General features: G+C 36.4%; 3 protein-coding genes across 14 annotated transcripts; 2 read left to right on the forward strand and 1 right to left on the reverse strand.

The window, feature by feature from the left end:
* Positions 1-1,851: 1,851 nt before the first annotated feature.
* Positions 1,852-97,554, forward strand: LOC306850389 (SAM and SH3 domain-containing protein 1-like). 9 transcript variants are annotated; one of them, XM_079385999.1, is made up of 21 exons: positions 1,852-2,211; positions 2,307-2,919; positions 78,416-78,544; positions 78,894-78,941; positions 79,081-79,133; positions 80,746-80,783; positions 81,357-81,443; positions 81,535-81,647; positions 82,672-82,773; positions 85,136-85,268; positions 85,427-85,821; positions 85,941-86,015; positions 86,151-86,294; positions 86,672-86,804; positions 88,362-88,531; positions 88,613-88,822; positions 89,496-89,646; positions 90,817-90,948; positions 94,896-95,650; positions 96,571-96,702; positions 96,783-97,554. In XM_079385999.1, the coding sequence occupies exons 2-21, from the start codon at positions 2,428-2,430 to the stop codon at positions 96,822-96,824; spliced, it is 3,534 nt and encodes a 1,177-aa protein (XP_079242125.1). In that variant the 5' UTR covers positions 1,852-2,211; positions 2,307-2,427; the 3' UTR covers positions 96,825-97,554. The 9 variants fall into 9 exon arrangements, with proteins under 9 accessions (XP_079242125.1, XP_079242124.1, XP_079242123.1 ...); XM_079385998.1 differs by having other exon boundaries at positions 1,852-2,919; XM_079386004.1 differs by lacking the exons at positions 1,852-2,211; positions 2,307-2,919 and adding an exon at positions 70,355-70,539.
* Positions 97,555-98,936: 1,382 nt separating this feature from the next.
* LOC306850391 (D-aspartate oxidase-like) lies at positions 98,937-103,778 on the reverse strand. Of its 2 annotated transcripts, none has more exons than XM_079386007.1 (5): positions 103,582-103,778; positions 102,116-102,299; positions 101,892-102,000; positions 101,630-101,806; positions 98,937-100,949 (listed from the first exon to the last, which is right to left on the reverse strand). In XM_079386007.1, the coding sequence occupies exons 2-5, from the start codon at positions 102,285-102,287 to the stop codon at positions 100,391-100,393; spliced, it is 1,017 nt and encodes a 338-aa protein (XP_079242133.1). In that variant the 5' UTR covers positions 102,288-102,299; positions 103,582-103,778; the 3' UTR covers positions 98,937-100,390. The 2 variants fall into 2 exon arrangements, with proteins under 2 accessions (XP_079242133.1, XP_079242134.1); XM_079386008.1 differs by having other exon boundaries at positions 102,116-102,302; positions 103,582-103,739.
* Positions 103,779-104,330: 552 nt separating this feature from the next.
* Positions 104,331-114,041, forward strand: zbtb24 (zinc finger and BTB domain containing 24). 3 transcript variants are annotated; one of them, XM_079385554.1, is made up of 6 exons: positions 104,331-104,393; positions 107,228-108,096; positions 108,895-109,062; positions 109,302-109,469; positions 109,550-109,631; positions 111,533-114,041. In XM_079385554.1, the coding sequence occupies exons 2-6, from the start codon at positions 107,277-107,279 to the stop codon at positions 112,350-112,352; spliced, it is 2,058 nt and encodes a 685-aa protein (XP_079241680.1). In that variant the 5' UTR covers positions 104,331-104,393; positions 107,228-107,276; the 3' UTR covers positions 112,353-114,041. The 3 variants fall into 3 exon arrangements, with proteins under 3 accessions (XP_079241680.1, XP_079241679.1, XP_079241681.1); XM_079385553.1 differs by having other exon boundaries at positions 104,332-104,371; positions 107,253-108,096; XM_079385555.1 differs by lacking the exon at positions 104,331-104,393 and having other exon boundaries at positions 107,173-108,096.
* Positions 114,042-136,313: the final 22,272 nt, after the last annotated feature.

Here is a 136,313-nt window from a genome sequence, read left to right on the forward strand (position 1 = left end):
AGAGAGGAGAGGATGTTCCTTGTGTCATGGCATCTCTACATGTATGCATAAATCGACAGATAGCAAACTACTCCTTCTGCTGCCATGGTGTTTGTGTAAATATCTACCAAAACTGCAATTTTTCCAGCTTCTCTGCTTCATATGTTTTTCTTTTCTATGAGCAGTTGTGTGGTTTTGCACTATATGTTTTATATTGTAATGACATCAAAGTCATTTTATTATTAATATTTTTGTAGTTGGTATTGGTCTTTATTTTGGACATTTTGTTTCTTTAAGAAGGACCAAAATTAGACATGCTATGTGTAAATGTGGCTCACACTCTCAGATTTGTCCTCATTGCCAGTTTAATGATATTCTAATATATTTATACATTTGAAATATATATATAGAAATATATGATTTACTTTTAATTTACAAATGAATACTTAAAACGAAAGGGTGCATTTTAAGATGAACTGGTCGTGTATATATTCTCGCTGAATCAAACATGAAATCTGTTCTGGTGAGCCATCTGCTTGGTTGTCTGTGGAAGAGGGAAAGACCACCTGAAGAATCTCTGAAATCACTGTCCGTCCTCTGATTTCTCTTGCACAAAAGGCAGCATGATATCGTGTTTACAAACTTGAAACATCCATCTACATTATATTTTGTCTATTTTTCTTTAGTCCTGCTAGTGAGATGTTTGTAAAGCAACAAATCACAAGTATTTACTGTCTATTATTGATTATGAAGGTGGTATTGTTTTTTCTCTTTCTGATAGTATACTCACAGCATTGTTATTTGAGTTTCCCTGAACATCATCGCTGTACTCCAGAAAGAGAAAGAAAAATACTCTCCTGAAAAGGGTCGGTTTTGGGGAAGATTCTCCGTGGGGTTGCAGGTTTTCTCATCATAGCCGACTTATTGTACAGTTTTATTATTCAGACTTTCACATGAATGTTTGTCTTAATCTGCTGCCACCCAACAGTTTAGGAAACATGTTTATAGACATAACTGCAATGGAAAATAAATGTAACAGAAAGACTTCTTTACAGCCGTTTTGATTCCACACCTCATTTTGCATACTTTGGCCACTAGATGCCACAGTTTTACAACTTGAACCCTCAATTTTGAAGAAATAAATAAATAAATGTAATATAGAAAATGAGTGTATAATCTGAATAGACGCCAGAAGCATATGAATATATATTTCAGATGCCTAATCAAAATGAACAGGTGTTTTGTATACGTTTTTGTAGTGATAAATCACTGATTAAACAATTAGGTTATAATTTCAGTAATCATTATATAATATGCAGTGATTCTAGTTCTTATTTTACCTTTTGAAATAAATACAAATGAAATAAAATGTAGGCTATAATCTAAATAGAAACCAGAAATTGTGTGTGTGTGTGTGAGAGATAATAATAATTATTGTTATATATTTTATAGATGCCAAATTAAAACAAACAGGTGTCAGAATGTAATAAAAGCTAATATTAAATATCGATAAATCATTGATTTAACAATTTACGTACTTCCAATTATATTAATTCTCTACACAAAATTATTACCATAACACTTAGTTGGTTTTTTTTCTAAGTAAAAATGTAATGTTTTTTGTTTCTGCTTGCTATAGTAAAATCTGTGTATAAATTGTAGCTGAAACTGACAAATTCTGCCTGCGTGTTCTTTAATATTAAATTATCTGGACGACTGATAATGCCTTACAAATGGAAAAAGCTTCATAAAAAATAAATAATTATATATGGTCAGCCATTTAAAAAAAAATAATTGACCTCTGGGATTGACTGCAGTTGCATTGGCCTGCAGGGGGCGCTACAGTCAAACAGCAGCTACGGAACGCGCATCAGAATGAAGGGGAGGGAAACTTCAATTTGGCGTCTGGTTCTTCGTTGAATTACTTACTAGACGCGCTCAGTCCGTCTGGTCCGCAGCATCTTCTTTGTTTTCCTTTCCCGTGTTTGTTTAAGTTTTGGATCAATGGAAAATAAACCGACACGCGGAAGAAAGCGACTCACTGACACTGGATACAAACGGCGTTTGAGAATCTGATGCTGAGAGGAATAAAGTGCATCTGAGAGGAAACCAGCGTCGGCTGTGAGACTGGATATATGACAAAACATACACTTTTACGAAGAGATTTTCATATGCTAAAGCTTGTGTTAATTTCATATTTCATATGACACGGCAGGTTATCAAGCTACTGAGGTAAATACGATGCACTTTAAACTTTGTTTACATGGATTCTTTGCACCGAAACCAAATTTTATTTGAGATTTACTATTTTTTTCTCATATGTTTAGGTCTTTTTATTAGTGAATACAGCTGTGGAAAGTCTTGTTTACTATTGATGGACTGCTAGTGTTGATATAGCTCTGAAGATGGGAAGAATGTATTATGTGCTCTTAGGAATGGACTTTGGGAATGTCCTCTGATTTGGGAATGATGAGCAACGGACCCACTATCGTCTACGAGTGGCTAAAAACCCTCCAGCTGTGTCAGTATGTGGAGGCATTTGTTGACAATGGTTATGATGACCTGGAGGTGTGCAAACAGATAGGAGACCCTGACCTAGATGCCATCGGTGTCTTCACTCCATATCACCGGGAAAAGGTTCTCCGGGCCGTGGAGAGACTCCGAGATGAAGACAGGAAGGTGGCACCAGGACTGTATTTCACCCTTGAACCGCTTCCACATGGCACATGCCCTCAAATTAGTGACTGCAAACAGAAATGCACCAAGTCTTGGGTCAATTCTACTTGGGACAGGCCCAGGATCGGACTTTCCAATGGCATTAATGCACTAGAGAACCACAAGGAGCCGGTGGTGTATCCTAAACTCAAGCTGAAGATAATGATAAGGGATAAGCTGGTGAAGGATGGAATTGACCTGAGCAAAATGCCCTACTCGTATAAAGTGAGTACTAACCTTTACGTCATTATAGCTCCTGTCACATCACCAGAAAATGTTTGCACCGGCTCTTTGTTTTGCTGCAGAGATATTGACATTTTCTTCCTGCTTTCAAAGGTTACCCGTTGGCTTGAAATTTTCTCACCTGGTTTGATAATACCATCATATAATAAACATCCAAGTAAGGTTGTGCCTGCAAAATGTGCCTTATAAATGTCATGCATTATTATATTTACTTGTGCAGTGGTGGTCGACCAAGTGCATTACCTTCATAACGTTCAAGATGTAGTTTGTTTCTTCATGGGAACAGATTTGGAGAAATGTAGCATTACATCATTTGCTCTCCAATGGATGCTCTGCAGTGAATGGGTGCCGTCAGAACGAGAGTCCAAACAGCTGATAAAAACATCACGATAATAATCCACACCTCTCCAGTCCTTCAATTAATATAAGTGAAAATGTTTGTAAGAAATAAATCCATCCTTAAGTTGTTTTTAACTTCTAACCATTGCTTCTGGCTAAAATACACTTCCTTTATTCATAGTATTGCTTTCTCCAGTAAAAATGCCATCTCATCTGAATTAGGAGAGAAATATGCACGGCATTGTTTACAAGCAAAAACTGTCATTTAAAGTTCATTAAATGTCTTGATGGATTTATTACAAACAAAATAGAATGAAGTGGTGTGGACCCATTCTGACGGCACCCATTCACTGCAGAGGATTAGATAGTGAGCAAGCGATGTAATGCTAAATTTCCCCAAATCTGTTCTGATGAAGAAACAAACTCATCTACGTCTTGGATGGTCTGAAAGTTAGTAATTTTTTTTTTTTTTTTTTTTAATTAACTCTTCCTTTCAATGGCCAGTGCTTATAATCTTAAAAAGTCTGAATATTGCCTGAATAATTGCTCTGGCTGATATATTGGTCCATTGCTATTGCAAGCAAGTATCCAAGCAAGCAGTTGCATTGAGTGGCAGCACATTAAATATTGTGGTTATCATATTGTCTTCTTATCATAAACTTGAACTTATTTCTGAGGTCTTGTTGGTCTAGTACAGTATGTTGTGGCATGCTTGATGCTTTCCAAGTCAGATGATTTTATCCAGCCGGAGACGTTGAAGTATTAGACAACCTTAATTGAAGTCGTTATTCATTAGTGCACTCTGGGGCTTTGAGAGCAGGCGAGTCTTGGCTCTAATCGATAACCCGGAGAACAAGAACTGTAATCCATTAACTACACTGAATGCTATTAATAGAGTGATTTACTGCACAGTTATCTCCGCTGAGCATCATTCAAAGCTCAAGAGCTTTTAAATAATAGGCAGGCTAATGCAATGCACGTTTAATGTTTGTTTTTGTCTTTTTCCGCATGATCAGATTCAGTTTTGTTATTATGAAAGTGATGTTTTGGACCTTGAGAAGCGATTAGGTCCGCACAACTCTTTATATTTAGCTTAGTTTCAATGCTTCATTGAAATGATTTTATTGTGCAATGACTAATTAAACAATATGAAGCACAAACTAATGCTTTTATAACAGTGCATATAATGTTGGAGCTTTTCAAACATTCACAATATTGTCTTGTTTTCTAATAAAAATATATATCTGAATACCATTAAAACAATATATTCATTTGAAAAGCAAAATGACACATCAAAATATCTTCAATTATTATTTTTACCCTATTCCTTTTTTTAAAGATAATTATACCACAATTATAGTGATGTTTATGCTTAAAACAATAAAAATCTAAAGGATGAGAAAATTAAACGTGTATGTATAATGTTTGATCATTTAAGACATTCATATTTGTGTCTTCTTTTCCAGTAAAAATATCTGAATATCATTAAAACATGTTCATTTGAAAAGTAAGTGCATATTAAGATGCATCTTAATTTTTTTTTACCCTATTAGCAAATAGTTTTTTTTTTTTTAAGATAATGCTAACACAATTCATTGATGTTTATGCTTACAAAAAAAAAAAATTGTACACAACTGTGATGTTTTTACAGAAAAAATAAATATAGAAATACTGTTTTAAGTTTTTTTTTCCCCCACATTATAAATATAGTTAAATATAAAGGTAACTGATTTTTTTAATATATGAATGGATTCCCTCGCCATCTTTTATTGTAATGCATAATTTTTCCTCTTTATATTAGTATATATAATAAAAATACTAATTAAGTTTTTTGCAGTATTTCTGCTATAGAGTTCCACCTTTTCCACCTTCAATATAAATATTGCACATTTTTTTAATAAATTGCGTCCCTCTGTTTTTTTATTGCAATGCATATTTTTTTTCTTCCTAAAATCAGTGCGTGTATATACACTCACCTAAAGGATTATTAGGAACACCTGTTCAATTTCTCATTAATGCAATTATCTAATCAACCAATCACATGGCAGTTGCTTCAATGCATTTAGGGGTGTGGTCCTGGTCAAGACAATCTCCTGTGGCCGAAAATGCCTTGTTGATGCTAGAGGTGAATGGGCCGACTGATTCAAGCTGATAGAAGAGCAACTTTGACTGAAATAACCACTCGTTACAACCGAGGTATGCAGCAAAGCATTTGTGAAGCCACAACACGCACAACCTTGAGGCGGATGGGCTACACCAGCAGAAGACCCCACCGGGTACCACTCATCTCCACTACAAATAGGAAAAAGAGGCTACAATTTGCACGAGCTCACCAAAATTGGACGGTTGAAGACTGGAAAAATGTTGCCTGGTCTGATGAGTCTCGATTTCTGTTGAGACATTCAGATGGTAGAGTCAGAATTTGGCGTAAACAGAATGAGAACATGGATCCATCATGCCTTGTTACCACTGTGCAGGCTGGTGGTGGTGGTGTAATGGTGTGGGGGATGTTTTCTTGGCACACTTTAGGCCCCTTAGTGCCAATTGGGCATCGTTTAAATGCCACGGCCTACCTGAGCATTGTTTCTGACCATGTCCATCCCTTTATGACCACCATGTACCCATCCTCTGATGGCTACTTTCTGCAGGATAATGCACCTTGTCACAAAGCTCGAATCATTTCAAATTGGTTTCTTGAACATGACAATGAGTTCACTGTACTAAAATGGCCTCCACAGTCACCAGATCTCAACCCAATAGAGCATCTTTGGGATGTGGTGGAACGGGAGCTTCGTGCCCTGGATGTGCATCCCACAAATCTCCATCAACTGCAAGATGCTATCCTATCAATATGGGCCAACATTTCTAAAGAATGCCTTCAGCACCTTGTTGAATCAATGCCACGTAGAATTAAGGCAGTTCTGAAGGCGAAAGGGGGTCAAACACAGTATTAGCATGGTGTTCCTAATAATCCTTTAGGTGAGTGTGTGTATATATATATATATATATATATAATATAATATAATATAATATAAATAATAAAAAATACAGAGTAATAATTTTGTTGCAGTATTTCTGCCAATGAGTACTGGATTTCAAATATAAATGACAATTATAGATTAATATAAAGGTTACACATTTTTAAATAAATTGAGTCCCTCTCCGTCTTTTATTGTTATGCATATTTTTTCCTCGTCATGTCTGCATACATAATAAACAGTCTTCATTAGCAGACAGGGACTCATTAAATGCTGCACCGTTCAGCAGCGTATCCACCTGTGGCCGAGCGCTTGTCATGCCTCTGCGGTGAGCTGTCACTGGACTCCACCGCCGCTTTTGTTCTTGTCCGAGTCGTGTTTCCATTATGCCGTCTTATCAGCGCATTTATCAGTGACTGGTCTCTGGTGACAGATGGCTTCATTGCGCTTTGAGCTTAGAGAGCCATTTAATGTCTCATGCCATGCCAAAGTCCTCATTATCATTACTGTCATTTGCATTTGTAAAGAGTGGCCCACTTTTAAAATGTTTTCACTTGCTTCCTTGGTTTCACGGTATGCGAATCGCTGCTTCCCAAATTGTCTTGCAAATTGAGATTGCAACTAACAACGTAGTGCGCTTGAGCGAACTTGATTTAAACATGTATTTGTGGTTTTCATATCCGTGGACTGAGAGGAATCTGAACTGAAGAACTGCATTTAACACCAAATTTAGGGTTTAAAGGAATAGTTCACCCAAAACTATTTACTTACCCTAGTTGTGCATACTGTATGCTGTTAGACTTCCTACAAAATAGGATTTTTTGTTCTTGCAGAGAATTTGAGTTCATATTGACTGTCATGTCTTTGTCAGATTTACATACTGGCTAAATCCTTCAGCCCTGGTTTTATGTTTGAATTCTGCGTACAGTTTTTGTTATGTGTTAAATTAGATTATATCAAATTCACCAAAAATCACATATCAAAATTATTTTGAATGTTGTAAATAGTATTGTAAATGTTTTTGTAAATTCTCTTTTTAATTTATGATAACAACGTTCATGGGTTTAATTACCAGATAATTACCACGATTGAACTGATAAAAATGTATTCCTTCAACACAGTGTATATTTCTTTGGATAAATGTCTTCAGTCTGACAAGTGGTGCATTAATGTAAATACCAGAAAACGTCAAATATTCACCTTTGTCAGGGTAGTGCCATTTTACATTTTTGACAGGAATGAAAACGGTGTGTTCAATAGATTGTACTGTTGTTCAACAACATACGATTGTTTAGCTGATGGAACAAAAACTACAAGGTAAGTTGTGAAAATTGTTATTTAAATATTTTAAAGTCTGTCTTAGCATGTACTCCCTGGACCTCTTTCTTCTCGTAAATACTATCATTTTGCATGTTATTTTTTGACAGACATCAATGTTGTGAGATTCAAATGATATGGATTTGAAAACAGGTGGACTGTAAGGTTATAATTCTTTCTTTCTTTCTTAATGATTGTTTATGATTGATGCCCATGAGCGTGTTATGTCAACGTTTTCAGTTCTAATATTCCAACTGAGAGACAGCTTATATTTTTGTCGGACATGATAATGTGTGTAAGGGGAGAACTATGTTTGAATTTTGGGTACTTCTAAAACGCTTTTCACATATTCGATATATACTTATCATAAGCTATACTTATCACTATACTTTTATGGTTTAAATAAATGACATGTTACTCAGAAATAGACTTGTTTGGCTTGTCAAAAATATTACATTCAGCAGTCGCAAATTTGTTGACTTTTGAAAATCAGGTCTATTTTTTTATACCAGGAATAGAGTGCATTTGAGGTTGTTTTTATTGTTTCTTATAACAAAAATCTTTTATGTGAACCCATGAAAATGCAAATCCTATTAGTGAAAAATTACTTGTTCTATTATAACCCATTTGCAGTTTTTGACTCAGTTTAGTAGATCATCTCCTCCAGTCAAAGTCTACTGATTTCTCCAGTTGGTTTTGTATCAGCACAGAACATGAGACACCCAGCCTCCGTTTAGTGTGTTTGGATAACTTTTGGCAGTGGGAGGTTGATAGTAAGCGCAGCTCGTATTCTGTCTGACCTGCATTATGAATGGATGAGGGTTCCTGTGCTGGCTTGGATGAAGTGATCATTCCCAAACCGGTGTCTTTCCAAAAAAGCTTGTGTAAGTGAAGCGTGTGTCACCACAGATGAGTCGTGTCTGGTCAGGGTGAGCAGGTCCTTGTGGCATGTGGCAAGAGAGATCAAGGCATCAATGGAGTATTCTTTCTGGCTTCATTAGTGAGTCAGAAGGAGCCTGTCTCTTTACATTAGGAGGCAGCGTCCTGCTTTTTATTCCACACGGCACTCTTTTAAAAAACTGAAGCGTTTCATACGTTATGCAACTGTGCTGTGCTCAGGTTGAACTAACCTTTAACCCTAAGTACTAAACTTCAATGCATAACCTTTTGGATATAAATGTTTCTCCGAATCGTCTGGCTTGTTGGGATGAGCTGTTTTGCCTGATGGACTATTGTCAGAACTATATTTCCTTGACAAAGCCTCTAATCTGGTTAAGCTGTATTTTGGAGCTTTGTTGTTTTGGCTTTTCAGATCTTGTTTTTTTTTTATCCATGTGGCCCGTCAGCATGCTGGGCTTTTGCTAAATCACTTTTCTTCATCATATGTGAGTTGTGTTAGGAAATGCCTCACACTGGGGCTTAAAACCAGTGTAAGGCATCATTTTTCCTGCTGTAAAACATTTGGTGACACTTTTACATGTTTATTTATTTTTTTACTGCCAAACTAATTAGTTTAAGGTTAAAAACCGCATTCACAACTCTATGCCTGCAATGAGACTTTTTTTTTTTTTTTTCTCGAATCAAACAAAAAAATAGAGCTGGACTTTATTTTATCCAGTTCAGTTTTTGTTTTTAAAATGATGTCAGGATAGGTCACTGAAGGGGTTGTAAAACATTAAATGTTATTATTTATTTATTTATTTATTTATTTTCAGAACATTACACTGATACATTTTTTCCATTTAATATAGTTAAGCTATTAGTAATTAGGTAAATTAGTAAACAATTTTTTTTATATATATTTCAAGTTACTTTTTTACATTGAAACTATTTATTATAATTTTTTCTTATTTTTATTAATTTATCTGCCTTTATCTTTATTTATGTCTTATTTTTATTTGTTTATCTGAAATTCCTCATCAGTCATCATCTGCTCTTTATTTTTGTTGTCAGTTTTCATTGAGTTTTACATTTAATTCTTCATAGAAAGTGACATTTTGGAGCTTGACAGCCTCAGTTACTTTTATAGTATGAAAAAATGCATCTTGCTCGGCTTATTTTGTGTTCCACAAACATTTCCGAGGCTTTCAAACAACACAGGGTGAGTAAACCATGGCAGAACTTTCATTTTGGAGTGATCTTCTCACAGATAATGAAGAGCTTGACTTCCACAGATCGGTGTTTTCTGAGGACCGAGAGAACAGAAGTGCACCGATTCTCCACCGGATAATGTTCATAAAAGATTCAGGCACAAACTGTAAAGTGCAGCATTCTGGAAAGCATTTCATGAGTCACCGCTGACCTTTTATTAAATCAGGGTTTTTGTGATTTCGAACATTTCTCTCAGGTTTCTGTCTGGCAGCGGGCGCAGAGACATTTTAGAGGTTGAACGGCCCATCCTTTCAGGACAAACTACATCATGTTTTAGACTCGTACTTTGTGTTTGCTGTTTTTAAATCCGAGTGAATCTGTTCTCCTGTCAGTTTTAAACTGGAGCAGAGAGCAGGATGGCAGCGAAGAGGCCATCAGAGATGTGCTTTCTGAATGAGTCTGACAGAAACACTGTGGGGGGACTTCAGAGCTCTTTTGAGAGGATTTTGCATTTAAGTTTTTTTTTAACAAACCTTTACCCATAGTTACTTTACCCATAGTTGATCTCAGATAAATGTCTGGATGGAAGTGCGCTGTGATTTCTGTGTGACCTGAGGGTGAGGGGTGAACCAGCCTCACAGCTGCGACCCGAACGCTTTAAGATTAATGGATTTTGAAGGATTACCACCCAATATGAGCGTTATTTCACATGAACTTATGGCCTTATAACTGCAGTAGTGCTTAAAACCCACTTAGACGTCCGATTGGTCATTATAGTGCTGTTTTTCTTCACTCGTAAGTGTGAAGCAGAAGCTAGTCAACTTTTCTTGTATGGCAGTTAAACTCCGTCTCAATAGTGTTGTCAGTGTAAAGTAACATTTGGTTTGTGATGCATGTTCTTTCTGCACAAGACAATTTAATGTTATTTGCAAAGCAAATATTTTCAGATGCTAATGCACAACAGTGCACAAATGCAGCCATTGCTAGTTACTTGAATACAGTGTCTCTTAGGACCAAAGTCAAATGTCATAAAAACATCACGAATAATTTAATACCACAGCAACACCATATACCATAATATTGCTTTTTGCTGTAAAGTCAATGAAAATATTTTTAATATATTAAATAACTATGTGATTTAATTAATTACTTTATTAATTTGTTAAAAAAATAATGCTGTCATTGTGCACGCATCCTAATCATGTTTGCTGCCATATCAACTGCATATTTGCTGCAAATAAACCATTTTTGCAAAGGTCTGCTCTGGAAATGGCTCAGGTTACACCTGTAGCCAAGTACTAAAATGATACGCAAAAATAGAAACCACGTGTACAGTCTTCACAACATCACTGGAGTAGAGTAAACCCTATAGACTAGAATTGTAGGACATAGTCTGCATCAAATCGATGTTGATGGATTATCTTTGACAGATGTAACAGGTCCAATGGCATTCTGGGAAACAGGGATGTGCTTTATTATGGTGGCTGTCCTTTTCATTGTCTGCTCCACCACACAATCAATTTGTGTTGCCGTCGGCCTCTGTCTTTATGCATGGATGCTTTGAACAGGGACGCACAGCGTTGTGGCTTTACTGTGTTAGTGGAACAGTTAATATAATAAACGATGGCTATAAATGACCTAACAGCCTGGACAGGAGCGGGTGCGTTTGATCGAAATATGACAGTTCAGTGTGTTACAATAACAAGCCGGTTCATATGAATGCCCCTCAGGAACAAACTATTGTGTCACTGTATGAGTAATTTAGTATCACATCAACAATGTACAATAATATTGTTTGCTTGAAATTCAGTTGAAATATTTTTATTCTTTTTTGATTAAAATTAACTAATTATTTTATAAATAATTTGGTGTAAAGTTAACAGTATATAACTTTTTTTCTGGAAATTCACTTTAAATTCTACATGCATACCATGTAGAGATAATTCAATTAATTAAACTAAATAATAAATATATATATATAAATATATATATAAATATATATATATATATATATATTTTTTTTTTTTTAAACGAAATCATTTAGTATAAAGATAACGGTATATATCATAATGTAGTCTATGTATATATATGTATGTGTGTGTGTGTGTACTGTATATGTGTGTGTGTGTCAACTTTTTGTTGTATAAGCTTAAAACAAGTTGAGAACTCAAAAATCTGCTTAAGCTGGTTGCCTTAAATGTTTAAGTTCTCTCAACCTGTTTTTTTTTTTTACAACACTGTAAAAAAAAAAAAAAAGGGAAAAAAAAGTTGAGCCAACTTAAAAAGTTTGACAACCAGCTTCAGCAGATGTTTGAGTTTTCTCAACTTGTTTTAAGTTTTAACAAAAAGTTGAGAGAACTCAGAAATTTCCTAAAAAATAAGTTGAGAGAACTCAAAAATCTGCTGAAGCTGGTTGCCTGAAACTTTTAAGTTTGCTCAACTTTGTAAATGGTCATACTACCAGTCCTAATGTGTGTGAATTTTATTTGATCGTTTCCAAACACTGATGTTACTCTTATGTCATTTTGCGCAGAAAAGATTGAATCTTGCATCTGTTTCTTTGCTTTTTAAACCATTGTGGCATGTTTAGATTAAGTATGAATCACTCTTCAACATGTTCTACATGAGTTATAATGCATGGATGCTGTACACACCCTTTTGGTGGTTAATTGTTCATAGACAGGGGCGTTTTGCTCCATGTTCAGCATCTGTTTTAGGTTTCTGTGAGCAGACAGACAGAATGGAGATCCTCTTTAATGCACACTTTAGCCGAACAAACACAGCTGTGTGTTGTGATGTTACTGGCTGCTCAGAAGAGCTCTTCAACACAAGAGTCGCTGTTTAACAACCCTCAAACGTCCATAGAGTTGTTCTACACACAACACACATGCTTAAAGACAATGTGAAATCAAAACGAACCCTTTTTATATTGTTAAATTGTCCTTGCTCTTCCTGTTCACAATGTGCATTTGCTTTTGAAAAATGTTTGTTTTTAAAACATTTTTGTGTAAATTTCATAATTTATTTGCTTATAAAAAATAATAATAATCAAGATCGAATTGACATGTTTTGTTTTACACTTAAACTAAGCTGATTTTGACAGTTTGTCATTTGTAAGTCACATGGATCATTATAGCAGAGTGGAAGATCATAATAATATGTTGTTATTTTGAGGACTAACACATCCTTTCCGCTCGGGTGAAAGCTGCTAGTTATCTGCTGTCTGTAGTGACTGGCAGATGGCCATTATAGCCGGCGGTCGGACGCAGTGGATGTCCAGCACAGATCTGACTGTAAGAGTCAGGAGTTAATCTACTGACAAATCCATCCATTTACAGCTCTGAGGACTTCAGCGGCAGCAATGCCCTTAAAATCACACCAAAGCTGCTTTCTTTAGAGACTGAAGAGTTTGCATGATGCTTGTATAACCTGATTGAACTACTAAACAGATGCTGACCATTTAGTGCTTTTGGCTAGATTTGTTGTGATGACTATGGTGAACATTGTAGTGATTGTTTGTATCTGGGTCTTTCTAATTCATGGCCTCTTTGTTTATTGTTGTTTGCACATTAGTGCTTGATATATTTCATGTTTCAGAAAACATGAACTATATGAAGCTGAAACAGTAGAGTATTGCACTAGCAATGCAAAGGTCATGTGTTTGATTCTCAGGGAATGCATGTATCGATAAAATGTATAACCTGAACCAATGCAGTGTTAAGACTGTCAAGTGCATACATTTAAAGTAAACGGGTATTTAAATTTATGATTTTTTTCATTTTCCAATAATTTTATTTCCAAATTTAAAAAATGAAATGTTTATTTTTGTATTATTTTTGTTTTATTTTATTTTTTTATTAATTATATTGCATTATATTTATTTATTTGTATTTTATTTTTAATTTATTCATATTTACTTAAGGGATTTACATGTATGCCTTTGGTAGATGCTTTATATATATATTTTATAATTTTTGTTTTTTTTACTCTGATTTTGGGTGTACAGCTCACACCTGGTTGTGAGTTCAATAATCTATTTCTTTCTTAAAATAAGCTTTTTCACATGTTTGCTTAGTTTCATCTTTTTGTTGCTTTTTTGGATCTAGGAACCCGAAGCATTTAGCATCCAATCTCTTCCCACTTCTTTTGGGAGCTGCTACAGGTGCTAAATGAAATGTGCAATATTAGCCTTTTCTTCCACATCCGAGGCTCATTTTGTTCAGTGGGATATCAGTCAGTGTTCATTTTACACTCGATATTCCAAAGCAAAACGCACGTGTGATGGAGAAGACAACCATAATGTACTTTTCCGCTGAATTCACATGTAAATATTTTCCTTTGTCTCCAAGAGCCGGGGCCCCAGGGAAGTGTCCTGTCATATAAAACCCTCCGATTGGACAACTCCCACTGCCACTTCCAAAACAATAGAGCGCTCTGTCATCTTTACAGTACCGGCGTCTTTCAGAGAAAATGATTGGCCTGTAGTTTGTGGCTCCTCTGGAGAGCAGCGAGCGCTTTCAGACAGGAGGTGTCCAGCAGAAGCTAATCTGTGAATGGGGCCCGTGGCCCCTCGGTTCCTCACATCTGACAGCTGTGTGTGTCTTTTCAGATGGCTGTTTGAGAGATGTAAAGCTCACGCCGGGTCTGACCCCCATTCTTCATGGAATAATAATGTCTGCCTTGGTTTCAGAGCAACAGCTTGAGCTCTAGTATGTAAAGATTTACTCTGCGTAGTACTTAGAAAAGTGCTAGTTTCTGATCAAATATGCACCATGAGCCCAGTATTTCTGAAAGAGTAGGTTTTTTTGTCATACCTGTTTTTGAAGCCAGTAATGGACTGTATTGCTAAACCAGTTTTCATCATAAATCAGTTTTATTTTAGTGCCTTTTGAGATACTTTTATTATGTATTTTTAATTAATATTTTGAATTAGTTTTTATTTGTCTATTTTCATTTAAATTTGTCAATTCATTTTGTTGTCAGTTTTTGCCATGTTTATTAGTTTTAGCTTTTTTATGGTATGTTTTTTTATTTTATTTTTTTATTTTTTATTTTAGTATTTTTGGTTAAATAACAAACTAAATGAAAATGAAATTTAGCATTGGCAACAGGTTGAAAATATTTTTTTGTTTTCAGTAAACATTTCTTTAATTTCAACAACCCAAAAGTTTTTTTTTTATTTTTTTTTTATGGTTTTCATTTTTAAACTATAATAACCCTGTCTTATAAACTCAAAGATACACCTTATTTTGTCATATTATTTATATTATTTAAATTAGTTAGTGCATTGATTTGATTCCACAAAAACCGGTAGCTAGCATTTTTAATGGTCAAATTAAATGTTATTAATCAAAAAGCATGTCGAATTAATTAAAATCATGAAATTTATACAATTTAACATTAATTTATTAAAAGTGTAACAAAAATTAAGTATGAGGTTTTATTTTTTTTTCACCTTCTGTTTTATTGTTACCAAATTCTGTGTTTTAGCATGTCTAATTATTTGAATGCATATAAACAATTTTTATTTATTCTTACAGTAGCCTTATGAAATGTCCCCCCCCCCCCCTCAGAAATTCTGTGTGGTGTATTTAAATTTTACTGGTTATCAGATGAAGGCATTAAACATTGATTTAATTAATATTTTAAATAATGAAAATTAAACATTTACATTTTTGGCAAATAAAGGGGATTTACTATTAAAATTAAAATATTTTGTGATTATTTCTTTAAAAAAAAATTATTATTTTTTTAACGGTAGTAGTAGTATTACTTCCATTCTACTAAATAATAGTAATATAGCCTATTAGTGTCTTTAAGTTAAACCAAACTTTTATTTTGACGGGTTGCCATGAATACCTTTACAGTTCTGTGTGAGTATATGAGATGACGCTAGTTTTACTCAAATGAAATGGTAAAATGCTCATGAAGTGACTCTCAGAGCAGTTCTGGAGATGTTTTTCATGTATTGATGTCCTCAATAGACGGCAGACGCTGAAATCACCGCGAGCATCAGGCACGCTGTGTATATAGTAAACAAAGCCACGCGTCTGCTCCAGAGATGCGCAGAACATGCAGGATTCGTGTTTAAATCAACTTTTGCGGCTTAATATTTACAGATACTAGTCCATATCGAGATTTGATTTTAGTGTAATGACCTGCTTTTGATTAAACCATACAAATTCCGTGATATTCCGCGTTAAACTGTAAATTCCGATTTTGTAACCGGATTCCGTCCGCGTTTTCTGCATCAATTTTATTAATGTTTTAATGAAATTTTCTCTTGAAAGTTGTATATTTACTACAATTTTGCTTGTGTTCAGAGTGAAAAGTATGCAAAATTGTTTCGATTTCTAAACTTGACTCATATTGGTTATCGGCCCATGCATGTGAATAAATATTGGCTGTTGTAGGTTGAGAGTCAAAGATTTGTTTCTTGAATTTGATTAGTATGAAATTACACATGGATAACGAATATATATTGTCTGCAAACATACAGCACGACTAGCATAGTCCGATTCATGAACAAATGACTCCTGAGCAATTCTTTTTAATGAATCAATGGAAAAGACTCTCAAGTCACTGTTGGACTCATGAATTATCGATTTGAATCAGTCTAATGATTCACTAATTGAAAGATACAGATTTGGAGCAGAGTTTTGTTGTGATAAATAATACATGAGATGTTACCCATTGTTATGTTTAGTATATATTGAGCTATTAGAGATTCTTTAGTGCATTCATAAAATTGGAGCCAGAATTTGATGCAATTGCCATGAATATTATGCGAGTTGAAATTTCTCTATTAGCGCATCTCTAGCAGATACAAGCATGTAATTGGATACTCTGTGGTGGTTTTTGATCCGTTCGGAGGTTCTCTTTTATAAAGTGAGCATGCTTTTTAATGGATTAGCACTGTGTCTGCAGTGAACGTTTGCACTCTCGCACCTCCGCTTCGATTTACCACTGCGGCGGCTTGAAGGAGAGAAAGTAATCGGCTTTGTCCGACACTTCTCCCTCACACCTCTCGCTCTCTGAGGGAGAGGTGAGCTGAACCGGCCCTGCATCTGTGTGCTTTTGTTTCGGGGGGATGTGCGCTCGCACATTTTAGTCGGCTCATATGCTTTAATCCTGCTGGTTAGGCGACGTAGCCATGACAACTCGAATGCCTGGGGTCTCTGTATGATTTTGCTGGAAGGCAGGCAGAATGTGATGGTTTCTCTTGCTGGGACGGACAGAACATTCCCTTCGGATGTGGGATGGGCACATGGCACGACCGTCCCGTTGAGACCTGTTTCTTGGCACAAAGAAATTTTCCATAAGATGAGCTGCTCCTCTAAACCTGCTTAGTTATAATAGATGTGCTATCTAAATAAGGACATGCCTGAGACTATTGTTATTTTTAGTGAAGAACTGGTGTTACTGATCTAAATACTAGGCCGACTGATTGTTGATATAGTGCAATATACACAGAAATCAACTGCAAACGAAAAAACTCTTATTTTCCAATAGCAGTCCTCTGATTTAGTGGGTTGATCACCTAACCAAGCACATTATTGCCCGATTGCAGTTGATTAATCAACCCTGCACTGCAAAAAGGCATTTTTAACTTAGTATTTTTGTCTTGTTTTTCAATACTAGCATCTAAACACTTCTAAATTAAGATGCATTGAAATGCAAAGTGATATAAGGTAAAATTAAGAAAAAAATTAACTTTGGGAAAATAAACTTGAATTTAACTTTTTAGTATTTTTGTCTTATTTTCCCATACAAATATCGAAACATTTTTAAATCAAGAAACTTTTACTTGTGAGGCAAAATGAAATTTTTCATAAGAATTAAAGAAAAATAAATTAGTTTTCCTGTTGAATTAAGTTTATTTTTCTTATCCCATTGGCATGTATCCGTTCTTGTTTTAAGTAATTTTGATCTGTCTCAGAAAACAAAGAGAACATATCATTTTGATTCAGTAATATTTCTCGATTCAAAAAATGTTTAGATATTTTACTGCAAAACAAGACAAAAATATCAAGAAAGCTTTTATATCAAATATCTTTTTTTTTTTAAATTAAAATATAGAAGAAACTTTTTGCTGTGTGCTGATTGGTCGATCACCGATTGATTGTTTTTATATAAAACTAATTAAATTAGCCTAAATTCTAATTATTACAAGGTAACTCTGAAATACGTCAGAATAAAAAAAAAGAAAAAAGTAATACTTCCTTTATGAATCGGTTGCAGCTAGTCTTCTTTGAAAGATGGAACCTGATTCTCAGTCCCTGTAAACACAATCTTTGTGCAATCAAAAATGGGATCTCAAGATGGGAAAATTGAGCCGTCTGGCGGGCATACGGCCCGTCTCGCACCTCTACTCAACACACAGCACTCTTAGTCCACCACCTGTCCTCTGTTCACCTCCACACACCCACACACACACACACACACACACACACACACGCGCATGCATGCACACACTAAAGGAAACAAAAAGCTTGTTCTCGTGTCCAGATCTGTATTTCCTCTTCCTTTGTCCCCATTTTGTCACATTTCTTGACATGTACATTAAAATGTTGCTTGTAGAACATGGTCAGTGTGGAGCGAGAGGAAGCTGCAATGTGCTTTTCATGTACATTTTGTCTCTTGAGACTGCAAACCATACGAAGATATAGGTTAAAAGAAAAGTTGTGTATCTGTTGCCGTTCTCAAAGGATGAACTGTAGCAAAATGGAAGTTGTTTGATAAATTGTGCTTTATTGGATAAGCAGCATGAACGACAGGCTAATATATCTTCATGTATCATGTGGGAAGACGAGTTTTATAGAGCGCTGCAGTTAAGATCCAGAAGTTAAAATCCCATGCATTTTCTCCAGAGAGAAATTGATTTTTACGGCTAATGTATGACCCTTTCAGGGCAGATGTATTGTGAACATATGAAGGACTGTACCAACCTGAAATTTGCACCAATCACAGTCGGTCTACACCACTTATTGGTATTTATTTCAAAATTTCACAACGAACTAAATGGTGTTCTGTACTTCAACGTAAAATACCATATAGTCAATAGTTTTTATGGATTTTTAAAACTTTATAATTGGAGTTATATGTTTGTAGTCCATTTTAGACCTGGTGTGCTTGTTCTCTAACTATGGTCGCAAGTTTCACTGAACTCTGTTGGTAATGATGGAACTTGCAACCATAGTTGACTTTTGGAAACGCGCCCGATTGTTTAAAATTGACTAGAATGAAGAGTTCTTTAAGTTTTTGTTAATTTTTTTTGTTAACCATTCATTCATTCATTTATAGCTCTATTTGCAACATAACAGTACTTTTTTTAAAGCACGGAAAAGTGCTAAACTGTGTTAAAATAAAACTTAGTTTACTTTATTTTATTCTCAACTCCATTTTTTGTTTGTTTGCTTATGTAAACTGAAAAAGTGTAAAAGTAAAAATGATATGTGTATTCTATTTTGCCCCTTTTTTATTATTATTATTATTTTTAAGTAAGCTGCTGAAAAGTGCAAAACTGTGTTGCTTTCATAAACATTGCTTTGTTTTTTGTGCATTCTGACCAGACAACAACATTGCCTCATCTCATGGTGTTTGGGATGGGACTGTCTGTTTATGACTAGGAATACTATAGTGACATATTTGAGAAACTTCTCAACACCAGCACTGCTGAAGGCAGCTTCAGATGAAAAAGCATCACAATTCATGCTCAACTACCACTTCTCTCTTATAAAACTTATATCAGCTTCATTAAAATGCCTTATGAATATATAACAAGCTTTAATAAACAACGAGGCATGATTTCATAATGTAAGCATTATTCTAAAGCCTCTGTGTCTCTGACCTAAATCTCCAGCGGGGAAATGGGGTCTTGTAATGGGTTACCAGACGTGATAAAAGACCTAATGGTGAAGGATTAATCTTTATAAACAAAATGATGTCTCTGTGAGCAGAAGCACTCACTGAAGGTCACTTTCACAGCCTCTCTGGATGGATTATATCCCATAACCCATGAGGCTGCATCCGAACCCGTGCAGCATCCTCCTCTCCCCCTGTCTGGATGTTCAAAAATCAGGCTTTCTTCTGTGGCCATTCTGCTCTGAACAATGCTTAAGCTGGTCCCGGCGTCTAGACGCTGTGCGCTGCATTTCAATCAGGCCGAGAGAATAGCCGCGCTCGCCGCCAGCTCACAGACACATGCTAGTCACATGGCTCTTAATTAAAGCGCAAAGACTTGAAAGGGAAGGCGTTTCTCCTGCGCTGGCGAGAGCCTGTGAAAGCTGGAGATGGTGGTAATTTGTGGGTGCAAAGGAGGTAAAAGCTGAAGCGGAAATGTCATTAGAAAGGCACAAAAGAGAGGAAGCTGTGTTGTGTACCTGTTACGCTGGAGAACAGTGGTTTTGTGGGAACTGAGAAGCTCTCCGAAGCGACCCGCGCTTCCACTCAATTCACAGTTGAACGCTGATGTAACTGAAAAAATTCAGAATGAAAGAGGTGTTCTTTCAGTTAATGAGTGTGAATTTGAATTGATTTGGCCACAATACACAGGAAGTTCAATAAGAATTTGAATTGGAATGACATGAAGTGGAGTTTATTGAATGCTATCTATCTATCGATCTATCTATTGATTGTTCATTCGTTTGCTCGTTTGCTTGTTCTATCGTTCATTCACTCATTCTGTTTATCGTTCGTTCATTCACTTGTTCGTTCATTCTATCTATCTATTGTTCGTTTGCATGTTCTATGAAATGTTCCTTCGTTTCTTTGCTCATTCTATCTATCTATCGATCGTTCGATCAGTTGTTGGGTTGCTCATTTGCTTGTTCGCTCATTTTATCTATCTATTGTTTGTTCATTTTATTGTTTTTTTTTTAGTCTGCTGCTCTTTCTATCTATAATTTTCTTTTTCTTTCTTTCATTCCATCATTTTATGATTCTATTGTTTTTTTTCTGTCATTCTATTGTATTGTATACCTGTATTTCTATATTTGCCTTTTTATATCTTCTTTTAATACTATCAATCAAATCTTTAAGGCAACACTCAAACTTTACTTTTATGGGTAAAAATTATAGTAATGTAATTTTTTTTAAATTCCACTTCCTCACATGGAAATTGCTGTTCTACATTCTGTTCAATACCTCTATGCCAATTTATTTCAAATTCAGGAATTAAATGAACAATAAAAATTACCATCTAAATGTGCATTTCGTTGTTTAAAAGCCATCTAGTTTTGTTTTGAGTTTTAGTCTCTTCATTAGAAATGTGCAGAACGTCTCCAGATTACACTCCGCCACGTATCGATGGAAAAAGTGTATTTGATCCTCAAGAACATTCACAGCAGCTGTCACGTCTGGAGCAGCTCGACGTGGCCTGATCGCACCTCTCTCTCTCTTTGAGTCGTGACCTTGGTCACATTCTCAAACTGTGTTCTCAGCTCAAGCTATTTTTGTTTCCATGTTAAATAGGCTATATCAGCAGAATTAGTCCTCAGGCCAAACAAATCTTCCACTAGAGATGAAGGCAGTCACCGTACTAGTCGAGCGGCATCAGGCCAGTGCAGCACTATGTGAGCGCGGCTTGTGCATCATTTATGCATGCTTGAACACTGTTTAGTGGAAGCTTTTATGGAGTAACTGTTACTGGTCGCTGTGCAAATGCACCTGTGTAGCCCACAGACCTTCATGGTCGGAGAGCTGCTGACATGCTGACACGGTTCTTGGTTTCTTCTGTTAATCCTTCACAAACTTGGGTGCTTTATAAAATGTGTCTAAAATGAAATATTTTTTTTTACATTATAAGTTCATGGTAGGATTGTTTTTAATACTAACAGATGGCTCACCATCATGCATAATGCAAGAGATTTGAGGTTGCATTTTTAGAGTGTCATTTTTCAAAGAGACCCTTTGGAGTGGTCTAAGGCCTGTGTAGCTAAAAGATTCCATATTGATCATTTTTAGCCTTTTGACCATATTAAAGATTGATTTTCAAAAAAAAATTTTGATTAAAAGACAGTGTTTCCAAGTAGATTCAGAATGCTTCAGGTTCTGTCTAAGTGATTTGGGGCGAAATGTTGATTAACATATAAAATAATTTTCACCCACCCATTTAAAAAAAAAAAAAAAAAAAAACGCTTACATAAAGCCATTTAGAATTTAAGATTCAAAGATTTAAGTGTTGGAATTTAGATTGAACTGGCCACATTCCACAGGAAGTTGAATTGGAATATTAGGAAGTGGAATTTACTTAATTGCACAAAAAACACTTTTTAAATGCATAGCCACAAGACATGCATTAAGCATGATCTTAAAGTGATAAAACTAACCTTGGCTTTACGAAGTTATAACAGGCAAAGACATAACATTGGACACACTTTTACACAGACAAGCTTAGTAAGCAATTTTTGTCACTGAAATCATGTGAACATATAATAAAGTGTATGATGTTCACCTCTTGTGCAATACATTTGAAGCAGAGTGTAATTTTGCATTTTTTACTGGAAAAAACTGTTTCAATTAAGGGTCTGTTCTCACTTGTAGCTTAGTTCACTTAGTTCATTTGGACCAAAAAAGAAAATTATACATTTAGTCCTGGATTGCTTGGTGTCTTTCTTAACACCGTCCAAACCTAAAGATTTACAAAACTAAAGGCATAAAGACAGCCTCACAGTCTGATTGGACAGGTTTTATATGTTGCAAACATGGTTTCCAGCAATGCTTTAATGCAAGAAGGCAAGATGTAAAATTTATATACTGTGAAAAATTACAAAATATTCTCAACATGTTTTCCACTGACAGTTTTTGGTAAATATTGGATATTTATCTTCACATCCTCTATTTATATTTTCACATGTTCACTTCTTTGTCTGTTCAACAGGTCCCATAGCAATTTATCAACAATTGTTATTCGTTATTTCAAAAAATTACACACTCTCTGACAGAAATTCATGCTAAATTATGCACATTACATGTTTAAAGCCCAATTGGATGAGACGAGATACACCAGGTCAGCACATGTTTATCATTTTGCGACTGAAAACCAATTACTGTCCTGCTTCGAGCCAAGGAGAATCGATCAGCGCGTTTTAGCACCCAGTATTTATTAGAAACAGCTCCGCTCGGCTTCAGTCGGCTCCTGATGAACTTTATACCAGACGAGTTATAGATTCAAGATTGAGTAGCTCTGTCTAAACCTGAGCAGACGGTATAAATTTCTGTGTGTGCAGCTTTCGAAGTAGCCTGCGAATGTGTTTTCTGTTAGAAATGTGCCTTGCGTGAAAAAAATAAGACTCTTCTCTTGGGTGTATGAAATCACACATTACAAATGTTAGTGCACGAGTCTCTAGAAAAGATTCATTCACTAAAACAGCTAAGCTTTTCAGTTCATTTTACTACTATTTTATAAAAGGTGTCAGATGATTGTAATGATTTGATCTCAGAAACTATATAAATAGGATGCTAAGAGGTTGCCTGTGGTTGCTAGGGTGTTGCAATGCCGTTGCTAATGTGTTCTGAATGATTGCTAGCTGGTTGCTTGTTGCTCATCCATCTGTCCATCCGTCCTTTTTGATTTTGCTCTTTTTATCATCTTTTTATATTTGTTTGTTTTTGAGATTTTGTTTGAACTTTCTTTAAACTTTCTACCTTTTTTTTTTTTAACCCATTTTATTTTTTAGGGGTTTTTTTTAACCATCTTTTTTACGTTTGCTTTTTTTAGATTTCAATTTAACTTTTTATCTTTCTACCTTTTTTATTTATTTCAATAATTTTAAAACTTTTTTTTAATCTTTCTGGCTTTTTTTGGGGGGGGGGTGGGTTGTTTTTAACCTTCTTATCTTTCTACCTTTTTGATTAAAAAAAAAACATCTTTCTGCCTTTTTCAAAATAAAAAATAGAAATATTTTTTAATATTTTTTATTTTTGTTTTTTCAAATATTTCTACTTTTTATTCTAACGTTTGACCTTAAATTGTTTTTTAATCTTTCTACTTTTTTCCATCTTTTTACCTTTTTTATTCTTTCAGATTTCATCCATTTCATCTTTTCTCTCTTTCTGTTTTTTTTTTTGTTTGTTTGTTTTCTTCAGCTTTTCACCTTTTTGATTTTTAAAAATATTCCTACCTTATTTTTACCAAACTACCTTTTTTTTCTTTCCACTTTTTTTTATTTGAAAACCTCTTTGAGACTTATAGGCTGCAAAAACTTCTGAGCGATTAGCATTACCTCTGAAATGCATTTTGAAAATATTTTCAAAAAGACTTATATGTTAACTTTGAGTAATTATTTTTTTTTTTTTTTATTTTTTTTTTTTTTTTGGCCTGTCAGTAACACAGATAACACATGACAGTACGTATGTGTAGTTATGCTATCATCATTCACAGCCTTTTTTTTTTTTTTTTTATATAATTTTTTTTTTTATTAATTAATTAATTAAATTTTATATACCCTTTTATTTAACCATACTATGACCGACAAGACCAGGGGACAGAGAAAACAAGAGAGAGAAAAAAAATAAAAAAAATAATAATAATAATAATAATAATAATAATAAAAAAATAATAATTATAATTATAATGATAATAATAAAAATAATAATAATAATAAAAAAAAAAAAAAATGGTGGATAAAGTCAACAGAGAAGGGGGGGAGAGAGAGAGAGGAAAAAAAAAAAAAAAAAAGAGAATGGGGGATAGAGAGAGAGAGGAAAAAAACAAAACAAAAAAGAAAACAGACAATTTGCTTCGATACCTGCTGACAAAAAGAGAAAACAACAGAAGACACAACAGAAGACACAACATCAGAGAAACTGCAGCAACAACCAACATCTGTATGAATCACAATAAATTCTAAATGTTAAATGTTATTGAGCAACACGCATAACTAATATTACAAAATAAGTTTTGAAGCAACAGCAGATCAGAACAATGTGTGTCTGTGAGCACCCGTTCTTACACCAATGTGAATGCTTGAGTGTACACCTGTGTGTGTGAGCGCGCTTGTGTTCATAAGGTTCCTCCATGTAAATGTTTAATAGTGTGTGTGTGGGGAACAACAGCCCCATCCCGCAAGGCATGAAGCAGGCATGGAAGAGACCCAGGCCCCAAACATCCGGAGGCCCCCCAGGGCACGGGACCCCCAGGGGAACCACCGCAGGGACAACTGCGGCCCCCACCCAGAAAAGGGCAGAGGAGAGCCCGAAGGTGGGACATCCGACAGCCACAGTGTAGACACCCCAGGGTGCCGTGGCGGCAAGCCCGCAGGCTCCGCCGGCAGCCGACCACACCAGGGCAGACCGAGCCCTGGGCCCGGAGATCCAAGGGCCCCCCACCCCCCAACCGGGGCCCAGCAAGGCCAGTAGGGCCAGGCCCCGCCAAGCGACCGCCGAGAGTGGGCCAGCGCTCACCCGAGCATCCTGCCCCGGCGCGAGAAACCACCAATGCACCGGCGGCATCCTCCACCGGCAGGGCATGGTGGTGGGGTGGGGGTCGACTGAGATGATGAGTGAGGTGGAGTCTAAGGCCCGACCTGACACATAGACGTAGACGAACAAGCACACATATACACAAGCATACGTTCCCACCCTCATGCACGCAACGAATATTCTCACCCTCGCCCCACATGTAGACACACAAAAATGGACATGGTACCCACACTCACACTCCCTATATGCACTCTATACTCCTAGATCCAGGCACCACCACCCCCAGAGGGGTAATCAGCGCCCGATCCCGGAGCTGAACCCCCTTCGCTCTGGCGTGGGGACAGGAAGACCACCCCGGTCCCCGCAGCAGCAGAGAAGACCACCAGCCCAGACCCCGACCGGGCGGCCAGCTCATCCTCGCAGCCCCCGGCCCCGGACAGAGAACAGAGAACAGGGGTGTGAGATAAAAAAAAAAAAAAAAAAAAAAAAAAAAAAGAGACCCCATGCTTCACCTCACCCGCTCAAATGTAGTGTTGGTGTGTGTTGTTCTAAGGTGCTTTAAAACAGGGGTGCTTTAAAACAGGGGAGGGGCACCCTCCACAAGCTTGTGTCAGCTCGTCCCCTCCCTAGAGCCCTCAATGTCTATGTGCAACTTAAAATTGAGAAGTGGGCACTGGCACCAGAGGGAAGGCTGAATGAACAGACCGCCCTCCGGATGCCATTCAGTGTGCCCACCCCCAAGGCCCTATATGTATGTGTCATGTGACAGTAAGTAATGAGAATGTCTAAGCTGTAATGTGTGATTGAGATGCAGGTGGCCACGAGGAGACAGAGGAGTACCACCTCCCCCGCATCCCAGCGACACACCCGCACCTCAAAACCCTACCTATGTGTTGGTGTGATGGAGCGGGAGAAGTGAAGCCTTAGGGATGGGGAGGAAAGCATCAGAGGGGGCAAAATACCCCCCCCTTCGGAGCCAGCTCCCCCGCTGACCCCCATAGGCACCCCCGTTACCCCAAATCTGCCCAGGGCGGGGGGCCCAGGCCCATCCAGACCAGGGCCCATGGCAGCCCGGGGCGGCCCACCAGACCCCACAGCAGAGGAAAAACTACCCCACCCCATCACTCATTCAACTCCCAGACTACATAAGACAATAAGACACCCAGGTTAGGCCCGTTTTCCCTGCCTCTATTGGATCCCCCCCGCGGAGGCACCGATGCATCGAAGACCCCCACACCAGGGCCGGGCCCAAGCGCATGCACCAACCCATGCTCCCGGCGGCACACCAACCAGGACCCAAGCCCCCCAGGCCCAGCCGTAACCCCAACCGGGAGGCAGAGCGCCCCCAGAACCCCAAGCCCCCCCCGGACCAACCCTGGAATAGTGCAGCCGCCAGGCCGGCAACCTACGTCCGCCGGCACAGGCATCCCCAGTAGCGCCGCATGCAGCCGCCAGAAAAACAGCACCCAAGAGTCACCAATACCCCATCCAGACCAAGATCGCAGCCCCAGCGCCGAACCCCCCAAGAAACCCACCCCCAGGGAACTCCCAGATGCCCCAAGCCCATATGGCCACCCCAACAGCAAAAACCACAGCCGGACAGAATCAGGACCCCCACTCACACTAGGTGATGGAGCTGATCAAAGGAGTCCAGAGAGATTGATCTAATGTGGCAGCAGAAGCTGTGTCAAGACTAATATAATCCCACAAATAATTTCTATATTGGTTGATATTAAGATTATTTTTATTTTTCCAGTTCATGAGGACAGTCTTCTTAGCAATGCATAGGGCAGTGAAAGCCATGTGGATTGTGTTACCTTCTGTAGTGACACTTTGAGTAATTATTGATTAATGGTGATCGGAGTTAATATTCGGTTAACCACCATCGTCTCCGCGTCTGTAGCAAACACAGCCTTCAGTATTACAGCTCATAGTTGTTCGGGATTTTGGGGCTGTTGTGAATCTGCACAGTCTTTCTGGCAGTTATTGCACTCTCAAGTGCTCTTGTGCGGCTCGCTGGAGAGCTCTTCCAACAGCCAATCAGATGCTCTTGTTTACAGCCTCTTTCCTGCATGGCCTTTTCCTTCCATCAGGCCTTTAGAGCCTCACACACATGATGAGCGCAGCTGTTCTGTGAGGAGACGTTCACACCTCGTGAGGAGCTCTGATAATGCACAGACACTCTGATCGATACTGCAGCTCTGTAGGGTCTGTCAGCACTGACACTGCCTTTCACTCGCTGTGATTATCTGACCACCTTGAGGAATTTAATTGAAATTAATTGGAATTTCTAATTGGAGTTTACTGACTGATGGACAGCCATTGCTTGCAATATTTTTCCTTGTTTTCTATACATATAGAAAATGCATTTTATTCTTTCCACAATGCTGTTTCATGCATTCGGAGTTGTTTACACTGTTAAAGAGTTGGATTCTCATGCTAAGCATGGCCAAACAAAAAGCGGTTTGGAAGTATGACTGAGTATTTCTGTGCCAAAAATATTACTTCTGGGTTCATACAAGTTTCTGAGAGTTTTTTTCAATCATAGCTCTTGGTGACGTAAATGACGGTGGAACTCCTTATATGGGCATTTCTCCCGGAAGAACGCGCCTGTGCACGCATCGACCAGAGCGAGAGCCCGCCCATCAACGTGCTTCAGTCGGCTGCACGGGAAGAATGTCTCTAAAGAAGTGTGCTTTTGGTTGTAAGGGAAAGATAACCTTGTTCAGCTTCCCAAAAGAACTCAGCGTTACGTTAACAGTGGATACAGTTTGTTTTTCCGGGGCAGCAATGGAGTTTCGCAAGTGTGTTTGTTGACGAATGTTTTATAAACAAGGCCCAGTTCAACGCTGGATTTGCACATCGTTTAATACCGAAAGATGGAGCGGTCCCAGCTATAAAAGTTCCCGGTCATGATTCAGAACTGCAGATGGTAAGTGAAACTGCATCAAATTGTCTGTTTTGTTTTCAATCGGCGCTCAAGTGCTCGTCGCACTTTAGCTCCGCCCACGGCACGCCTCCAGGAGCTCGCCTTTTTTCGGAGAGAATCGTAAAGCTGTTTCTTTCATAAATATGATAAAACTAAAAACTTTTTTGAGAGATGAAGGCTGCAGTACTACTCTATAGGTACTCAAGATTAACGTGAGATTGGGTGAAACTGTGTGTTATGCCCCCTTTTAAAAGCAAAATGTTCAATTAATTGGTTTGTCATAAAGCGTTTGAAAGCAAATGCATTGTATTGAACACAAGCACAAATGACGGTGTAAACGTGTGTTTCAGCCCGTCTGTATGATCTCATGTGTTGAGGCTCTGTAGTTTTCATCAGATGCCACTTTTGAGTTGCATGTTCACTCATCAATGTCATGATTCATTGCAACATGCCTGATGTGCCCTTTGTGGGGGGTTTTCATTCTTCTAATCTGTCAGGGTTAGAAGAGATTCTGGAAACCAGTTCTGCTTGACATTTCTCATGATATTATACAAATTTCTGTCAGCTTAGTGCATGTGCACATTTAAATGCTTGTAATCCTGCTCATCTAAATGAATATGAAATATATGTGCATGAACTGCATATGCAATGCTGCAAGTTGGACAGAGTTCTGGCACCAGCTTTTCACACCCTTTTTCTTGACCCTCTTTATTGCTTCACACACAAGATATGCCAGGACGTGCCGAGAGTAATTGCACATTCACAAAGCAAGAGGTCATTTTAAACACGCGTGCATGAAATACGGCAGATCACATGACCCTCTTTCTTCCATCTTCAGGCACAGCAGAAAATAAAGGTCACACTCACGTTCATCTGTTATTCACTACACAGAGCGCATGAAACCATAGATCTCATGAAACGGTAATGAATTCAAGCAGTCGTTGCTTGACAGTTTGCAGAAGGGCTGCTCTTTGTCAGACGGTGGGTTAATTGGTCGGGCCTAAAGCTGCTTTCCATCAGTCTTGATTGTATTTGTATTGTGTTTGTTGCTTCAGTGAAGTCCGTCTCACTTCAGTCTCACTAAAATCACCTTTGTTTCTCTGTTCATGCCCCAAATTAGGCAAAGCTGAAATTAAATTTAATGTATGCAAATTGAAATAAAATCTTTGCGAAATGAAGCAGGATTTAGATCAGTATCATTGTCTTCCTCTGAATCTGTTCGCATACAGCCCTCGACATTAAAGATTGATCCAGCCTCTCTAAGTGACAGACCCTCAAGAGCTCTGCAGATTTTGCTACACATTATTTCGAGATGCTGTTTGTTGCTTATACATTGTACATTCAGATTTATAAACATCTCTAGAGGTTTTAGAAGGATAAAGACTTATTTTTCCCTAGACAATTTATTCTGCTTTTTTATATTCACTGAGAGGCTTTAAAGGATTTCAGACAAAACAAATGCAAAATGATTGACAGGCACGGGGCATTTTTGGTTGGCTGAAAAAATACAAACACACTCCCCTGAATCTCTTTTTGCAGTCTAGGACTGAGTTTTGGTATAATGTGAATTTGATCACCAATGATATACATTGTTTCTTTTCGGAATCCAATTTTTGTTTATATTTTGTTTGCCTTGAAAGGGTCTTTAGCGTGGTGTTATTTTATTTATGTACTATTATAGTATTTATTATTATATTCTTTACCATTACTATTATAGAATTATAGTTAATTTTACTGTCACTATCATATTATAATATCTTATAGTATACTAGTTATAGTGTACTATTATAGTTTTAATTAATATTCAAATTTTAAAAATATACATATTTTCAGTTTTCATTTTAATTTTTAGACTTTTATTGTGTTTCTGGCATTTTCATTATTTTGTTAATTTCTTTTTTAAATGTATTTCTATTTTTTTTATTTCATTTCAATTTTTTATTTCTATTTAACTTTCATTTATTTTTAGTAATTTTAGTACTTTTTTTTTTTTTTTACAGATTTTTTTCATTCATTTATCATTTTTTATTGCTGTTATACAGATTTTTCATCTAATGTTTATTACATCTAATGTTAAGAGCAGGAACATTTATTAGGGAGGTTAATGAGGACACTCTGGTCTTTTCTCTAATTGAGAGCTCATGTTGTGTGTGTCATTGTAATAGCAGTAACCATAGCAGGACATGTTTTGTTGCTACTATCACTTATCACTGCCGTTGAGGTGTTTATATACTGCGGTATACATGGATCCTCAGGCATTTTAAGCATCTGATCGACAGCAGCTGTTCTGCTCTTTCCTCCACAGGCTGCGTGCAAGAAACTGAACTCACCGGGTTTCTCAACTGCGTCTGATACCGGTCAAATAGCATGAAACGAATCTTAAAAGAAGCTGCTCCAACTTTCATGAGTCTAACTTCATCCAGATGTATTTGTGTGTTAAAAACTCAAAGCTAAACTAAGACAAACCCGCTGCAGTTTTAGGATTTCTGGGGATTAAATGCAGTGCTGCCTGCGAGCATCCCAACTAGAGATGGCTCGATACCATAATTTTGGCTTCGGTACGATACCAGAATATAATACCACGGTATCTACTGTATACTAAATCGATACCATAGGTGACAAATAACCAGCTTTAAAAGATAAGTGAATTGAAAACAATTTTATTCAAATAATAAAAATAATAATAATAGATTCATATCTTAATACATTTGTATCAAACTGTAACAAAAAGACTACCGGGAACATAGGTTACAGTTTGAAGAAAATAAATATAACTGAAGTAACGCAATTAATGCATCAAATGTAATTGTAAAGTGTTATCCTAACAGTCAAAGTAATATTCAAAATCACGTTATTATTTCGCTCCCTCTCAGATTGTTTTCAGATTTCAGACTCTGAAAAACCATATAAATCTCACTCTTTCGCTCTTTTGGCTGCTTCATATTAGCGGTCCGCAGCGCGGCAGAAACATTCCATTCATATTATTGATACTAAAATTAATATAGCAAAACTCTTGCTTATTTCAGATTCAATTAATATTCGACTGTATGAAATGCAAGTGCATATATAAGGCTACGTGACCAAAACTTCACTGGTTCTAGCGTGTCACACACGCACGTTTGCGCTTACTGTATCACATCTGTATGTGAGTTGATCAGTTGTAAATAAAACTTCAAATTAAATCTGAATTTATAAATGATGCTCTCACCTGTCGATCTCTTAATTTTCTGAAAAGATCAGGATGAGCAAGCGACAAATGCTTAAAACGGTTTGATGTGTTGCCTCCTGTGGTGGCTTATAGCAACGCTTGCATTCGGGTGCGGTAAGCTCAGTTCCTTCACCTTTGTCATCTGTTTTGTATGCAAAGTAATGCCGTATTTGACTTCTACTGTTCTCTTTATTTATTAATTTCGGGTGCGTTGATAAGAGTTTCATTTGCTTGATCCGTCGCGTTGTCCTGTTGTCACATTTACCGGTTGCGCAGCAGCAGCGTATGAAATACCGAATTGAGCAAAATTATGATATCGAAATATAATAAATACCGGTATTTTTCCAGTACCGGTATGCCGCACATCCCTACCCCCAACACTGCACATTTAGTATCTTATGTGTGTGTGTTGTGTGTATGTGTCTGACACACACATTTCAGGTCTCTACTAATGAGCTGATGAGGGAGACACAGAAAATGTGAAGTGTTGGGGGTGCTCACAGGACCGGTTTGAAAACCACTGACTTAGTGGATTAAATGCAGATTTGCCTGAGGTTACAATATCTTTTGAATTTCAGTAGCACGGGTCAGAGATCAAACGAGAGCTAGAAGAGCTTTTGGTCACCTGTACCATACTATTTATGCTCTCTGGGACTGAGCGACGAACATCAGGCCTATTGCATGTGATTCAAGAAAAACTACAGTTAATCTTAGGCAAACTTTTTATCGGCACCTTAGACAAAATATTTACTAAAGTAAGAAATTTTAAGTAAATATTTCAGTAATTTAACAACACATTTGCATGATTGTGGTTCTCTGAAATATTTTTTTTTAGGTTTTATTTATTATTTTTTCACTTTGTAGCTAGACTTTAAAGTAGACTCAACCTAATTACATTTACACTGGTGTTTTAAGAACCCTATCAATAATAATAGTTGTTTTTGTTGTTGTGATTATTATTACTACTAATAATAATAATAATAATTTTTAAAAATGAAGAAGGAATTGTTGAAAATGAAGGACATAATTTGCAATTGTGCAGTAAAATAAAAAATGACTATTTAATAATAATAATTATTTTATTTTACATTAATACTAATGTAATGTGGACTGAGACATTAAAGGGGTCCTATAATGCTTTTTCACTTTTTGAATTTTAGTTAGTGTGTAGTGTGTATTTTCGGGCATAAACCGATCTGCAAAGTTACAAATCTCAAAGTCCACTCCAAAGGGCGATATTTGGTTTAAAAAAAAATCCCTTTTCAAGAACTACAACGAACGGCTCGTTTGGACTACAAAGTTGTTTTCCTGTATTTGTGACATCACAAATTGTAAATCCCGCCTACAGAAACTTGAATGGTTCGAAACCCAGTGCGGGTGTTTTTATATCACTGTATTTCTGATGGAAACCAACCGTTTTCAGAAAATTCTGGATGTCATTTTCATTTCATCTTGCATGTAATGTCTGATAAAGCAGCGTTTGTGAGCAGAGCTCTGTTTTGTGTACAGCGTTACCGGAGAAACCTGGCTTATATATATATATATATATATATATGCGGCCACAAATAGTGTAAATCTGTGTGACTATGGTATAAATAAATTCAACTATATAACAGTTTCACTGCGATTCATGTTATAATGTTAGAATTAAAGAACAATAAACATAATACATATTACTGTTGCACGTATCTGTACATAGTCAATGGAGTTATTTTTAAGCTGTTGTTGACATCCTATCTAAAACATGATTTAGCCACAAAAACAACAACAACAATAACATTACCACTTTAATATGTCTCACAATATCTGTGCGTGCAAAGGTTTCTGCACGATCCTCTTGTTTAATATTCTCGGGGTCTGAATTGATATAGCAATATTGACGAACTTGCTGTTTTGGCAAGGGGCGGGGCAATACTGAAACACCGTCTAAGCTGTTCGCCAATCACAACGCACTGGGACAGCTAACCAATCACAATGCACTGGGACAGCTAACCAATCACAACGCACTGGGACAGCTAACCAATCACAACGCACTGGGGCAGCTAACCAATCACAACGCACTGGGGCAGCTAACCAATCACAACGCACTGGGACAGCTAACCAATCACAACGCACTGGGGCAGCTAACCAATCACAACGCACTGGGGCAGCTAACCAATCACAACGCACTGGGGCAGCTAACCAATCACAACGCACTGGGACAGCTAACCAATCACAACGCACTGGGGCAGCTAACCAATCACAACGCACTGGGACAGCTAACCAATCACAACGCACTGGGGCAGCTAACCAATCACAACGCACTGGGACAGCTAACCAATCACAACGCACTGGGGCAGCTAACCAATCACAACGCACTGGGACAGCTAACCAATCACAACGCACTGGGACAGCTAACCAATCACAACGCACTGGGACAGCTAACCAATCACAACGCATTTCATTTTTTGGATGGCGGGCCTTCATCAAACCCGGAACTAATCGAGCCGTTTGTTTCAGGCTGGGGAGAAAGGTATTGTAATAATGTAATTATTATTTTCGAACCACCAAGCATGAGAGCATGTTCTAGTACACCCCCAAAACAAAATCAAGACTTTGTAAAAAACCATAATAGGACCACTTTAATACTAATGTCTCAGTCCACGTTATTTTTACACAGTTTTTAGGAACCCTATCAAATTGAATAATAATAATGTCACGGTTTAACTCTAATTATAAAAATGAAGACAGAATGTAGTACTGTTACTAAATTACAATTTTAAAAATGAATATTTAATAATTATAAACAAACATTTTTACAGCTTCTAACATTTCAAATCCTCAAGCTTTTATTTTGGTGGAATGCTGTGAACTTATTAGAAGTTTATTTGATGTTAGAAATTATGCAAGTGTGTAAATAAACTAAACCCTAGCGCACGTTCTGTTCCCAGATGCATGCGGGGTTCGTGAAACCCTGCTCTAATGCATCATAACAACCACCATTTTCCATCTCATTTGAATCACTCCTTACCTTCATAAACCATCCACTGGTCTACTATAAATTCATGCTTTCCAATTGCACTCTAATGATTTGTTGAAACTTCTGCAGATCCTCTGGATGTCATCACGCGCCTCTGACATAATTATGTAGATGGATGCAGGCGCGACGCGTGACCCCTCATCTGTGTTTTCATCACGACAGGGATTTTCTGTCATCTTCCCCCTCGCTGACGTACTCCTGCGGTCTCTGTTTGCCAAACTGGAGCTGCTGAATTATAAATGGCCACCCGTACTTCTGTACACATCGCTGACACTTTGACCGCTCTTATTCAGCTCAAATCAAGAGTCTTCAGTCGCTCACACGATTGGAATCTGAGCGTTGCAGATGTGCAGCCTGCGTCTCATCAAGAACAAATGCTGTAGGTCTGAAACGGAACCAGGCCACACCATTAAAGAGAAACATTAAAATAAATTATGATATTTACAGTGATGGAATCAGGACAGTGAGCGTGGAGCGTGTTTATCCTACCCAGAGTTATGAAAGATTCATCGTTGGGTCTGAGCGTTGTATAGTTCCTCATTGTTTATCTTAGGGATCTTCTATAACCTACCTGTTCTTGATTATTTAAATAGTTAGTTCTCCATATGGAAAGTGGGTCAGCTGAGTTTACATTTCAACACATTTTAATATCCTTAACCCTATCGTGGCCTAATGGTTAGAGAGTCGGACTCGTAATCGAAAGGTTGCGGGTTCGAGTCTCCGGCCGGCAGGGATTGTAGGCGGGGGGGAGTGAATGTCCAGCGCTCTCTCCACCCTCAATACCACGACTGAGGTGCCCTTGAGCAAGGCACCGAACCCCCAACTGCTCCCCGGGCGCTGCAGCATTGGCTGCCCACTGCTCCGGGTGTGTGTTCACGGTGTGTGTGTGTGCATTTGTTCACTACTCACTGCTGTGTGTGTGCACTTGGATGGGTTAAACTCAGAGCACCAATTTCGAGTATGGGTCACCATACTTGACAATACGTCACGACTTTGACTATACTGTATCATTTATATGGCCTCTAAATGATCAACATGATGAAAACTATGATGTACACAATCTGTTACATGCCTTCTGTCTCATTGATCGTTTCAATTTTTTTAGCAAGTAAAAGGCCTTGTAGTATCATGTACAAACGTCCAGATTCTTTACTGATTTTTATAAATTAAATATGAGTAACTTTTATATTGCTAGTAGCATTTCAAGATGAACACTTACTATACTGAAGCAAGCTTTACTTTATTATTTTATTTTAGAAATGAATGAATTTTCACGAGTATCAAATATGATCATTACGCATTTGAGGAATGTCTCTCAATCATCATTGTATTGCATTGCATTATGTTTTAAAACTACAGAGTTTTGATCATAAAACTATGCATTTACATATCATCTTACTAAATTATTGCTAGGAGATATAGATTGACAACTAATATTTATATGCATATGCGTTTAAGTCTGCAATACTGTTATAAAGATCTCATTGATTTACATCACAACAATGTTGGGGAAAGTTGCATTACTCCCTTAAAATACCCTGCTATTTAAATACCCTGTACAACTTTTTTGCACATTCTTTTGCACATTCCTGTTATTTTACTAGTTATGGCAACAACATACTGACCTGCACATTTATATATTTATATATATATATATATATATATATATATATATATATATATATATATATATATATATATATATATATATATATTTATATATTTTTTTTTATTTTTTATTTTTCTACTTTTCTTTTTCTTAATATTTGTATTCTATATAATTGCACTGTCCTTGGAGCGGACCTGACTTACATTTCACTGCTGGTTATACTCTGTATAACTGTGTATGTGACGAATAAGAATCTTGAATCTTAAAAAAAGTAACTAATTGCGTTGTTTAGTTACTTTGTGTGGAAAGTAATGTGGAAAGTACACTTTCTCATCTGGCCTGGGCTTGTTTGTTTGTTTTTATATAAAAAGGTCTATTTTGGCAAAAGTAAAAGCCTTTATAGCAAAAGTGAAAAAGCCTCATGTTGAAGAAAACGCATTTAAAGTCATGTTTATATCTGCAGTTGAATTGGATCATTGAATGTCAGCAGCAAAGGGATTCAATGCAAAAAGGATATTTGTTATTTACCATTTAATTATTGTGTCATATTCTGAGTTTGCTTTTCACTCTTTTATTAATGTTGCAAAATACTAAATTTGTTTCTGTGCAAGTGAGATGATTTTCACATTTAGTCTAGAACTACAGTAAGCATCATGCACCTCTGCACTTACTGAAAATATGATTTTTACAGAAAATAAGCTCTGTGACCAAGAGACGTGTCTCTTTTTTGAAGTTTTGAGATGTTTTTGCAACTAAATGTAAAAGCAGCTATAGTGAGTAGATGAGTTTACCTGTTCTGTGTGATGTTTAATATCCTCTACAACCTATAATCACATGTAGCCACAAGTAAGCAAATGCCTTTTTTGAAACACCTATAAATGCTTAAATAAATCACAAGTAGGGTATTACTGAAGTATTTTATGTTGTAGAATAAAGCATGAAAATATCTTGTGCTTGTGTTAACCAGACCTTATTACAAGCATTTAACCAAAAACCCATTGATGATGGAACCGGATAAACTTGTTTCTGGCTTTTAGGACTCATTCCTGCAACACTCTATTTCAGTTAGCCTATGATGGACAGTTGATGCATTACAGATCAGGAAAAGTTCAGATATGGCCTCTCGTCCCTCTTTCCCCAGTGTAACGCATGGAATTCCCATTGGTCACGCTTCATATCAATTTGGATTTGCATTTTGATTGCGGCTGGAGGGAGCTTAACTCTTCTGAGAGCTAAACAAATGCAAATAGACCAGTGAGCGCAGTAATCCCTGTGTGGAAACAGCAGCTGCTGTGATTTGGAGGAATTCAGGAAGTTCTTGAAGACTGTTTGCTTAATAAGTAGCAAAATAGAGTTGGCACATCATTGTTTTTATTTTCAAATAACGTCACGCTCACAGTTCGTTCCTGCACCGCCTGGTGCATATTGCACACAGAAATGGCAAGGATAGCCTGGATAGAAATATAGTCTTGTTTGCAAGTTAACTGGTCGATTCAATGAGTGTTGTTGAGGGAGAACTAATAACTAGATTAACCATACTTTCCCAGGCTTGTGGTGTCAGATCTTTGAAAAAAACTTACACTAAAAAAAATTCAGTGTAGGATTTACTTTGAAACCATTTTCACTCCAAAAATTGCTGATAAATTTCATAATTAGGCAAATTGCATAGAAATGAGAAGTAACACATTGAATAAAATATGAATTTGTTAAAGTAAGACTGAAATAGTATTTTCTTGTCATTTTCTTTTAATTCAATAATCTTTATTTATTTTCAAAAAAAAAAAATTCAGTGAGTATGAGTAGAACTATAAATAATAGCTGAAATAATCAGTCACCTACTTATTACTTTTACATGGACAGAAAGTCTGGTTTTAAAAAATCTGTGCATTATTAATTTTTTAAACATGCCTACTTTGACAGAAAAACCCGTTTGATTAACGTTACGTGACCCTAGTTTGTATTATTTTTTTAAATGTTGTTAAAATACAAGCAAAGCATATCGTTCAGGCAATCTCTAACTATCAAATGGCAGTTCACTATAGTAGTCAACAAAACATTTGCAACCCAATTTATTTTTGCAAAATAGCATATTTCTGAGAGATTTGCAATAAAAAGAAAAAGTGGGGCGCAATAGAACTTTTTAAGTGGGTTTTTCCTGTCAGCATTTTTGTGTTTTAAGCTTGCCGGTTTGATCAGGTACAGTGTTCATTTTTGGTAAATTCATAAATTCTGTGTGGATGTCAGGTAGAGTTCAGTTCTCTCTGTAATGAAGTGAGGAAAGGATTTTTGCAGGTCAGTTGGTCATTCCAGGATAATCCCAGACAATCCAGATGGCAGGCAGACCAGCCCAAACACCAGCTAATATGACACCAGGCCCCTGTGCACCTGGAAAAAACACATTTAATCTCACAAATCGTCAGCAGAGACTCACTATATCACGTTCTGAGCACCACCCAAAATGTAAATTACTCACCTGTGACTTTAAATGATGAGATTGGATGAAAATGGGTGTTCATCTTAAACTGGACTTGGAGGAGATCTTAGAAGATATGTAATAATCAGGATTTGAAGACCAAGAAAGATTAGATTGTGTCTTCATGACCTGCAACAGCTGTTCAGACACATGAGACAATGATATGGAATTTATTCTTGTGAAATGTCCTAATCTTTCTAATCCATGCGAGGAGGAGTGTGGACAGATTTACAAGAAAGACCTAAATCTGAAGAGATGCAGTCTATACTATGACTATAACTGTGCTTGGTTAGGAAATCTTCTTGGTTAGGAAGTTGCAGATTATTTTGTTGGTGTCAAAGGCTCAAGCCTGTGTATGTCCAGTTAATTGGGTCAATTGAGTTTTTCCTCTTTTCCTTGCTTTCCTTCAGTTTTAAATAGCTTGTAAAAGTTCTGTGCACATTTTACTTTCACTTTCAAATTTGCAGCAATTCGGAGTCAAGCAGTTGTTTGTTTTTGCAAACAAATTTGGTTTGTTTTAAAAACAAAAAAACAATTAAATTCAAGCAACATCAAAATACAACGTAGAACATAGCCGATAACTTTTATTAACAAAACGAATAAAAATACACCATGCTATATGCCTAATATAAAATAATAAATAACTTTTTATTTAAAAATAAATAATTTTAAATAGGTAGCCCCTATACAAAAATGACTCAGTAAAGACTGAGGAACAAATACGTAGAACGTTTATTAGCGGAGGCACGGACTGCATACACCTTGATGTAAAATAATGGGAAAAAATTACAGTTTAAATAAAATAAAAATCAGCAAATACCATGGAACCAAATAAATGAGAAACGAATGTAAAAAAAAAAAAGACTTCCAATATCACCTTAGATGGGCTTAATGGCAGGTCAACATGCTTTTCAAAATCCAAAATATTTTTAAAACGGGCGCTTTTACATTTCGTTTGGAAACTCTTCTGCCATCGTCTTGTCTGTCACCTCACTCTTCTTGTCAGTCAGCTGGACTCACTCTCCTCACGTGATAAATGAAATCTGATCTGTGATGCGCAACTATCGTTCGTTTGTGATTGAGCAGCCGTGTTCAGTTTTAATTGTAGTGTCTGTTCTCTAACTGAACTAAATTATTTTTATTACTATTAAAAAAATTCAATGACGGTGCCGCGGTGGGCAAGTGACGTAACCGGTGTTGTAGCTTAACACCGGTATCACCGCCAACACCGTCAATCGCAGCAAACCTAGTACAAGTGATTTCAAAACATTTTAGCCGGTTTATATAGATTGTTTATATATTCTTTATCTCGTATAAGATGCATTTGGTTTAGTTACGCTGCAGTAAAGCACTTCATGTTTACTGTTTTTGTTTTTTAACAATAATTATGACTGTCGAATGTCTAACTTGACTCTCTTGTTAATGTATTTTGGGGGTTGTCAGTGGGAGGAGTGAATGTCCAGCGCTCTCTCCACCCTCAATACCACGACTGAGGTGTGACCCTTGAGCAAGGCACCAAACCCCCAACTGCAGAATTGGTTGTCCACTGCTCCAGGTGTGTGTTCACGGTGTGTGTGTGCGTGTTTGTGCACTACTCACTGCTGTGTGTGTACACTTGGATGGGTTAAATGCAGAGCACAAATTCCAAGTATGGGACACCATACTTGGCCACACGTCCTTTCCTTTCTTCCCCTTCCCCAAAACAAAAACATAATTTTGCTTCTGTTTTGGGTTGTGTCTTGATTCCCAAAGTACAGTCTGGTCCTGAAGTAAAACCCTTTTCTGTTCTGTCATTATATCAGTTTCAGACCTGCTCAGATAAACTGGATTGCTATACGTTCTGGAGCACAGCCATACACTCGCTCTGTTAATCTGAGACGGGTTTGAGTCTGGACAGCACAGATTTATGTTAAGCAGTACAGTTCTAATCTGATGTTTGTGTGCTGACATAATTTCCCCCCGCTCGGTGTAGGCCAGCATGAGTCGGCGTCTCTAATCTCACTGTCCTTGCTTTGGTGAGGCTTAAATCTGCTCTAATGCAGAATCTCATCTGCATTGTCTTTCAAACAGCCCATTTCATCCATCTGTAAGTGAAATTCACTTCACATGGGGCTTAATGTGCCTGTGAGAGAAGAGGTTTTTAACCAACACAGCGTGTTTTTGTTGCTGACTGGAGTCCTTGTGCAGATAAAAGGGTTTGACTCAGATGAAACACTCTGACATGAGAGAAATTCAAGCTGTCTTTTCTTCGTATGAGCAGATTCTTGCTTTGTCCTGCTGTTTTGCTTTTTTTAAATGGCTAATTTTTAGACTGTTTAACATATGTACTGGCAAATCTCTCAAAAATTGTTCAGGTTGTGTTTTACACCTAAATAACACAAGTAATTTGCGGGGGGGGGAATGAAGCCTATTTTTAGTATTAATTAGCCTAATATGTTTGTTGGTTGGTTTATTTTCCTTCCAAAATAAAGAAATAAGAAATAGTGTTTTTAAGCCTGGTTTGTTTTGGTTTTTGTTTTGTTCCAAAATCAAAAATGACAAAATTCTATTTTGCACAAAAAGTGAAGCCTATTTTAAGGCCCATTTGTTAGTTTGTTAATTATATATGCGTGTGTGCATGCATGTATGTTTGTTTGTTTGTTAGTTAGTTACAGGCAGTCGGGAAGACTGTAATCTTAGTAGTAAATGAGGGAGACGAGTTAGTGGTTGCTTTCACGATCCTCTTTGTTGTCTGAGGATGCGCTGCAGTTATCACAGTAACTCAACTCTCTCAACTGACACTCAGAATTCAGAAAATTCTGTTGAACTGTTCAGTGTAAACTCATTATAATACATTTAAGTAATTTAAATAAAACTTAAATATGTATACAGTACAAATAGAAATAATCAAGTCAAGTCACCTTTATTTATATAGCGCTTTCAAACTTTTTGAATTTTAGTCAGTGTGTAGTGTGTATTTTCGGGCATAAAATGATCTACAAAGTTACAAATCACAAAGTCCACTCCAAAGGGCGATATTTCGTTTAAAAAAAAATCCCTTTTCAAGAACTACAACGAACGGCTCGTTTGGACTACAAAGTTGTTTTCCTGTATTTGTGACATCACAAATTGTAAATCCCGCCTATGGAAATTTGAATGGTTCGAAACCCAGTGCGGGTGTTTTTATATCACTGTATTTCTGATGGAAAATTATGGATGTCATTTTAATTTCATCTTGCATGTAATGTCTGATAAAGCAGCGTTTGTGATCATAGCTCTGTTTTGTGTACAGCGCCTCCTGCTGGCAGAGAATTAATTTGTGTGTGTGTGTGTCACACACACACACACACGCACATATATATGCGGCCACAAATAGTGTAAATCTGTGTGACTATGGTATAAATAAATTCAACAGTTTCACTGCAATTCATGTTATAATCTTAGAATTAAAGAACAATAAACATAATACTTATAACCGTTGCACGTATCTGTACATAGTCAATGGAGTTATTTTTAAGCTGTTGTTGACATCCTATCTAAAACATGATTTTGCCCAAAAAACAACAACAACAATAGCATTACCACTTTAATATGTCTCACAATATCTGTGCGTGCAAAGGTTCTGCGCGATCCTCTTGTTCAATATTCTCGGGGTCTGAATTGATATAGCAATATTGACTAACTTGCTGTTTTGGCAAGGGGCGGGGCAATACTGAAACACCGTCTAAGCTGTTCGCCAATCACAACGCACTGGGACAGCTAACCAATCACAACGCACTGGGACAGCTAACCAATCACAACGCACTGGGACAGCTAACCAATCACAACGCACTGGGACAGCTAACCAATCACAACGCATTTAATTTTTCGGATGGCGGGCCTTCATCAAACCCGGAACTAATCGAGCCGTTTGTTTCAGGCTGGAGAATGGTATTGTAATGTAAATTATGTGAAAAATAATACGATTTTCGAACCAGCAAGCATGAGATCATGTTGTAGTACACCCCCAAAACAAAATCAAGACTTTGTAAAAAACCATAATAGGACCACTTTAACAATACAGATTGTGTCAAAGCACTTAGTATCAAATTGGAGGATAGAGTGTCAGTAATGTATAATAATAAGATTAAACACTCAATTTTCAGTTAAAGGCATTTCATTATTGAATTCAGTGATGTCATTGTCTAGCTCAGTTTAGTTTAAATAGTATCTGTGAAATCAAATTGACAATAATCGCTAGAAATCAAGTGTCCCTAACTGAGCAAGCCAGAGGCGATAGTGGCAAGGAAACAAAACTCCCTCTGAGACAGAATGGAGAAAAAAACCTTGGGAGTTCTCCTCTGGCCAGGATATTATTGTTTATTTATTGTTTAATTATTGATTTAATTAAAATTTTAAATGTATAAATGTATTATTTCTATGTTTATATTGTTGCAATTTCTAACAATAATAGTATTATGTAGTTAAGTATTTTATTATATTTTGAGTTATTTTATTTTATTTTTAGTTTTATTGTATTTTAGTCGAGGTCTTCTCTGGGGATATGTCCCCGGGGCTCATCCAGGTGTCCCAGCCTCCACCGACGATCAGGGCCGCAGACGTCATCTCCCGGCGCCGATCCACCATCTGATCCGGACACAGACTGAGAAACAGAATAAGAAAGAAACAGACAAATATTAGCGTAGATGGCATTCTTCTTACGATGTAATGAGTACATTGTGTGTTATGAGGAGTGTTCCCGGTTCAGTTTGGGTGCTAAATAGGAAAAGGATCTGCCGCCTGCAGTCGATTTTGATATTCTAGGTATTATCAAACGGCAAGAGTTTTGAGAACGCAATGGACGTGGAGGACTATAATGTGATAAGAGCTCGCTCAAGTACTGAGGAGCAAAGCCATTCAGGGCTTTATAAGTAATTCACAAGATTTTAAAATCTATACGATGTTTGATAGGGAGCCAGTGCAGTGTTGACAGAACCGGGCTAATATGGTCATACTTCCTGGTTCTAGTAAGGACTCTAGCTGCTGCATTTTGGACCAACTGTACTTTGTTGATCAAGCGTGCAGAACAACCACCCAATAAAGCATTACAATATAGTCTAACCTTGAGGTCATAAACGCATGAATTAGCATTTCTGCATTTGACGTTGAGAGCACAGGTCGCAATTTAGATATGATTTTGAGATGGAAAAACACAGTTTTTACAGATGCTAGAAACGTGGCTTTCAAATGAAAGATTGCTATCAAACAGCACACCTAGGTTCCTAACTGATGAAGAAGACTTGACAGAGCAGCTGTCACGTGTTAGATGGTGTTCTAGGTTATTACATGTGGGGTTTTTAGGTCCGATAATTAACACCTGTTTTTTTCAGAATTTAGCAGTAAAAAGTTACTCGTCATCCAGTTTTTTATATCGACTATGCATTCCGCTAGTTTCTCAATTTGGTGTGTTTCACCAGGCCGTGAAGAAATATAGAGCTGAGTATCATCAGCATAACAGTGAAATAAACATAAATAAAAATGAAATGTATACAAATAATTTAATTTGTGACCCAAACTATATGTGGGGTGCTCACATATGTTTATATATAGATAAACATTTTATTATATTGAAATTTTTTTAATTATGGCGTTTGAAATATTTTACATAATTTATGCAATATGTTGTACTGCTTTTGTATTGCTGTTTTACTATATAATATACTGTATGTGTGTTTGTGTTTGTGTATACACACACACATCTACAAAGTAAAAAACTCAATGAATTAGTCAGTATTCCTCAAAAGTATTTGTAAAAAGAATATTCAACTCGACTAGTTAACAACCAATAATACTAATCTCAAAATGTCCAAATATCAGCTGATTTTTTCCAACTTATGAATTAGGGGTTGTAAAAAATGACATAACAATGCAAAAAATACCTCATTACCCATTGTTTCTTTCCTTAGATGTAGAGGTGAAAAATGACCCAAACAAGTCTGTGACAAGTTTTGTGTGATTCCCAGATGTTTTTTATACCTTTTTGTGTTTCTGTCCTTAGAAAACAAGGTTTCTGTTTCTAAACGCTCAGCATCAGGATGTATAAAAATAGCACAAAGTAGGACTGTCACTGGCTTTCAGGATGGCAGTTTTTCTTTGTCAAAAAGCACTCCTGCTTCAGAGAGGTTGCCATGTTGGGACACTATTTCTGTCTCATAGAGAGTGTACTTTACCACGCAGGGGCACGTGATCAAAGTGCCTGCAAGGATCATTAACTATTCATGGAAGTACATCCCTGCTAATGGGACCTACAACTATTTTAATTATTGATGTTGTAATTGACAGCGTGGTCCTGCCTCCCCTCACGGAGCAGCTGAATTTACGTGTATGACATTGTTCGTCGTCCCCATTCGATGACCCTTCTCGTCTCGTCTTCCATCTGTCTCAGAGATCAGCGTGATTTTTGCATCTGTCATTCGTAATATGTCATGCCGACCGGGCTGTTTTTTCTCCTCTGTCAGCCGGTCGTTGATGTTGATGGACAGCTGTCGGGTGGGCTTACACTAATGATGACGTGCGGGATGCTACTGGCGGGAAGCTCCATTAATTGGTGATAAATTAAAGCTTATCGGCGGTAAAAACACGAGTGGAAACCCTCGGGGAGGTTATCTCACACCAGCGGAGATTAAACACTCATTAGGGTGGTAAATTGCGGTCGGATCTGTCGTTTAGCATCACGTCAAAGCACCGCGATCATTAGTTATCTCGCGGGCGGTGGGAGGACAGGGCAGTTGTCCTTTTAATTAGATAAAGTGATAAATAAAATGTAAAATGACATTCCCCACTGTTCACACATCATCTGTTTTCTTAGACTTGCCTTCGTGATTTTCATTAGGGGGTTTTGCTAACTCAAGCAGCACTATCACAGTTCCTCGTTCGGTTAGAGGCTTGATCAAATCCTTATCCTGAAGTATTGAATTTTATTTGAGACATGTAAAATATGAGACAAATTCAAATTCTGCTGTAAATCGGCTCCAAAAGACAATAGTGTCATAATTTAGCTCAGCACAGTTCAAGTTTTGTATCTTTAATCCGCAACTAAGCAAACCAGAGACTACAAGTGAGGTTTAACGTGCGTTTTGTACTACAGACATGTTATGAATGTTTGCTCAAATCATGCGTCGTGAATCAGGTGCACAGACTAACACTGAAGAAGGAACTCATATACATAGCAACACCCTGCACGTAGCAACATAGATACATAGCTACATACATGCATAAATGCATAACATGCATAGATACATAGCTACATACATACATACATACATGCATACATACATACATACATACATAACATACATACATAGATACATACATACATACATAAATACATAACATGCATAGATACATAGCAACACCCTGACGTCCACTTACAGCATCTTAGCATCATTGTGGTGAGATTTGCTCAGCTGTTGTTCTGAATTCTACACTTTTGTTTAACATTTAACACACACGCACACACACACACACACACATCAGTTTTTTTGTATTATTAATACATTTATTATAATATTTTGATTATTATGATATATTTTATCATATTTAGTATGTTATATTTTGAATTATCTTTTTTTGTGTTTTTGGTCATTTTATCTGTCTGTCTGTCTGGGTAGATATTGGACAGAACACATTTCAACCAACAGTTGGGTTAAATGTTTAACCCAACCTTCTGGCCAGTAACCCAGTCGTTGGGTTCGTCCATATTTTACCCAGCGCTGGGTTGTATTTAACCCAACATTTTTTAGTATCTATGTATCTAGCTATCTATCTAGCGATCTATGTATCTATCTTCTCCAAAAGTATTGGAACAGTAAAGTCAAAATTGCTCTGTTGGCTGTGGAGTCAAGACATTTACAAATATGATTAAAAGATGAATATGAGACAAAACTACAGAATGTCACATTTTATTATTGGGTGACTCAACATAGATGTTTTACCAGCTAAGAAGTTCAGCACTTTTAGAGTTTCATCCCTCTATTTGATGTGAGCATAAGTATTGGATCAGTTGCCTCACAGGTCTTTCTAAATGATCAGCTGTGTTCTGTTGCATTAATTCTTCAGATATTAAAAGCAGGGAATGTGTCGTATCAGTTATATCCATTACTTCTGCATTCTGAATCCTGCAATCGATGATGACACACACAAACCAGGATGAAGATGAGGGAGCTGACTTTGAGAGAAAAGCAAGCAATTTGGATGCTAAAAGAAAAGAGGAAGTCAATTAGAGCTCTAGCAAAAACAAAGGGCATGGAGAAATCAAGAGTTTGGAAACCACCAGCGACACCAGCAACCAACAACGACCTGATCGGCTGAGAAAACAACAGTAGTTGATGACAGACAAATCATAAAAGCTGTGAAAATGAACCCTAAAAGACGTGTCTGTAAAATCACCAACAACTTCCAGAAAGCTGGGGTGATGCTCTGACAATCTACTGTCCTCAGGAGACTTTGACACAGAATTACAGATGCTACACAGCAAGATGCAAACCTCTGACCAGCTCCAAAAATAGAAAGGCAAGATTAGAGATTGTATAAAAGCACAAAGGTGAGCCAGAAGAGTTTTGGAACTGTGTTTATGGACCGATGAGACAAAGATGAACCTTTATCTAAGTGATGGGAAAGCAAAAATGTGGAGAAAAAAGGGAACTGCAAATGATCCCAAGCATACAGCCTCATCTGTAAAGCATGGTGGAGGTGGTGTCATTCAGTAGCAGAATGAATTTGGAAGGGTACAAAACCATCTTGCCTACCAATATTCAAGAAAATGCCACCAGATTCATTGGGAAGTGCTTCATATTGCATCAGGACAATGACCCAAAACACCCTGCCAGTTCAGTCAAGGAATTTATAAGGGCAAAGAAATGGAAAGTCTTAGATTGCCCAAATCAATCTCCAGATTTAAATCTGATTGAACATGAATTTCACAGCTGGAGAGGAGAGTAAAGGCAGAAACTCCCCAAAACAAGCAACAATTGGAATCGGCTGCATTAAAGGCTGGGAAAAGTATTTCAAAGGATGAGAGCAAGAGTCTGGTGATGTCTATGGGTCACAGACTCACTGCTGTGATTGTGTGCACGGGATCTGCAACTAAATAATAGCTTTTAATCTTTTATATCTGCCTTATGTTCAACTGTCCCAATACTTATGCTCACATCAATGAGTGGGATGAAACTCTAAAAGTGCTGTTCTTTTTATTTGGTAAAACATGTATGTGTTGAAACGGCTAATAATAAAATGTGATATTCTGTAGTTTTGTCTCATATTCATCTTTTAATCATATTTGCAAATGTCTTGACTCCACAGCCAACAGAGCAATTTTGTATTTACTGTTCCAATACTTATGCACAGTAGTCAAAATTTGAAGTGGATCAAAAAAGTTATTCAAAGTTGTCCTAAGACAAGAACACATTTTGGTTGTAACTTTGATGAAAGGTTTTGATCCACTTCAAATGTTGTTGACTAGTGTATATTTTATTTAAATGTGTATATATATATAAAACCAAAATGTGTTCTTGTCTTAGGACAACTTTGAATAACTTTTTTGATCCACTTCAAATTTTGACTACTGTATATATATCTGTGTGTGTGTGTGTGTGTGTGTGTGTGTGTGTGTGTGTGTGTGTGTATTCTATTTAGTTTTTTTTTTTTTTTTTTTTTCCAGTTTTAGTCATTTTAGTACTTTTAGTACTTGAACTTCATCTAAATTTTATTTCTGTTAGTTGCTAAGGAAATATTTCTAATTTTCTTTTATTTAGGTTTTGTTTGAGCTTAGTATGAATTAAGGTTTAGAAATGTTATTTCTGTTTAGCTTTTTAATTGGAGTTAAAGTTTCAGTTAGTTGCCAAAGCAACATTTCACATGGGTTTGGAACAACATGGTTGAGTTAATGATGGCAGAGCTGTCTTTTTTGGGTGAATTATCCCTTTAAAACAAACCTAATTTGCCTAAGACTACTCTTCTGTCCGCACTGTTGAGATGACAAATCTACCGTGAAAACAATGACATCTGTCTGTCTCTAATAATGAATGTGCTGTTGTGGTTATTATTTTAAACAGGTTACAAGACAAGGCTTATTTCAGTCATTGTATATCTGTTGCAACAGTTCTCCGACAATGACAGCAAATTTTTCCTTTTTCTTTTTGGATTTTTGGCCTGATGCATCATGGGAACTCATTTGCTCAGTCGCAAACCTATGCTGGTGTGCTTACGGGCCTGATCGCAAGCCACTGTGGCCAGGACCGAACATGCAGGTAGATGTGAACGTGCAGCACTGCAGTGACATCTGCGTTTACCCAGCATGCCCACAGCTCACCTTTGTACCTTTGGGTTGAGGGGTGACCTTCCCGCCGGCGCGTAGCTTAATGAGACTAGATGAGTGAGTTTTTTCAGCAGCACATATGGCATAATGAGGCTGAATCAGGCCGAACAGAGATGCCGGCGGTGGTGTGTGACTCACCTGTGAGAGTTAATTCAGGCTCGCTGTCAGCTGACCTTTCTCTAATGCTGCGTCGTGCATTGTGAATTCAGTTATATTAAAACAGATTTATAGACTGTTTGACATTGATCAAGAGTAAAATCACATGTCAGAGCTAGAGTGTTGTTTGTGGGTTTGTGAGTGGTTGCCAGGGTTGTTACTAGGGTTGCAAAGTCAAATAAGACCAATATTGTAAAAAATTTCACACACACACACACACAAACACACACACACACACACACATATATATATATATATATATATATATATATATATATATATATATATATATATATATATATATATATATATATATATATATATATATATAAAAAATCTTTAAGATTTTAATTTAATCTTTAATTTAAAAAAACAAACGTGTATATAAAAACTTTTTTTTTTTTTTTTTTTTTAAGACTGTTGTCCCCTCCTCCAGTCAACCTGGCCTGATTCTACAGTATGCAGATAATGCCATTGATTGTTAAATGGAGATCTGTCTGCTCATCCATGCAGAAAATCTGGATTAGTCCTTTAGTCCACAGATTTTGAATTACAGTAGAATGTATTTGTAATATTAATGCCAGTTTTACTGGCAAAAGCCATTCATGTGCTGTTGAGCTACAAAACTGAAATCACTGTCACAGGATCAATGAACAATATATCTGAAAAGATATTAAAAAAATATATACAATTCTGAACAATATATCTGAAAAGGGTTGTTTTTACTGGTTTGTGGACCTTGACTATTAAGTACCATATAAGACTACAGGTTAAAAGATAACTACATAAGTAAATTTTGTTTTGTACGCATGTGATTTCTTGGAAAACAAAGCTGAGAAAAGCTGCTTTTGTATGCAGGAGGCAGTTAAAGTGTAGATTATTTTGTATTTTGGGTCCTGTGTGATGAACGAGATGTGTGTATATATTACGTTTTGATTTGGGGAGTGTTTGTACATCTGCTGGCACCATTATCTTTCTGGCCCATTTTCACCAGATGAATATTCATGATGTTCTCTCACTCCTCATCTGAATAGAGTTCATTTGTCCAGTAAATCAGCTGCACGACATTATAATATCTACAAGTTGAATGTGAATATTTTTGCATGTCTGACAAGGCCTTTTTTAGTAACTCCTGTGCCATTTTGGTAAAAATTGCAGTTTATTTGTGTTGAACAGAACGTGGAGGCTTCAAAATTTAGACATTTTGTTGAAGATTTGTTACATACGCTTTGGTAGGTGCTGCAGCAATGGTTTATACGGAGTGAATTTGCTAATTTAGGGGCAATGATGATGACAATAATTATCGGTATTCTTAATCAATACTATAAGAATTTATTATATATATTCATCAGCAAATCAGCCATGCTGAAAAATGCCTAGTCATATGCTCTTGACTTATGCTTTGACTGTTGCCTTTTCTTTAGGTGTTCTGACACATTTTTGTTGGTAATTAGGATTGAATGACTTCCAAACATAAAGTCTGACCTGGACGTTCATGTAATAATACAGTATATGGTGGGACTCATCTGTACGGTTTGTTTTTGTTACAACGGTATCCTTTAATCCGGTCTCAGTTTTCAGCTCCCACTGAGAATAATTGGTTTGTTTTGAGTTTAGTCACACGTCTGTTGTCTGGAAGGACTCTGTGGATGCGCAGAGGTCTTACAGGTCTCCGATCTCTCCAATTTACCCTTATGAGTGTGAGTGCAAAACACCCTCTATCTAATCCAGCCTCCCGCTGCGCTCCGTCCTCGTTTGTTTGTAACCAATTACAGCCTGAGAGAGAGGGAAAACAAACATGCATCAGCTTGGGCGAGTCCCGTGCACCCATGCTAAAATTACCCATGAGGCCCTGAAATGAAAAGCAGCTGATGTCTGCAGGATGCCAGATCTCTTCTGCTTCTGCATCTGCAGTGTAGCACAATCATGATGGCCTGTGAAGACGCTGTGAACATTAGATCATGGTTGTTCGTGATTCAGTTTTCTACTCCACTTCCTCACCTCCTCTAAGACTCGCTGAAGGCTATTATGATAATGCTTTCTGAATATATAGTGCATGTTCGTGCGGATAGATTCTGTGTGCCGCGTGCTGCACCAGAGATCATTTATGATGTCAGTTGAAAAAAATAAAAATAAATACTGTATTTATATTAGATTCGCTCGGTGCATCGGCAAAATAAGTTAATGATGCATCGGTTTAAAAAGTGTGCATCGGATGCAAGTTGGCATTTGTATCGCGACGCATCGTCTCTAACATATTTGCATTGGTAATAACCGATTTATTTATATATAATTACTAGTGGATGCGCTACATTTTTATTGTTTAGAAAGTGACCAATATTTTATATGTAGATTGATTTTCTCCTCTCGAAACTGTTTCTCAAGCACGTTATCTCATCACCGCTGCGCGTGAATATGATGAATCACAACAGCATGGAGACCTGAGGAAAAGTGGGGATTAAAGTCCAAAACCTGACTTGAAATAACCTAACAAATGAATCGAGGCTAAAGTGGTTATAAACAACAATGTAAATTCACACACTCTAACTAATTTGTGCATGCTTTTTCTTAAGCAGCCCTTAATGTCGATCATGGATCAAATCGATCCACCATGGCTAACAGCGAATATATTTGTGCTGTTTATTGCATTTGAGACAATGCATTGTTTTCCTCCGTGCATAACTGACATGTCACGAGTATATTTTTTCATCTGTAAATGTCAGAAAGTCATGCAAATATTAAATATATCCATTTTGCCTTTAGGAGTGGGCCTACGCGAGTGGACGAGCGCTGCTGCGCGTACGCACGCTAACCAGACGGAGAGCAATAATTCTGAGTCAAATATGCATTTTATATTAGCAGTTATTGTAAAGGGACTATTGTAATGGGTAAATAAAATGTAAGCTAATACAGTCCTAATTACTAAGCTCAGATGAGTTAATGTGTGTTAAAATGTAGTTTTAATTTAGTGATTTTAACTTTTAATCTGGAGATTGTTAATACTTTAAAGAGCAATGTTAGATTGTAATGTTCTAATGCTATCTGTTCTAACTAAGTTACAGCTGTTATAAAACCAGAGAGAAAGCCTGCATGGCTATATGATAGAGAGTCAGTGGTAATATCATTGCATTCCTATTGGTCAGTGTTAGAGCTCAACTTAACCTGACAGTTAGCCTGCCCTGAACCAGGTTACCTTTCCAGCATAAGTAGCCACAGCGACTGAGGTTGATCTTTGTAAAATTTGCTTTATGGAACCAAATCATTTGACAGTGAGTCAAACTAACTGAAATAAGCCTGGCCTATTTGGTAAACTTGTTTTATGAAACAGGCCTCGAGGCATTAGAAGTCAGAAGACACAAGTTAATTTATGATTTGCTGTCTGTCTGAACCAAAGACATAAAAGCGATCATATTTCATCAAATTGCATCGAAGTGCATTGTGTTGAATCGAATCGAAATCGAATCGCACTGCATCGTAATAGGGGTGAATCGTATTGCATCGCATCGCTAGCTGCTTCATATGTATCTTCAATGTATCGTATCGTTGGTATCGGCCTCAGTTATGGAGATGCACATGTGGCTGAAATGGTGTCAGTATTGACCAGATTTAAGGTATATACAACCATAGAGATAGTTTATATGATGTTTTTTTGAAGTTGGCATTATAAAGTTGTCCATTCAAATATGCCTTTAATGTATAAAAAGACACTGTCAAGTCGTTGCAAAGAATAAAGACAGTCATATTGGTTTGACATGAGATGAGTGAATGAAAAAAGCATAAAAATGGAAATGCCTGTAAGTTTCAGTATATCTCAGCATGTGCTTTAGAGCAAGAAGCTGGAACACTGTATCAGATGTGCTGTTTATAACCGCACTCTTACACCTCCATCTCTCGCCTCCATTCACTGCTCCTCTCTGTGACTGTGATCAGGAGGTGTTCATGTGAGCGACTGACAGGTGCTCATCTTCGGCTTCTGTTCTCTATTCAAGGGACAGTAATGGAGACTTCAGCCCTCCATCCTCATCCATCATTTATAGAGTGCGAGTATTCCTGAGTATGCAGTATGTGCATAAACTTAATTGAAGTCTCATTTAAAGTCAAAAATGGGCAAGTTAGCCTCCCATTTTATATATGTATATGTATGTGTGTGTGTGTGTGTGTAAAATTATTTTATTTTTCTAACTAAAAATCATAAACATTAAAATGAAACATGGAAAATGGTTGCTGTTTTTTTTTTTTCAAATGCACAAGCGATTCAGAATTTTTTTTTTTGCATTTTTGCATCTTTTTGTAATAAATTTGACAATTACGAAGACATCGGTAATAATACACTGAATACAATGTGAAAATTTGAATTACAGTAGAAAACTGAGAGTATTTCTTGAATTAAACACATTTTTTTAAGTAAAAAAATTAGTGTTTTCTTGTCAAACTCTCTGCGGTTCATTGGGTTAAAAATTGTACTTTTTTTGTTGTTTTTTAAGTGGACTTGCTTTGCAAAGAAAAACTAGAAATTGAATCTGTTCTTTGCATATGTTTGCGCAAGGTTTGATGTCAAATATTGATGTTTAGCTGAATAACAGCTTTTTAATAACACAATTTAATGGCTCAGAAATGTGACGGTAACTACATCGCCCCCTTCAGGTTAGACTTACTGGAACACATGGTCCAAGCATTTACATTTACATTTACATTTATTCATTTAGCTGACGCTTTTATCCAAAGCGACTTACAATTGCTGTATATGTCAGAGGTCACACGCCTCTGGAGCAACTAGGGGTTAAGTGTCTTGCTCAGGGACACATTGGTGTCTCACAGTGGATTCGAACCCGGGTCTCTCACACCAAAGGCATGTGTCTTATCCACTGCGCCATCACCACCCACGTGCATTTACATGTATTTACTTGCATAGAGTATGTTTTGGCGCTAGTTATTTCAGGCTGGCATCTGTCACCCTCCTCAGACACTCAGTTATCAGGTTATATATTTAGCTCAGCTGTTAATTGTTAGTTGTCGATACAGTAAATAGAGCTGTTTATCCAGCCAGCACACAGCGGTGTGTGAGTGCTAAAGGCTCCATGGAGCCCCTCTCGGGGCCTTAAACAAACCCTGGAGTGAGTGATTGGTGGGGCTGCTGGTTGCTGGTGAACCACATACATTTCACTGATACGGCTTACGCTTCGTCCCTAGAGGTGAAACAACCTCGGAGCCCTGCGACATGAAATTGCAGCCCTGCTAGAAGAGGAGAGAGGTCGTGACGGGGGCTACAGCGCTTATGGAAAAGGAGGAGTCACGGGATATGCTTAATAAAATGATATTTTGTTATTTTAGCAAACAGAACAGGCTGCGCTTACTGTTATTTGTGAAAATATAAGACACTTTATATTTGGACAGATATTTTCATATTTTGAACCAGAAAGACTGAAATAGTATTTTCTTGTAAAACATATATCAATAATCTTTGTTTACAACTTCAAATGATCTCTTTTTTTGTGTGGTTCCATTTGATTTAACATTTTAATTTATAAATTGCTAGTAAATTTCACAAATAAACACAAAGAGATGGCAAGTGAACCATTGAATTAAACATGACATTTTGGCAAAGAATCACTAAAATAGTATTTTCTTGTAAAACATAATAATCTTATAAAAATACAGTTTCAAATAATGTTTTTTTTAGATTATGGTTGCATTTTAATTTCATTTGAAACTCAGAAATGCCAATGAAATTTGACAAATAAAAGAAATGACATGTAACACATTGAATTAAACATGACATTTTGAAGTAAAAAGACTAAAGTACTTTTTGTAAAACCTACACTAATAATCTTTGTTTTATTTATAACTTCTAAAAAATGTTTTTACAGTGCGGTTGCATTTACTTTTATAACAATTGACCAATTTCTAAGAAAAGGCAAGTAACACATTGAATTAAATATGAAATTTTCCAGTAGAAAGAGTGAAATAGTATGTTCTTTCAAAACATATTTATATTTACTTCAAAAATTTTCACAAACAGTTGTAAAGAAATGCCACTTAATACTTTGAAGTAAAATTTTAGAAAAACTAATATTTTTAGTAAAATATACTCCAATAATCTTCGAAAAAATCCCTTTTTACAGTGTGATTGCATTTGAGTTTGTCAAATGTGCATGTGACTAAACTCTGTAGAGGCACTGCACTGAGCTCATGCAGAAGGGCCTTATTTTAAGCTTTATTTTATAAGGTCAGTGATTTATATGAACTCTGCTGTCCGGCACAGAGGCTTGAACACACTAACATGATTTACAGTCATTTATTTCCCATGTGGCTCTTTGTCATTTCTGCTGTGGTGTTCAGATATAAAGCAGATTGGATGTTTCTAATGAAACTTTATCTCCATGTGTCCTTAAATGACTGTCTGGTGGTCAATTCTGTTTTGCAGTACCTTTTAAACTCTCTTCGGCTCAAAGGTAATTGTCTTGCTTTGTTCAAAAATCTTTAGAAATGACTATATTGAGACTGATTTGTTTAATTTGATCAAACAGTATTAAATGGTCTGTTGACACAAAGCAACTAACACCATAAAACATCCCATTTTATACAATACAGATTTTTTCAGTAGGAGACCCCTTTAACTTCATTGCCCTCAAAAATATCATAGGGTTTTCTTAGTTATACGTAGTATATTTTGTCTCATTCAGCTTTCTTGCATTGTGGTTTACATGAAAAAGATGCAAGATGACTTATTTTAAGCAAAGTGTGGTGTGTGTTTGAGCGTGTGTGTTGAGTTTGTACGTGAAAGCCGTCATGTGATGGCAGTCGACTGCACTGCGAGGAAAACACGAGCTCAAATGTGTTGAGATGGCAGCATGTCTGGCCCGTTGACATTTAGCCGCTCATCATGTGGATGCATCCTTCCAGAAACACTGATTTGGCATGAAGATCAGTCAAGAAAAGACGAGAGATTTCCAAAACCTCAAATTCTTTACGTTTAGTTTTCCATGACCATTCTCTTTGACACTTAACAGGCTGTTTTTGCTAGTCTAAGTTTAAACAAGTGCAATTTTATATGTATACAAATATGTGAATGACCTCTTTTATGATTGGCTAACCTCTGCGTACTCTGCCAGCATTCAGCAGGGATGGCTGAGGGTGAGCGGTCTTATGTTGAGCTCAAGCTTATGACCACATCACCAAAGGTTTTTTTTTTTTGCAGTTTGTTTATACAGTATAAGGCCCCGTCCACATGAAGACGCGTTTCTCTGTATACACATACATTTTTTACCGTATAGGCGTTTCGTCCACACGAAACCGGCGTTTTCGAAGAGTGAAACCGATCATTTTTGAAACCGGGTCCCAGGGTGGATAAATTTGAAAACGCCGTTTTCATGTTTTCGTGTGGACGGCGAATCCGTATATTTTCTGAAACGATGACGTCATCAGCCCACGTCTCGCCCCTAATCAGACACCGCTACGTCACATAACAGCGACAACAACAATGTCAGACTACGTGCCTGTGTTCATTGCCTCATTAGCTTTATTAAAGCAAAATCTTCTGCTTTGTGTGTTAGTTTATATTCAGCACGCAAGGTTTACGCACATGGTCCAAGTCTTCTTCTCTGTTTTTTTGTGTATCTCTGTGGCAGAATTACAGCGCCACATATTGGTCTGGCATGTGTACTACATCGTTTTCAGTCGTTTCCAGTGATTCCGTGTGGACGCAGATATTTCCTGAGACGACTCCGTGTTTACGGAATTTGAGGCAAAAAAAAAGATCGGATACGGAGAAATCTGGCTTCGTGTGGACGTAGCCTAAATCTGGCAAAAAAAAATATATATATATGCATTGAAAAGCAATGAAAAAGATCTGTAGCGGTTTAAGAATATACAGATATGGATGTGGGATCTTTTAAAGGGACAGTTCACCTAAAATATTGTGCAAAAAATGCATACATCAATAATCTCTGTTTGTTTTCATAAATTCGACAGATTAAAAAAAACGGGTGAAAACGTACCATTGCACTTGTGTTGAAAAGCAGTCAGAGGGGTAAAAAACAAAAACCTTATCTCTTTACAGCACTTCTATTAAACTGCCTGATGCATACTGTATGGATTAATTTTACGAATCCTATATGAACTTTTTGAATCTTTTAAGTTGTGTTTACCTGGACTTTCAGTAGAGGGACAGAAACCTCTCAGGTTTCATTAAAAATATCTTAATTTGTGTTTTGAAGATGAACCAAAGTCTCCCAGTGAGACAAATAATGACAGAAGTTATATTTTTAGGAGAACTGTCCCTTTAACTTGTGGCAGTTTGGTTAATGTGACATCTAGTTAAATAATATTGTCGGGAAGGAAGCCATATGTTGTTGTGGAATCTGATGAATACTGAATGTGGGAAGTGAACCAGCTGAAGCAGAAGATGTTTGTTTTGTGCCCTAGTGTGTGTAAATGTGCCGTTGTATTGCCATCATCTCATTTTCAGTGTCTTTCTCCCACAGTAACAGAAGTGAGATGGCTGTAGGGAAATATAACCCACATAAAACCCTTACTAGCATCGGAGGAATTGTATATAACCACCAGCCCACTTTTAAGCGCTTCTATCACAGCCAAAAAAAAGCACTTAACGGCAGGAGTGTTGACGCAGAAACCCTAAAGAATATTCATATTAACACTCAAGGTCAAATAGCTCCCATGGGCTCCATTAAAAGTGCTGGAGTTGCCCAGAAGCCCGAGCTGAGCTTTATTATTCACAGGGCAGTTAATTCTTTATGGCATTAGCTCTATATGTTGGCAGCGAATAGATGTATTTCAGGGAAATTAATTACACTAATCACGAATCTGCAGCCAGATTGAGAGCATATCAAGAGAGTCTTTGCAGAAGACATAATTATCTGATTGTGCACATGCATAATTACACACAACCCTCGTTATTTTCTATTACTTTGATCTGTACAAAGCATTAAAAGCACAAACATTGTATACAAATCATTATTGTGCAGTCGATTTACAGTTTATCTCTCGTAATGTACATTTCTAAAGCAACCTTGTAAACGGCTCATTTAAATGTTTACAGAGGTTTGATAATTAATTGTCCTGTTTTAATATATATTGTATACATTTGTAATGTTATAAAAGATATCTTCGAATAAAATGCTCAATAATAGCAAAATACATTTTCAAGTAAATGTTATATTTTTAAAAAATCCACAAAAATATAAACTTTAGCACAACTTTTTTCAATATTGATAATAATAATAAATGTTTGTTGAACGGCAAATAAGCATAGAATGGTTTCTGACACTGAAGACTGGAATAATGATGCTGAAAATTCAGCTTTGCATCACAGAAATAAATGACATTTTACAGTATATTCAAATAGAAAACACTTATTTTATATTGCAATAATATTACATTATTTTACAGTTCTTACTGTATTTTTGATCAAATAAATGCAGCCTTGGTGAGCATAAAAGACATCTCTTAAACTTTTTTGAATCTTTGTGACCCCAGACACTAAAAAAAAATAGTACTAAAAAGTAGGAGTAACAGAAGTAAGTGGACAGAAAGAGTCTTTGACTTCTGTCTCTTCTCTTTAAGCAGGTCCCGGTCCTTGTTTCCGGTTGTTTTGCTGTGTTTCTCTGTCCCGCTCCGGCGGTTGCGCTCGGATGGTTTGAGGTTCACCCCAAGAATCTTCTTCTGTGCACTAACTGTGACGTCCTGTCACTATGATGAACGGTCACTGAAAAGCCATCACATCCGATTTGTTTCTCCTCTTACCTTTTGTTTTCCAAAAATCCAGATTTTGTTTTTCAGTGGATTGAGAGCATCCTAGTGGAAACAGTGATAATCACACAGCTGCGGCCTCGCTATACTGTACTTTCTGTGTGCCGTTCGCAAGGTGACAGTCCTTCAGGACACACAGCATGCTCTATTTTCTCTTATGATGTCCAAAATAATTTCCGTTACCATCTTTATTAGATATGCTAACATTTAAGGTCTGTAAGTTCAATATGTGTGTGTGTGTGTGTGTGTTGTGTGTGTGTGTGTGTGTGTGTGTGTGTGTGTCATTTTTACACCATTATTTTTCAGTGTTGTTGACCTCTGAATGAGTTGCTTGCAACGTTTTCTTGTACTTTATATTCTTTTCTGTACGTTTAGCATCTCATTTAGAAAGGGTTATTCTTGAATTGGAAACTTTTTGCTTTCCTTCTTTCTCAATTTGTGGTTCCAAGGCAGAAATCCTGGTGTTTTTGCTTGATGGTGCTTTTGTTTGTTTTGTATCATCCTGTATTTTTGAGGGCACTTGATTTAGTCCACCCACAACACCACTAACTTACCATTAAAGTTCAACTATTTAACCAAGATCAAACAAAGATGAGATTTGTTCTTTTGGTGAGCCCTGGGGTTTGACTGATTCAGCATTCATCTCACACTGCGAGAGCTTTGCTGCGAATCTGGTTTTCTCTACCGAAATGCACATTGAGCATTTTTATTAGAAAATGAGAAATGAAGGGAAACTGGCTGACAAGGATGTTATTAAGCTGCTCTTCAGGAAACAGCCATCAAAAATATCCTCGACTCGCTTCTGAAGCCAGCAGACAGTAAGTCTGAGGCCTCGCGTGTGGTTTCTCTGAGCTGATTTTGTGTGTTTGTGATGATTTGCTAAAGCTGAAAGCTAATATCCCTGCACAGGAGAGCAATATTCTCTCAGTATGAAGGGAAGCATAAATCTCATCAAAGTGAACTATCAACTCACATTAGCTTTTCATCAGCTTCTCTGTTTGACTGGCCAACTCTCCACCTCAGAATACACTGCCTACTTTATAGCTTCAGACTTAAAAAATATAAAATATATGCTAATATAATAAATAGTATTTTCTTGTCAAATATATTGTAAATATATGTGTATATAATATAGTAAAATATAAATGCATATATTAATAATAATAATTGTATTATTATTTATATTTACTATTATATATCCATGTATTGTTTTATTAATAATTTTATATTTTTCTTATAATAAGGATAAAATATTTTTAATATTTAATTGAATAATAATAAGTATTATTAGTAGTAATTGTATATATTTATTATATTATATTTTACTTTTATATGTCACATACTGTATGTATTTTTATATTTGTATGAATTTTTATTTTGTTTCCTTATTATTATAATAATAATAATAATAATAATAATAAATATTTTGATCTTTAATATTGATGTTAATGTATTTCTATTTGTGTAAATCTTTGAGTTATATTATTTATTGGTTTATTATTATTGTTATTATATCATATGCATTTTTTTATATTTGTTAATAATTAATATTTTTCTTCATCTTATTAATCTCATTATTATTATTATTATTAATAATGATAATTATTAAAATTATTACTAATTTAATAATTATATTTTATATAATATGTGATCATTATGTAGTAGTTTTTTATTTTGTAAGCATTAAATAAGCAAAAATAATAAGGAAAATAAAAAAGGGTATTGGAAATGGAAGGAACTGTGAAGTGAGAGAAGAGGAAGATTAGAAGGGGATGGAGCGAGAGGAGAGGAAGTAAACGGACAGAGAGGAAGATGAATGGAGCGCAGCAGGGTAATTGAGATATCAATCTGCCCAGCGGTGCTGCTGCTATTGAAGATGGGATTGGGATACGGAGACACTCATTAAATAAGGAGAGAGCCAGCAGAGCCGCGAAAGAGAAAGAGACATTTATCTGACTGCAGTGTGATTCACATTGGCTTTAATTGGGCTTTGTTTTAAATGTGTGAGTGCATATTACACAGCCTACAACTTAAAGCTGCTTTTATGTTAAATCACCCTAAAACTACACCTTAAGAGTTCGATCATGTCTTTGTTCACGTCTCTGTGATTATATTTGAATCTGTGCTTCTCAGATGACTCTTGACATGATTCAGTGCTGGAATATATTCCTATGGAGATTGTTAGATTGTGTTTAGTTTTCTTTATTTTCAGGGTGTGTGTGCTATTGAATGTTTGGTTTTTTTGTGTCTGTGTGTTTGGAGGATCGCGGCGGGTGAGCTGGGCTCTTGTGTTGATGGAGCTGAATCAGTGCTTATTGATGGGGCAGAAAGCAGTGAAAACCTGAGACTTGGGCAACCAACCTTAAATTGGCCACAAGGGGAGGGAGGGGAAGAGCTGGATGCATCGACTGAAAAATCAATCTATTTCATGATTCATGATGCGTATTGAATGCCAGCAGCACAGCTTTCACTGCTTCATTATTGGATGTGATGCTGCATCTGTCTAGTGTCTAAAGTACATGATGTGTGAAGACAAAAGAAAGCTTAATTGCTTTGTTTAGTTTTTTAATTAATGTCATGTAACGCTAGTCATCCAGAAGACAGAGTATATGTGCAAGAGATTTTTGGTGCTTTTAAAGTCAGAATTTCTTTGTATTATACTATAAGACGTAAACCCAAATGCAAATTTCATGTCACGCTATTACAATTAAAAAAGCTATAGTCATTACAAGTCTAGTCATTATTCTCTTCATATAAATGATTTATATTATATTATTATGTATATAAGTGATTCAAATATAATTTAATATAAATAATTTACAAATTATTTAAATTTAATAATAAAAAAGGGATTGTAGAAATATATTAGTGTAATATATTAATATCATATATTTATATATTTTTGTACATTATAAATATACACACACACACACATGGTGACCCATACTCAGAATTTGTGCTCTGCATTTAACCCATCCAAAGTGCACACACACACAGCAGTGAACACACACACACACACACCGTGAACACACACACACCGTGAACACACACCCGGAGCAGTGGGCAGCCATTTATGCTGCGGCGCCCGGGGAGCAGTTGAGGGTTCGGTGCCTTGCTCAAGGGCACCTCAGTCGTGGTATTGAGGGTGGAGAGAGAGCTGGACATTCACTCCCCCCACCTACAATCCCTGCCGGCCCGAGACTCGAACCTGCAACCTTTGGATTACGAGTCCGACTCTCTAACCATTAAGCCATGACTTCCCACATGTATACATACATACATATACACTAGGGGTGGGAATCTTAAGTCACCTTACGATCCGATCCGATCCGATTCCGATTCCGATTCTGGGAGTCAGGATCCGATTCCAGATTGATTCTTGATCTACTCCCCCCCCCTTATTAATTAATGGAGAATTTTAAAATCCCTACATTTACATATCCTCACATCAGTAATTTTAAAAAATAATTACAAATTAAAAGAAATTATTAAAACAGTTGTGTGTTAAGAATTTTAAACTAATATAACTTTAAAACATACTAGCGAGTGGCAAATAATAAAGGAGCATAGAAACATGTAACAAATAACAAACAAAGAGTGCTTTCAGTATTTAAGATGATCTGAACGTTTTCCATTCAAGAACTGTGAGTGATTTTTCATCTTTACTGTTGTTTTTTTACTATGACCTCATAGACAGAGGGAGATCTATTAAGCTTCATTCACGCACGGATCTCTTTTGAAATGTAATAAGTGATGTGGTTTGTCCTGTCTGTTTAATCCCTTAAGACATAACTGGCTGTGTTTACATTCTGTGTCATAAAACCATTTGAGACGCAAGTACATTAAACCACGGAGTCACGCGCAGCCGCATGCGCGAGCAGTCTACACAAACAAAGCGCGCGTCAGCATCTGAAATTGAAAGCAGCCTTCTGTTAGTGAGGTTCATATTTTAAATATATAAGTCCACTGCATTCCAAACTACATAAATGATGACTTCGTAGAGCATTTGTAAGGAAAATACCGACACACTTCAAGTGTAACATCAAACAAAGCGCGCGTCTCTCAGCGCATCCTGTGCAATGGAGCCTGTGAATGTCGCTGCAATTCGCTTGAACCTTTCCGAACTTTATGAAAGATTATTTTACGGAAGGTTCGAGTGGTGTATGTGTGTGAGGAATTGGAAGAAAGAAGAATACGGGTGTTTCTGGAGCAGACTCAGCGTCATCGCACATCTGGTCACAATGTGCTTAAATATACAAAATATACTATACATTTATATAGCAGTTTAGCAGTCCATTATACACACATTTTTGACTTTGAAATACTATGATTAGCCAATCAAGTTAATATACAGATGCATCTGGAAACCAGCATGTATAGACAGTATAGGACGGTTATGGAAAAATCTACAGGTTGTCAGGAATTCGTGGGTCGGTGATGAATGTGCTGGGATGTGAAGAGGTGGTTATGTGCTGCCAAAAGGACATTGTGTAACCAGTAAAGCTGGTCCCTAGAAGATTTCTAAGTGCAACATCAAGGTGTCAGAGGCAGTGTGCTGGAAAAGACGAGCCCAGAGGAGCATCAGCGGTCAGATGGCGCTGATTCAGAGCTGAGGACAAGAGGACATGCCACCAGAAAGAGAAAGGGCCTCATTCAGATGTCCCAGTTCCTGCTGCGGCAAACAATAATCCTGCATTCAATACTAGATGAGAACGACAAGGGTTCTCTTTTAGGAAGAAACAGAGTGATGTTTTGCAGTTGTAGGTGGAGGTGAAGCTGAAATGAGATTGCAGTCATGTGGAACTGAAATGTTCATGGTGATCTGTCTTTCCTTTTATTTTTCACATCTTTTGGGTCAATCTATTGACTTTAGTGATCTTTGTTGCATTATATGGCAATGGTGACCATTCAAAAATGGGAAAAGCATTCTTGTGTTTTTTGCCAAAGTTTGCATGCTTGTAACTCAAGACGTATTAAAGACATTTTAATATCCTTTTAGATTCTGGTTCTTAAAAAACTTTCCTTTTGGCGTCTTCGTTTTTAAGGCCATATGTGGTTCGGTTCCAGAGATATGAGGATTTCAGTGTGATTCCATGGGTAAATTTTTAAATTGTGCACATTTTCAGTGGTCAAAAACCAAATGTCGGTCACTTTGCATACAGCTGATACTTTTTCTTTTAAAGAGGAATGTCTGAAGAATGTCAAATATAATTGAAACTAGAAACGTATCAAAACAATTGCATTGAACATAAATATTCTCTTTTCCAAAGTTTAGCATGCCGTAACTCAAGAATAAATAAAGATATCTCAATATAATTTTCAATTCTGGTTCTTAATAAACTTTTCTTGTGGTATCATCATTATTGAAGCCCTAAATGCTTCACTCCCAGAGATATGAGGATCTCAATGCGGCTCTATTTGCGAATTGTTGATTTTCAGCATTTTCTGGTTGAAAACCAAATGTGGTCAATATGCATGTGGCCAATACTTTCATTCCGGTTTTTCTGTTGTGTAATGTATGATTCCAAAGTCCTTTTAAAGTCAACAAGAAGCTAAAACAGACTCATGTTCATGTTATTCTAAAGGAAATTCCTTTTTTAAATCCACTTTGATCTGCTGAGGTTTGTCAGATGAGATTAATGCTAGATTTACTGGATTATACTCTTTCTTTCATTACAGCTGCTTCAGGTCAAGGTAAGGTCACCTGCAGGATTTGTTATGGTATAGATGTCTTCAGGTCATGCTTCAGTGGTTGAGCTCCAGGTCTCTGTGGAAACATCTGCAGGCAGGGAGGAACTGATTAAATCTTAATTAGGATTTTCACAATAGATGCACTTGTTACTCTGAGGTTGGCTCGCTGTATGTGGGTCAGTCGCTGAGAAGTGAGGTCAGTGTGTTTTCACTGGGTCACTTTATTGACTTTACAGCAGGTGAGAGTCTGAGATGCTTTCTTTGAGATGATAGCATGCTTAGAAACTCTCCCTGCAGACCGATGTGTGGCGGATCACAGATAGAGTCCATGGGAATTCCAGATCACTCATCCATGGCTAATTAAAAAGCACAATGCTGGTTTCTTTGAACATGATCCATTCCAGAGGTTAAACATATATGTTGTCTTTTTTTCTGGAAAAAAAGTCTCTTTTTGCCTGATGAGGTACGTAGATGAAATGTGATATTCTGGTTTCGTCTTCCTGTAGTGACTAAATCCAGTGATGTAGAAAAATGCTAGCCATAAGCATATACTATGGGAGATGGTTGAAGTATTTTTGTTTGTCAGTGTGTGGGTTTATTGTGTGACAGGAGCACATGGGTGACTGACAGCTGGCTACAAAGAGGCACGTCTGTTTAACCCTGTTTGTCTCTAGAGACCTGTCAAAATTCACTTAGCTGTCTGTCCTCGTTAGACGGGCCACACAGACGCCGTCCTGCTGCCCTGGAGGTCGTCACGGTCAAAACACATGCAGTGTCTTAAACACAGAGCTCGGCTTATTTACAGTCTGCTCAGTTTATACACAGCAGAAGATTTGTCCGCTGGGAGCGTGATGCTTCGTTGATTTGTCATTATTAACGTCAATGTGAAATTAACTTAGGTTCCTGATGCCGTAGTGCACGACTGAACCATGCATGTCATTCCAAAGGTTTGTTTACATAATCTTTAGTCAAAATGCTCCACCTCCGTAATGACATTGCTGCATCAGTTAATTAATGTGCTTAAAGGAGTAGTTGACCCAAAAATGAAAATATGCTAAAAAAAAAAAAGGTACGTACCTACAGGCAATCAAGGTGGAGATGAGTTTGTTTCTTCATGGGAAGAGATTTGGAGAAATGTAGCATTGCATCAGTTGTTCACCAGTGGATCCTCTGCAGTGGATGGGTGCCGTAAGAATGAGAGTCCAAACAGCTGATAAAAACATCACAAGTAAACACCACTTCAATCCATCTGTTAATGTCTTGTGAAGCGAAAAGCTCTGTCTTTGTAAGAAAACAAATCCATCATTTTGACATTAAGTTCAAGCCATTGCCTCTGGCTAAAATGTGAGTCCTATATCCATGTTATTGCTTTTTCCAGAGATGAAGTCATCTCGTTTGAATCAGGAGAGAAATCTGCACAGATCAAGCAAAAATTGTTCTGGATTTTGATGTGAGAGGACAGCAGGGAAGGTACTTTTTTCACTGGAGGAAGCATTAGCTGTTATGGATTATGGACTGTTGTTTTGGCCAGAAGCAACAGTTTAAAGTTATACCTTGATGATGGATTTGTTTCTTAACACACAGCTGTAGCCTTACAAGACATTAACTGATGGACTGGAGTGATGTGATTTACTTGTGGATTATTGTGATCATTGTGTTCTTATCAGTTGTTTGGATTCTCATTCTGACGGCACCCATTCACTGCAGAGGATCCATTGGTGAGCAAGTGATGTTTTCTCAAAATCTGTTCTGATAAACAAACTCCTAGCTCAAACACAGCGCTCACAATTTATATTTTTCCCTGTTGAATATCCTGTTCCTAATATGTCACATTATGGAAGACAAATGGGCTGCAGATGCTCTATCACTTGTATTGCGGATATTTATGTGGGTTGAGTGATTTGCTTTAATCCATAACCAGCAACAAAACAACATGAAGATGCATTCGTAAAATGGGTTCATAAATTATAATTAGTGGATGTAATTAGCACAGAAATATTGGTGTAATTGTGTGAGAAGCTGGAACGTCAAAACACCTGGCAATCCTCTGAATCAGCCTTGATTTTTTTTTAAGAGGGCAGAATTAAAATAATGCAAAACCAAATAAATAAGCTGAATGAAGAGTGGATTTTCTGTGCACAGCTGTGGCCCTTTGGATGTGCTTTCAGCTATTCAGATGCAGAAGGTCACGCTGAGTTCACAATCACACAACATGACCAACATGGGGCTGTACGACCCCAAGAGAGCCAGATATCCAGTGTCTGGAAGCATCACGCTAGATTTTGAGTGATAGCTGTTATGGGCATGAGTCACATGTGTTCTCGCTTGACTGGATGACTGGAACAAACAACAAACAGAAAGTCAAGCCCTGATGTGAATCACTCGGTTCACCATGCGAGAGCTGTGTGATTCTGTGACTCTCACTAAAGGGGATGCATTCATTAGAAGTCCGCTTATAATGTTAGATGAGGTTTCTTGTGCCTATAAAAGGTTTTCGCTTTTGGAAACATGGAAAATTAAACTGGCTGTTTGGCTTGTAAAGACCAAATGAAATGGCATTTGCAACACATTTTACCTTCATAATGTGAAAAATAGGAAAATTCAAACATGAAACGAGAGAGTCAGTGCAGGGAAAAAATCAACAGAGCACTTTGTTTTATGCACTGAAAATGGATAAACTACATTATCACTTTAAGTATTGGAAAGATTGATCCTGGACTGTGATTAATCGCACATTTAAAATACTAGGATTTACCTGTAAATGTGTTGAAATAAAGAAATGCATGACAAACTAGTTTAAGGAAACATAACCTTTCACATCTCCGCCAGGTATGAGACATAATCCTTATTATTCTTTTGTTTTAATTCAGCCATTATCAGCCTTTATACTGGCAATAAAACCTTTATCAAGCCACATCGCTTCAATCCCAGAACACATTTACCCAACTATTATCAAAAGTATTTCTAAATAAATTCAACAAAACATTTTCTTGCAACCTTACATGAAGTGTTATGACAAAATGCATTATGAAGAAGAATTGGACCTGTTCTGCAGGTGCATTAGAGGCTAACATTAGCGTCATACTACATAAAACAAAAAAAAATATTCTGAGATTAATAGATTAGATTAGATTTTTCCTTTTGCGATCACATGTGTATGTATAGACTACACTTATATACTACACTACATTATAAAAGTAGGCCAAAAAACCACAACCCACGGCTCTGTTATTTTTCCCACGACTGTATTTTCAAAATAGCCCAATTGTGCGGGAAAACCAAAACCTTGGCAACCCTGGTTCGCTGTACCCTTATCACATATGAGTATACATCTCTCTCTCTCTCTCTCTCTCTCTCTCTCTCTCTCTCTCTCTCTCTCTCTCTCTCTCTCTCTCTCTCTCTCTCTCTCTCTCTCTCTCTCTGTCTCTCTCTGTCTCTCTCTGTCTCTCTGTCTCTCTGTCTCTCTCTCTCTCTCTCTCTCTCTCTCTCTCTCTCTCTCTCTCTCTCTCTCTCTCTCTCTCTCTCTCTCTCTCTCTCCACGTTCACTTCACTTTTGTCTAGCCCGGCGCCTTATAATCACACAATCCCTGCGTCCCAATCTGCATACTATACATCTGCCCTAAATAGTATTGAAAATTACTAATCACACAGAATTTAGGATGGATAGTGTGCACTAAACGATTAATTTGCATTAAAAAAATATTAACGCGTTACAATTTTTAGATTAATCACATGCGTTAACGTTGACAGCCCTAATAAATATATAACTCTCAAATAAAAAATAAATATGCAAATTTGAGCCTATATAGTTTACAATGTGATTTATCAAGGTATTGTAGGTGGAAATGTAGGTGTTAAAATAAAAAAAACATTGAATTTTGTTACTTGAAATAAAATAAACTTTAACTGAAATAAAATGTTTAAAATATTTGAACTTTTTTTTTTGGGCTATTTGTGAAATCAGGATTTCTCATTTTCAATTAGTTTAACTTGATGTACTAAAATAACTCAAATTAAAATAAAAACACTATAGAGATATTGTACCAAACTACTAAATCGAAAATTAATAACTAATTCAAAACATTAATTAAAAACTATAGTGTCCTAATAATTCAAAAATAACACTGGGCGGGCATATTTGATTGATTTCCGAACAACCTGTTTTTGCAGCTTAATTTCTATAAGTGGTCTGACTAATTAACATTATGTCTGCATCAGTAGTGTGTTTATCTCAGACGTGGCCTGTCAGTGGTCCAGAGTGCAGTTGTATGAACTGGTGCAGTATGAGTGAGTTCAGACAGCCAGCGAGATGTGAAATCCAGAGAAGAGACGTGGACAGACAGGCTCAGTTTCTCTGCCGGTGCACTGGTGCGCAAAAATGCCCTTTCTGGCTCTGGCACCGCTATCATTGTGCCCTCTGGCATGTGCCCGCCATCCACAAATACACACAGACGTGATGCAGATCCCTGACCGGCCATCTGCCACTGATCTAATGATGTCAATCTCAGAACCACAGACTCCCAGCCACTTCCTCTCACAGTCTCACTGATCAATAGTGCTGTGTAAGTGAATGTAATGTCTGTGAGTATGAGAGACAACGGCGTGATGCAACAAAACTAGATCACTCATTTTAATTAGCGAAGGTGTCACTGCACCCATCTGACAATGTTGCTGTTTCAGTTTTGCTTCACTGAATTATTTCTAGATTTGCTATTCAGGATTTAATGATATTGGTTACTACTGTTAATATGAATATTCTCTCTGTGGGGTTTTTTCCTACTATATACTTTGTTCACCAGGTGAGATTACTTATAAAGAACAGCACACATTGAATGAATGAGGCATATGATTTGGACTGGTACTGTCAATATATACCATGGTATTGGTGGTTTTGGTTCTGCTTGTGTGAGGAGATGCTGCTAATCGCTAATGTCAGTCCAGCATTCAGACCTCTTAATGGACCGTGATGGGAAGCTGATGTCTGCTGCCATCTACTGGTGTTTAGAGCTCTGTGTATGCAAACGAGTTTGGTTGATAAGTCTTTGTGAGTAGAAGTTATTCACCAGCCAATTGTTTGTTTCCCTAATGGCTCAATCTCAAGAAAACATGATAAAAAAAAGAAAAATTATAAAATAATAATTTGTTGAAAGTTATTATTCAATCAGTATTGCAATTGCTATATATTGTATTATTATTATCAATATTTTAAGTATATGAACTGTGCAAAAAATAGACTTTATCTTCTTTATGCAAAATGAAATTTCATGTTTTTTTTTATTTGTTTGGTTAGATTTGATTTGCAGGTAAAATATGACTTGCATTGTCTTATATTATATTACATTAATGTAAATGTAATTTCCCGTTTTTTTGTTGTTGTTTTTTGATATGCAAGTTAAATATGATTTGCATAATATATTATTTTATTTTGTTAAGAAAATATTGAGTATGACTTGACAAAAAATTGACTAAAATACGAAGTATAATTTCCAATTTTTTCTTTTTGATTTTCAATTAAAAATAATTATATTGTTATATTATATTGTATTATTTTGTAATATAGTGTCATTTATACTGCCCATATTTTTACCATAGTTAGATTTTTTTTTCATAAATTATGAAAATATTATGCAACATTTTTTTTAAAGGTCCTCAAAATAGGCTTGATTTTCTTCATTCAAAATATAATTGCTCTTTCATTTTGGGATGTTGTATGAACCTGAAATTTATTTGTGAGATTCATCCTGATGTCTGTCATTCATCTGTTTAAGTGCACACACATTCTCCATATCAAACTTATCAAACAGTGTTTCTGTGCCCTCCTGAATTAGGTTTCCTCCCTTCAGCAGCGTATGGACCGTATCTTTTTACCCATGCTGATAATAAGATAGATCTGTTGAGCTTTTGTCAGGGTAATCTTATCTGCTTCTGCCCCATCAGCCTCACAGGCGCACATTTTAAAAGCACATAGGAAGGAGTTTATTCAACTGCGGTGGCAGAATCTGCTCTGACTGTCCCACAGCTGGAGAGAGAGAGAGGGAGGGAGAGGGAGGGAGAGGGAGGGTTTCGCAGCTCCACCCTGCAGTATATTTCATGTCATTTGCTCCCACCGCTGGCCGGGTGTCTGTGTGATGGATGTGTGGGGGTCAGTCCTCCGTCAGAGCAGCGTGTATTGTTCTCTGAGCGTCCAGGGAAAGTTTCAGCAGTCAAACAGAGCTTCAGACATGCACGTTGAGGACTGAGGAGCCGCATGTTCAACTCGAAAACAGTGGTGAGTGTGACTTTTCAATGGGGGGCTTGGTTTTGTTCTCCAATGGAACTTGTAAATGGACATGTTGTAACTGTCATGATGCTTTAGATGAGTTATTAGACTTGAATGCGTGAATATAAATGTGTTGTCAATAGTTTTAAGATTTTTTTAAGTTTTTAAGAAATGTAGAAGTTTGAAAACCTCCTACTGACTTGCATTAGTATGTTCAGTATTTGCATACAGAATTCCTATTGGTCTCCTTTCTTACGTGTATTTGGATACAGAATATTTTTCAATTTTTTTTTTCCTCCTTGTGTCTGTTTATCTTCAGGACTGACACATTTATAACATTTAAAACATACAACTTGCCCCATCCTGACATTTGTGAAAAAATGCTAGACTTTCTGAGAACGTCCCATGTGACAACTAGCCCCGTTCTGCTCTGTTTAATCTGAGAGTTCAAGCTCGTCTGGCTTTGATTATGATTTAGGAGATGTTGTCACTCATTCAGTTGTTCTCGCTCATATCCTGAACACCACAAACTGTGTGAACGGAACGAGTTGCAAAATGACTTTTTTTTTTGTACTGTAAATTAAAAGTTTGGCCATTGACCTTCCAAAGTCAACACTTTATTTGTTCTTCTCTCTTTTTGACATGTCTGTTTGAATATGATCAAATAAAGGATGGGAAAAAAATGTGTGTATATATACATATACATTACAACAAATACTTCCAATTTAATATGTATATATTAAATTGTAAGCAGTTTATATATTATTGTAGTATTTGTTGTAATGCCATTAAATCATGCAGTTTGCAATGATAATGAGAATTACAATTTAGAACGAGTGAGTGAATATGTACGTTTGTGTGTGAACTAAAGACAGGAAGTGTCTGAGAAGCAGACAGGAACAGATCGGAGCATATGTACTTGATTAAAGAACCTCTTTGGTTTAAATGTTTCAGCACGTTCACGAATCCCGCAGGCAGAGCGAGAGAAACCCAGGAATTCCTCACACGCTCGAAAAGGTCTCCAGCTGCACAGCATAGTCATCGTTTATAAACTTTTAAGACGTTTGCGCTCCACATTTGTGCGTGGGCTAATCAATGACAGTGATGCAGCTGAAATGTATCCTGGAGAAGTCCTGCTTGTGTCATTTCCTGTTTCCCTGTGCCAGAAAATGTCCCGGCTGCTTTATGGAGCGTGTGTGTGTGTGTGCGTGCGTGCATACGTGTGTGTGTGTGTGTGTGCAGATGTAGGTTAGGTACTGATGTGTGCACACTTAAGTTGATATTTGTTGACAAGTATATCAGGATCTCTGGTTTCCTTCAAATTGAATCAGATGAGGAAATGTGTGCGCTTTAAGAAGTTGTGACAGGAACATTTGAAAATGGATTTTGAACATTTTCTTAAAGAAAATCATACTTGTAAAAGTTGCTGCGAAGAAGCTTGGGTGTTCTGAATAGTACCCAGATGTTTCTATGTCGTTGCATAGGTGTCATTTCTCACTGAAAGTCCATGTTTAAGTCTATGTGATATTCTGGTCTATAGATATGACTTCTGTGTACGTCTGCACCTCATTTGATCATATACCAGGCTGACTGTCCTAGTGACTGCTAATAACAGTCTAGCATTGTGATAGCAAGTTTGGATTAAAAATCTGGTTTAGAAAATGTTTAAATTCAATATTCCTTATTCTTAAAATTCCTTATGCTTCAGAAAAAAGCATTGTTTTTTTTTCATGCACTAGATTTTGGGTTATTTGACTTTTCATAGCATGTTGCTTCAGACTGTAATGGAAAGAAAACAGCAAATACACTTTTAAACACTTATGTTGTTGCATTTAATCTGTTAAACTAATTAAAATATAGATTTCAATTACAATATTTAAAAAATTACAAATTTTTGTCAAAAGGAGTTTTTTTTTTCTCTTACAACAAACTTTACAGTTTTATTCTGAAGGGTTTTACAGAGAGGTTTAGTCATATTATTCACCTGATTTTTATACAACATTTTATTCATTTTAGGCATGGTGAAAATGTATTTTTTTTTTAATGAGTAATTAAAAAAAAGATACAAAATCCCCGCTCTAATATATCAACGAGAATTCTGAACCTGTCTTTATCCAGTCTTCAGATTTCTGTTCTGAAAATATATGCAGATAAGTGCTCATTTTATTAGATAATACAATATTTGCATATTTAAACAGAACATTTCAGAAAACTTGTAATTCAAAAAATGTTTGGAATTATTAATTTAATCAATCAACTGGGAAAGTACTGTATGGCGATACATATTTTTTTTTTTTACCCTATTCACCTGGGTCTTGCTTTAAAGTAGCCGTCCTCTTGTAGCTGCAATCTGAGTTTGGCAGCAGGCCTGTATGAAATGTAATTAATGCGACAGCCACATTCCCCTCAGAGATATCGTCTCCCAGGAGCTGTTGAAAACTAATTGAGATGAATGTGGCGTGACCCTGGGCTACTCTTACAGTCCTGCTGTCAGATAACCCGGGGAATTAGAGCCATTATAGCCGCTGTGATATTCCCCTCATCCCATTCATCATGCCCAGGGTCCCTGGTTAATGAGGAGGTGCAGTCGACTCCCGTTTGACCGGCTCCACAGAGAGGAGAAGATAAATGAGCTGCGTCATCCCGACACATGCTGAGACCCTCGAGCCGCTCAGACACTTTCATTCTGTCCAGAGTGGTGTGACATTGTACCCCATTTAAAGCCCTGTCAACTAAAATGCTCATGTCCCGCTGGTGGCTTGAGAAGTTTGATGTAAGATTGAATGAATTAATTGTACTGGTTTATGCTTTTATGTTAAGATTTGCATTAGGTTATGAAGAAGAAATTAATTTCTTGGTGATTAACATACAGTGCCCTCCATAAGTATTGGAACAGTAAAGACAAAATTGCTCTGTTGGCTGTGGAGTCAAGACATTTACAAATATGATTAAAAGATGAATATGAGACAAAACGAGTCTTAGATTGCCCAAGTCAATCTCCAGATTTAAATCTGATTGAACATGAATTTGACCAGCTGGAGAGGAGAGTAAAGGCAGAAACTCCCCAAAACAAGCAACAATTGGAATCGGCTGCATTAAAGGCTGGGAAAAGCATTTCAAAGGATGAGACCAAGAGTCTGGTGATGTCTATGGGTCACAGACTCACTGCTGTGATTGTGTGCAAGGGATCTGCAACTAAATAATAGCTTTTAATCTTTTATATCTGCCTTATGTTCAACTGTCCCAATACTTATGCTCACATCAATGAGTGGGATGAACTCTAAAAGTGCTGTTCTTTTTATTTGGTAAAACATCTATGTGTTGAAACGGCTAATAATAAAATGATACATTCTGTAGTTTTGTCTCATATTCATCTTTTAATCATATTTGCAAATATCTTGACTCCACAGCCAACAGAGCAATTTTTTCTTTACTGTTCCAATAATTATGGAGGGCACTGTACATACATATAGGATTTTCATTTTGGGTGAAATGTGACCGGGACATATTCATAAGCTTTGTGAGAGTTCTCTCTTTGACAGTTTATAGTTGATTTCCATGCATAATTCATATGTGGTCAATTACTGCACACATACAGTACGTGTGGCTTCAATACTTCATAGCTCTTGAAAATTGCTGTTTGCATGCAATAAAAGGGCCGCACATAGGAGACAGTGGGCAGATCATGCGATTGGACCATAATAACGTGTTTATCACAGGCTGGTTGTGTTGGGCAGCTCAGATCGGCCCGTCACAGAGCTTTTCTCTTCAGCATTGCAGGCTTTCTTAACAGATGAAAAGTGGCCAGATTTTGCGCAGCTTTGACTGGAGGGCATGCCACTTAACAAATGAATGGTTCTCTCTTCGAGGACAGTCAAGCTAGTCACAGAGAGCGTGACCACGAGACCCCTGTGCCTCTCGCGCTGGAGGAATGCGCATGTTTTCAGCCGGATGAAGGAAGCGTCTCACGAGTATAAGAATCTATTCTGTGCCTCAGATCTTCTCTGCATTCGTCGATATAAAGTTACAGCATTTTCATGAAGACGGCACTGCATTATGAGCCATTTTTAGCAAATTGCAGTTTAGATTTTTAACCCAAGACATGCTTGATTATTTGAATAGAGATCTACCATATTTTTTCATAAATTTCTGGAGGACTGTGGGAAAAGAAATACAAACAATGGTCAGAGTTTCACAGCGGTTAATCTACTTTTAGATTGTGTCTGTGAGAATACAGAAACAAACCACAGTATGACTATAACTGAGAAGAATGTGTCTTAAAGCATCTGAACAGCGTTAAACACACTAGATATACGTGTCATCAAGGTTCACTTGATGTTATTAGAGGGGGTTGTTTTTCTATTGCAAGTGTTTACCATCCAGTAAATGCATATTTTTCCTTCAACCAGAAATTTACATTGTTTAAAGGAATAATGCACCAAAAAATGAAGATTTGCTGAAAATGTCCTCACCCACAGGCCATGTAGATGAGTTTTTTTCCATCAGAACAGATTTAAAGAAATGTAGCATTCCATCACTTGCTCACCAGTGGATCCTCTGCAGTGAATGGGTGCCGTCAGAGCGAGAGTCCAAACAGCTGATAAAACATCACAATAATCCACAAGTAATCCATACCACTCCAGTCCATCAATTAACATCATGTGAAGAAAAAGATGAATGTTTGTCATAAAGAAATCCATCATTAAGGTGTTTTTAACTTTAAACTGTTGCTTCTGCATAAAATATGCCCATAGTATTGCTTTCTTCAGTGAAAAAGTCATGTGGTCTGAATCAGAAGATCAAGCACCATTTACAAGCTGAAAATTATACTGTTTTTCCCAAGACATTAATTGATGGACTGGAGTGGTGTGGTGTGGATTACTTGAGAATTATTGAGATGTTTTTATCAGCTGTTTGGACTCTCATTCTGACGGCACCCATTCACTGCAGAGGATCCATTTTCAACACTTCAATAAAAAAATATGATCTAAAATAAAAATATAATTCTTTTTTATTTTAGCTAGTTGCCAAGGCAGCATTTGTGATGTTCTTTTTAGTTAAACTTGAAGTACTAAAATAACTAAAACTGAAATAAAAATGAATAAGGGGTAACTATAGACATATTTAAAAAATAAATAAGATAATAAAAAAGACAAAATTACCAATTAAATTGAAAACAAAGTATAAAAAAAAATTCTAAATATTAGTAAAAACTATAATAGTGTATCATTGATAATAACATGTGAGTGTTGTTTGGCAACTGTTGTTGCTAGGTTGTTGTGTTTGGTGGCAGGGCATTTCTCAGCCGTTGCTAAGGTGATTTTAGTGGTTTTTAGAACGTTGCTGTGTGGTTACTTCTAAAGGCCAATTCACACCGCACAGACAAACGCCAACAAACTGGTCTGTTGGCGTTGGTTGGAGTTTGGTTTCACCCGACTTAACATGCTTGATCGGCGTTTGTTGGGTCGTGGAATGTCTGAGCCGTGTGAAAGGGTTTACCAATAAACTCTGACGTGGCCACGAACCGTTTCCATGACGAGGCGCATATTTCACTTAAAGCGTGCTTCACCTTCGGCCTCTTTCGTTTTATTCGTCGTCTTTTCAATGACACGCAAAGACATTAATAACAGTAAAATTTTGATTGTGGTTACAGGATCATCGGTTTCGTCCCCAATCAGACCTACAGCGCGACTAAATACAATAGAGGTTCTGTTGATTATAATCAATGACACTGTCTACACTGAATGCGGCACGATGCGACAACTGTTGCGTCCGGTGTAGACACAGTGTTACTTGACTCGAAATGTGTTGGTGTTTGTTGGGGAAGTGTGAACATGACTACTTTAATAAAACTTTTAATAAAATTCTAAATCCAACATCCAACTTGAGCCAACTTGTTTGTTGGCGTTTGTCTGTGTGGTGTGAATTGGCCTTAAGGTGTTCGGAGTAGTGTATTGCTTTGTGGTTGCTAGGGGGTTGTTAGGGTATTCTGAGTCATGTAAAGTGGTTAAAATCAAGCGAAAACCAAAAGGCTGTTCACAGAGATTAGTAACTGCATACATCTTTTCAACAAACTGCATGATTAAAGATACTGTAAATCTTTTGTCAAATAACTTCATTGAAGTATGAACGATAATAATACTGATGCTGGAAGCAGTGCAAATTAATGACTTTATGAATAACATATAGACTTATTTATCAGTTAAAGCTCATCTCATGCTCGTCTTATTTTGGTTGTTGTGTTTGTTTTTATAATGAATCTCCTTGTTGATGTCTTCCGAGGCTGTCTGGCTGTTGAATGGCCATCTCTGAGGCTCATTGATGTGTGTGAATCTGAGCCAAGTCAGTCTTTGGAAGTGTCACTTCCTCCAGCACAGCGCAGCTCAGTCTGTGAATATTAATCGCCCTCAATAAGCTGCTCAGTGTCTGTGAACATCAGCCATCAGCACGCAGGTGCGCTCCGACTCAGACTGACTGTGATGCCGGGATCCTTCAGGGGCTTCTGCACTCGGACAGGACAGTATTAAAAGCCAGTTATAAGGACTTCACAAATAAGTAGTTGTCGTTTCTTTTTTAATGCGTTTCATTGACTGGTGTATATATCAGTGCTGGATCTCATGCTGTTTGATTCCAGTTGGCTGTGATTTATATTTGGGCATGTGATTGTTGGACAGCAGGAGTGTTAAAGCTAGAAGGCATTCCAGATTGCTGCAATTTCTCTTTAACATGAGTGGTGCATTATGTTTTTCTGTTCTGAAGGCAGGATGGACAACATTTGCCTCTTGCTGTCCTTTTCGCTGTCTGTGAGGATGTGCCTTTAAAACGTAATTTTATATTTGGAGCAGTAGATTATCATTTTCACTATGGATAGTGAAACAAACACTGATCAAGACATTTGTGGGGATTTGAGCACACCGGACAGTTTTTCCCATGTATGGGCAGACCTCATGAATATCTTGGTAAGTTTGGGATTTTTTATTTTTAGTGTTTTCCAGAAAGGGATTTTTTTATTTTATTTTTCTTGTAATTATTAGTATTATTATGTGGATGTTTAATGTCTATTTATATATCTAATTAAGTGCTCTTTAGCATGCATCCTACATCTTTTAGTGATAGCATATGGATTTACTTTGTGTTTAATGTCACATTGATATTGTTATTTAATTTTAAGCCTGGGAATCTGATCACAGTTCACTTGAATAATGTAAAAATAAGACCCAGTAGCCTTGTAAATGTCATTGTTTTAATGTCAAGTGTGTTTTGTCTGTGCCATGGCCCATGGGTCATTTTACCAGCATTTCAAACTGAGGTCAACTGAGGGACTTTTTACTAGAAGTACATATAATTATTTAACATTGTCACATCGTTTCATCTAGTAAAATGCTCAATATTTATTTGTCTGCTTTAAAGCAGGTTCATAGGATTTTGCTGAAATCTCTGCATCCCAAACCTTTCTCATTACCAGCAAAATGTATAGTATGTCATTCTTATATGGGTGCCATATTTGACTAAAACGTCAGTGTGCTGAAAAGATTTAAGGGACTTTTTTAGGAGATGAGCTTGCAGAGATGATGCTTTGCCTTCTGGGTCTCCAGTGAGTAAACGAGAGAGGTCACGTCTCTGTGTGTCAATACAATACCAGGAAGACATGCTGAGGGAAAGCTGATTTCTCCTGACCAGGAATATTGACCAGAACATTTTAAGCCAGTACACCAATACACACCATACCTGAAGCAGCTTTCAAATGCCCAAACCTGGTCTGTCGAGTGTTGTTTGGACTGAGAACTGGATATACGTCACAGTTTTGCGATGATTGTAGAGGCCGTTTTCTCCTCACTGCTGTTTTCAGACTGCAGATAATGGTTGTATTGTTTGTGTGTTGTAGGATGGCTCTCTGGGTAACATCGAGGATCTGGCCCAAGAGTATTCAGAGTATTACAGCACGTCCTACAGCGAAGTGTGTGACAGAATGGAGGAGTTACGCAAACGCAAAGTCACTCAAGAAGCAGAGACGGTAAAAAACACACATGAGCCTCTATATTACCATGATGTAATATATTCTTTCTGTATTTTTGAATGAATACAAAGTTTAAAAGAACAGCTTTTATTTTAAATATAATTTTTTTTGTGACGTTATAAATATATTTACTGTGACAATGCATCATTGCTGAATAAAAGTTTTTCAAAAAAAAAAAAAAATGACCAGAAACTTTTCAAACATTTCAAAAGAGCAAGACATTTCACAATAAAAATGATGGTTAGATGTGTCATTTGGTTCAGCTAGATAACAGTTATCACAGAATAAGGAATAAAGAGTTTGTTATTGAGGGTTTTGTTTAATCTGCTGTATGACTGTTTCTCAGGGAAAGGCTGAATCAACAACATCCCTTCAGCTGCGGTTGGAAATCCAGGTAGGTAATAAATTACAGCCAGCAGAGGGAATGATCTGTCCAGGAAGTTATGCTTTTATGGGGAAAAAAAGACACCAATAGTGTATCTCAGTCTATATTTGTTGTTAAGAGTCTAAAATGTCTTTATTTTTCCTCCCAGGAGTCACTGGGTCTTTCTAGCGCCGTGTCCACACCTGAGGTGGAGAGAAGAAGGTATGAGTGCGTTGTTGCATTTTTAGTATTTCTCATCCAGTCTTTGCAAACTGCTCTTGTTCCAAGAACATGCTTAAGGGACTTTCTAGTCACCAATGTTTAAGATGCCATTAGAGCTGATCTGATAACCAGAAATGGGATATTTTGAGTTCCTAGACACAGCAGGCCCTGAGAGTTACTCAACAAAGAAACGCATCCGGTCATCGGGACATTGGAGATGATGCATGCATTTCCTGTTGACCTCTTTATTCTTCATTTCTCTTTTTCCTTCCTTCCATTGTGCACCGGATGAGAGAGAATCTGAATCGCCACCATCAGCATGTTAATACACGTAATGCACGAGTCCATTTAGTTTTGTTTCATTATTCCCAATTTCAACTGATTAATGTAACAAAACAATATAAAACAGATTCTTGTGGATGAGCCACGGTCAAATCTATCGTGAAATAAAACAATAAGCAACAAAAGACCACATACAATTATTTTACCATAGTTAAAAATGATCAAATTACTGTAATGTCTCTCAAGGTGTATTCCTTTTATTAAAAAAAATAATCAATAGATAGCTTAAAATAAGAGCATATATGCTATATACACTAGTGCTCAAAAGTTTGGGATCAGTATTTATTTTTAAAGAAATGAACTTTTATTCAGCATAGATGCAATAGATTGATCAAAAGTGACAGTAAAGACATTTATAATGTCACAAAAGATTTCTATTTCAAATAAATGCTGCTCTTTTGAATTTAATAAAAAAACAAGAAAAAAAATATAATGGTTTCCACAAAAACATGAAGTTTTCAACATTGATGATAATATTAATTAGTTTTTGTTCGAGCAGCATATTAGAATGATTTCTGTGGATGTGACACTGAAGACTGCCATAATAATCCTGAAAATTCAGATTTGCATCACAAGAAAAAATTACATTTGAAGACATATTCAGTTAGAAAACAGTTATTTTAAATTGTACTAATTTTTCACAATATTACTGATTTTACTGTATTTTTAATCAAATAAATGCAGCCTTGAGCAAAAGAACAAAAACATTATAAAATCTTGCCGATCCCAAACTTTTCATACCTACAATGTTACTTGGTAAAATGATCATTGCTAATATCAATGTTGATTTATAATATCATTATTAATAATTGTTGTACTGAACATGCAGGGTTAAGATGCATTTGTTTGCAGTTTCGCACATATCTGCCCTCACATGGCTGAAAGTTTGCATTGCTTCTGAGAGCTGAGGTACATGCTAACATCAGCAGCACGCGTCAGCTGAGAGAGGGAGAGGAATTCACTAGCCATGTGAGCGCTCGGTCGCTGTAAAACCCCTCCGGTGCGTGAAAAAGCCTCCATTGTTGCAGTGAGGTATGGTGTGGCGGCCACCAGCAGCAGCATGTGTCTTTATGCGCTCTGACAGACAGCTGAGTCTAATCCACTGCCCCGCAGTTAGGACACAGACACATTCCTAGAAATCAATGGATAGGGGCTTAAAATGAAGAGAATAATGTGGGAGAGCAGGTGAGATGAGACGCGGTGTGATCATGTTTTGATGAGACGCTTTTGCTGGAGTTCATTTGTGTTTTTTTTTGTTTTTTTCTTGCAGGCAATCAATGAACAAGTCCAGCTCTGAAGACGGATCTGGTAAGTACTGTATAAAAATGAGTAAAATCAGGGTTTACACAGTCAGTGGGAGTATAAGGGAATTTTAAAATTGTGATTTCAAGGCCTGGAAAAGTCAAGAGTGAATGTACAATTTTCTAATTAACATTTTTGTAATATTCTAGTGGATAAACGGTGTTCTTTTGTAGATACCCTATAAAATTATTTAGAAAATCTTATGAATTCATGATTCATTGGTCAAAAGATGTAACACCTACTCATTATTTATTATGCTTGTTTTCCATGTCTCATCTTCATGATGGTTTAACCCTGTTTTTCCTTTAGTATCTATTGGAAATAATTGTTTTTTAATTACTTTACAGAATTTTTAGGTCGAAAGACTGCATTATATGATCAAAAATACAGTAAAATCTTTAAAATTATGAAATAATATTACAATTTCAATTAACTGTTTTTTATTTGAATATATCGTCAAATGTAATTTATTCCTGTGATTAAAAACATAAATATACATGTCCAAACTTTTGACTTATATCCTAAAAATCTCAAGAAATACTTCTTCAGACATTCATTGTTTAAAACCGTTTCTAACAGCAGGAAAATGGGACAGAAAGAAAAACAAATCGTTCTGGCAAAACTTCCGCAAGGCACAGAAAGGGAGCGTTCGAGCGACACTGAAAGGTTCTTCACCCATTTCTAATCGCAATTCCATTTGATCTTTATAAAATATTGCTTTAAATAATACGCATGACCTTTGACCTCTGGTTCACAGGAGAGGATCTGGGCTTCGTGGCCAGTGAGATCACGATGAGTGATGAAGAACGCATCCAGCTGATGATGATGGTGAAGGAGAAGATGATCACGGTGGAGGAGGCTCTGGCTCGAGTATGAAAGAGTTCACAACCTATTTTACTTCCCTAATGTGATGCATTTCTGAGATGGGCAGTGGAGGACCGAGTCCACAAATCAAGTATTTGAGTAAAAGTACAGATACCCTAATAAGATAATACTCCAAAACAAGTACTCGGTGTCAATTTTAAAAAAAGTAAAAAAAGTAAAAAGTACTGATCATTAAACTTTATTTATTCTAGCCAGCACTAGAATGTATAAGCAAACTGTTTTATTACCAAAACTTGTTATATACTATCAAAACGTTAAACTTCAATATACTAAAATATCAAGTTAAAGTACTGATAATTCAACTGTGAAAAAATATATATTATTTTAAATATTAAGGGAAACAAAAATTGTGTAAATATGTGGTAACAAGCAGTATAAAAATGCAATGTACAGATGTCACAAGGGGCAAAATGCATTAACATTTTAAAGGAACGCTATACAAATATGCTAGTTTTATATCATTGAAGTCATGACCTAAATGTGATTTTCATTTTGATCGGATCATTGAATCAGTGAGTTGGTGACTCAAGAACAGCAGGAGTCAGATCAGTCTGATTCATGAATGAATCTTTGCGAACCGATTCAACGGGTTAATTCAAAAGAATCAGCTCGTTCCTCACTATCGCAACTCAGAGTGGCAATTTCCTCCGTTCAAAATGACAAGGAACGATATATTTATGAAATGTAGAGGAAAAAGTATATTATGCTTTGTAATGTAGAAAGTAAAAGTTTCCTAAAATACAATATCCCAAGCCCATTTTGTCCAGATCGCTGAATCAGTGAGTTGTTGACACAAGAACAAAAGAATCGCTCGGTGCAATCTAAGAACCAGTTCAGCAGATTCATTGGAACGAATCAGCTTGTTTATGAATTGAATAAAGCTATCGTGTCTCAGTGAAATAATGAAAATGTTTTTGTTGTGGAGAAAAAATGCCAATATTATGCTATTATGTTAATGTCCACCACTGAGGATTGGACATTGGGTAAGATGGTTTTTTGGCTCCCTCAGCTGAAGGAGTATGAAACGCAGAACAAGCAGTCCAACAGTGCGGACACGACCGACTGGACCGACACACCCAGTCCCTCCATGACCGAATCCTCCTACTGTAACGTAAGTTTCCCAGTCACTTTCTGTGTTTGCTAATGACAACTTCTCGTGAAAATCCAGCTCTCCCCCACGTCCTCCTGAAGCATCTACGATCTGTGAAGTGGAAGGCGTGAATATCCATTAGCCGTGTTTGTTGTGATGAACATGTTATTGGCGGATCTTCTGTCTACAGACACTCACAGCACGGTTTTCACCGCTACCCACGGGATTTGTCGCCTCTCCATCCCCCCGTCATGTCCTAGATGTGATCCACGGCCCCTCTGGGCCTCCAGGCGGGGTCCCATTCATCCCCTCAATGCTGTAACCCCCCATTGTGCATTTTTGGCCAGTTGAATGCAGGACTGCACTCTCTTCAGCGGCCCACAGCTCTTTTGTGCAGGGATTGTGTGATTAAGGCGCTCGGATGCAGGATCCATTCCACCAATTCCACTGGACAGAGCCACCGTTTGTTGCATGCTAAAAAAAAATGATATTGGGCTTTTGCACTTTAGTTGTTGTGTTTGAAAAGATAAGTATTATGATTGCTTTTAAGGTCAGTGATAAGAGCAAACCATTGAGACTTAGTATCTGTTCAGCATCTGCATTGTTCTGCAGTGTTTAATAAATGTTTAATTTTTCACAAAATTGTTTGCTGATATTTATACTGAATTTCAGAATATATTGTGACTTATTAACTAATGTTATGATATTACCCTATTTTTTTGGTTGCATGGTAATATCAATGCTTTTTTCAACATGCACCTTATTAATCCTATGGTATTCTTTAAACTACTTAGTTTGGAGTTGGTAAGATTTTAAATTTTTAAATAAGTCTCTTATGCTCACCAAGGCTGCATTTATTTGATCAAAAATACAGTAAAAATTTGAAATATTATTATGATTTAAAATAACTGATTTCTATTTGAATATATTTAAAAATATAATTTATTCCTGTGATGCAAAGCTGAATTTTCAGCATCATTACTCCAGTCTTCAGTGTCACATGATCCTTCAGAAATCATTCTAATATGCTGATTTGCTGCTGAAAAAACATTTCTTATTATCAATGTTGAAAACAGTTGTACTGCTTCCTATTTTATGGAATTGTGATTTTTTTTTTTTTTTTTTCATGATTCTTTGATATGTAGAAGGTTAACATAGAACATATAGAAAAAAAATAACTAATTGAAAACTTTTATGACATTATAAATGCCTTTACTGACATTATTGATCAATTTAATGCATCCTTGCTGAATAAAAGCTTTTATGTGAGGAATTCAGCATGCTGAGACATCCGAGTTTCCCAAAACGTCCAAAATATGACCAGTTATTACAGTATTTTCATCGATGACAATAGTTTGACTTTCTCTGCTTGAATTTTACAGATGCCAGTTGCGTAACATCCCACCCGCTGAAATAGTTCAGTTCTAAAGACTCGCACACAAGAGCCGTTTATAGCAGACATTAGCAAACGCTCCGAATCTAATGGTCTCACGCTGACTGGATTTGACATTTCACCGGGTTTATTTCAGGGCCTGTGATGTTTTATGGGTCTGAAGTGTGGCTAGAGCCACGCATGTTTAGCACCTGCTGTCAGACACATGCTATTCTGCATTATAAGTATGAACCGTAAATGATGGGGTAATTATACTCGAGATGTGTCTGTCTCCACTGCATGTGGTTTCTGAGCCCACAGCCATCTACCGCTAAAACAGATGATTCTGAGAAATACAGGCTGCTCCACCTGCTGAAAATAAGCCAGAACTGAGTCCTGCACCCTCCGTCTCTGTGATATTCTGGTCTCTAGATGTGGCTCAGTGTGTGTCTGTGGGGTTTCTTCACCTTTGTTATGGTCTAGTAGGTGAAAACGGTGTGTCTGATCACTTCATCGCTCTCCTTAACAACACATGATCTGAGGAATCAGTCCTGTCTGGAGCACAGTCGCTGCAGGACGAGTTACTGTACCTGTTGAAGTTCATGAGTTTGAGTCTCTCTGTTCAGTTCACAAGTCATCTATTTTTATAGTTTCCATACGGGGGACTTTTGGTTTACCATATGCTAAAGACCACTGAATGTATGTGGTCAATAATGAGTCAAAATATTTTCCATTGCATGTAAAGTCTCTGCATGGACCTTTTACCTTGTATATGGTAAACCTGTCTTTTCTTTTCTTTTCTTTTCTTTTTTCTTATTTGAATTCATATAAAATGTTTTATTTTTATTTGTTTTATGTATTTTGTTTAATATTTTATTCTGTATTTTATATTTATTATTGATATTTTATTTTATATTGTTTTGTTTTTATTTTATTTTTTATTTTTCTGTGTATTCATCAGTAGTAAGTAAGCTATACCCTAACCAGTTTTCTCTTCCTGATCCCATACAGTCGAGAGAACAGTCAGAAGACGAGCTGGATGAGTCCGTCACCTTTCGTCGACTTCATAAACTTGTCAATTCAACTCGACGCGTGAGAAAGAAGCTTATTAGAATCGATGAGGCTAAAAAACATGGCTCAAAAGGTGAGGGATGAATGCATTTCATAAATCTACACCTTCATTTGATGGACTACAAAGCCAAACATTAAATTATTAACTAGCATTTGCACTTATTAATCGTTTACACTAAGACCCAGGATGTGTATTAAGGATCAACTAAGTTTTCATGTTCTCCCATCTAGACCCTGTGAGTCCTGAAGTGCTCCTGTCGGGCGAAGAGGGCGTCTCTCTGTACTCTGGGGTGCATAAACGTCTCGCCGTGTCCCAGGGTGACGGTCTGAGCTCTGTGCTTCATGAACAGCTGTCTCTGGACAGAGACTCGGACAGTCTGACCACGTCTCCCTCCTCCAGCAGCTTAGACACCTACAGCAGCCACAAGCTCTTCAAGGCCTTCAGTAAGTCCAGCAGCAGTCAGGGGCTGGAGCCCTCGATGGGACCCTGCGAAGCTGTTTCTGGGCTGGACGCAGGCAGCGGATCCTCCTTCTCTGAGGCAGATGGTGAGGTCGAGCCCAGGTTGTCCCGCTCCGTGACGGATGGGGAAATGAGACGAGCCCTGAGCCCTTCTAATTACCATGGAGTGAGTGCTGCCACTGCATTTTTATTTCTATTTTATTTTGATGTATTAATTTATTTTAATTGTATTTTTTATTTTATTTGTATGATATAGTGCTTTACTAACTGTTGTTTGTGTCACAGAGGACCTGCAGCTTTGGAGGATTTGATCTCACAAGCCGATCTGTGTACATGAGCAACAGCAGCTGTGACCCCACAGTAAGGACACATCGTAAACGTGCAAATTAATTCATAAAATCTATTCCAAATGCATTCACATCTATTTATGACAGACATGTCATTATTATCATTTGAGAAGATTAAGATGTGCATAATGTCACGTCTATCCTCCAGAATGAAAACGGTGATATCAGCATGAGAGACGCATCCAGATCTCCAACACCTTCCCGTATCTCTCTGGGGAAGAAGGTGAAATCTGTTAAAGAGACCATGAGGAAACGCATATCCAAGAAATATAATTCCTCTCCATCGGAGCAGGTGATTGTTTGATAAAGATTCATTCATAATGCAAGACTGGAAAGACTGTTGATCTTAGCAGTTCAAATATAGCAGATCTGTCCTTTTTGTCAAAGCAGAATGCAGAACTTGCAAAGACTAATCGTGAGTGATGGTTGCTTACTGGCCCAAGTCGAGAGTTTGCCATTTTTTCATCTACAAAACAAAATTCAGGTTGCTTGCTCAAAACTTGCTTTTGACTCCAATATGAGCAAAAGTAATAGTGATGCAAACACCACTTATTATTGAGCCAAATTATATTTTACCATCTTACAACACTGCTTCATTTGTAAATATGTGGCGCCCTCTGTTGGCAGTTGTATTGAGTTCAGTGTGTTGTTGTTCTCTGTGACTTTCAGTCAAGCCCAAGCCGAGCTCCCAGCAGCCCACAGTCTCCTCACACAGACACAGACTCTCTGGAGAAACCCAAACTCAAGGCCGGAGGATCAGTGGAGAGTTTGAGGAGTTCCCTCAGCGGACAGAGCTCCACGAGTGAGTTTATCTGCTTCACCATATACTTTTGAAAGGCTTGTTTGTGAAAATGTCAGACAAAATGTAATAAAGAAATATAGGCCTTTGTTATTTAAACCTTATAAAAAAAAAGATATATATATATATATATATATATGTGTGTGTATATGTGTGTCTGTGTGTGTGTGTATATATATAATATGTATATGTGTGTGTGTGTGTGTGTATATGTGTGTGTGTGTGTGTGTGTGTGTGTGTGTGTGTGTGTGTGTGTGTGTGTGTATATATAAGACAAATATAAAACCATGATCATCATTAGAAACAAATGGCCATATTATTTTTTCATTAAAATATGAAAAAACTGAAAGTTGCAGTGTTGACTATTGTTGATTATTAAATTAACAATTTACAACTAACTGAAATAAAATAAGTTTAAGTAGAAGCACTAAAATTACTAAAACTGAAATAAAAATATATTAAATCTAAATAGAAAAATGTAATAAAGACAAAAAATATGAATAATAGATATGTATAATGCATAAATTGGTATAATTAATATTACAAATAATTTTCTCATTTTGAAATGAAAATGCAATGTTGCATTGCCAACTAATAGAAATTCAACTTTGAAGTACTAAAATTACTACAACTGGAACTGAAATAAAAAATGAAAACAATTCAACTAATATTACAAATGTTAAAGCATAATAGAAATAAAAAAACTAATAAAAACGAAGAAAGCACATAACAAAAATTACTAAAACTTACCAAAAAGTATTTAACCTGTTTAAAAGTCTTAATAAATAATTGTTTATATAAAATGAAGTGACGTTTGGCCAAGTGTGGTGAGCCATACTCTGAATTTATGCTCTGCGACAGAATAGATTAGATTAGAATAAATTAGAATAGATAATATACAGCCTGCTGGTCATTATTGTAAAATAAACCTTTTAGGGTGATGTTAGGATCATTTGAATTTGTGATACTGACTAATTTGTTTTTTACTAATTACGCAGCTGCTTATCAAATAAATGTATATAAAATATGCTAGATAATAATATGCTAGAAGAAATCAATATTGGGTAACACTTTAAAACAAGGTTCCATTTATTAACATTAGTTAATGTATTAACTAACATGAACAAACAATGAACAATGCATTTATTAAACTTTGTTAATGTTAGTTAATGAAAATAGAGTTGTTCATTGTTTACTCATGTTAGTTCACACTACATTAATGTTAACAAACACAACTTGTGAATTTAATAATGCTGAAATTAACATGAACTGAGATTAATAAATGCTAACAAGTATTGTTCATTCTTAGTTCATGTTTACTAATGTTGTTAACTAATGTTAATACATTTTATAGGTCAGCATCATTACTCAATAATGTTTGACTGAATTTGACCAGAAAGCTATATAATAAATATAGATATTCAAAAAAAAGAACTATGGTGTTGATATAACTGTGGTCCTAAATGATTACCATATTCATATACACTATGGTATTTCCATGGTACTTTAAAGAGTAGCAGGTTTTTGAGGGTAGTTTTTAAAGCAGGAGTTGTTTTGCAGGCGGTCAGACGGTCAGCACCACAGACTCGTCCACCAGTAACCGTGAGAGTGTGAAATCAGAGGACGGTGATGAAGACGAGCTGCCCTACAGAGGACCCTTCTGTGGCCGAGCTCTGGTTCACACAGACTTCACCCCGAGCCCGTATGACACCGACTCCCTCAAGCTCAAGGTCAGACGCCTGGTCTCTCAGAAATACACTGACCATCAGCTTCTGTTGCTCTGCGTCTGTAGCATGTGTTTGCTCTTCCAGAGAGGAGATCTGATCGACATCATCAGTAAGCCGCCCATGGGCACGTGGATGGGGCTCCTCAATAACAAGGTGGGAACGTTTAAGTTCATCTACGTGGACGTGCTGAACGAGGAAGAGGAGAAACCCAAACGCAGCGTGAAGAAGAGGAGGAAAAATCGCCCTCCTAAACCGACCTCTGTAGAGGAGCTTCTGGAGCGCATCAATCTCAAAGTAATGCAATAACGCTCTGTTCAATTAATCACATAATTATCTGACACTTTTTGATGCAATATTTTAATGGTATAGTATTACCATGTTCACCACAGTCTTATTTTAATATTATAAATATACTAATATATATTATACTATTTTTATTAATTGTTTGAATTAGCTTTTATTTTTAAACTGTTTTTATATTAATTTTTGTAAATAAAATGGTCATTTTGTTGTATACTTCTATTATTTTTTATTTGTTTTTGTATATAACTATTTAAGTTTTTAGTGTAGTTTTAGTTTTTATTCTTTTTTTTCCAGTTAGTAATTTTTGTGACTCTTTCAAATAAGGTTCCTTTAGTTAATCTTAGTTGATGCATTTAAGTAACATGAAATAACAATGAGCAATACAGTTGTTACAGTATTTATTAATTGCTATTATCGTAAATTAATAAAAATACAAGTGTTCATTTTTAGTTCAAGTTAGCAGAGGTCCAGTAAATAATATTAACAGATACAGCCTTTGATTTTAAAAATGTATAGTAAAATGCTGAAGTGAACATTAATGGAGAGATTTTTTAATCTAGTATTTATATTTTATTGTGTTTTAGCCTCTAAATTTTGTATTTCAGCAACAAAACTGAGTTTTAGTTTCAGTTAATGATCATAAGCCTGCTTTACTGTCCCGCAGGAGCACATGCCTACGTTCCTGTTCAATGGTTATGAGGATCTGGACACGTTTAAACTGTTGGAAGAGGAAGATCTGGACGAGCTGAACATCAGAGATACTCAACACAGAGCCGTGCTGCTCACCGCCGTCGAGCTGCTGCAGGAGTGTGACAGTGAGAGACACACACACACACACACACACACACACACACACACAAACACACACACACACAGAGAGATAGAATAGTCTACTGTTCTCACTGATTTAACTGTTTTAATATTGGGTCACTAAAAGACGTTGGTAGTTGTATTGATTATAAAAGACTTTCTATAAATCTTATACCACCATTTACAGTTTAGGCTTGATTTAAAACTTTTTTTTGGCCAGTTGTGACAAAAAGTGACAGTAAAGACATTTATAATGTTACAAAAGATATTAAAATGATTTCTGAAGGATCATGTGATACTGAAAATTGGATTAATGATGCTGAAAATTCAGATTTGCATCACAAAAATAAATTAGATTTTAAAATATATCTAAATAGAAAACACTTATTTTAAATCGTAATATTTCACAATATTACTGTTTTATTGTATTTTCAGATCAAATAAATGCCAAAAACATTCAAAAATCTTACCGACCCCAAAACTTTGAACGGTAGTGTAGTGTATTATATGTATTTATACCATTAGTATTTATCTGTTATCAAATTTATACATTTGTGAGTTTCTCAAAATGGAGATTAAATACTTCATTTAAATATAAAATAAGAAATATAATTTTTTTTCCAAAATTTACAAAAAATTCTATAAAAAAAATTAAAATATGATTCACTTAAATGTTAAATAAAAATTTAATTAACTAAAGCAACAGTTAAATCCATGACATAAAATGTGTGCTGTGTATATTTATTATGTATGTATATATAAATACAAACACATGCATGTATATATTTAAGAAAAATATATTGTTTATATGTTAAGTATATTTCTATATAATATAAAATATAACAATATAAATATAGAAATGTAAATATATGTAAATATTTTCAAAATATATAGGGTATGTGTGTGTATTTATATATACATAATACATATACACAGTACACATACATATATTATGTAAACAAAAACTTTTATTTTGGATGCAATTAATCGCAAATAATCGTCTGACAGCACTAAAATTAATATGATCTATATGCATTGCAAATATTCATTATAGGCCAGATGCGACATTCAATTTTATATTAAAAAAAAGAAAGTAGTTATGATGTTAAATGCAATCTTAAAAAGCTGTAAGTTGCTCTCACAGGCAGCATATGTTGTTGTGGTTTGATCTGCAGGTTACAGTGACCCGGAGCGCGAGGGATCGTCCGGAGACTCTCAGGAGAAGCTTCTGTCGGAGAGCAGCGTGCCTCCAGCGGACTCTCCTCGTGACTCGGGCTGCTACGAGAGCAGCGAGAACCTGGAGAACGGTAATGACAGCCTTCCTCGTCTGTGACTCTCCAGCCCTCCTCTTCCTCCTGTCTGTGATCTCTGCATGAATCCAGTCAGATCTGCTTTCATTCCTCTCTCTCTCTGCTGTGAGGAGCACTGGGACTTTCACAGCATCTCATCCATGTTTCCGACAGCTCGGCATCAGTTTCTCGTCATGTGACTCTGCGTTGAGATTTCACTTCAGTCCATTTCCATTTGAGAATGGCCATTTTTTCGCTTGCTGAATTTGTGTTGAACCAAAAGAGTGAGGACGTTTGGTCCTGAATCAATATTATTCACTGTTACAGCTGAAATCTGATCACATAAATGTTCATTTGCTTTGGTTTAGACGAACAGAATAATTCTAGTCCTAACATGCTCATGTGAATGTGAAGTTGACCATGTCATTTTTTTTTTTTTTTAGCTTGTGATTGCGAGACGTTGCTGTTTGTGTGTGTGTATATTTTTCTAGTAAAAATGATGCACAATATCTTTAGATGTGCCTAAAAATCATTTGTGATATGCAAACATATGAGACTAAAGTAGATATATTTACAGTCCAAAACAAAACGATACATTTTGCTCCACAGGTAAAGACAAAAGATTCAATCAGAGCTGCGCTGACATTAAAATGTGTTGAAGTTCAGTCTGAATGAAAAGATTGAATCTCATGAAAACATTTCACCCCAAAATCTCTTTTTCAAAACTACAAAATTAAATGTTGTTTAGAGAAAAAGCCTCTTTTAAAGTTAATTTTGTTTGAATTCTTTAATGTTATATCTATTAAACACATTTTCCCCTCACATTTACCTGTAAATGTGCATGTAAGTGCTAAATGAATACATGTAAATGCAAACTCTCATTACAGTAATGCATCCAGACGTTTTAAATGGTTTTAAATGGTGCTTGTCATTACAGTAATACTATTTTTAATTAATTAGGCAAAAAAGCAGCTTTTGAGACACCTTAATACATTCATTCTAATTTTAATATTAATTTACATAAAAATAAAATGAATATAAAAATTAATCCTGACAGTTTCACGATTCAAAACGTTCATGATGGTCCTAAAAGTAGTGCTCAGTTCTTTAAGCAAAATATAACTTCTGATTTTGGGATTATACCGTATATGACCCCGAAATGTATTAATACAGATTTTAATAATTTTATTTTACATATACAAAATATCATGAATTAAATTAAAATACAAATATTTTTGTTCATATTATTTAATCTGTAATATTATTAATTTATTTATTGTATTAAAATGAATTAATTCTACAATAATGTTTTTGCATTATAGTAATTTGGAGGGTTTTTTAAACGGTTTGAAGGGGGCCTGTGTTTAATTCCCGATATCTCACAATGTAAAATGTTCATAATGCTCCTAAAAATAGTGTTTGTTTCTTTAAGCAAAATATAATTCTGATTTTGGGATTATATATGACCCTGAAATGTTCTTTGCAGGTTTTGTGAGATTCATCCAAAATGTCTTACATGTTCTTTGCAACTTTGGCTAAAAAAACCATGTCCATGTACATGGATCCGAGCGAAACTCTTGTGAGGGGTCACGGGACTGACGGCGGTTGAGCTCTGTCTGTGTCACTGACCAGTTATTGTCATTACAGAAGATATGGAATAAAACGCTCTATGATCTACTCATCTGAAACGCCTGCTTATTCCTGTCCATTTCTATCCAGAATCTTCTGCTCTCTCGTAAACTATATATTTCATCACTTTGCATAACATGCCAGTTTCTCTTTGCATGCAGAACTTTACACAAGTCTATGATCTGTCTCAAGTAAAATACACTACAGCTCCGATGTTTTGGGTCGGATATTTTTGGAAGAAATTAACAGTACCAGTAGTGACAGTGAAGACATTTATAATGTTACAAAAGATTTCTGTTTCAAATAAATGCTGTTCTTTTGAATGCTCTGTTCATCAAAGAATCTTGAAAAATGAAAATCACAATTTTAACAAATATTAAGCAGCACAACTGTTTTTCAACTATTTGCATTTATGAATAGGCTACATTTATTACATCAAAAATACAGTAAAATCAATAATATTGTGAAATATTATTACAATTTAAAATAACTATTTTCTATTTGAATGTATGTTAAAATGTATTCCTGTGATGCAAAGCTGAAACATTACTCCAGTCTTCAGTTTCACATGATCAGAAAATCATTCTAATATACTGATTTGCTGCTCAAGAAATATTTCTGATTATCAATTTTGAAACCAGCTTTGCTGCTCAACATTTTTGTGAAAAGCCTGATTTATATATATATAATATATATATATATATATATATATATATATATATATATACACACTTAACATATATATTTTATGTTATTCATTATTTATATACAGTCAAATATTATATACTATATTATGAAAATAGAAAAAATAATAAATACCAATTATATTTATATGTACAGTGCCCTCCATAAGTATTGGAACAGTAAAGACAAAATTGCTCTGTTGGCTGTGGAGTCAAGATATTTGCAAATATGATTAAAAGATGAATATGAGACAAAACTACAGAATGTCACATTTTATTATTAGCCGTTTCAACACATACATGTTTTACCAAATAAAAAGAACAGCACTTTTAGAGTTCATCCCACTCATTGATGTGAGCATAAGTATTGGGACAGTTGAACATAAGGCAGATATAAAAGATTAAAAGCTATTATTTAGTTGCAGATCCCTTGCACACAATCACAGCAGTGAGTCTGTGACCCATAGACATCACCAGACTCTTGCTCTCATCCTTTGAAATACTTTTCCCAGCCTTTAATGCAGCAATTCCAATTGTTGCTTGTTTTGGGGAGTTTCTGCCTTTACTCTCCTCTTCAGCTGTGAAATTCATGTTCAATCAGATTTAAATCTGGAGATTGACTTGGGCAATCCAAGACTTTCCATTTCTTTGCCCTTATAACTTCCTTGACTGAACTGGCAGGGTGTTTTGGGTCATTGTTCTGATGCAATATGAAGCACTTCCCAATGAATCTGGTGGCATTTTCTTGAATATTGGTAGGCAAGATGGTTTTGTACCCTTCCAAATTAGTTCAGCTACTGTCATCATACATTAAGTCATCAGTAAAGTTGAGAGGGCCTGTTCCAGAGACAGCCATGCATGCCCATGCCATGACACCACCTCCACCATGCTTTACAGATGAGGCTGTATGCTTGGGATCATTTGCAGTTCCCTTTTTTTTCCACATTTTTGCTTTCCCATCACTTAGATAAAGGTTCATCTTTGTCTCATCGGTCCATAAATACAGTTCCAAAACTCTTCTGGCTCACCCTTTGAGCTCTAAATGACTTCCTCTTTTCTTTTAGCATCCAAATTGCTTGCTTTTCTCTCAAAGTCAGCTACCTCATCTTCATCCTGGTCATCATCGAATGCAAGATTCAGAATACAGAAGTAATGGATATAACTGATACGACACATTCCCTGCTTTTAATATCTGAAGAATTAATGCAACAGGACACAGCTGATCATTTAGAAAGACCTGTGAGGCAACTGCTCCAATACTTATGCTCACATCAAATAGAGGGATGAAACTCTAAAAGTGCTGAACTTCTAAGCTGGTAAAACATGTATGTGTTGAAACGGCTAATAATAAAATGTGACATTCTGTAGTTTTGTCTCATATTCATCTTTTAATCATAATTGAAAATGTCTTGACTCCACAGCCAACAGAGCAATTTTGTCTTTACTGTTCCAATACTTTTAGAGGACACTGTATACACACGCACAAACAGACACAATTTATTATAACATTATAAATGTCTTTACTATTACCTTTGACCATTTATAGTGTATAATTTAAAATAAATATATTTCCTGTTGTTTCATTCCAAACTCGTATAACTCTCATATTTGTGTTATGTTGAATCACATCTTCTTTACATGAATCTCTTGTAGGCAAAAGCAAAAAGACGACTCATTTAAGCAGGTCCTCGTCAGGCTTTGAGTCCAGCCATCTCTCCTCCCCTGAGTTTCCCATCCCACCCCTCTGCCATTCCAGCAGGTTAAACCCACAAAAAAGACAGGACGGTCCACTTCCACTGCAGATCGACTTCATCAAGAGTCTTCATCTGAGGAGAAACCACAGCATGTTCAGAGGAAGATTCCTGAGTCGCAGTTGTGACGCGCTGGATCAGCCGTCTACTCAAACTGAGCTTAGGAAACTTTACTTCTCAGTAGAGGAACTTCATCTGCAAAGTCCTGAGAGAAAGCAGCCGGACAGCTCAGAAACGGTGTCCAACAGTACTGAGGAGAATCCAGGTGAAGGTCAGGAGAACCTTCTCACACCTGACGAGTCTGAAGTGATTGGAAACGGAGCTCAGCCATCCTCCAGCGTTTCAGTGGTGGAGTATGATGAGGTGCCTGCAGATGATCTTCCTCCAAGCACACAGCGCGTGAAACCACCAGTTCCTCCGAAACCTCTTCCACTGCCGTCATTGAAGGGCTTTGACGCTGGCTTCGGGAGAAAGGAGGTTCATACAAGCACATCTAAGTCAAACTCCTGTCCGGAAGTTCCCAGGATCTCCAAGTCGCTCATTTACAGACCTGCAAAGAAAGTTCACTCGGGGAAAACACCCTACCTGGAGACTTTAGTGGAGGAAAAGTTGTGCTCTGATGGCATCGACCTCACAGAAGAGCCATATTCTGACAAGGTATATCTGCCTTTTTTTTAAACTTGATTTAATTATGTATATTAAAGATAAATGGTCTATTGTCTTTTGGTTAACGTGGGGATGTTTGAGCATTTAGACTGAAAACATTTGAACAAAGAATGTGGACATGATTAGAAAAGGATAAATGGTCTTAAAAACAGTCACACTTGTGATCTTTACTGTAAAAAATGACCACCATAGGAATGGGGGGGGGGGTATGAAAATAGAGCAGTTTGTGGGGGCAATAAAGTCTATAAATCATCTGATAAAAAGTTGAATTTTGTAACTTAACTGCAATTAATTGTTTACTGTAATTAAACACTGTAGCTAATTGAAAACAGCACTAAATGTTTTTTCTATGATTTATATTAAGAAATAAACCTTATATATTGTTTAGTACTATGAAATACCCTCAAAATAAAAAATATTAAATTATAAATATTGTTGAAAGAAAATATAGTACAATTGTTTTATTTAAAAAAAAAAAAACACCAATGAAATGAATGAGGGGGAATTAATCAAATATATAAAAACAGCAATTTGGGGGGCATATAATTTGTTGTCTGTCTAAATATATGCAAGACCCATATATTCTAAATATTGTATTTTAAATGCTTTTGCTCATTTTTAACCAACAAACTGTAGTACCTATAAATATATATTTTTTGCATTATTTTTATAGAAATAAATGGTGAATATAGTCCCATGACTTTCCCTTAAAATACAAAATATTAAGGAATAAATATACTGAATATAAAACATATTAGTCCAAAAAGTTATGCTTATTGTCTACCCTGTTGACTTCAAAGGATTGAGTAAGATTGCAACAATATCACAAAATATAAACACTCTAGTTTTGAATGGGCAAAGATCAAATTTTATTCAGAAAAATGTGAATATTCTTCATTTCTGTTTTTCAGCATGGCCGTTATGGAGTGCCCTTCTCTCTAGTCCAGAGATATTCTGAAGATCTGGACAAGCCTTTGGGTGACGTTGCAGTCGTGATGGATCAGACTAGAATCCGCCAGCTTCTGAAGCAGCATCGTATAGCAGTGAGTCTGTCAGCTGATGAGTGTCACTTACACGGTCTGGACAAATGTGTCTGACTTTGACTTTCTTTCATCTCTCACAGATCCCACTGAGAAGTTTGTCAGAGATATGTGTGATTCCTTGAACACGTCGTAATGGATTTCAGAACTGTGTGAGATGATGGAAAGCACATAACTGACAAGGGCTGGAATGATAATGGAATTTAACTTGCTTTTGTTTCAGCCGAATGTTTTTTCCAGCTAGAATTTGTCCTTACCTGACTTATTCTGTCCTTTTTAGGGTTTAGACAGCGCAGTAGAAACTGAAATAGTTTGGTTTTCATATGTGGCTGTGTTTTGAATGAAGTCACTGATGAGTGATTTGCTTTGAATCTGTTTTTGATTTCAGTCTGTAATGGTCTAAATGTAATAGTCCCTATTCAACTCTTTAGGAGGTTGTGTGAACCATAAATGTTGCCTTTAAAAATGTACATATAATAGTGACTCTGCGTGGAAACCTAAATTTGTTGTAATATGTTTTGGATATATTGGATAGACCATTATCATCATTTTTTTTGTTGTTATTTTGATTTTTTTTTTTTTTTAATCTGCTGAGACGAAGCATGTTTTCTGTATGCCGCATTGTCTTATATTATCAATAATGTTCAAACTGATTTCAAAGCATATTTATTTTCTTGCTGTAATATAGGATTTATTTTCTTGTAACATTTACCCATTTTAATCTTTAACATTCTGTTCTGAGATAAAGAAGGGTTCTGGTATTTTATGGACTAATGCAAGTTGGTGTGAATGAACTGTGAAATGGATTTTCAGAGACAAATGTGTTTTAAAAACTAATAAAGTCAAAAAGCTCTAATTCGTTTATTTCCATAGATATTCCATTTGACTACATAGGCTATATTTCTAAGAATCAGCATATAATTTGCTGGAAATGTAAGTTATGTAATAGTAGGCACGTTTTACCATTTTACTCCATGGGTGGAGTAACATGCCCCCCAGTCTGAAAAATGCCATTTGCTTTAAACATGTACAGCAAAATCAGAGTACAGGCAGTTTTAGCTTGAAATTAAAAAAATAATATAATAATTATGAATTACAAAATTATAATAGCTTATTTGAAAAAAAAATGTTAGCTGATGATAACTGGCTAGCTAACTAGCTACCTGATGCTAACTTGAGGTAATTTTATAATATAAAGTCCAAATATTTTTAAACTAGTTACAATACATTTGATGGAAAAAAGGATTTGATGTTCAGAACAGAATAACTACAGTAATTGCCCATTGCCCCTGGGGGTGTTTACCTATAATTAGGGCTGTAGTCAAGTCCACCTTTGTCGAGTCCAAGACCAGGACTATCAAGACCGAGTCCAAAGAGGTTCGAGTCCAGTCCAAGTCCAAGAGGTTCGAGTCCAAGTCAAGTCCAGGTCCAAATGACAGTCAAAACAGAGAAAGAAAAAAAGCATCTTCTTCAAAACCACATACTTAACTATTGATAATTTATGTGACACGAGAGACAGCATATCTTCTATTCTAAGATAATATTTTTGCATTATTATTTGTAATGATCTAAAAGCATGTGCAGCAACACTGTAGGATCAAATTAGGCTATTTTATTTACTTTAGGTTTAGCAATTTCACTAAAGTCGCATAAACTGAAGTGCAACTTCACATTTTCAGCATTTTTATTAAAGTGTAACAATCACATTCTGGGCTTCCAATGGAAAATATTACAAAGAACGAGCAACATGAGTGTAAAAATAAATCAACATGATCCCATTCTTGAACTTGTTACTTGTTCTAAAGCAGGATGTCCAAACTCAGTCCTGGAGGGCCGGTGTCCTGCAGAGTTTAGCTCCAACTTGCCTCAAAACACCTGCCTGAAAGTTTCTAGTATGCTTAGATTAGCTGTTTCAGGTGTGTTTGATAAGGGTTGGAGCTGAATTCTGCAGGACACCAGCCCTCCAGGACCAAGTTGAGACCCCTGTCCTAAAGAAACCATAGTACAATATAACCTTCCCAAGCAAGGCTGTGTAGCATATAAACACCTTCAGCTCTGTGTGTTTGTGTGGCCGCGCATGCATTTGTTTGCCTTATAATATAGGTGCTATATAATATATACATCCCTCGGGGGTGGGGGATATAGACGGTGTTACAGGTGTTCATTCAGACAATTAAAGAAATTCTCGATTTTGTACGATTTTAACTAGTCAACTTGAAAATGTAAATACAACATGATTCAAGCAACTTTTTCTTTATTAACCCTCTAGTTAAAGTAAATTCTTTTCTAAGTGCACCACACGTAAATGAAGTTGTCATCATGATGTAAATGTTAAACAAATCACTAAATATCTTTGCAGAAAAGACGCATGAACTACAACTACATCTTGTACAATGTAGCACACTTGAACCCATCTTTCATACACTAGTACACTCGAGTGTACAATAAGCGATAACTAAATACATTTTTTAAATGCAGAGATAGTATGTTAAAAGTGCAGTTTAATTCATATTCATGGTCTCAAAATAGCACAGTTGAGTACACATCTTAAGTTTATCTTGAGAAGTACTAAAAAATTTTTAGTATATTAAGTACAAAATTAGAGCACTTTAAGTACATTATGGAAGTGTACTTGTTTTTCACCTGGGGTTGGATCGTTCTTTTCTCTTTACTGTGATTGTCAAAGTGTCTAATTCTGACGTTTGGTAATGCTTCTATTCAAAATCACGATTCCACGATTTATAAAAAATAAAATTGTGGCAAAACATTAAATTCGAATGAATAAAAATCTGAAAAATCACCCAGCCTTAGCCACAGTGTTTGCTTATTCTTACTTTATTTCAATTTTTGTGTCATTTATTTATTTTATTTTACATCAAGGTGTATTCCGTGCCTCCAGGCTTTATTCGTTCTGTTTCTTCTGGTTCTACAGCGTTTGCGGATTTTCAGGTTTTTTTTTTACATTTAAACATTTTGTAATTTTGCTATTTTATATTAGGCTTATAGCATGGCAATGGTGCATTTTTATTCGTTTTGTTAATACAAGACCCATGTTTATTGCAGAAAATTTGTCATTGTAAGTTATAGATAAGAAATTGACCGGGAATGAAATGCGCACGGGCATTTATAAGCGGTTTAAAAGCGAAGGGAAACTCCACAAACTTTGTAAAACCGAACTGTATTATGCAACTCGCCGATATTGTATCTGTGGCCAAAATAAAAATGATTTTTTTTTAAGATGCAGGGCTGGGTAATTCCTTGTGTAATTTTTAGACAATCACACCGCAACTGTAGTTTCCTTAATAATGAAATGAGTGAATTTAAAGATCATTTGTGAATACCTGATACCTGTTATCACGTAGAAGGAGTAATTAGTTGAAGGCAACAGAACTGCAGAAATTAATACTATTTTCACACAGCATAATAAACTGGCATATGAAAATGCCTTTGAACATCAAACAATTTACATATTTTCATCTTTAAATTTTCTCATTGAGATTCTGTAAACAAATTCTACCTCATTCAAAACAACCTACAAATTAGTGGCATGTACAAATCAAAGAAAATGAATAATACTGAAATTATTAGATGCAAACTGATGTCATATCTTATTAATATTAAAGTGCCATTTCTCATCAGTAATACATGCTGCTTTATATTGATTTATACTAATATTTTTGCATCACTAGATTCACAGTCTGGCTTGAGGTGGTTTTTCAAACAGGCTCTGTCTCAGCAGATTGAGCGCTTCCAGCGCCGTTCCCCAGCTCAGAGAAACACCACAGCTGCCGTGACCGTAGTTGTGCACCAGAGGCACCTGACGGCCCTGTACATGCAGATACTGGCGCTCCACCCGCGGGTTCGCCCGGCCCGGCCGCAGCCCCACCCACTCGCCCATCACCTGAGCCGCTCGCAGAGACGGTTCCAGCCCACTGCAGCGCTCCAGGATCCCCGCGCTGTCCTCCTCATCCACCTCCAGCCGCCAGTCATCTGCCTGCCGCGTGCCTCCGATGCTGACGTACCTGATGCCTGGGTAGATGTAGGTATTGCCATCTCCATCTCGGATGAAGTTCTTCAGCCATGGAGCGCTAACCTTCAGCATTTGTCCTCGTACTGGATAGATCTCCTCATCCTTCACCAAAAAACGAGAGCCGAGGCCTGAGCAGTTCATGATGGCATCGTAATTCAGGGCCAGTTTATGAAGATCAGTCACCTTTTCATGTATGATCTGACCTCCAACTGCTCTTAATCTAGTAGAAAACATAAAAACACTGGTTTATTTATTATATGATTACTATTGCCCTGTAGTTTTCTTACTGGTTTGCAAATGCACTACTAGTCAAAAATTTGAATAATAAAGCTTTATGAAGCTTCTTATGCTCATTAAGGCTGAATTTATGTGATCAGAGTAAAAAGTAATATTGCGAAATATTATTACAATTAGCTGTTTTCTATTTCAATATATCTTAAAATGTAATTTATTACTGTGATGCAAAGCTGAATTATTTGCAGCCAGTACTCCAGTCTTCAATGGAACATAATCCTTTAAAGAAAAAAATTAATTTGTGCAAACCGTGACACATTACCATTAAAAAGTATAAGGTTAGAAAGAAAATAAAGAAATTAATGCATTTTAAATGCAGCAAAGATGCATGAAATTGATCAAACTGACCATGCAGAATGGGGTAGCGGCTGCTAAAAATTCAGCTTTACCATCATAGAAATAACATATTATAAGAGAAAACTGTTCTTTTAAAATTGAAATAATATTTCACAATAATACTAGTTTTACTGTATGTTTTGATCAAATAAACGAGGTCTTTGGTGAGCAGAAGAGTCTTCCTTCAAAGAAAAACAAACTAACTTTTGACCAGTAGTGTGTTCATGTTATAATAAATAAATAAAAATGACCTAAAACTTTAAACAGTACCTTTTTTCTAGCCATGGCAGGTAGCTCAGACATTCACACTTTAATGTGGTAAACGCTTGACCAAACTTATGATTAGGAAAACGCTTCATTTCACGATCCGTCATGTATCTGAATCCAAACACAATATCTGACCAGAAGGGCTTTTTGTCGCAGGGTATCTCCTTAAAAATGTGGTACCTAAGATGCAGCAAAGTAAAGATTGTGAAAGATGAAAAATACTTGAATATATCATCTTATTGCTTTTTTGTTGTCAGGGTTTTACCCAGAGCTCAAGTACACGCCAGCATCTGAGGCTTGAGGGGAATCTGCAATGGCCAGAAGATGATCGAACGACTCCTTGAACCAACGCCGTTGCCGCTCAAGAGGGATGTCTAGTAAGAGAGGACAGTAACAATCAATTTAGACCGGACTGGTTGGTTGCCTTAAAAATGGAAATGCACAATCCCAAACATATGATATAATGACAGGTTTGATGCATCATCTCACCAGGAAACTCTCTGGGCAACAGGATTCCAGCAGCTCCATCACCGGTGGTGTCTGGTGAAAACTTCTCAGCAATAACAGTCACAGAGCAATGTGGAAGCGTCTCAGCGACACACACAGCAGTGGATAAACCCATCACACCTGCTCCAACCACGACCACCTCTACACGCTTCATCCCTCAGACAAACTGCTCCAGTGAGCAAATAAACATGTGCGCTGTCAGTCAAGAGTCACATTTAAAACTTTGCATTTTTATCTAATAAAACTTCTGCTGATGTTCCACCATTAAACTCTAATATTCAAATTCACTGCAAACTACCATTGTAAAGAGTTTACTCAAATATCTATTAAAGTTAATTAAACAGCAGTTTGCATTAAATAGTATGTTATAGGTGTTTTTTTATTCATTAAAATGGTATATAGCAAGTGCTATAAACTGGGATTTTCATCTAAATTTCTGTTTGTAGTTTGTTTTCCCTTCACAGACTTTAACATCCATGCAAGACAACCATAATTTGTGCCAATAAAGTCAATAAATAACAGACTGTCCTACTTACCAGCTAGTAACGTTAATATGAGATTTATATTTCTCAAAGTTTCGTTGTTCTATAAACCTTTGCACTCGCAGTTTATTGGTTTTATAATCCTGCCCAACATGTTCCAACATACATGCTCTTCCAGTGACTAACTAACACTCAGGCCAGGTGGGGACCGACTACAAAGTTCATTTTTAAGTATAAAACGATTATTAATTTCCTATCAATTTTTGTTGTTATCAGGCTCCTGTGTTCTTTTCATTGCCATTAAAGTGAAAATAACTGAATATAAACTGAGAAAAATGCTCATTTTTGAAGATTTTTTTTTGCATCTGAACTCTTCATATCATTCCATCCTGAATAAGTAGGTATTTTTCCCCCAAAATGTAAACATTATAATTCTTAATAACATTATTATTACTAATGTTATTATTATTCTTAACATTATGTGATTATATTGCATTGCTTGTGTACAACTTTTTACAATAGCGAGGCATTTAGATGTGGAACCATTGTGTGTTTTTCTCTTCATTTTGTACTTTGTAGACGGCCCCTATCTTAAAATTTCTAATTTGAGAAACATCAAGGCATGATAAAACAAATAATGTTGTCTTTAACGTTCATATAACTTGATATAAATGTTTTTAAACATTTACAAATCTGGATGTTACCTGACTACAATGTTACAATGTGCTTATGCTTCTATTGAAACAAACATAGCTTAAACACATTTAGAAATCATGCCTACACTTGCCATACCAGTAATAAGAAGAAAGTCCATTCCCCCAATGCAGATTATTTACAACATTGTACAGATAGTGTTACTGTAGAATATTCTAGATTAACCTTATGCAAGGTGCACTGGCAGATAGTACTTAAATACATTTTACAGATGTTAAAGCACATGCATATTTAGTCTACACGTTTACTTACCTCCAGTTTACTAAGATCTGCTGCATGAACAAACACAACCAAACCTCTGTCTGTGAATTATCAGCCACACTCTTGACGCACATTAATCATTGATTCGTTATGTGCTCGATTACATCATAAACCGATAAATATAGGTCAAGTTGTCACAGTCTAGGACTGTTGTTTGTCCTATTTAAAGAGCGTCATCCAAAAGCATCATGGGAAATGGAGTTTTACTCCTCTTTTTTGAATTTTTGAAGCGCTGTTGAAGCACAGATACTAAAATGTTAAATAATTGTAATATATTACTGTGCAACAAATGGTTTAGACTGCTAAAGGGAAAAATAAGCGTGCAGTACAGTTAATCCATTCGGTTTATTTGTGTTGCTTTACACAGCAACAACAGTTGCGCTGTTTGCAAATACACTGGGTGACAAAAGTTGTTGTTCTCCTGGTTGTTCCGCCAGGGAGCGCATTGAGACTTAAAAAAAAAAATCCTAAAAACGTCTTAATCAGACATATAAAATATTTTAGACATTAATTCAGCAGTGATACCTGATAAAAATGGGCACCTGCCCTTAAATTATATATAAATTACATTACATAAATTCCGTTATCCAATAGCGCTGAAGGTTATCACGTGACAACGCCGTTTACAAAATAATAATAATAATAATAATAATAAACTTTGAAAGTGGTTGTTAAAAACATAAAATAGTTTTAGTATTCACTGCTGCCTTTCTGTGATATTTACTGAAATCACGCGATGCAATTCTCGCGAGATGTGCCTGTCTGAAACGGTTCCTTTAAGGTAAGGTCCTGAAAGCTTAATCGTATATTATAGTCTTCGGAGAGTAGTGCAATTATTCTTTCAAGTGCGTTTTGCAGATAAAATGTTGTAGTTTTCAAATCAGCGCGAGTCTTTTAGCGATATGAGCGTGTTTTAGAAGAGAAAGCGAAGTAGCTCTTTGTTGCTACACATGGCGCTGGGCTTAAAGCATTGTATTCATGTATTACAGTGTTCAAAGACCTCTGACATAGATATACATGAAGATTCACGCTGCGCGCGCGTGTGTGTGCACATACTCTGCACTATAACATTACTAGACTGTGTTTACAGCTCAGGTTGCGAGCACAGTTGTGTCGTATGATGCATTCATGCATGCATTTGCTGATATTTCTGTTTCACAAGAACTAATTTATCAAATACATTTTGGCTTATATAGTAGTTTGGGTCCAAATATGGAAATAACATTAGTTCTTACCATATGCATGTACCATATCGTATTTAAACTACATGGTACATCAAAGAATGCATGCATGGTTGGTAATAACGCAATAAATGTGTTGGTCTGTTCTGATAGGTCAAGCACAGGAGGAGGAGGAGGAGGGGAAAACAGTGCTAAATAGAAATTTAGCTGCCTGTGTGAAAACATACTACATTTAGGCCCAGTTTCACTGTCAGGGCTTAGACTAAACCAGGATTAGGCCATAGTTCAGTTAGGACATTTAATTAATTTTTATAAACATGCTTAGAAAAAAACATTACTTGGGTGCATCTTGAGACAAAACAAAGGCACTGATATATTTTGAAATAACTCAGACTTGCATTTTATTCTAGGACTAGGTTTAAGCCTTGTCTGTGAAACCGGGGGATAGCATATTTTACTTATGCTACGAACTGAATGTAATAAAGTTTTCAGATACTTAATTGCATGTTATTTGAAATTTAATAAAAAAAAATGCATTAAAATTTAAATGCAATTAGCTGAACTCTAGAGAGCTTTTTGCTGTACATCTTCAGATGTAATTTCATATTTTGTTTTTGAAATATGCTTAAAATGTACTGCAAATGTAAGCATTTATAGTAAAGTAAAATATTCTTCAATGTAATTTCTATTGAAATTGTGTGTCAAAGTGGTCATATGGTGCTATTTCAAGTTTTCTTTTCTCTTTGGAGTGTTACAAGCTGATTGTGCACAGATAAGATCCCTGAAGTTGCAAAGACTAAAATCTCAAAACCAAAGAGATATTCTTGATCAAAGTTAAACAGTTGAGTTTTACTGTTTTTGAATCCATTCAGCCGATCTCCGGGTCTGGTAGCACTTTTAGCTTAGCTTAGCATAGATCATTGAATCAGATTAGACCGTTAGCATCTCGCTCAAAAATGACTTAAGTGTTTCAATAATTTTCCTATTTAAAACTTGACTCTTCTGTAGTTACATCGTGCACTAAGACCGATGGAAAATGAAAAGTTGCGATTTTCTAGGCTGATATGGCTAGGAACTATACTCTCGTTCCGGCGTAATAATCAAGGAAATTTGCTGCCGTACCGTGGGTGCAGCAGGCGCAGTGATATTACGCAGCGCCTGAAAGTAGTCCCCAGCTATATCATAACTAGTTACCTAGCTAGGGACTACTTTCAGGCGCTGCGTAATATCACGCGACTCTGTTCCCTCTCCGGCTTTAACTGATGGTAAAACTAAGGACATTATTTACTGTCTTTCTTTACTATAATTTTGAAAGCTGAAGCTGACGATTATGGAAAGGGGCGTTACATTTCCGATGCGGCTTGCGGTGTTCGGCCAATCACAATGCACTGTGCCAGTTGGCCAATCAGAGCAGACTGCGCTTGTCGGAAGGAGGGCTTTGTAGTATTTGAAAAATAATGTGTTTTTTGAACAATAAAACATGTCAACATATTCTGTTAAACCAAATACGCAAAATAATGATCTTTAAAAAAGCATCATATGACCCCTTTAAATATATCTGTAATTCCACATTTTTAATGATGAAGTTGCAATTTATATAACTTAAAATACAGTATCTCAGAGAAGCGAGCACACCCCTCACATTTTTGTAAATATTTTAGTATATCTTTTCATGTGACAACACTGAAGAAATGACACTTTGCTACAATGTAAAGTAGTGAGTGTACAGCTTGTATAACAGTGTAAATTTTCTGTCCCCTCAAAATAACTCAACACACAGCCATTAATGTATAAACCGCTGGCCACAAAAGTTAGTACACCCCTAAGTGAAAATGTCCAAATTGGGCCCAAAGTGTCAATATTTTGTGTGGCCACCATTATTTTCCAGCACTGCCTTAACCCTCTTGGGCATGGAGTTCACCAGAGCTTCACAGGTTGCCACTGGAGTCCTCTTCCACTCCTTCATGATGACATCACGGAGCTGGTGGATGTGAGACCTTGCAGTCCTCCACCTTCCGTTTGAGGATGCCCCACAGATGCTCAATAGGGTTTAGGTCTGGAGACATGCTTGGCCAGTCCATCACCTTTATCCTCAGCTTCTTTAGCAAGGCAGTGTTCCCTGCTCCCCATTCACACCTGAGACCTTGTAACACTAACGAGTCACATGACACCGGGGAGAGACAATGGCTAAATTGGGCCCAATTTGGACATTTTCACAGGGGTGTACTCACTTTTGTGGCCAGCGGTTTAGACATATCTTTTGTTTCATTGTGTAGAAACCACACAAATCATACTCCTTGTGTGACATGCCTTCATCTTCAAAAACCATGAACAAGACTATTTGAAGTAAAAGAAAATATGACCCAGAATATACTAAATATGTGTTTGGTGTTGTGTTGTTCACCACTTGATATCCATCTAGGTTCTGAAGCAAAATGTTATTGCAAACTTAATAGACTGTTTCAACTTTTTCCTCTTTAGATTCAAGCTCACTGTAACAGCATCATGTCTGCACCATCATCTGTTCTCGCCCTGCATTCAAAAACACACAAGGACACAATCCTCCATGAGTTTGACAAGCTCAGAAGAAGGGAACTGCTCTGTGACATAACCCTCATCGTAGAAGACGTGCACTTCAAGGCACACAAGGCTCTTTTAGCAGCGAGCAGTGAGTATTTCTCTTTAATGTTCACCGCTGAAGATAAGGTAAGCCAGTCGGTGTATAAGCTGGATGGCATGGCTGCGAAAACCTTCTCTGCCGTTCTTGAGTTTATCTACAGCGCAAATGTGTCTGTGGAGAAGAGCAGCTCTGAGCAGCTGCTTGACATGGCACGGATTCTGGACATCCGAGACTTGCTCAAAGCCCACGAGGACCTTCAAAAGGACAGTTCAATGGCTGAAAATGTGATGTCCGCCGAGGGAAATAGTGTTGATGAATGCATAAAGACAAAACGTAAAAGAGGGCGGCCCAAAAAGAGCATTTACACTCAGGATTCAAGTCATGAAGAGAATCCAGAAAACGGTTTACCAGCAGAAGCTACTTCTGAGCCCACAGAACCTCTCTTAGATCCCCTTTCCCCACCGACAGATGTCAGCGACAGCGACTATAACCCCCGAGAGGACAGACCCCGTCACAGCAAACGCAAAATAAAGCAGCCTGTTAAGCTGAAGGGATACAGGTTAGGAGACGAGCTTTCGGACCGCAAGGAACCGGGGAAGAGAGGACGCAAGAGGAAGTACCCGGACACAGAGGCCAGGTGTGACCAGTGTGGGAAGGTTTTTAAAAATCACCTGTTTCTGAAGATACATCAGCGCACTCATACAGGTACAACTCGGTTTCTATTATTCTATACGACTAAAACTAAAAATGTTGATGAAAGGAGATGTAAAAAAGGATTATTTGCATGCGAGTAGGTCAACATTCTGTTCACTTTTACATTTAATACCACTTATATTTATTAATATTTTTAATTAGATTTTTTTATATTGTTTTCACAATGTTTTAGTAATTGTTGTGTTGTCATTTTTATTATTAGTTTTTTTTTTAAATATGCCTATTGTTTTTATGAATTTTTATTTAGTAGTTTTAGCTCATTTACAATTAGTTATTATAGTACTTCAACTTTAAATGAAAATGAGAAATGATGCCTCAGCAACTATCCGATATATAATAATATTAACGTTTATTTTATTTCCAGTAGCTTTTTATTTTTAAGTTGGTTCTATTATTATTAGTTATATATGTATATATATATAGAGAGAGAATTAGATTTTATTTCTATATTTTTTGTTTACATTGTCATTTTTGTCTTTTTTTTTATGTCTGTATAGTTTTTATAAATTTTTATTTATTAATTTTATTTTAGTCATTCAATTTAAACTTGACTAAAATGAGAAATGTTGCCTTGGCAACTAGATGAAAGTGTTTTTTTTTTTTTTTAAGTTAATGTTTGCTTTACTTCAGGTAATGAAAATGTTTTTAATGGTTTAAGTTTTAATTAACTAAAGTAACACTGATTCTGCTAATTACATTTAAGCTTTTCCGCAGAGATTATTAAGATTCATTAAATGCCCATAATGGAAATCGTAATGTAAAATAAGTTTACATTTTCCTTTCATGCAGGTGAAAAACCGTTCAGATGCAGTGTTTGTGGCAAGGGTTTTACACAGAAACACACTCTTCTGGTTCATCAGCGCATGCATACTGGAGAAAAGCCCTTCATCTGCACCATATGCTCCAAAGCGCTGTCCACGAAACACTCGCTGCTGGAGCACATGAACCTGCACGCAGGTAACACAAATATACCAAACCACTGCGCTATAACGCTTACAACATTCCCATTCAAATATACAAAAAAGTATACTTTTATTCAGCATTAAATTGATAAAAAGTGACAAAAACACCTTTTACTTTACCAACCCCAAACATTGGTATCATCACAGTAAATTTCCAAAACAAGTGCATGTTCTAAAAGCTGAATATACTCTACTGCTTTAAGTTCTATGAAATGCTTCATTGTCTTTGCACAGAGAATAAATCCTTCACTTGTGAACAGTGTGGGAAAAGCTTCAGTCAGAAGCGGCAGCTGAAAAGCCATTACCGCATTCACACAGGAAAAGCGTTACCGGAGTGTGCACAATGCCATCATAAATTTATGGATGCAGCTCAACTGAAGAAGCACCTGAGAACGCATACCGGTAATGAAGACATCACAATTAAAACATTAAACTGCTTTACAATTCACATACATGCTGTATAAACCATGTTATTGCTGCAGGTGAGAAGCCGTTCACATGTGAGATCTGTGGGAAGTGTTTCACAGCCAAGAGCACACTACAGATACACATCAGGATACACAGGTCAGAAATTAACTGTGAGAAGAGAAACATTTGTACTAATAGATATCATCATACATTAAGAATTGCAATGTTTTTGTATTACAAGTTTTCTGAAATGTTATGTTTAAATATGCATGAGGTGTTGTCTAATTAAATGTCCTAATGTGCATACAATTCTAGAACAAATATTGCATAAATCTATAGGTTCAAAATTCACTTGTTGCATTTTGCTGACATTTTTCATTCATTTATTTAGCTAGCTTGCAGAGGATATTTTTGGATATTTCTTTTTATAACTCCATAAATCAGAAGATACTGTCAAAGGCACTACAGGCAAAACATTGTTTTTTTATGCACCAATTAGTTTTTACATTTTAGCTTTTCATTGTGTTGTTTCAAACATCCAAAATATTTTTTTGAGTCTTTACTTTATTTCCATCTGTATATTTTAATTATTGTATATATCTTTAAAGACTTTTTTTTTCTCAAAATGAGTTTTCATCTGCATGTCAACAGCACTTACATACTATCTATATTAATGTTTTTACAGAGGAGATTTTGGAGATCTCTGCTTTCCACTACATAAATTGGAAAAATACTGTCAACAGTCAGAAAAAAAGGTTTAAGAATAAAATGTATAAAACCAGGCAAATAAGAACAAACCCCTTCTATAAAACCCTTCAGAATATGGATAGAAGTAAAACTAAAAGTGTGGTTTATGTAAGTGCTGCTGAAGTGATTCAAGATTAAAGATTTTTATTCGTCACATACACAATTATACAGAGTATATCCAGCAGTGAAATGTAAGTTAGGTCCGCTCCAAGGACAGTGCAATTATATAGAATACAAATATTAAGAAAAATAAAAAAAATATAAATATAAATGTGCAGGTCAGTATGTTGTTGACATAAATAATAATATAACAGGAATGTGCAAAAAAAGTTGTACAGGGTATTTAAATAGCAGAAATATGAGGTAGAAAAAATTATGAATAGCTTATTGATATAGTGATATTTACATGGAGTCGTGAGATGTTATGACTCAGAGTAAGAGTTTAGGAGCCTGATGGCCTGGGGGAAGAAGCTCCTCCTAAGTCTCTCAGTTTTTGCCATCAGGCTACGGAAGCGCTTACCAGATGGAAGCAAAGTGAATAGACGGTTACCAGGGTGATTTGGGGTCCTTGAAGATTTTGACAGCGCTATTTTTGCAGCGTTTGAGGTAGATGTCCTGCAGAGAGGGGAGAGCAGACCCTGGGATGCGCTCAGCTCTTTGCCTGGCTTTCTTAACCTGTGTTTGGATGTGTGTAGTCCAAGTCAGGTTCTCAGAGATGTTTACACCGAGGTACTTGAAGCTACTCACCCTCTCCACAGGGGTCCCACTGATCATAAGAGGAGTGTAGGGCTGCTGCTATCTCTTCCTAAAGTCCATGATCAGCTCTTTAGTTTTGCTCACATTCAGAGAGAGACAGTTGTCCTGGCACCATGATGTGAGTCTCTCTACCTCGTCCAAGTATGCGGTCTCATCGTTGTTGGAGATGAGGCCCAGAACCACAGTATCATCAGCGAATTTGATAATAGATGTGGAGCTGTGAGACGATACGCAGTCATAGAGAGAGTAGAGCAGGGGACTCAGGACACAGCCCTGTGGGGCTCCTACATTCAGAGTGATGGAGTTTGAGGTGAACTGGTCAACTTTCCACTAGTTCAGTGTTCCTGAAACGTATGCAAATTAGTGCATATTTAATTAGACAGTGGCTCATTTGCATATTTAAACATTTAAAAAAACAAACAGAAAAATTTTTGCTTTTCATAATGCATCCAATCAACTAGAGAATTGTGGTGTTAATTATAGTAAGAGTTGGAATTGTTTTTTTTTTTTTTTACTTTACTCACCATGCTATAAAATGACCTTTCCCCATCCAGAGGAGAGAAGCCATACAACTGCAACATATGCGATAAGACCTTCTCTGACCCCAGTGCCAGGAGGCGTCACGTTGCATCTCACTCGGGTAAAAAGCCATTCATGTGTTACATCTGCAGCTTGTCGTTTGCCCGAATGGACAACCTTAAAGCTCACACCAAGACTCACAACAAGGAGCGTCAACAAGGAGAAGCTGAGACCACGGGGCCTGCGCCGGTGGAGGCCACATCAGGAGCTGAAGAAATGCACAGCATCCTCCGGCTACAGCCGTACCAACTTCCCATCCAACCTGAGCAGGAGATCCAGCTGGTGGTGACCGGCGAGGTGGACAAAATCAACCTGGGCCAAGATCAAAGTATCAGCATCATCACTGCAGAAGATACTTCTGTGGAGCAGGGTCTCACGCTTCTCACCCAACCTTCTGGTCATGTCCAAAACCTGGCACTGGTCACACCAGATGGGCTAGACGCCAGTACTCAAATCCAAACCATCAGCGTTTTAGGAAGCCAGGTGAGCGGCGAACAGCCCGAGCAAATGCACGTCATCACGCTGACCAAAGAAGCCATGGAGCAGCTGCAGGTTCATCACGGAAGTTCTCAGCAGCTGCAGGTGATCCACCAGCTGTCTGAGAGCTCTGCTGAAAATCCCAGCCGGACGAGTCCAGCGGGAGGCATTCACATCAGCAGCCAGAGCGGCCAGCCCATCTCCATCAGCCAGACCAGCGAGCAGATCCCCAGCGATCAGATCCAGGGCCAAACCTTCCAGATCCAGGCTGGAACGGTCTCGTACCTTTACACCACCAGCATGAACCCGCAAAGCTGAACAAACACTGCTTGAATCCGCCAGACTCTTCCATAATGCCGATGCTCTTTTGTTGTAAATGCTTGTATTTTAATATATTAAAGCTGATTTGATTGAGAACAAGCAGAAACATCTTATTTATGTTTTCAATGACTTTTTCAGAAAGCATAGCCACACTTAATGTTTTTGTACTTGTTCTCTTTTGTTGTAAATTTGAATTTTAACAAGCATCAGCATTATGAAAGAGTTACTGTTTGTTAAAACAACAATGCTTATGCTTATTCTCTTGTTGTAAATGGCTATATTTTAAGCAGTCATGCTGATTATTTGAGAACAAGCAGAAACATCTTTTACCGTTTTTTAAAATGACTTCAATATGAATCATGAAGCATAGCTATTCTTGGTTTGTTTTTGTACTTGTTAATGAGACAAAAAGACAATGCATGGTTCATGTACATGCAACTCCAAATGTATTTAAGTGTAATTATCCAGCATGACAAGAAAACTGGACTTAGTGGCATAAGTTTGTCCAACCAGTGCTCATTGCCATTTTGCAAAAAAATTATTTCTGTAATGTGGAAAAAACACCTTAATGATTAATTTTTACTAAAAAGCACTATTGCACATAATTTTCATTTTTTTAAATGACAGAAAACCTAATGTAAATATTTGGACATTGCATTTAATAGAATGTGACTTTTTGCATAATATTACTGAGCAGTGTGATTTTATGATTACAAATCAGTTCAATTATTTTTTAATTTAAAATTTTCCATTTTAATTTTAAAGATTTCGTAATTTTGCTGTGTTTTTGTCAATTGTATTAGTTTTGTTTTTAAAAGGTGCCTATGAAATAAAATGAATAAAACTATAGTGTTAGTTTTAATTATTTGTAGTAAAATAAGTTAAATTGAAAATGAGAAGTTTTTTATATTTAATTTCAGTTACTGTCTATTTTATTTAAATTACCTCTAATTTTTTTTTTTTTTATGTTTTTAGTTACTTTGGCATTGGTTGGATATAAGATGGTCCTGTTCCAAAATCATTACAGTAGTGACAATTTGGGGGAAAATATGCTTAACTGTCAAAAAAAAAAAAAAAATCATCATCTTTCATCAAAAAAATCATTTTCATGGTCCTAAAAAATGTTATTTTGATTTTGGAATGAAAATGTGACCCATGCATTAGATTCACCCAGTAATGGTAAACATTAAGTTTTTCATTAATGCACAAATAATCAGAGCAGTCAGGGTCATTTAGTGTAGCTGACGTTGATAGGTCCGTTATGAGTTATGAATGACATATTTGTGATTTCAGGGATTAATGTTTATATTGTTTGTATTTTCATGATTTCACGATTTAAGTGTGTTTCTGTGTCAATTTGATAATTTTGTTGGTATTATACTATATTTCGTTGTACTCTCAGTTTGACTAAAATGAATGTCACGTGACCCTTCCTGATTAATCTAACCTGGAAGTATTGGCACAAACTGAATGGCGAGATGTGAATTCAGAGACACATGTTAGAGCTCCTTACCATTCTACTGCTGGTTATCAGGCCAACACGGTAAAAGTGTTAATGTTTGTATATTTCTTTATTTGCGTTGATGTCCTTCGAATTGTTGTGTGTAAAACTAATTTTCTTTGTTTTGTTTGAATGTAGTTTTCACGGTGTTCCATATCAGAAAAATTAAACATATGGACATCAGTATTTTGGAAGCGTGGACTGTTTAATGACCAGCAAGTAGTTACATTTAGGTTAGTGCAGGTGTAGGTTAGGGTCATGTGGGCACAAGTAATAAGTGAGAGATCCCGATTCAGATTCCCTCTACAATCTCTATCAGTAAAGTAGTCTCAAAATGGGTTGGGATTATTTACTTGTGACTCAATCTAAGATTCTGGTATGTCAGGTGGTTCGAAGAAGCGTTTCCATCAAGAAGACTAGGTAACAGCGCCTCTGAAATATCCAGACGAAGACGATTGGAATTCTGTGAATTAGAACAATGGAATGTTAAGAGACATTTAAATTCACAACTTATGTTCTTTGTGCTATGATCAGACTTTTATTTAAAGGGACAGTCAGGAGAAAAGAGGCTTGGCATGTTAAATGTCTAATACTATAGAATCAATTAACTCACTGTTTTGGGTCTGTCCAGGGGCGTCCATGACTCTCTCCAACCTGTTTCAGTATTGAGCTCATCAGTTGTGTTTATAAAGCTACTGTTTGTAAAAGACATAACCGAGTTGTTCCTGAGCAAGCCTGCAATACAAGAAGCCACAGAGGTGAACAAGTCAAGTTTAGAAGCAAACAGACACTGAGAAAATGACAATGTGGTCTACCTGCTGATGCATTTCTTAAATGTAGCCTTCTTGAGGAGGAGCTTTGGCGTCCTTAACATGAACAAAAGTGAGTGATATGAATACAAATGCTTTCTTAATGCTGAAAAAGGTAAATAAATATCAGTATTGTAAGCACCTGAAGGAAATGTAGATTTACACAATGCTGACTCAAAACTGTGTATCTGACTGTGTAGTTTGTCCACCTGCTGGAACGCCTCTAGTTTCAGGCTCCGCTCCTGATGAAGCTGACCTCTCACCTTCAAAACACAAGATGCCTTTCCTTTAAGCATGATGCAGATGCTTTTATATACACTTATATACACAATCAGTTCGTGCATTCCTTTCATGGGAATTGAATCCATGATCTTGGTGTTTTTAGTATCATGCTTTACTGTTTGAGCTTTCACAAGATTTCAAAACATTAGTTTTTTTCAGTTTGATGTTGAAGTTTAAGGCAAGACTCTACAGGTGGATAGGGTAATAATATCACTACCATATACCGCTAAACGTCCTCCAGTTGATTAGTCATAGTACATTAAGACGATTCTCATGTATTACAAGACTCTGAAATGTTTAAATATGCAAATGAGGCATTATCAAGTGTAAAAAATTCAATAATTTTCACACATAAATCTCAACATTGGATAAAACCAGGTTCAAAATTCTTGTTAAATATTGTTAACATTAGAGTTGACATTTTCACTGATTTTGGATATCGTTCCATAAATCAGTTTTTAAGAATAAAATGTGTAGATTATCTGAAAAATATATATGAACAAAGCATTATATAAAAACCTTCAGAATATAGATAAGAATAAAACTGTAAAGTGCTGCTGAAACAGAGAGGAAATTGACTTTAAAGATATGCATTGTAACGGAAATCTACAGACGGAAAAAAATTATGTGTGATACAATAAACACTTAAATGTGTGTTTTGAATGTTTTCTTTCCACTAGTCAAAAAGACGACAAGTTAGGGAAGCAAAATAGCCCAAAAACTCAAAACTGAGCAGAGCATGAAAAACCAATGGCTTTGCCTGTAGAGTCTTGCCTTAACATGTATAATAATCATTACAAAGCCTGCAGTTGAGACTCACGTGCTTGATTTGCCTGTGGCTGCGTTGTTGCCGCAGCTCTGTCTCTTTGCTGTTTTTCTCGAATTGTGTGCTCAGAGCTCGGAGTTGACTCTCTCTGTCCTCCGCGTCTTCCTGCAGCTGCTCCAGACTCTGCATCCGCAGCACCTGCAGCTCCTGTCGGCTCTGTGCGTCTCGTGTGGAGCGATGCTCCATGTCCTGCAGCTTCTGAGACTGAGACAGAGGTGTAAAGTGTTAAAGTAGTAGTATTTGACAACTATACGCGTGTATGTTTTTGGGGAATCTGTACTTTGCTAAAACGGAATGTTAAATATAATACTTTTACTCCATTACAATCAGTGCTATTTTAATATCATTGAGATCCTATTATGGATTTTATTCATTTTAAATTAGTTTTTATATTTCATGTTTTCATTTGAAATATTAAAGTTTTAGTCATTTTGTTGTTTGTTTTTGCCATTTTTATTAGTTTGTATTTATTTTTATTTTAGTGTTAGTTTTTTAGTGCATTAAGTAAAACTAAATAAATTAGAAATGTTACCTTTGCAAATAGTTTCAATAAAGTATTGATTTCTTTTATATATTTTGTTAACATTTATTATATTTCAAGTAACAGTGTTTTTTATGGTTTTTACTGTAAGTTTTAGTTAATTATATTTTCATGTACACTTAAAAGTGCAAAGTATATACAGTATATCATATGATGATAAAATGTTCATTTTTGGGTGAACCACCCCTTTCAGACACTGAAATGTAGTAATGTGTTTTTATAATAACCATAGCTATACATGTATAAATGGTCTTGCTTATTAGTCTAAAAATCACTATATTCAAATTTCCAGCTGAAGATATGCAGGTAACAGGATATTGGTTTCTTTACAAAGTTTTATCATCAAAATTCTCTCTACTTAATTTCAAAAGTCCATTTAATTAGACGTGTATGCACTTGATCCAGTATCTGTATATACAATTTCTCAGTAGTTTTTACACTCCTGGATTAAGATCATAACATCAAACTAAGATCATTTTTAATCCACTTCAGTCCGTCATATATATTTCAGGAACTTCTGTCTTTATGATGGCTCAGTATGCACACAGCAAAGCCAAATTAAGGACATAAAGATGAGAAGGCTGGGGGTGCTGTACCTGCTGAATGATCTGTCTCTGGATGTGCTCATATTCACTCTTACACTGCAGCATGGCCTCCTGCACAGCATCCAGCTCTTGTTTTAGACCAATCTCCTTCTGCTCTGAGATCATCTTCACTTTAAGAGCTTCAGTTTTACACGACACCTCATTCTGGACACACAGGAGCAACATTCATAGTTACTAAAGGGCAAAAGAAGAGGTAGAGAGACTAACCAAAGCATGGGATGAACATGTGATTGATACCAGCTTCCACTGCAGCAGCTCTTTTTGTAGTTTCTCTTGAACGATCACCAGCCTCCAGTGATTAAAGGCTCTCAGTTTACACACAAGTCCAGCCAGCTTACTATTCTCCGCATGAAGATCTTCTAATACTTCTTTCTGAACAAAACAAACAGATAATAGTTTGAATGTCACAAAGAAAGGCCTAGGTCACATTTCACGCCAATCAACAGAAAAAAAAGAGTTTTGCATACAATTTTGCATAAACTTTTGCATAATTTTAATGGCAATTTAGCATATTTCACCCCAAAATTATTGTCATGCTAATCATATAATTTTTAAATTATTAAAATAAATTTATATTAAATTTTACCAACATACACCACAATATTAAAAAAAAGAAAAATTTTAGCATTACATTAGTGACAAGAAGGTTGTCACATTAGAAATCAAAAGGTCTACATGGTCCTAAATAGGCCTTATTTCTATATAAATCATTAAAAAATTTAATTATTTATTTTTATTTTAGGGGTGAACTATGACTTGGGTATTTTTGTGAGATATTACAATATAACTTATGGCTATTCCTTTATAAGCAAGTTCATACTAGCGCTTCACCTCATGAAGTGTGTGAATGAGAGTCTCGTTATCATTAGTGGAGGATAATTTATTTTTCAGTTTGATGATTCTGTCCACGCCTTCCTTCCTCACGCTGCTCACCAGCTGTCGCACATCTTGGTCCATATTCATATGGTATTTGTCCAGACGTGACTGTGGGCGGCACAGAGAGCTGAGCCAGCTGACATCACGCTACATAAACTGTAGTTCATGTTTGAATGATTTTATGATATCAAAATTTAACTTTTGCAGCTTTAGTCTATATGTCAACACTGAAAACTTACACACCTTCAGAAGAATGCATGTGGAAAATAGCTGGCGAACCAGCGTGTCATAGCGCGTTCTGTGTTTGAGGTTGAGATGTTGATCTAAGCTTCTCTTCTCCTCCTCCAGTTGACAAACTCTGGCACGCAGAACCGTGATGTCGGCCATCATCCCACGACACACATCCGCCACCTGAGATCAGACGTGTTTAATGAGCATGTAGTGAAGAATCATGGAGATATACACACAAACATACGTTTACCTTTCTGTAGGGGTCACTGGCATGCATTTCTTTGGCTTCCAGCTCTTTAACATCCTGTGGATACAGATTATTCACAGGTGAGAAAAATACATGCATCTTAACTTTTCAGTTCACCAAAAGTTGTTCTTTTAAGAAAAAAAAAGAAAAAAGAAACATACTTTTATTCAGCAAGGATGCACTAAATTGATCAAAAGTGACAGTAAAGACATTTATAATGTTACAAAAGACTTCTATTTCAAACAAAAGCTCTTCTTTTGAACTTCCTATTTGTCAGACTTCAAGGTTTCCACAAAAATATTAAGCAGCAGAACTGTTTTCAAAATTGATAATACAATACATTAGATTGATTTCTGATGGATCATGTGACTGAAGACTGTGATCCATAATGACTGGAATAATAATAATAAATGCATCGCAGAAATAAATTAGACTTTAAAATATATTCAAATTAAAAAAGTTGTTTTAAATTGTAATAATATTTTACAATATTACATTTATTGCTGTATTTTTAATCAAATAAATGCAGCCTTAGTGAGCAAAAGAGACAAAACCATGAATAGTGTAGACAAACCTGCTCTCTCTGGTAAAGAAGTTGTTCCTGCTGTTGAAGGATTTGCTCATAAAACTGGGAATATCGCTGGAAGATGCTCCGCTCGTGATTCATTACTGCACAAGTCAGTTCAGTCAAACACTCCTGCAGATGAGCGCTGGAGAACGTCACCTAGAAAACACTCAGTGTTTATATATCAGTCCATTATTAATCATGGCATTGAAAAATGCTATCACAACCCTATATTCTTTAAGATAAAGGTTATTTATTGGCACTGAAAGTTTCATTAAGAACCTTTAACATCGATAGAACCTTTCCAGGTTCTTTATAGTGGAAAAAGATTCTTTATGATATAAAAATGTTCTTCACACTATGGGGAAAAAAAATGTAAGAACTGTTCACTGAAATGTGGTACTATCTCTTTTGGGACCTTTGTTTTTAGAAGTCTAGCAAGAAATATTTACCTGTCCATCAGTCTCACACTGAACACCATTCATCAACTGCTGGATGAAATCCTCCACAATCTGTGGCCTCTCTAGAGAAACACTGTGCTTCATCGAAGGCCGTTTCCACAGTTCTTCATGACATGTGAAGACAGCAGAAGAAGATCAATGCATTTCAGAGAGGACTATTTTTTGTTGTTGTTGTTGAGATGAAAATGTTACAATATTCTAAATATAAGAGACTAGCTGTGGTGAAGTTTATTGGCTATTTAATGACAGCCTGCAGAGAGAATCAGGCCCGGCGCCATCCTCCCATCGTGCTCTTTGATCTCCTCTGGGTTCCTGCAGGAGAAGAGGATGCTGGGTACCTGCGGGGAGCCGCGCGTCATGCCGTGAGCGCTCCGACATCACTAGAGTCATTTCACTGCTAATCCTCTTCTGAAGCGCTCTGATCATGTCACACTCCGTGATCTCCAAGAGTCTCAGTAACTACAACAAACACGGCAAAATCATCAGTCTCAAATGGACCATGCCAAAGACATCAGTTAAAGAATCACACTAACCAAAAACGATGCCGAAAACGACCTCACAATTTAGGATTTATTATTTCTTACTTTTAAGCATTGTGGTGGCAGACTTGAACATTATAATGAATATTCCTCAAAACTGCATCACTTCTTTAGTTTTGCGTCATACTGTCTATTGATCTGATGATTGTTCAGATCCTTTACAGATCCCAGTGTTTGGAAATAAAAAGCAGGTAAACATCAATATTATTTTAGTATACTATTATAGTTTTTATTTATATTTTGAACTAGATTTCATTTTTATATTTTATACAGTTTATTTTCATTTTAATTTAGTTTAGTTTTTTTATTATGCTTTTGTCATTTTTATATCAGTTTGTATTGTTATTTTTATTTAGCTTTTATTTATTTCCAGTTATTCATTTTAGTGCTTCAGCTTAGACGTCATACCCTAATATAATTTATAGATTTTATTAAAAAGTTAAATTAACTTTATTTTTATATTTTCATATAATGTTACTTAAATTGTTTTGTCCTTTTGCCAATTTAATTACGTTTCGTTTCTTTTTAAATATTACTGGTTTCATTTATTTTTTATTTCAGTTTTAAGTTGAATTCAGATTTAGTTCTTATTTCCAGTTCATTTTAGTGCTTCAACTTAAACTTAATATACTATTATAATTTATAAATTATATGCTATTATAGTTTTTACTGATATTTTGAATTAGCTTTTATTTTTATATTTTCGAATTTATTCTTTTGTCATTTTCATTGTCACATTAATTTTTTTAAATAATACTATTTAGGATTAAATAGTTTTTATTTCAGTTTTAGTTTTTAGCTCAGTTTATTGTAGTCCATTTGTAATTTAATTTGGGTTATTTGTCTAGGCAACATATACTGTATAATTTTCGTTCGGCTTCGTTTAGTTTTAGTTTTAATTTAGTGTTTTTCATTTATATTTTAGTTTAATTTCAATTAACAAAATGTTTTAATAGTTTCATAACCACCCGGTTTTACATGCACTACCTGCCATGTTTTGACATCAACTTCTGCTGCTCCAGGTGGTGGAAGGACAGACTGAGTCTGAGACAGCAAAATCTCATATTCCTTCTCCTTTTCCATCTGCTGGGCCAGAGCTTGCATGCTGGGAAAGTAAATCTCCACCCTATAACACAAGATCATGGGTCAGGTAAACACATACTGTACATATTTGTTTCTTTTATGAAAGAGTGAGTGTTACAGAGTGATGAAATGTGCATGACCTGTAAAGCTGAGATAAGTGTTTAAACAGCGCAGGGGTGTTTATTTTCTCAACACCCGTCTGTCGTTGAGTCCAGCTCTCTTTAAAAACCTCCATCTGCTTCCACAGCAGTAAAAATCCCCGCTGCTTCATCAGGGACTGTATGGAGTCTTGAGTTTTAGATGCAACCTCCATTTTTCTCTCCACATTTCCCATGTTATCATCAAGAACCTAAAAAACGACAATGAGATAAATGTGCTTCAACAAACAGTGATGTATGAACACACTATAATTCTATACTCTCATGTTACAGAAATGAAGAACACACACCTCTAGATCAAAACTATTTAGTCACAAAATGTAACATTTATTTTCCTGTCATCACAACGTTTACTTCTTGTGGTGTTTGGGTTAAATGAGTGTGGTAGTTACTTCCCACTTTTTTAGCAGCTTTGGATCAGGAAGTATTTTTTCCATTCATTTTTCTCATAGGGTCTTTTAAACAAGTCTTTGTCAATAAGTTAAAAGCCATGAAACAAACCAACCAGCAATGAGGTCAACTGATTACTAATTTTGATTTGAAGCAAAAAAAAAGTATTTAAGAATCGACAAAAAAACCCAAGACTTACAGTACTACCTAACAGCTTTAATTTTAACTACAATCCCATAAAGCATTGAGAATGACAATTAAAAAAAATAAAAAATAAAATGCTGGCCATGACTCTGATGCTGAAATTTTCTGCAGAGCATCATGGGAAATGTAGTTTTTCACAACAAATTACACTGTTAAATGAATATTTTAAAAATACGTTGAAATAATGTGAGCAGTCAGCTTCAACAAAAGCGTACAGTCGATTAACAACCTCTGAGGTTAATCTCACAACAGGTCTGTCTTTTAAAGGTTTATGTGTTATGGTTAAAAATTAATTCCGCTATGGAACAAATGAATGAAGTTTTTACTTCTGGAACTCGACTGTTGCATTTCACTCAGGTTTCTAACTTATGAACCGAATGGGAGACAATCTTTAACTGAATTACTTCTCTATCAGATGTTGCGGTGATGTCTGGGTCTCCCGTGGTCTGTAGCTGGAGCGGCGCTGCATCTCTTCCACTGCTCAGCACATCATCGATGACCAGAGATACGCCAAGAATCGCCCCATTAGCCTCCATTCTACAGCGGTCGTTCAGATCACAGAGGCAGAGCTACAAAAACATGACATTACATGACCCTGATCCCTAATGAGGCAGAGGAAGACTTAAAAAGGTATTCGTAAAGCAACACACCTGCATGTAATGCTCAATCGGTGAAACGTCCCATATAATCAAAGGATGTGATCCATGGATTGCAATGAAAGATCTCCATGGATACCATTTTTTGGCCTGAAACCACAAATAAAACACCATGGACAGTGAGATTCATCAACCAGCTTCAAGAGGTGTATCCTGGGACCCTTGTAAACACATGTATGCTGGATAGGCCTGGTGGTTCCTCACCTGAAGACTGGCCGGTTCTAGAGGCTCAGGAACAGGGAGGAAACTGGCTCCTCCCATCATGCTGTCACTCATGAGAGGGAGGGCGTGGCTCATGTTTTCACTCACGCTCTGATAGGCCGAGAGGTTTCCAGAGGAGAGGAACGCCTCCCTTGTGGAGAATCAAAAAGTACGGGTCAGTAATTTAATACTCATATTCTGACATTTACTTAGGAACATCCAGTTATTATAATTAACTAAAACTATATATAAAAAAAGTTACTTGAAATAAATGTGAACTGTTAAACTTATTTTATTTTAGCTAGTTGTCGAAGCAACATTTCTCATTTTCATTTAGCAACTGTATGTACTAAACTAAAACAAAAATGTATTTTACTTTTTAAATTTATTTAACTATTAAAACTATTAAAAATTAAACAAAATATCAAACTTTAAAATGAAAACAGAAAATATAAAATTTAAAACTAATTCAAAATATTAATAAAAAATTAATATAGTATCTCAAAGATACTAAATAAACATTGCTAAATAATACATTCTCTTAAAAATGTTATTACTACTACTACTAATAATAATAATAATAATAATAATGTGTACTTTAACATCTATGCATAGTTTAAGGAAAATTAGAAAAAGGTTATTATACATTATTATTATTATTAAATATTATTTTTTCCCTAATGGTTTCACCACTGGATATTTCTTCATCTGATGTCAATGGAAATAAAAATAAAAGGTTTTCAAAAATGTATGAATATAGCATAAATATACAAAGATTACATCTCTAATTTGCAATAGGAATTTTAAACCAGATTTTTCAAAGACACTCTCCTCTGTAACATTGTAGTCGTTGGCCCAAATACTGTGAAATCTGTAATTTACCAGCACCTGATCATGTAGCGCACTGCGGTATCAAAGCGCAGAAAGAGCACGTCCCTGTGTAGCTGCAGGAGCCTCGCGACAGCCTCTGAACTTCTGGGCTCACCGAGAGAGTCAATCTGTCGCTGGACGTCCCACAGTTCAGCCCCTTTGGACAAACATCAGAGCATAAAGAAATGTTGGGCTGGACGTCACACAATATCGGCTAAAAACAAGACAGGGTAGTGTGTGTCCACAGAGTTATCATATACCGATGCTCTCTAAGCCGCCCCAGTCTGCTGTGAGCCTCTGAGAGCTGCTGGGACTGAAGGAAGTGTTCGGATTCCCCAGCCGAGCAAAGCTCACCAGGTAACAGACCACGTCATGAAGAGCTGAAACAATCTGCAGTGTGTTTTGAAGAGCCTGGTGACATTCCTGTAACAAGAACCCACTAAAAATCAGCTGATTTAAACACATCGAGCACAAATTATAAAGAAAACGTGTTTTAATGAGCACTGGGACACTGCGTCATGTTTATTAGTCACAGATATTTGACCTTTTCCTCCAGAGCTCTGAACATGAGCAGCACTTCTGTGTAATGAGGGATGAACCACAGGTTTAGCAGACGCTTTCCATCAGCTGATAACAGTCTTCTGGGACGAGGCTGAAATGTCCTGAACCGCCAGAAACAGTTACGATTTAGAAATACATTTACATTATGGAAAGTGATGACACTTTCTTTCTTTCTTTTTATTTGGACTATTTCCCACATTTTTTTATAATAAAAATGTATCTTTTTGTTTTTAAATTTATTTTTGGCGTTTTTGCATTTTTATTAGAATGTAAACATTTAAATAAAATTGAGGACTATGTACTTATATATTTATCAATTTATTTAGTTTTGTTTGTTTGTTTTTTCACTATTTTTAATACAGAATTAAATCAAAACTATGAAACATAAAATAAAATTTAAGCATTAAAATAAAACTGACGACTAATTATTTGTTTATGAATTTGTTTGAACAAATTTCAAACATACTAATATAAATAAATAATATTATAAAATGAATCAACATTATGAAATATAAAATTAAATAAACATTTACATTTTATTTTTCACTTTTATTATTCACCATTCAGCCCAATTAAAAAAATACTTAAGCAATTTATATTTGTCTACAAAAAAAACTATACAAGCATTTAAGCACAAGCCTTTTGAACCAGTGTTATTATAGTAGTATTATTTAATAATTTTTGGTTTTTAAAAATGTGTCTATATAGTTCATATTGATTTTTATTTCAGTTTTTGCTCAAGTTAAACAGAAATGTGGGTTTGGCAACAAGCTAAGAATAAAATAATTTTACATTTGTTTTTTGTTATTAGTAAACTAAATAACCCTGTTTCAATCAAAAAAGGGGTTTAAGTTCATTGAGCAGATAAATTGCATGTCCAAATGTCTGGCCAAGATTCAGCATCACACAGAATAATTTATTCCATTAAATCAGAACATTCTACATGTATTTTCTTCTGCATGCTTCACCTTGGATCAGGACACAGTCTGTCTTCTGACTGCAGGTCTGATCTGGTTTCACTGGGTGTTCCCATCACAAAGTGATTGTCACGGATGTGCGGCACTTCATCCAGCAGTGAGGAAAGACTGTGGCAAAGAGCAACAACCTGCCCTCGGACACAGCACTGGGACATACGCTTGTTAAATCTGAAATAGACATAGACACAGAGTCATTACCTCCTCCTATAACATTTTTTAAAAAGCAGTAAACACCGTTCAATGACTAAACACACTTGTGGCAGAACTCCAAGATCAGTTTCCTCTTGATCCTGCCCACTCCTTCCTAGTGAGAGAACAGTGGATGAATGAAAACTGAGGTCTCTCCTTTTATTTAGCAAATAAAACCATTCTTACATACAGAGTTTAGCTTCAGTGCACTCATCTGTTCTTTCTTCTTTATAAACGTGTTCAGCATTTCATCTCGAAGACCCACTTTCTCCAGCTGAATGGACACAAACGCACCTGCAAGCCTGAATTACAACAAACACTTCACACGGTCCTACTCAGATAAAACATGTCTTAATGTCCATATCCAGATTACTTCACATATTGGTGAATTTCACAAAGACCTGCATTGTATTTTGCACAAGAATAAGATTATTAACTATAAGAACAGTCATAAAATACAATGATAGCTGATTATTTAAATGAACAAAGGAAGAAAAGCAAATATTACCATGATGTAAAACACTAAAGTGTTTAAAAGCAAAATATCTTTTTTTTTCTGCCTTATTTTAAAAATTATTAAATCAAGATTAGTTTATTTCAGGTGCAAAATAACTCTAAAAATAACTTAATTTTAAGATTTATGCTTTAATTTAATGTTTATGCTTAAAACAAGAAAAAATATCTGTAAATTGGGTAAGAAAAATAATATTGTTTTCCCTTTGATTTAAGTTTATTATTCACACCCCAATGACAGACTTTATGTTTCTTTGCTTTAAGCATAAACTAACATTTTTTATTTTAGAAAATATGCTTAACTGTCATAAAAATAATGTTTCAAACAAATGATGCAAACAAATCCTAAAAACTATACAAATGTTATTTTCTTTATGCAAAAAAACATATTTCTGGTGAAATAAATCAAATCTGGACATGTTCTCAATCAGTTTTATGCAGACCTGTTTCTAGTAGCTAAATCACGTTTCCGGGTTTCAGAGGAAGTAGTTCCTTCGTGCTGCTGCAGCAGGTCTGTATCTGAAGACTGAACCAGCTTCTCTGTCCTATAGCATAAGGAGGCTTGTTTAAGTGCACCAATCAGAGCGTTCTTCTGCACCACCTGACACACCAGAACCACCTGCAGGTTCTCCAGACTGGACTGATTCATGAGCTGAAGCACACAGACACAAGCTCAGACGATTCATATACTGGACAAAAAATAATGTGCCAAAATAATTATAAATCATCATGTGATTACCTGTAAAACGGCTTCATTAGAGAGAAAGCTACATTTGCCAAAATGACTCTCATCAAGCTCCTGAACAGCGAGAGGCAGGCTGTTCGGGACAAACCTATGAAACACGAATGAATAAAAATATTTTATTACTTAGTATTTTTGTCTTGTTTTACATTAAACATACTTACAGATTCTTAAATCAGGATACATTTACTTGAGATGCAAAATAACAAGATATTAAGTTTTTTTTAAAATAAATAATTATAATAAAATGATACACACTTTCAACATGTGCTGATAGTGTCTCAAATCCTAAGCAGGACATGGGTCCTGCAGACGTTTACCTGTCAGCGTTCTGTTTGTCGTCATGGAGGGCCATGATGAACACAGGAAGTTGTTTGGGAATCTCTTTCCACACAGCGAACTCAAACAGCACCGGCCGCAGGTACAAATGAACTTCATCAAAGCCCATCACTCTGGCCACTGATTTATATAATCTAGAGCAACATGACAGAAAGCACATTCAGTCAAGAATTTTCTTACTTCAGCTGTTTTTTTTCTCCCCCACTGAGATCATTAACATTTTCTTATTTTACGTTTATTTAAATTAACAAACTAAAGGCAGTAAAACTAATTTTGTCATGAGGTTAAAATATTTTCAAGTATTTAAAATCAAAACAATGTGTATATATATACAGGTCCTTCTCAAAAAATTAGCATATTGTGATAAAGTTCATTATTTTCTGTAATGTACTGATAAACATTAGACTTTCATATATTTTAGATTCATTACAACACAACTGAAGTAGTTCAAGCCTTTTATTGTTTTAATATTGATGATTTTGGCATACAGCTCATGAAAACCCAAAATTCCTATCTCAAAAAATTAGCATATTATGAAAAGGTTCTCTAAACGAGCTATTAACCTAATCATCTGAATCAACTAATTAACTCTAAACACCTGCAAAAGAATTTCTGAACGAATAGGCTGTTCCCAGAGTGCTGTATCAAGGCACCTCAGTGGGAAGTCTGTGGGAAGGAAAAAGTGTGGCAGAAAACGCAGCACAACGAGAAGAGGTGACCAGACGGACCCTGAGGAAGATTGTGGAGAAGGACCGATTCCAGACCTTGGGGGACCTGCGGAAGCAGTGGACTGAGTCTGGAGTAGAAACATCCAGAGCCACCGTGTACAGGCGTGTGCAGGAAATGGGCTACAGGTGCCGCATTCCCCAGGTCAAGCCACTTTTGAACAGAGAAGCAGCACTGGACTGTTGCTCAGTGGTCCAAAGTACTTTTTTCGGATGAAAGCAAATTTTGCATGTCATTCGGAAATCAAGGTGCCAGAGTCTGGAGGAAGACTGGGGAGAGGGAAATGCCAAAATGCCTGAAGTCCAGTGTCAAGTATCCACAGTCAGTGATGCTGGTGTTGGTCCACTGTGTTTTATCAAGGGCAGGGTCAATGCAGCTAGCTATCAGGAGATTTTGGAGCACTTCATGCTTCCATCTGCTGAAAAGCTTTATGGAGATGAAGATTTCATTTTTCAGCACGACCTGGCACCTGCTCACAGTGCCAAAACCACTGGTAAATGGTTTACTGACCATGGTATTACTGTGCTCAATTGGCCTGCCAACTCTCCTGACCTGAACCCCATAGAGAATCTGTGGGATATTGTGAAGAGAAAGTTGAGAGACGCAAGACCCAACACTCTGGATGAGCTTAAGGCCGCTATCGAAGCATCCTGGGCCTCCATAACACCTCAGCAGTGCCACAGGCTGATTGCCTCCATGCCACGCCGCATTGAAGCGGTCATTTCTGCAAAAGGATTCCCGACCAAGTATTGAGTGCATAACTGAACATAATTATTTGAAGGTTGACTTTTTTGTATTAAAAACACTTTTCTTTTATTGGTTGGATGAAATATGCTAATTTTTTGAGATAGGAATTTTGGGTTTTCATGAGCTGTATGCCAAAATCATCAATATTAAAACAATAAAAGGCTTGAACTACTTCAGTTGTGTTGTAATGAATCTAAAATATATGAAAGTCTAATGTTTATCAGTACATTACAGAAAATAATGAACTTTATCACAATATGCAAATTTTTTGAGAAGGACCTGTATATATATATAAAAAGTGGACCTCTGTGGGGTAAAATTAGCAGTAGTATGCTGTCTTTAATATATCAATTTAAAAATACGTGTGTGTGTGTGTGTGTGTGTGTGTGTGTGTGTGTGTGTGTGTGTGTGTGTGTGTGTGTGTGTGTGTGTATGTATGTATATATATATGTGTATGTATGTATATATATATATATATATATATATATATATATATATATATATATATATATATATATATATACACACATATATACACACACACACACACACACACACATATATATATATATATATATTTAAATTGATATATTAATGACAGCATACTACCGCTCATTTTACTAAATCTTTTTTTTAAATCAAGGACAAATTCAACAGCTCAGCAGTTGTAGACTCAACTGGGACAGATGCTGGGTCTCTGCTGCTGATTCAATGATGCGGTGACGGAGTGTGACGAGCTCTAGTAATGTGCAGAACGTCTTCAGCATGAACAACTGTCTGTCTTTGCCTTGTTTCCTCTCCTGTTCCTCTGCAGATCTCACAACAGACAGTCCCAGCTCTCTGACCAGCACAGGGTCCTCGATGAAGCCATCTGAGAACAACTGAAACAATACAGAACACTGACTGTATCAGGCATCTATTAAAGATTATTTGCATCTCTGCTTTATCATACTGTGAAGTGACAATGTATTTAACCCAAAATTGATATAACACAAAAGTCTGTGTCTGTCTGATTTTGTACTGAATTTAATTTCATTAATGCTTTAACATGAATAAAGTGCTTTTCTAAAGAGAGAAGATGCTTTTCTTTTTATTTGTCCCCTAAACATCACAACAAGTTTGACAGCTTATTTGGATCACAAAAGACACATACGTCTTTCTGTGTCTGAGAACTGTAGGTTGCTCCAGGTGCAGCAAGTGTGTGCCAATGTCGCAGGGCCGTTTCCAGGAGCTTTTGCTCCAGTTTGACTCTCCGAGACGGTGTTTTCGCTCTGTGCAGCTCACACAGTTCAGCAAAGGCCCGTTCAAGGCCCTCGTACAGCCGAGATGCCAAACACAGTGAGGGGTGAATCTCTAAGAAATACACACTCTTCAAAGCAGGCCTGCAATTAAAGAACAACGAGGGATCCTCAAACATGTATTCGAAATTTCTAATGGTTTTGCTCAAAATTTGGAATGATTACGATTATTTTATGTTACTAAAGAAGTCTCTTATGCTCACAAAGGCTATATTTACACCTTTTGATAAAACACAGTAAAAACAGTAACAGTCAAATATTATTACACTCTAAAATATCTGTTTTTAATAGAATGCATTTTAAAATTACAATTATAATTTAAGCTGAATTTCCAGCATCATTACTCATCAAACATGAATTTAAGAGAGTGAATTTAAATGTGATTTTATGTTGAAGTTAAGGTTGATATTTTTCCTTACCGGCTTCCACCAACTGATACCAGATGTTTAGGGATGTAGTTTGGAGGCAGGCCGTATTCACTTGAACCACCACTCTGTCCCTCCCTCCATATTCTCTCCAGATATCGTCTCTGCTCATCAATCTAACATTCAGAAAACATCAGAGAATAAAATAATATGAAAGCAGGTGGGTTAAACTTGGGTAAAGAGCAAATGCTCGGTTACCTGACTGTTTAGCACTATTTTGATGAGCTGTTGGTGGCTTTGGAGGCAGACTATCGTGTCCCTGTAAGCTTGAACAAAATATCCAGCGGTTAAATCCAACTGTGGCCTTCTGTGCATGACGTCTGTGATGACCTGAGCCAACCTGAGCTGTTCCTCTGGATCGGTGACATGCTGATATGCCTCCAAATAGCAATTCAACAGCTGCAAACACAAGACAGCAGATTATCATTGATGTACACTACTTTTCAAACATTTGGGGTAAATTTTTACATTTTGTTTTTTGAAAATGAAATTTCATAATATTACAATGTTTCAAATAATTGCTGTTCTTTTGCACTTTCTATTCAACAAAGAATCCTGAAAAAATGTATCTCGGTTTCTACAAAAATATTAAGCAGCAGAACTGTTTTCAACATTGATTATAATCAGAAATGTTTCCTGAGCAGCAAATCAGAATGATTTCTTAAGGATCAAGTTACACTGAAGACTGGAGTAATGATGTTGAGAAAGAAGCTTTGCATCACAGGAATAAATCACATTTTAGCACATATTCAAATAGAAGAGTGAGCTTTTCAAAAACAGTACCACATTTTGAATGGTAGAGTATAGTATCACTGAAATGATTTTTAAATTTTAGTCATGTCAAGTACCTGTATTTTGTGTTCCAGAAATTCAGTTTCACATGTCCATATGTCTAAAAGCACAGCCAACCGATCCACATCCATTTTAGCCAAGGAGTGAAGTTCTCCTCCAGATCCATCAGTTGCATGTAATTCTGAGCGAACAACATGAAATGATGATTGTCAAACAGATCAAAAACTAAAGTTGTCTTTACACTGTCCAGTGTAAAAACCAGAGATGGCACCAAGCCCCCTAACTTTTTCTCACCTTCAAACACCTGACAAACAATTTAGAAAAACTTTTCATCCTCTAATAAATTCCCAAAGGATAAAAACACAGTCCCGATATACATTGTTTTCTTGTTAAAAATCTTTTTCCAGGTGTTCTTGTAGTATTATTGTTATACTATTTTAGTTTTGCTTAATATATTTAATTAAATTTTATTTTTAGATTTTCTGTTTTCACCTTTATTTTGGTTAAAGTTTTAGTACTTTTCCATATTTTTGCTTTTTATAATTGTTTTAATGTCTATACAGTTTTTATTCATTTTTATTTATTATTTTTTGTTAATTTAGTTTGACTTATTTTAATACCTCAAGTTAAACAAAAAAAAATCTGAAAATTTCCAAAATAAAATTCAGAAAATTGCTTTCACAATTAGCTAAAAAAAAGAGTTTTGTATTGATTTTATTTCAAACAACAATTTTTTAAATATAGTTTTAGTTAACTGTAGTAACCATGGGTCTATCACACGGACATTCTTCTGATAAAATAAAATAAGTTGTGAACACAGTTTCATGAGATTATGCAAGTTACTGTACCTTACTTTTAACGTTTTGCTTGTTGCACCTTGCATTGCAAAATAAATCGTCATAAAATATCATAAAAACATGCATATGCTAATGATAAATGAGCATATTTAAGGATAAAAAGAGCTTCTGCCCTGACCTCCGCTCCTCTGTATGAAATGAGACGCTGTGAGCAGTAGATGTTGCTCCAGTTCCTCCAGGTCTATCAGGGCCACGTCATAGATGATGTAGAGACCTCGCTGGTCCTGCGTGTGGATGCAGCTCCCATCTGTGCTGTAATAGTCATGAAGGTTCTCCACCTCAGGAAACTCCATAAACTCTGCACAGCGAACCTAAAGCAGAGAAGAGATTTCACACTCTCTGCCTTTCACAATGCATTAGTAAAAAAAAAAAAAAAGTTTTTGAAGTTTAGTTTTTTGTAGTTTTTTCTTTAAAAAACAAACTGGGTGAATTTGCAAGTAAGGAACCTTATAATCAACCAGACTGTTGTAGATGTAGTGATGTGATCCAAGAGCTCCGGTAGAGCCATCATCTCCTCTAGCAGCGCTCATCCAGCCCGTCTCCTCCACATTTCTAACCAGATCTCCTCCAGCCAGCTCCAGACCCGCAGTGTCCATCACCAGAGTCCTTTCTACTGACCGTAGGTAGTTCAGCATGCTCAGACAGGTACGCTACACAAAAGAGAGGACAGGACTCAAAAAAGTGAGTAAAACCCTGATATGAAATAGCAGGAGAAAAAAAAACCCATGCAAAAAAGTACTCTGATGGTATGACACTGGTATTTACATGGCACATGTTCAGATAGCATTTAAAATGTGGATTCAGCAAAAGGTAACCAATTAACTTTTTTCTACCAGCACAATGAATTGTGTAGAGTATGGTTGTCCTTGAAACATTTTATAAAAGCTAGAGGAAATACAATGAACTTCTCCTGATTTGTGCTCATTTTGAGCCTGTTAAATTACATAAATTTTTGCCCAAAAGTTTGGGTTCAGTAAGAGTTTTTAAATAAATCAATACTTTTATTAATCAATGCATTAAGTTGATCAAAAGTGAATGTAAAGACATTTATAATTGTTTCAAATAAATGCTGTTCTTCTACAATTACTATCCAACAACGAATCCCAAAAAGACATCACAAGCTGTTTTCAACATAATAATAATAATAATAATATGAAATGTTTCTTGAGCAGCAAAACAGCATATTAGAATGATATCTGAAGGATCATGTGACACTGAAGACTGGACTACATTTTGGTGCTTCTGTAGGTGGAAAGACCAAAACTTCTGAAACCTATCACATCTATAATGCCAGTTTTTGACTGGTTTTTACCTTGAGTTCTCTGATCCTGAGGTGTCTCAGGTAGATTAAAGACACATAAGCTCCTCTGACAGTTACAGGATCCTTGACAACATCTTCAGAATCTTCATCCTTCTCAAGAAGATTAGCACCGCTGCTTTGACCAGAACTGCTAGAAGACAGAGAGCTGTTGAAAGAAACTCAAACACACTAACAGACACATTTCAGTGGTTGGAAAATTACCCTTTATTCTTTTTCTCAGAGTTTTTCAGATCTGTGTATTTAGATAAATGAGAAGTCTGTCCAGTGACCACCTGGGAAAAAGGAACATACAATGAAAAAAATAATGTTATTGAATTAAAGTTAACAGGAAAGATAAATATTTTCATTATTTCGAACAATGTGCACTAAAGAATCATACACAATAAGACATGTACAGAGTCGGCTATTTACACAGGTGTTCACCTGAAACATCTTTGCGGTGTTATAAATGCTTTTCCATATGCCAGAAGAATCTTTGGGGGTTGCTGTGCTGATGGATGCAGGTTTTGTGGGTTCTGATTGACAAACAGATGCAATGTACTGCTTCAAAGCATCAGTCACTTTATGAAGATCTGACTCCTTCAAAAGAAAGTGCAAAACAGTGTGTGACAAACTGCATGTGTGATTGAACTAATGCTAACATTAACCAAAGAAAACCTGACAAAGGGTTTAGTGCATTAGCTAAAGTTCCGTTCACCTCCAGGAACTTGGCATGCATCTGGAGAAGTTCATCCATTGATCTGAGCTCCTTGAGTTTGGCCATTTGTTTTTGTTGCCAAGGATCTCGCTTTGGTTTCATCTGTTTGTTTCCCACAGGAGGCACAATATCATATTTCATTGTATTATTTCATGAATTATCACATTTAAATGTACTGTTCACTTGTCTCACCTGAATATGAGGAATCCAGTTGGACTCTTTTCTGAGCGTCATGTTTGGACTCTTTCTCCCCCACTTCCTCTCTGTTGCTTCAGTGCTGTCGTACTGCAAGAAAGTCTTCATCTCCTCCTGATTTTTAAACACAGTCCTGAACAGGTAGTTAACCTACATAAACAACAAACCAATCACATTATCAACAATAACAATCTTTATTTTTTTATAATGTATGAGAATTCATCACATTGTAGATTTCATTTAAAAAAAAGGTCACCCAAAAATGACAATTTGCTGAACATGTACTCATCCTTGGGCCATTGGAGAGATTTTACATCTCTTGCTCAGCAATGGATCCTCTGCAGTGAATGGGTGCCGTCAGTATGAGAGTAAAACAAATAATCGACAAGTAACCCACACCACTCCAGTCCATCAATTAACATCACGAGAAGCCAAAAGCTGCATATTTGTAAGAAACAAATCCATCATATGACCTTTAACTTCACACTGCGCTAAAATTGTCCTCTACCTAACATGTCCTCTACCCACAATATTGTTTTCTCCAGTAAAGAAGTATGCACAGATCAAGCACAATTTACAAGCAAAAACAGTTCTAAACAAAATGTGAGAGGACAACATGAGATGGACTTTTTCCAATTAAGAAAGTGTGATTATGGATTATGGACTTGTATTTTCGCTAGAAGTGATGGTTTAAAGTTGAAAACATTCATGGTGGATTTGTTTCTTAAAAACACGCAGATTTTCGCTTCATTAGACATTAACTGATGGACTGGAGTGGTATGGATTACTTGTGGATTATTGTGATGTTTTTATCAGCAGCTTGGACTCTCAGTCTGACGGCACCCATTCACTGCAGAGCATCCACTGGTGGGCAACTGATGCGATGCTACATTTCTCCAATTGAAGAAACAAACTCATCTACATCTTGGATGGCCTGAGGGGGAGCACATTTTCAACAAATGTTCATTTTTGAGTGAACTATTCCTTTATGATCTTTTAGATATCACTGGTTCACTGTAATTTAATCAGGATTACCAGACTAAAGAGCTCCATTTCATCTCCAACTGTCTTGATGGTGCTGGTATTGAATTGATTGTCATAATGTGACAGGAGGAAATCCAGCTGGGTTTTAAAATCCTCTATATTGGTCGAGTGCAAGGGGACATTTGACATTGATACAAAAACTCCTGGATAAATCAAAAACAGAGTAACAAGACATGTTAATATTCAGGTCAAGATCTCTATTTATACTTTATATTCTAAATTTAATTATATTAATAATTTTATGTGCTTTTGTGATTTGTATTAGTTTTTTGTTGTTGTTAATATTACTATTTAGGTATTATACATTTTTATTTCAGTTGTAGCTTTAGTTTCCATTTATTTTATTTCCAGTTTATTTCCATTTTAGTGCTTTAACTTACAAATGTTGCCTTGGCAGATAAGTTTTTCTTTTAATATGGTATACATTTTAGTTTATTTCAGCTTTATTTCAATTGACAAAAACGTTTTAGTTTCATTTAGTGATACAGCAACAAAAAAGGGTTCTTTACCATCAAAATATGCAGGAGATTTCAAATCAACAGCACTGGACTTCTGATCCTCATTCAAAGGGAAATAATGAAGAACCTACAACCAACATGTAATACAAATAAAATCACACTCTTCTGATAACCATCATTAGTTGTTAGCTGACTAATGTCCTCCCTACCAGGATTTAGGATAAAAGAAATCTTAAACTTTCACATTTGTTCTCCTCCAGCCTTGAATATTTGGTTAGATTCTTATGTATTCTCACATGCAGAAAGTTGTGGATGCTTCTGACAGAGTGCAGATGGCAAATAAGCCACTGCAGGTAAATGCTGACGTCTTCCAGTGTGACCACACCGACAGGGCTCTCGACACCCGCCAGGACCTTCTCTCTGGACACGGCAAGACGACGTGCCCGATGCACAGAATCCTCAAATTCACTGGCTAAATGTGTGATCTGTTTCTACATAAAGCAATAGGAACATGAAAAACAGATCCATTATGCCATTGAATGCATGATAATATTCTAACATGCAGAATTTAGATACTTTATATTGAGGATATAGTTTCTCCAGGACAGCGGAATGGTGGCCGAATCTCCTCCATCTTAGCATCAGCTGGTATTTGCACCGTGCCAGTTTATATGCTTGATCTGCGTAAAACTGTTGAGAGTCAAAACGTTCAGAAATGTTTTCACACAAGATTCTATTTGTGTGAAGTGAACAAAATAAAACCGCTCATAACTGACCTGATGCAGCAGTAAAGGCAGAGTGTCAGGTGTGTACTCTTGGGTCAGACAGCTCTCCATCTCTCTCTGAGCGACTTCTGCTTGAGACACAACAGGCTTTGTGGACGAAACCTAAAGTCAGAGATCATTTACAACAAAGACAATAGGAAATGTCAAATAAACAACAGCAGGCACATGCAGGACCTTAAAAACATCCTAACTGTAAAAACATACTTGCAGTGCTTTGAGGAATAACTGCTGCCTCTCCATACGAAAG

This window comes from Barbus barbus, assembly GCF_936440315.1.
Source record: "Barbus barbus genome assembly, chromosome: 30".
In the NCBI taxonomy this organism is placed as follows: Eukaryota; Metazoa; Chordata; class Actinopteri; order Cypriniformes; family Cyprinidae; genus Barbus; species Barbus barbus.

Coding starts and splice junctions, on each gene's coding strand:
- LOC306850389 (XM_079385997.1), top strand. CDS start 2,428: ATGTCCTCTGATTTGGGAATGATGAGCAACGGACCCACTATCGTCTAC. Junction 78,942..79,080: donor AGCTGCGGTTGGAAATCCAG/GTAGGTAATAAA, acceptor TTTTCCTCCCAG/GAGTCACTGGGTCTTTCTAG. Junction 86,805..88,361: donor CAGCGGACAGAGCTCCACGA/GTGAGTTTATCT, acceptor GTTGTTTTGCAG/GCGGTCAGACGGTCAGCACC.
- LOC306850391 (XM_079386007.1), bottom strand. CDS start 102,287: ATGAAGCGTGTAGAGGTGGTCGTGGTTGGAGCAGGTGTGATGGGTTTA. Junction 102,001..102,115: donor GTTGCCCAGAGAGTTTCCTG/GTGAGATGATGC, acceptor CTCTCTTACTAG/ACATCCCTCTTGAGCGGCAA. Junction 101,807..101,891: donor GGCGTGTACTTGAGCTCTGG/GTAAAACCCTGA, acceptor GCTGCATCTTAG/GTACCACATTTTTAAGGAGA.
- zbtb24 (XM_079385554.1), top strand. CDS start 107,277: ATGTCTGCACCATCATCTGTTCTCGCCCTGCATTCAAAAACACACAAG. Junction 108,097..108,894: donor ACATCAGCGCACTCATACAG/GTACAACTCGGT, acceptor CCTTTCATGCAG/GTGAAAAACCGTTCAGATGC. Junction 109,632..111,532: donor ATACACATCAGGATACACAG/GTCAGAAATTAA, acceptor TTCCCCATCCAG/AGGAGAGAAGCCATACAACT.